At 39.2% G+C, this 144,179-nt stretch overlaps 1 protein-coding gene and 1 long non-coding RNA gene across 2 annotated transcripts; one reads left to right on the top strand and one right to left on the bottom strand.

The window, feature by feature from the left end:
• Positions 1–20,243: 20,243 nt before the first annotated feature.
• On the top strand, positions 20,244–109,900 carry topaz1 (testis and ovary specific TOPAZ 1). Its single transcript, XM_082185600.1, has 19 exons — positions 20,244–20,252; positions 22,841–24,689; positions 24,887–24,945; positions 25,485–25,546; positions 25,805–25,916; positions 26,075–26,127; positions 26,278–26,364; positions 26,487–26,550; positions 55,749–55,900; positions 75,999–76,091; positions 76,367–76,482; positions 76,582–76,648; positions 76,957–77,128; positions 100,366–100,466; positions 100,551–100,716; positions 100,803–100,955; positions 107,294–107,497; positions 107,849–108,026; positions 108,869–109,900. Exons 2-19 carry the CDS (start codon positions 22,957–22,959, stop codon positions 109,077–109,079), a joined length of 3,783 nt encoding a protein of 1,260 aa, XP_082041726.1. The 5' UTR covers positions 20,244–20,252; positions 22,841–22,956; the 3' UTR covers positions 109,080–109,900.
• LOC309511610 lies at positions 95,364–96,036 on the bottom strand. Its single transcript, XR_014210721.1, has 2 exons — positions 95,467–96,036; positions 95,364–95,403 (listed from the first exon to the last, which is right to left on the bottom strand). It is a non-coding gene; the product is annotated as an uncharacterized lncRNA (long non-coding RNA).
• Positions 109,901–144,179: the final 34,279 nt, after the last annotated feature.

Consider the following 144,179-nt stretch of genomic DNA (forward strand, 5'->3'; position numbering starts at 1 on the left):
GGGGATGGAGGCAAGCGAGAGAGTGTATCTGGATTCTTATTAGATGTCCCAGGTCTGTACATTAGGGTGAAATCAAAAAGTGCCAGCTGTGATGCCCAGCATTGGTCTACGACACCCATTTTGGCAGTGCGGAGATAACCAAGAGGGTTGTTGTCTGTGAATACCGTAAATTTAGAGCCAAGAAGATAATCTCTACATTTTCTGTTACCGCCCATTTACGTGCAAGCAGTTCTAATTTCATAGCTGAACAATTTGTCATATTCCTCTCAGTAGGTCTGAGCCCACGGCTTGCATATGCGAGTGGCCGACGTTGCCCTCCTTCCTGCTCCTGGGACAGGACTGCACCCAGGCCCAGATTGCTACTGCATACACTTCAAGGACAAACGGTCTAGCAAAATCTGCTTACCCCAATACTGGGGCCCCAATCAGCTTCTCCTTAAGAGCATGGAATGCCTGTTCACAACTCCAATCCCCAGGAGCTATTTGATCTTGGCCTAGCTCTTTTACTGGAAGGCTACAACTTTGCTACTAATTTGTGCAAATTTGCAATTTGCAAATACTTTGCAAAATCTTCCACAAATCTTCTGTATCAAGAGGCAAAACCCAGGAAGGGCCGCAGTTCTATAACAGTAGATGGAGTCTTCCACTCTTTAACAGTGCTGATCTTTTCGAGATCATAGACAACCCCAGATGCTGAGATGACAGGCCCAAGGTACTTTACCTCTGGCTGGAAGAAGTGACATTTTCTGAGCTTAAGTTTCAGGCCATTCTGTTGCAACCGGTGTAACACTAGCTCCAACCGCTCTAGATGATTCTGAAAAGATGACGAAAAAACAACCACATCATCCAAATATAGAAGGAGTGAGTGAAATCGTTCAGCTCCAAAAATACGCTCCATCAATCTCTGGAATGTACCTGGTGCATTACAAAGGCCATCCGCTGGAATTCAATCAGACCAAAAGGTGTACAGAATGCCGTCTTGGCTTGATCCTTCTCAGCTACAGGGACCTGGTTGTAACCACTCGCCAAATCCAATGTAGAAAACATGCAAGCATCAGTAAGGGCATCCAAAGATTCTTCTATGCGTGGAAGGGGGAATGCATCTTTCCTAGTTTTTGCGTTTAATTGGCGATAATATACTGAATGAATACTGAATGAATATAGTAGGGCTAAAGTTCAGTTAAACGTTCAAGAATCTAAAATTCGGACATAACATTCTTTAGCACATCAGGTAAAACTACAGCTGGTGGGGAATTAAATAACGCGGTGCCATGTTGACTAAACAGCTCTTGGTAACAACTCTGCAGAATATTCATTCCCAACAAACCAGGAACATTACGTTTTCGAGATCTCGTACAACCAAAATACCCATTCGAGACAAAGTTCTACCAAGAACTTCTACATCCAACTCTAGATATCCTTTATACAGGATATCTAGTCCATTAGCGGGTTTCAACTGTAGCCAGCCACATGACTGCAAAATACCCTGAACCTGGGGTTGAAAATGCTCTGTAAAGAATCCCTCTGTAATAGTTTACACCATTGAGCCCGTATCAACAAGACATGGTACAGTTACACCTGCCATTACAACCTTCATTGCTGGACACTGGTCAATGAGCATAGAATGTGAAGGTACAGTCGACGTTAAAAAGGAGCCACAGAATCCAACTATCTAGAGCCTGGCTCTGAGCACTCGATGAAGCTAGTTTCCCGAGGGTCCCATGGCATAAGTATTTCCACCCCGACCCACAGCCCCACTCTGAACTTCCCCTGCCGCAGATGCTTGATGGGCCCCCTCCTGATTATGACAGCGCCTAGCTATATGACCTGGCTGCCCACACCGCATACAGATAGGTTGGCCTTCTCAATCAAACCGATAGTGCAGAGGCTGGGTGCTAGGGCCACCGGGTGCAGCATGCCAAACTGGGTTAGACAAACGTTGCAAAATTGTGTCTAACTGTACTTGTTGCTTGCACAGGGTTTCTTTTAATTCATTAATTTCTTGCTACTACTTGCTGCTACTACAGCACTTGGGTTTACCCCCAATTCACAGGCATCTATATGGGTATCACAGGAGTAGGCTCTAGCCCGCAGAAGGCTAGGACACTCCCTGTCATCTGCCCATTGCAGAGCTTCACTGCGAACGTCGATAAAGGAAATACTAGGTTGTGATCTTAAGAGATGTTTCAACTCTCTGTGAAGCATATTATCTCGAACATACTCAGCGAAATGATCATGGATTACACAATCAGAATCAGGAATTCCCCCTGGATTCTTAAGCTCAACTACCTCCATTAAAGGCATTACAGCATGAGAAAATTCACGTAAAGATTCCCCATCACGCTGGCATCATTGACATTTTTTTCTGTGCTTCAATATAAGATTGAGGGTAACCAAATGTTTCAAGCAAAATAGCCAGGATTCGATCAGGGTCATTTCTATCTGCAGTGGGACGAAATCAGATCGCTGACTTAGCCTCTCCATCAAGATGGTCATACAGAAACAATGCCTGCTCAGTAGAGGTCATATATTTAGAATTTAAACATCTATGGGCTTCTTCTACCCACTCAAACCTTGGGCATTTCTGCTCTCGAGGGAAAATGTAAGGGGTAAACCTTGGGTTTACTAAACTTTCTTGCTTACTGCTGGTTACCCCTCCCTGTCCTTATACGAATTTGTATGATTTGTCTAAACCCCAGTGAAGGGTAGGTTTAGGGGCGGGGTCAGGGGTGGGTCATTCGTACGAATTCATATGAATTGGGCAACTCGTAAAGTATGTACGATTTAACAAAAATCGTACGAATTCGTACGAGTGAGGTAGTATGAATTCGTACGAATTAGCCACCTTGTACCTTAGGTAAGAATCGTTAGCTTAATTACCTAACTGTTGTTGTTTTTAAATCACTGTCATTGCAGTAGTTATTTTATATATACAGGGGTTGTGGAAGAATGTAAAAATAAACCTAAAAAAGCTGAAGACCGAAGAGAGAGATTTAAGACTGGAGGAGGACCTGCAAATAAAGACGCTGACCAGTTGGATGAGTTACTGACAGGAATAATGGAGAGCCAGCAACCTTTGGAGAACAAACCAGATGATGATCATCTAAATAGTTCAGATGATGTATCACACACACCTACGTTAAGTATAATACATTTCACTTTGCCTTTTCTTTCTTTCTCTCTCAAACTTTAATTTGCTTCTGTGTCATCAAACACCTTAGCATTAATCTGCATTTATTTGACCATATATATATGAACTTGTCTTGTTTCAAGGAGAAAGTCATATGGACAGAACTGCACATCCTCAGAAGCAAGGGCAGCAATGTCTGCCAGTACTGATCACCCTAACAAAAGACTCACTGTCAATGAAAGGCTGGCTACTGGCAGCTTTCCTGTAGCTCAGTGGTAAGAGCATTGCGTTAACAACGCAAGGTTGTGGGTTCGATCCCAGGGGATTGCACATACCTAAGTATAAATGTATAGGATAATGCAATGTAAGTCGTGTATTGAATTCCATGAACATATGTTGAAGTATCTTAAAGGGGTCATCGAATGCCCATTTGGCACAAATTGGTATGATTGTTTAGGGTCTTCATGTAAAGTTTGTAACATACTTTGGTTAAAATTCCTCAATGGTTGTGTAAAACAACACCCTTTTTACCTTCTCAAAAACAGCTCTGTTCACAGCGACCTGTTTCGGTGCATGTTTCTTTAAATGATAATGAGCAACTGCTCACCCCACCCCTCTCTTCCATGGGGGGTGTCGACACAAGACGTAAAGTGATGCCTTGGGCGCTTCTCAATTCTTATTTGTGCATCCTCGTTTCACTTCCTCGCTTCCTTTCCTCGCGTCTCAGCTCCACCCCCTGTAGGATGCGAGGGAAGGCTGCAAGGAAAGAAAATGAGGACGGAGGAATCGAATGAAAGCTTTTTTATACATTGGAATACTTAATCACTCGAGCGTCACTTCATAGCGTCATCAGCTTTGCTCAAAGGATCTGCCCTTATGTTGTATTAGTTTGGTTATTTAAGAAATTCATAATAAATAATAATAAAGCAAGATACCCTGTTGAAATATGTGAGATGTAGCCTGGCTAACGTCAGACCTCTTTCTCATTGAGACGTGGTCTGGGAACCACATGTTCATTTTCTCGTATTTGAGGCGTGGTTTACGAATGCCCAGAGCCGTTTATTGGACGCTACGAATGTCTATCAAATGCGCCTGTACGTACCTCATAGCCAATCGTTTCAATTATACCAGATGACGTATGTAGAGTGACAGAAATTCGGCGAGGAAGAAGACGAAATAAACTTGCGTTCTAAACTACTTAGAACACTATCTACGGCTGCATCGAAAGGTAACTTCACATCTGATGCTATGTTAGATCCATTTAAACAAACTGCTTCGGTGTGTCGCATAGACGTCGTCATCGTCTTGCTGCTCCCTCCCCGTTCTGTGATTGGTTCCCTTTTTGAGGGGAAAATCTAGTCCATGGTATCCAGGCTGCCTAGCAGCGTGAATAAAATCGCGCTGCGCTCAAGGCAGCATGGGGAAACCCAGGCTATGTGAGATGTGTGGTTTATATAAACTGCAAAGGTAATTATAAATAAAAATTATTGTGACCAATGTGAAGGGGGAGGATAATGTATACGTGCGTCATGTTTAGTCAATAAAGCTCTTCCGCAAAGGAGACACCTGTGTATCCTCGCTCATGACTTCTCAGGAAGCCTCCTCACTCCTTGATCCTTGCCTCCTCGTGGTGCAACTAGAGAATTGATGTCCTTCAAGATGGCTGAGCTCGATTAGTTTCCGGGTCATAGGATGGAGGACGGAGGAGCGAGGAGGGATATTGAGAAGCACCCCGTGACAATCTGCCTTGGTGGACAGTATAAAAATGGCTGAGGGCGGAAATATGTTAATACGGGACAGTCCGTCAGTGGTTGTGCAAACGGCTTGATTATTGAGAGTGTTAAGGCTTGGAAATGGTGGCACATTTGGATTGTCATCCTCCTCTATTGGGGATCTGGGCATCCCTGCTTTTTTCAGGTAGTTGTGAAGAACAGTTGTTGCAATGATTACAGTGCAGCATCTTCTTGGTTTGAGCCGAAGTGTTTTCCGAAGGCACTGAAAGCTCGACTCTTCCAAACACCAAACATGCGCTCTACTAGACCCCTAGTGCGCTTATGAGCCTGGTTGTAGTGAAGTCAAGTCACCTTTATTTATATAGCGCTTTTTACAGTACAGATTATATCAAATCAGCTTCACAGTGATAACATGAAAATAATACAACAAAGTTTGTTTCTAGATGAAAATTGCATCATTGTCCACCTGAAGTAATGCAGCTCAATAACATTGTTGAATATTAAATGTCCCCAACTAAGCAATCCAAAAGCCAAGGCAACAGTGGTAAGGAACCAAAATTCCATCAGGTGACAGAATGGAGAAAAAAAACGTTGGGAGAAACCAGGCTCAGTCAGGGGCCAGTTCTCCTCTGGCCACCGAATGAACAGTGTATGATTATGATTCAGGCAGCATTACAGGTCAGAAGTCAGATTGGATCAAAACCAGATTCCATCTGGTTGGAGGTCAGAGTCATCACGCCGGTATGGAGATGGGTTTGTTGAGGTGTCCATGAGGCCTTCACAGGGCTGATTAGGCTGGCACTTCAGGGATGCGTTGTGGTCGTGTCCAGGCGCAGGTTCACCGTCTGATCTGGATACGGCCCGGATCTGGCTGACTTCAGTAAACCTCTGAATAAATGGAAAGACTAACATTAGCGTAGATGTCATTCTTCTTATGATGTAATGAGTACATTGGGTGTTATAGGAAGTGTCCCCGGTTCCAGCTGACCTAATCTATGCTGCCTAATAATCATTTAACTGATTTGAATAATAGAAATGTATAATGTTCTATGTGAATGCCAGGTAAAAGAGATGCGTTTTTAGTCTAGATTTAAACTGACAGAGTGTGTCTGCTTCCCGGACAATGTATTGTAGCGACACTGACTTGGCCTCTGGCCAGATGTTCTGAATTAGCGAATCCCGAGTTGCAAACATAGCTCATTTCTTCTGAGTAAACAAAGGGACATCCTGTTTTACTCCACGGCTAAGACATGTGACCACGAAAGCTAAGACATGTGACCACGAAGGCGCCGACCTGGCTGGCTCTTCCGGGGAACATGACACATTTATAACAAGCTAACATTGTTTAACCAAATGTTCGCCCTAGTCCCCTGACTCAAATCCCCCCCCCCCCCCCCCCCCCCCCCCCCACACACACACACACACACACACACACACACACACACACACACACAGACACACACACAAAACATGGAACTTTTCAGAGAAAAGTACCTCTAAATGTTTTAAATGTATTCCTTTTTGTGCTTAAGATGTCTCCACGTGCCATACTGGAAGTACTGACAATTTTATTGTGTGTTAATCAAACTTTAATTGTGTGTAATTCTGCATATGAATGTAACTTTATGTTTCTTCTACTTTTACCTGCCTTTCTTGGTATCTGTGTGGCCGTCGTGTTGTGACTGAACCAGTCATACATATGATATTACAGTAAAATGTATTGTTCTGTGTGTACAATCTTTCTGGGTAGAAATGACGAAACTTCATACCATCATAAACCATGCAAATAAGTTCTCCTGACAAGACAAAGGAGAGACTTTCCCGCTCGAGACACTCTAAGATGATTGGTTCCCGTACGCGAAGCAGGCGTGAACCGATCCTCTCCATAAGACACTGACACAGAGGCCTCCTCGCTCTCTCTCTTCTCCCTCCTTCGGAAACTCTGGAAACCCAAGTCCGGACCGGCTTCGGCCTGCTTCTCTTCTCTTTTATTTCTTTGTATGTTTTCTATAGTCTAGTTTCGTTTTCCTATTCGCCTCTGTTCATTCACGAGCTGAATGAACTTAGCCTGAATCATTCTCGGTAACGTACGCTCAAGTGAACCTTCAAATCTTCCCGCTACACAACTCCAGAAGAAAACCAGGACACGCATCTCAGCTCTAAAAGGAACACACACATATTCCTTTTCCTCAGAAACACAAAGGACTATATGCAAGTATAAGTCCTCGAGCTTTTAATGTGTTTAAGATTGCCTGCACCACTAAGGTGATCTGATTTCTTGTTGTCTCTCTCAAGGTTACCTGGTCAGAGAATTTTGCCATGCTTCGATCATCTCGGTGGTCTCTCTCTCTCTCTCTCTCATCCTGACCGTTAGTTTCACTTTCTCTCGTTCTTTCCTCTCTCTCTCTCTCATCTGTTATCCGTTTGTCTTATATTGTTTTACTGTTTGTTTTGTTATGCGCATATTTACTCTGTGTAAATCGTAGTTATGTATTCATTAGTTCAACTATTAAATTCCATATATTCCTGATTGTCTCTGTTTTAAATGCTCATATAACCAATAGTCCATGAGATGTTTCGATCTTAAGCTACATGCTTTATCTTGTTACGATTTCAGTAACCTAAATTATATAAGGACAGGAGAGTTGTTTCAATGGCCAGAAACTATTCTTCCTGAAATTATAAGAAGTGATAACTTTATCGAGAAGTTGATAAGTTAATCTTACGGCCGTTTTGCTGGACAAACAACTGTTTGATAATTATGTTAATTTCCATTTAGGGTTATCTCACATAAATCGATCTGAAATAAAGACTATTGATATATGAATGAGGAATTATAATTCGTTGTAATTGATTATTCATATATAGCCTACAATCGATCTATTTTCAACTTCGATAATTTAATGTAACTGTAATATGCAATATATTAATCATATTCATGATTAATTATTAAAATTCCCTGTAGATCATTTGAGCTAATTTTAATGTACTACCCAGTGCGGTTCCAGTATCAACTGGCCGGAATTGTGAGATCGCAGTAGACGTGAAGGACTATAATGCGTTAAGAGCTCGCTCAAGAACTGGGGAGCTAAACCATTTAGTACTTTGTAAGTAATCAGCAATATTTTAAAATGTATACGATGTTTAATAGGGAGCCAATGCAGTGTTGACAGAACGGGGCTAATATGCTCATACTTCCTGGTTCTAGTGAGAACTCTAGCTGCTGCATTTTGGACCACCTGGACTTTATTTATTAAGCGTGCAGGGAAACCACCCAGTAGAGCATTACAATAATCTAGCCCTGAGGTCATGAACGCATGAACTAACTGTTCTGCATTTTTCATTGAAAGCATATGTCGTAATTTAGAAATATTTTTAAGATGGAAGAATGCAGTTTTACAGATGCTAGAAACGTGACTTTGAAATAAAACATTGGTATCAAAGCGCACACCCAGGTTCCTAACCGACGAAGAAGACTTGACAGAGCAGCCATCAATTGTTATACAGTATTCTAGGTTATTAATTGAGGAAGTTTTTTGTCCAATAATTAGAATCTGTTTTTTCAGAATTAAGTAGTAGGAAATTGCTAGTCATCCAAATTTTTATATCAGCTATGCATTCCGTTAATTTTGTGAATTGGTGCGTTTCGTCGGGGTGTGAAGAAATTTAGAGCTGAGTATCATCAGCATAACAGTGAAAACTAATGCCATGTTTCCCAATCTCCCAAGGGTAGCATGTACAGAGTGAACAGCAACGTTACTAGTACTGAGCCTTGTGGTACTCCATACTGAACTTTTGATCGATATAACATTTCTTTGTTTACTGCTACAAACTGATAACGGTCATATAAGTATGATTTGAACCATGCTAGTGCAATTCCACTAATGCCAGCATAATTTTCGAGTCTATTCAAAAGAATGTTGTGGTCGATGGTATCAAATGCAGCACTAAGATCCAGTAACACTAATAGAGAGATACAACCACGGTCAGATGCTAAGAGCAAATCGTTTGTAACTCTAATGAGAGCGGTCTCAGTACTATGGTATGGTCTAAATCCTGACTGGAAATCCTCACAGTATACCATTTCTTTCTAAAAAGGAACATAGTTGTGAGGATACTGCCTTTTCTAGTAATTTTGACAGAAAAAGGTAGATTCGAGATCGGCCTGTAATTGACTAATTCTCTAGGATCAAGTTGCGTTTTTTTAACAAGAGGTTTAATAACAGCCAGCTTAAAAGTTTCCGGTACATATCCTAGTGACAAAGATGAATTAATGATATTAAGAAGAGGATCTATGACCTCTGGAAGCATCTCTTTCATTAGCTTAGTCGGTATGAGGTCTAACATACTGTACATGGTGTTGATTTAGATGATTTTACGAGTTTAGCGAAATCTTCCTATTCTATAGCAATGAATGAATCAAATTTTTCCTCAGGGAGACTACAATGCACTGCCTGATGCGATACTGTAGTAGACGGTTGCATGGTTATAATTTTCTCTCTGATATTATCAATCTAATAAGTAAAGAAGTTCATAAAGTCATTACTGCTGTGCTGCTTGGAAACTTCTGGGCTTGAAGCTTTATTTTTCGTTAGTTTAGCCACTGTTTCAAATAAATACCTAGGGTTTTGTTTATGTTCTTCTAATAGGGTTGAAAAATAAGCAGATCTAGCAGCTTTTAAGGCCTCTTTGTACGCAATCGAGCTCTCTTTCCATGAAATCCGAAATACCTCTAGTTTTGTTTTCTTCCAGTTGCGCTCCATTTTTCTGGCTGCTCTCTTAAGGGCCCAGAGTGTGCTCGTTGTACCACAGCGTTGGACTATTTTCTTTAATCTTCTTTAAGCACATCGGAGCAACTGTGTCTAAAGTGCTGGAAAAGAGAGAGTTAAAAGTTTCTGTTGCAATATCGAGTTCTTCTAAGCTATCTGGGATGCTGAGATGATGAAACTGATCAGGAAGATTATTAATAAAGCAATATTTAGTGGCAGAAGTGATAGGTCTAACATATTTGTAACACGGAGTCGGCTTTGCAGCCTTGGCTAAATGAAGTTTACACGAGACTAGATAATGATTTGAGATGTCTTCGCTCTGCTGCAGAATTTCAACGGCATCAACACTGATTCCGTGTGATAATATTAGATCTAGAGTATGATTACGACAATGAGTAGGTCCTGACACGTGTTGTCTAACTCCAACAGAGTTAATAATGTCTTTAAATGCCAATCCCAATGCATGTTTTTCGTTATCCACATGTATATTAAAATCACCAAAAATTAGGACTTTATCTGCAGCCAGTACTAACTCTGATAGAAAGTCAGCAAATTCTTTGATAAAGTCTGATTTATGGTATAAATAAATGATGAAAGGTGATTTATCATTTACACTATATATTGCTATATTAAGCACCAACACTTCAAAAGAATTATATTTGAAACTAGACTTCTTAGTAATTCAGAAAATATGACTATAAATTACAGCAACACCTCCCCCTTTGTTAAATTTATAGAAGTATTTGTTAATATTAATGGACCAGAGCTTAAATAGTTATATTTTTTAACTAACAACTAAAAAAAGGATTTATAAATACTAACAAATATATTTCTCATTCATTGTTTGTTAATGTTAGTTAATACATTTATATGATAAACAAATTTTAAATGGGCTTTTTTTGTGAGAAGTTTTTTTTTCTATGATGCATTTATTGGAGAGAATAATCCTGTCAGACGCAGCACTGCTGTGAGCGTGCGCTGTTCTGAACGTCATCACGTGTGCAGGACATTCCCATACAACACAGAGCGGCCTGCATAGCGAATTAAATATCTTTACTTTTGAGCACTTTTCGTCCTCCTTCGCCTCAAAATCATGGTGATGGTTGGCGAACTTCGCATATGTCGCAGAGCTAGCATCAAGCATATTTCGCGTCCGCCCATCTGTGAAAGAGAATTTAACCTTTAAGCATGCGCGATGTTTCAGATAGTATGGCAAGTGTAAACACATGAATTGGATATGGGTCACAGTTGAAAGAACGTGTAAACGGATGGTCAAAAAAAATCGGATAAAGGTAACAAATCAGAATTGGGCATCAAGACCTGCAGTGTAAACGAGGCCTTAGACTTGGAGCAGGAGAGCTACTCCAGCTGCTACTCGCAGTAGAGCGAGTGTTGCCATCTTCAGTTCCCTGTGAGCGTTTAAAAAACGCAAATATTTTTGTCTGGTTTTCATCTGGTTGACGCGGCATATTTCCCGCCGCGCGCTCTCTGTCGGCTAGTGCTCATCTGTATGTGACGCAAGTGTTTGTTTGTGTGTGAGTGTGCGCGCGTGCGCACTCATTGGGGTAATTGTAAACGTGCAAACACAGACAGAAAAGACATGCCATCGTGGAAATAAGATAAATAACATATTACTTATGGGCTATTAGTTTGTTTAATAAAATAACAAATTGTAATCTGGCGCTATAAAGAAAATGAAATCAAATTTACTTGACCTTCAAGGGGGGCGGGGCGAGCCGTTAGGAGGGCGGGGGGCCCCCCTTATATAATGGTAGGGGATGTTTGTGTAAATCCTGTGCTGACGGTAAAGGCTATGCTAAACATGTGGCATGAAGTGCAAGTAACAATAAGAGGAGAAGATGACATGACTCACTGTGTTTGTTGAATGATCCTACTCACCTAAGTTGTTTGATGATCTCGTAAAAGGCGCGAGGATGTGCAAGGAAAAAATAAGAAAAAATAAATAGAGGACGGATGGCACGCTAACAGGCTAGCGAATTACTAGCGTGTTGTGCTAGCAATAACGATTTAGATTGAAGCTAGCGATGTCAGGTTAATGTGTGATGATGATTAAGTTATATTTAGCAGTATAAACAACAAGGAATGATAGTAAATAAGGATTAAAAATAGAAAAATATGCGAAGCTTACAGACGCAAACGCAGCAGCAGGAGCAATCAAACTCGTGCAAGCCCACAAAACTGTTTAGAAGCAGATCTCCTAGAAGTGGTAAATGCCTCACTTCTCTCTGGGAGTTTTCCAAACTCCCTGAAAACTGCAGTTGTCAAGCCCCTCCTGAAAAAGAGCAATCTGGATAATACCATATTAAGCAATTATAGACCGATCTCAAATCTTCCTTTCATAGGCAAGATCATTGAAAAAGTTGTTCTCAATCAGGTGAACAAATTCTTAAGCTCGAATGGATACTTTGACAATTTTCAATCTGGTTTCCGACCGCATCACATCACAGAGACAGCGCTCATAAAGATAATAAATGATATTCGCTTAAATACTGATACAGGCAAATTATCAGTGCTGGTAGCCTACTACTCAACCTCAGTGCTGTATTTGACACTGTCGATCATAACATTCTTTTTGACAGGCTGGAAAACTGGGTGGGGCTTTGTGGGATAGTCCTAAAATGGTTCAGGTCATACTTGGGAGGGAGAGGTTATTATGTGAGTATAGGAGACCATAAGTCTGAGTGGGCATCCATGACATGTGGAGTCCCTCAAGGCTCAATTCTTGCGCCACTCCTATTCAACCTGTATATGCTCCCACTGAGCCAAATAATGAAAAAGAACCAAATTGCTTACCACAGCTATGCAGACGACACACAGATCTACTTAGCCCTATCGCTTAACGATTACAGCCCCATTGACTCCCTGTGACAATGCATTGATGAAGTCAACAGTTGGATGTGCCAACACTTTCTTCAGTTAAACAAAGACAAAACTGAAGTCATAGCGTTTGGAAACAAAGATGAAATTCTCAAGGTGAATGCATACCTTCACTCTAGGGGTCAAACAACTAAAAATCAAGTCAGGAATCTTGGTGTGACTCTAGAGTCAGACCTTAGTTTCAGTAGTCATGTCAAATCAATAACTAAATCAGCATACTATAATCTGAAAAATATTGCAAGAATTAGATGCTTTGTTTCCAGTCAAGACTTAAAGAAACTTGTGCATGGTTTCATCACCAGCAGGGTGGATTATTGTAATGGACTCCTCACTTGCCTTCCCAAAAAGACCATAAGACAGTTGCAGCTCATACAGAACGCTGCTGCCAGGATTCTGAGCAGAACCAGAAAATATGAACATATCACACCAGTCCTCGGGTCTTTACACTGGCTCCCAGTTACATTTAGGATTGATTTTAAAGTATTATTACTGGTATATAAATCATTCAACAGCCTAGGACCTCAATACATTGCAGATATGCTCACTGAATATAAACCCAACAGATCAGTCAGATCATTAGGGTCACATCAGCTAGAAATACCAAGGGTTCACTCAAAGCAAGGAGAGTCTGCTTTTAGCTACTATGCCAGCCGCAGCTGGAACCACCTCCCAGAAGAGATCAGATGTGCTCCTCACATTCAAATCCAGACTCAAAACACATCTGTTTAGCTATGCATTTAATGAATGAGCACTGTGCCACTGTTCGTCCGGCTGTTTGCACTGTATTTTATTTTATGTTTTAATTATTCTTATTTCTTTTGATTATTTTAATTTCTGTAAAGCACTTTGAATTACCATTGTGTATTAAATGTGCTATATAAATAAACTTGCCTTGCCTACCTATCCAGACCACCCGGTAATAAATGAAGTCAAAAGGAGTCATCAATTTAGTTAACAGCTTTTGGCCAGCTATATTATGTTTTCTTTCAATTAGGACAGGTTTTGTATTTCTTTTTGGACATGACTGATTGTAGGCCTCATTGATATGAGATTATGCACCTCATTTTTTCAGTAAAACTAAAGCTGTATTTGTGGATAATTTTGACAATATTTATTTCTCCAAAATGACCATTCATAAAAAATGATTGGGGGAGACCAAAAGTTCAGGAGCATGTTCATCATGTTCACATATGTACAAGTGTCCTTGCAAGATAAATGCCTCGGACCTGTGCATGCGTGGATACATGCACACTTTTTGTCTGTCTATTTTTTTGATTGAGGGGGCCTCTGACTGGTTCTAAAGCTGGCCTCCGAATTGCAAAGGCCATCGTTGGTAACTAAGCACTCAGCTGATTCCTAGAGTTACACATATTTTAACGATCTAAGTGCATGGTCTAAAGAGCACGGCACAAGTGCGTGTCCGAATCCACTTTTGCTAGCTTTACAACGGGGAAAATTGGTTGGCGCATGGTCTAAAAGGGTTGTCCCTATTCTCTTAATGAGTAATGGGTGTGTTTTGGGCGTAACGTGTAATAAACCAATCAGAGTCTCATCTCCCATTCTATTTAAATGCCAGTTGCACTTGCGCCATGGCGGATTCACTATTTACATGACGGAATTTGCAAGCGGAAAAACTGAACGCTTCTCTAGCGAGGAAACGGATCATCTACGGGACAAAGTGTACGCACGTTGTGGACCTGCCTATAGGCGCACATTACTAACACACTCTTTAAATATAAAAAAAAAATGATTCTGCCATTGTCTTTAGACCAGGTTTCAGTTGGTCAATTGCGCAGTCTATTTCAGTTGCCTCAAAATAGCAACGCGTTTCCAGACCAGCGCGCCCAGGGTCACACAAATTGGCACAAATGCATTTGCTATTTAAACAATGTGGCGCAGGACGTGAAAATGATAACTGCGTCAGTCTGAAACTAGCAAAAAACACTTGCATCGCGCCTGATGCTGCATTGCGCTGGTTGTATGAAAGGGCCCTTTATGTGACAGGTCTATGCAGAAAGAAATTTGTTCCAGAGCTACAAACCAGAGACTCACTGGTCTTGGGGTATGATTCTCACTAAAGCCCTCATTATGCTTCTGCGTCAACTCCACGGCGTAGCTACGCCGTCACTCCAACGGCGTCGTGACCGTTTTATGGTTCTGCGTCGGGTTGCGTTGCATCGCGGTGCATTTCACCGCCAGAACGCTAGGGGAGTGGTGTGGTTCGCGAATCTCTTTCCTAGTTTGTTTTGGTTCCATGCGCCGGTTCCGCTTTTTCATTTCCGACAATGGCGAGCGAAAGAGAGAGAGTGTTGTTGCAGCTGGAGCTAATCAACGTTGAACAACAAATGATTTTATTGCAAATGTTTAATCGTAGAAGAAAAAGAAGACGTCAGCGAAGGTGGTCTGTACGACCAGTGCACGAAGACAGGGGAAGGATTGGCGAATTTGTTACGGTTGTTCGACCGCTGAGGGACTTGGACGAAGAAATGCACTTTAAGTATTTTCGGATGTCGAAAGGTCGATTTGACGATCTTGTTCATCGTTTAAAGCCGTTAATACAGCATCAGACTACACACAGTATGCCTATTGACCTCGCTCAGAGACTGGCAGTGACTTTAAAGATGTTATCTTCGGGTGCAAACCAACAGATCACCGGGTTGGGCTACAAAATGGGTGCGACCACGGTGCCATGGCAGGATAATGTAGTGTCCCGTGGCAGACTTGGTTAATTACTTGATATCCATGATGTACCCGTGAACATTGTATTGTAAATAAACAACAAACTTTTTTTCAAAACAAACATTGATTTGATTGATTGAAGTTTATTTCTAGCAACAACAAAAAAAAGAAAAGAATATATATAAATATATACATATACACTACCGGTCAAAAGTTTTAGATCGGTAAGATTTTTAATGTTTTTAAAAGAAGTCTCTTCTGCTCACCAAGGCTGTGTTTAGTATATAAAAAACAATAAAACAAAACATATTTTATGACAATTTAAAATGACTGTTTTCTATTTTAATATATTTTACTCCGGAAATGATGTATAATCTGACCAATCACAGCCCCTGCGGTCTGCGTCACTGCGACGCGTAGTTACAATTTTTTGGAGGTGCACGTCAAGCTACGGCGGAGGGGTCGCGTCGAGGTTCGCGTCGACGCAGAGGGGTCCGCGGGGGTACGCCGTCGATTCGACGCAGAAGCATAAAACAGGCTTTAGGGTGGGAGATAGCCTGACGTCGTCATACTCAGATTCTAGTCAGAATATGAGTCTGATACTGCTCCATTGAGCTTTGATTATGGGGCGTGTTTCAACCAAACCAGGAAGGAAAATGCCTCTGCACTCAATTGGATAGACCTACAACCAATCAGAGCAACGGAGTAAGTGACGTATGTTTTTCATTCATGTTTCCGATCGACAAATGCCTTGATCGCGGTCCTCTGTTCCACTTTTAAAATCAATGCGCTGTCGATATCTTCTATAACAGACGCGATGGCGGAATCTACACATAATGTTTTATAAACAAAGTTCGAGAGGAGCACGTTCAAATAATCAATCCAATCAACTTGTCATCAAACAATTGCCGTCTACGGTCTACCCTAGCTATCAGCATGAGAGGAAGCATATATTTATTCACTATGTCAACTCACCTAACATTCCTTGACAGTTTTCAGCATCCCTCCACTCACTCTCACGCCCGGAGCCTCTCCTCGGACAGCACGCCAAATATGCATTTATTCTATCTGACTTATTTGTAAGTGTGAACTCGTGAAATAACAATTTACATTTTACATTTATTCATTTAGCTGACGCTTTTTATCCAAAGCGACTTACAATTGCTATATATGTCAGAGGTCACACGCCTCTGGAGCAACTAGGGGTTAAGTGTCTTGCTCAGGGACACATTGGTGTCTCACAGTGGATTCGAACCCGGGTCTCTCACACCAAAGGCATGTGTCTTATCCATTGCGCCACCACCACCCCTATTCTACAGCGAGAGTCATCTTTGTTGTAAACGAATTCAACCCAAGCGCTCGTTGGTGACGTGGATGATTACGTTACGTTGCTCATCTGTCCATCATCGTATAAAGCCCGCCCTGACAATTTGATTGGTCCGAACGATTTTTGTTCGGGCATAATAGCTCCTCAACGGAGCGAGTCCAGACCGAACTTCCCGACCTAAAAATGTTGTGGGCGGGGCTAAGTTCGGCTGGCATCCAGGCTAGGTGGGAGAGGGCCCGGGTTCAAATCCTGGACAAGCAGTCTCGGTTACTGATGCAACTCTCGTTCCCTGAAGGAGGTTATGTCGATACTGACGTATTGGGGTCTCACTTGGGAGCCCCAATCACCTCTGAGTAAAAAAAAGTGGCCAATGAATATTGGTGAGTGAGATTTGCTCGTCGAGCCACTCCTACCCAGACATACGGTTATATAAGGCAGGTGTGGTGAAAAGAGTGAAGAGATGAGTCCCACTGTAGAGATTAGTCCCACTTTAGGACCGCAGTAATATGCCTGATCTAAAGCTGTTCTTGCGATAACTTGTAGCTAACGTGAGCTGTTTTAGCTTTATGTAGCAGCTTTATGTAGCATTCTAAATCCTGCTGCTATGTAGGCCTACAGCTAAATCCACTGCTAATAAACAAGATAATATAAAAGCAGTTTGTGAAAACATTTAAAACAGGTAGTCTAGCAGTTTTCTGCCATAAAGTAATATATTTATTTGTATAGCGCTTTTCACAGTACACACAGCTTTACAGAAAGACAGGCATGTCTTTATTAGTATTAAATAGTAATTGTCAACTGAATTGTATAAGTTAACTAAAAAAAAACACTAAGAACAAGAAATGTTTGATTTCACAATCTATAGCTTCGGTTATATACCGAAGTTAAAATACATGAATGGTCGTTATAACGTAGTTCAAACATCTTATATAATACAGTGATTTTGTCTGATTTGTAACCAAGCACTAAAGCGATTACCCATAAAACGTGCTTTGAACCAATCGGATTGCTTGGGTTCTAAGGTGGGACTCATCTCTACTGTGGGACTTATCTCTTCACCACAGCTGTACCAGGAATGCACAAATATTTTGTGGGTAGTACCAGTTTGCAACAATTATTAGTTAACACTAAGTTGTCAACACTTCAAAAAAGTGTTAAATTCACTAGCTTTTCCCTTACACTTGTGAATTTTGCAAATGACTTTTACAGGCTTTTCCCAAATCACGGAAGTAATAGCGTTACACCACACTAGCGTTGTCAGCCATTTCCCGACGTTTCAGTGTGGATGAGAAACTTATGAAAAACGCCTGAAAAGCTAAATTCACCTTACTGCGCATGCGTAAAACATCACTGAGATAATACAGACAGAAAAATAAATAATAAAGTTATCGCGCAATTCTTCTGATAGGATCATTTTATGTAGCAGAATATCTCACCATCCACTGATGCGTCCAGGTCGCACATATTTTAGCAACAGTATGAAAGCGAATAGCACATAACAGGCACAATACCGGTATAAACATGAATATCTATTGGTACAATATACGTCACATGACTAAATTTACGTCATCGTTTTTAAATACCTCCGTTTTGACAGTCCACACTAGGCCTACAACTTGAAAACGTAGTTTTCATATTTATCCACTTTGGAGAGCATTTTTAAAAAAAGCTTTGTTTTCATTAATAAAAACACCATCTCAGTGAGGACGGAAAGCCAAAACAGAGAGAAAAAATAAGCGTTTTCCAACGAAAACATATTAGTGTGGACAAGGCCTTTGACTCCAACACTAATTAAACACACCTGGACCAGGATTGGACACTGTAGGATATGCTGCCTGTGCTGATTAGATTAAATGGTAATGTGTTTTCTAAGAAGATGAAGAGAAATTTCTAACTTCCTATCCATTTTAATTTCTTTTGATATATGACTTCTTGTTCTTTGATTTACAGGGTGATTTTATTTAGTAATTAGATTTTTATTTATTTAGATTTAGTAGGGTGACTGATATCTGTAAAGAACATTCATATGTCTGTATGACATCCCTTATCCATCAATTTCCTATAAACATTCGGTCATTTCGGTGTGGAATTTCTTGCCTTAATTTAGTCTTCGCAACGTGAGCACTTATACAACTAAATTGTAATTCATTTGAAGATTCAGGAGAAGTGACTTCTCAATTTTAGTTAATTCTTGCAGTCACTGGTTCAAATTTGTAGTGTTTCAACAGCCTATAGCTTCCAGAAAGATTTTTATTTACTATAAATAAAAGAGGTTCATTGCAAAATCAGTGAAAGATAAAAAATTTGATTCAAAATTAAAAAGCCTTAGAAATGGAAGCTACCTTTCTATAATTCATAATGTTTTGTTATTCAGATCAATAAAATAAAATGTTCCCCTTTTTTAAAAAAAAGAAAAGAAAAAAAGACTAACGTTAAACCACGCGGCGGCAGTATTCATCGAACACTCTACCATCAATTGCGCATGTCTTAACTCGAAATTGGAAGTGGGAGGGTGTTTTTTTGTTTTAGTAATAATCGCAAAGTGACACGGACAGGTATTGAGGAACATATATTTCATTATATTGTCTTTAATAGGTCTAAAATAGGTTTTTACGTGCATCTGTATATTACCTCTTGCCATTTAGTCTAACGTTATAGCTTTATCGCGATTGATGCACGTCTCGCTGGAAACAGCGAATTTAATGCGACGCTGTCTTTAACAGTCTCTGTGTGCCTTACATCGACAATTTGTGCTCAGTATAAATTGTAACATGCTGATTTTTAAGTGCATTGAGGAGAAAAAGATTTGAGTTAATTTATGCGTGACAAGTTTTTCGTGAACGTTAGTTAATCGCAGTTGGCTATAGTAATGTTTCCATGCAACGGCGTTTCGAGGATCAAATTAAAGAGGGATTCGTTTAAGCAATATAACAAATTACAGCAGAATAAACGGCGATGGACTGGGCCTAAAACTGTGTCTGGTTTAAATCCACTTGCCGATCGTGGCATACAGGTACGAGGCCAAGACAGCTATCCAGCTCCGGAGGCAGCAGATGTCGTTTCCTCAGAGCTAAACGCCCACGAAATCTGCGCTACCGCCGACCCCCAACCACCGCCCTATTTTGACGGGCAGGCGAGCTCCAAACAAGACGCTTATGCTGAACATGACGACTGCCGAGGGCATTATAATCAAGGTACTTTCACATCCAGAGTCAGTGGCTTTAGTAACTGTGGAGGTGGAATTACTAAAGCTCAAGTTACCTGTTCAAGGAGTCGGTCAGCGTCCAAAAAAGCACTTAAAAAATTGCCTGAACATAAAAAAGAAATTTTCTACCGTTTGCGCTTAGCTTTGTGCTTTGCCAGGAAAAAACATCTAAGTGGCGGGAAGCGCGTTATACACAGGCCAACGGGAACGCCATGTCGCGCACTGTCGTATATAAACAGTAAAGTGTCGGTTGAGTCAGATAATATTTCTATTAAATCCACCGTCTGTGGAGAATCAGTGGATCAAACTCCACTTGCCCAACTAGATCCAAAATACGGAAAAAAAACTGGCAGTCAAGAAAACCAAAAATCTCGTCGGGGAAGGAAACCGAGGAAACTCTTTATTGATCATTTTGGTGGGTCTGATGGACAGGTGAAAACTACCATCAAGACGGAAGTCCGGAGAGCTCATGCAAGTAAAGCCAGACCCACTATATCTGGACGAACACCAAGTAAGGGTCAAGACATCCTTATACATGCAAATAAAGGTGGAGGTAATTTAGCGAGGAACATGTTTCCCAGTTATTTATTTCCAGACCTCATGTTTCACAGGCAGAAAAGTCAGTTGGGTTACTATACATCCCTTCAAGAGGCAGAGATGAGCAACAGATTTGTTATAAGTGCATTGATTTATATCCATCTTAAACAAAAATGAAAATTCACATCATTTACTCACCCTCGTGCTGTCCCAGACGTGTATGACTGTTTCTTTAGATGAACACAAATTAAGATTTTTTTTTGAAAAATAATCCATCTCTGTAAATCCATAAAATACAAGTTGATAGTAACCCAGAAGTCAACACTTCAAAAACCACATAAAGCCATCACAACAGTTATCCATATGATCCTAGTGTCAGGTGACCAGAAGTCTCCGTTTTCTGGGGACAGTCCCGGTTTTTGGTGTCCCGTCCCCCACTGGAGCTGTCCCCTGAATTGTCCCCGGTTTACAACTTGTTCAAAACAACCCGCAAATCCACAAATAGCCTTAGCCTACATTGTATAAAAGCCCAACCAACATACAGCAGCCTGCTGATTATAGGAGCAATCATGTTGATTATTTTCACCAACAGATGGCGCTGTGAGCTACTGTACTTGGTCGTACTTCATGAAGAACATAACCTAGACTAGAGCAGAGCACCATAATCATCAAATACCAAGAAACATCATTATTGCTTTCAGGGTAGTAACATGCTACAGTTACTTCTTGTTTATATAAAGTTGGGCCTAATACTGTTTTGTATGTGCTTTTATAACAGGGACTCAGGGTGCAGGATTGTTTTGCACAATTTTAAAGTCTCCAAAAGGTCCAGTCTCAACGCAGTAATTTCCACACTTAACTATATGTAATTAAAAAAACAACAAGCAAAAACAAAACAATTACACTTGCAACAAATAGTCTACATTTGCAGAATACACACACTTTCTGCTTAAGGTCTAAGCCTAAAATGCTAAATAACAAGCTCAAATAAGAATAGTAAGAGTAATTTTCAAGCACAAATGTAACAAAACATTTGAAGTTAAAAAAAGTGGTGAGGTGAATTGTATTAAAACTAGACCAAAAATCCCAATAATCAAACGAACATAATAATTATTAATGTTAATAATAATATAGGGAACCCACAACAATTAAAAAAACACAAACATTAAAAAATGTATTGTCCCTCTTTTTTAAATAATGGATAATAACAAATGTGAGTTCAGTGATATTTTGACTGCTCAAATTTCTGTTTCAGAAATATGGTCACCTTATCCTAGTGGATTAATCAATGTCTTCTGAAGCGAAACGATAGATGTGTAATAATACATTTTTTTAAACCTTCCTTATAAACTAAGCTATAATCATATGCACGTTTGAGTTAATGTAAACGTCAGCATGTTGTGAAGCATGATATAGGCTAAGTGTGTTGTGAAGGTCTGTGCTTCCTTGTTACTTCTTGCACGAGTTTCACAAGGCACTTACTTTACGTTCACAGTGTAACATAGTGCTTCATGATGCTCTTTGACAGTTGGACGGAAGTGATGTTTATTGTATAAGCTTCCTTGTAAACTATAAACTATGGATGTTTTGAGTTGATGTAAATGTCAGGAACATTGTGAAGCATGTGTTGTGAAGGTCCTCTGTGCTTCCATGTTACTTCTCGTGCGAGGTTCACAATGCACTTATTTTACGTTTCACAATGTGCTGATGTAGTGCTTCATGACGCTCTTATAAACGGCCATATGGGTAGTCATCATCGCTTGGTGTGGTTTTTGAAGTGTCAACTTTTGGGTTACAATTCACTTGTAACATGGACTATTTAAAAAAAAAATCTTTGAGTTCATCTGTAGAAAAAATTCATATACATCTTGGACTCCATGAGGGTGAGTAAATGATAGCCGAATTTCCTTTTCTGAGTGGAGAATCCCAAGCATTTTGATTGATATGATTTGATGGAGAAATTTGTCAGCGTTTTGGGAGAAAGCAGTTATAGGGAGGCTCTTTATATTCATATTGCATTTTTACTCTCACCCTTTTCACATTCTTTGTCTCTGATTGCAGATATCAGTTCAAAAGTTGATCTGAGACGACGACTTAGGTCAGACTCGAGGAAAGACTGCAAACGATTGGTGAAAAATTCGTGCTGTGCTTTGTGTGGTGATGTAAAATACACTCCTCCCCCTCGTAAGAATCTGGCCCGTTTACTCAATCACAGATCGAGAGCTGGCCGCCCCAGCCCGACTGCGTGGCAGAAAGGTGCCTGTCATAACTCTGAGTCCCGTCGGCCCCCGACCACACCGATTTTCCGCTTTGAGAAAAACCCCATGGTGAAACTGTGTGATGTAGCCCGAGTGTTTGACATAGCCTCACGCGATTTCTCATGTGTCTTGCCAGCGGTACTAAGACAAAAGAGGAAATGCAAAAGAGTGAGGTGCTTAATGAAAGAATTCAGTTTTCTCGTGCAACCTCATCTTCATGGCATCAGGAAGCAAAGAAGTAAGATTGCTAACCAATCCTGGGAAGTTTCCACTCCAACCCATAGCTGTGCTTCTTTCTCATCAGGTGATCCTCCATCTGGAGCTACAGGCAGCACATACATTTCAGACACAGCAGAGACTCCAGATGGATCTGTAAAGGAATGGGATGCTTGCCTTGTAAGGAATCCAGACTGCGAGAGGATGAGACAGACCGACATTGAAGGAACTGCCTCGGTACTCCCACGTTGTGAAGACAACGGTCCTGTTGTGCGTTTCTGTGAGAAAGACGAGGCCTGTCAAATGAATAACATCTCTGAAAATCCTTCCAGCCCAGTGCGTCGTGTACCACCTTTAATACTCAGACGAGTTACTGTCAATGGTTTTGGTTTCAGACATGACATTGAGAACAGGGGTCTTTCACTGGATGAAGAGGAGGAGGACAGAAGAAATGAGGATTCTGATTGTGAAGTGAACTCACCTGAGAGTTTCTCCTGCCAGCGAACGCAAGCCTACATATTTTTCCCTCAATCATCATGCGCACGCACATGCAAAATCTGGCCCTTCCCCAGAATGGGCCCTCCTAACGAAATTAGACCATCGCATCTAACTGGACCCCGGTGGATTGTGACCACTTCATTTCCTGCCACCGTTCAGACTTCTCACGGTGTAGCACCTGAATGCTTATCAGATAAGGATAAGGATGTTCAAAACAAACTTTCCAAACCCACAAAGCAAAGCAAGAGCAGTGATGACGCAAGAGAAGTACTGGAGGGGCAACTACTTTCTTCTGCACCAGGTGAGAAGCCACCCATTGACACGTTAGCTGTGTTGGAAATGACTTCAAAATATCGAGCACAAAATCTTAACAATCCCAGAGGTACAATGACTCAAGATATTTTTCATATTTCGAAACTTGCAGAACACAGCACTTGCAGTGCGTTTGGCGAAAAGCCACCCACTTGCACACCAGAAAGGACTTGGAAATGTCTAGTAGACAGTCCAAGAGTCATATTCACTCATGTTTCCAAACCGGCAGAGCTTAAGTCAAACCAAAGTCTGAAGAAAGCTTTTGAGGATGTTCTTCAGTACTCTGCACCTGTAATGACTGAACAGGGTAACAACTACAAACTTAATGGTCTTGACTATGCAGCGTCATTAGAAGGGAATGGTCTTTTAAAAAAACATTCCCTTCTCAAGAAGTCTAATCAGGAAATTCTTTCAAGTGGGTCTAACAATCAGTCTGATGTTCCTGTCATCAGGGAAGAAGATCAAAAACCTGTTAGCCAAACCTCAAGAGCAACGTCATTTGAGGATCAGGAGGGGGTCGAAAATGGTGGTAGACGAGTTCTCTATAACCCAGGGTCACTCTCGCAAATATGTCTTAAAGTAAAAATGCTAAAAGCACAGCATTCTTCTTTAGTGACAACCTCTTCCTCGGTGGACCAGGAGATCAAAAGTGTTACTCCAAATTCAGTTGTGCATACACCCGACAGCAACCCTGACTGTTCAGGAGAAGGGAAAAGAACGCAAGTATTTGACAGCTACACAATCACAGACTCATCTTCTGAAGATGAAAACAAGAATTTCGCTAGTGTGTCTTCAGATGAGGAGTCAGTGGAACATCATGCTGCTGAGAGCTTGTTGTCTGATGATGATGGGACATGTCAGATTAAAGAAAAAGAACAAGGCTCCACCCCTCCACCATCTCCTGTGGTTGCCGACAGCTTCCTGGATGTTTCTCGAGCATATGAAGAAGATGTCCTTATACTGGATGTGATACAGGATGATCCAGAGTTGTTCGGGGCTGTTGTCACTGAAACTGTGAGTAACGAAGATGCGTCAACAGAGGAGAATGAAGAGACACAGCAAAAATCTGAGTCGAAACTTCAAACTGGAAATCCCTGCAAGATTGTCTGGGACCTGAGCACAGATCGGTAATTCATTTAAGATTTAATAAACAATGATGGATCTTTTTAAATGTGTGAAGAAAGTCTTACTACTGTAAGATTGCTGTTTGTATTTAATGTAATTTCTTCTTTCTTGGTGATGCATTTAAGTTTAGAGTTTCTATTTTATTATAATTTTTTTACTGAATATAGTTCTGTTTCTTAATCTATAATTTATTTTAAAGCATCAGCGAACCTCACTCAACTGCTGTAGATGCCAAGACGGAAGATTTGAAAGATGGTGGTACTGTGATAGGTATGTGACCTTTGAATTGTTTGACAGAAATATTTTAAGCATAAATGTCAAAGTTAATTTGAGTTTTGAGTTTAATTTGTGTCCTAATTTTTTTATTTTTTATTAAAGGGATAGTTCACCCAAAAATGACAATTCTGTCATCATTTAACTCACCCTTGTCACAAGTTGTTCCAATCTTGTATGAATTTCTTCAAAAGAAGAAAGAGCACAAAAGAAAATATTGTGAATAATAATAATAATAAAAAAAAGAATACTATGGAAGTTAATGGGCCTGTTTGGTTACCAACATTCTTCAAAATATATTCTGTAGTGTTCTGCAGAAGAAAGAAATTCATACAGGTTTCCAAATAACTTTAGAGTGAGTAAATGATGATAGATTTTTTTTTGTGCAAACTATCCCTTTAAGGTGTCCAAAGGTCTCATTCTCTATATGGACACAATTTTGTTGTCCATCAAATATTAGAGCTTTGTCTTAATTTTTTTTTTTTTTATAAGAAAGTGACTTATATTCTGTTTCTCACCTACAGTAAAGGAGACACAGAGTTACATAGCTCAGCCTGCCAAGTGTATGAATACTTTAAAGTCAGAGGTCAGTTTGCATTGCTCCAAAACATTTGCGCATTATATTGTGATGATTTTATTTTAAAGTGTGCCGTTATACTAATTGTGTGGCTTCTCCAAGCAAAAGAGACACTAGTTTTTGGGGGAAACTTGCTTCTTATCCTTTCAATTCTGTTTGTTGCTGCTAGTGGCACAGAAATTAAACTTTTAACACTTATTTGATGTTTGGTTCTGAACATAAATTGTGATGAACAGAGGGTTAATATTTCGTGCCCTCATCTTGCAGCATGCCACAGACTGCAATAACAACCAAGAGATGAGAGAAACAAACAATCTGTGTGCTATTACAGTAAAAAACACAAGAGCAACAAGGCTTGTAATGAACACATGCGGTAATGGTAGGTCAAACTCAACACCAACCTAAGATCTGAGATTAATTTGCCTGAAATGTTCAAGTTTGCTTATGAATATATGTAGTGTATCGGAATATACGGTCAATTTAAGCAATTAAGCAATCTAACCATAAATGTCACATGCAACGATTTTTATGCTCTAGGGGTTGAAGTGACTGCAAAAGAGACTTCTGCTGTGAGAAATGTAAACGGCAGTGTGAGTATACTCAATCTTTGACACGGATAAATAAGAGCACACAAAATGTTAGTGTTATATTCATTTTACCATTACCTTTCTGTTTTATTTGTATTTTTATGCATTATCCACATGTAGCACATTTTGTACCAAACTTCTCTCTGTCTTCAGTATTGTTGGTACTACTTTAGTGAATATAGCACCTGCCTGCGAAGTGTCTGTTGGTTTCTGCACATGCCAAGAGATGGAGACGAAAAGGTGTGTGTTGTAATATAATTCTGGTTCAGTGTTTTTTGACACGACTGCCCCCTTCTGAATTTTTTTTTATTGTTTCAGTATCATCTGAGTTTGTGTTTATGGTTTGCATTGTTTTGTTTCAGTTCTGCATGGATACAGTGAAGAAGTTCTGTCATGTTGGTAAACATGCTCTTATTCTACGAGCAGGTAACAGAACTTAACTTATTAAAGAAATAGAGGGTATGCATTGACAACATTTTCCCGATGGGACAAGCCCCCTCAGCCGGACTGTGTGGCAAAACATCCTGCAACATGACTGGTTTTAATAGGGCTTTACTGCGAAAACAGAAGTAAAACAAACAATGATCTTCTCAAATTAAAGGCGTTTACAACTTGCCAAAGAACCAGTGGTCCATGGACATTGGCCAGGGATCGAGTGTCCAGACATTTATATGTATTTTGACGGCAGGGAAATACATAGTGCAAATACAATATAGGTAGAACTAAATCTGGATAATCACTGTTATGATCATCATTATAATTATCATTGTTATATACATATTTGCTCACCAGCCACTGTGGCTAGTGGTTTTCCAAAGTTGCTAGCCACTCAGCATTTTCAGTGGCCTCTATTTTGACATTGATACCATAGGAGAAAAACTGCCATATAGATATTTTTTATATTATCTCATAATTTGGAAGCCGTTATATTAGACAGCTGTCACTTTAAGTCATGACGCACAGATCCATTATTCTGTTTTAAATAGCCAATATACTTGTCTTTATGAACGCGCACTTTGGTTGTGAGCACAAAATAAAATTATGCTCAATACGCGCAATCCCACTCGAAAATCGCTGGCAAATGCCCGAAATCGAAATCAAATTGGTGCTCGTTCACACGAGTGACAATCACGCAGTGTGAATTTTCAAAGACGCAATCTGAGAGAATCGCAGATGAGTCGCCATTGCCCGTGAGATATTTGGCATTCTAAATATCTAGATTATTTCCTTATCACTTTTTGCATATGTCTGGTTGTGAAATGTAGTTTGTAGACCAGAGAGAGTTGACTGCGATTCTTCTTATTGAAAAGTCATGCAATGTGAAACCCCCTGTTGCTGATACATCGTGCAGTGTGCACACAGCAGCAACTGAATGCTACCCCAGACAGTCGTGCAGTGTGAAAAGAACAGTGATCTGATGAGTTTGAAAATCGTTCAGTGTGAACTCAGCATAATGATAGTCTGCGATTTCAGTTAGTTTAATTTAATGATTGAAACGTTAAAGGTTTTACTTTGGTTAGAGTGAGCTTAAACTGAGCCTAAACTAACATAAAACATTAGCTTTGCTGTTATGTTAGTGTTGCGAATAATTTCCTTTGCTAATAAACTTCTTATTTGTGTGTTTGAAATGAATTTCGTTTTGCGAGGAGAACTGTTGAATACAATTGAACAGAACAGAACCCAAATTGGTGATTGTAAGAATGGTGCATGCATGTTGATGTCATAGCAATGTGTCTTGCCTATTTTTTTAACACGGTCCGATGTTTCTCTTTCTTTTTGTCGTTATCGCCTGATTTAATAAGTTTAATTTCCTAATTATAACGTGCACCGCTGTTTTTAAAATTGTATTCAAACTATAATGTATTTGTTATTTGTCTAAAATCAGGGATTAAAAACTAATTGCTTCGAAAACTTTTTTTTTTTTTTTTTCTGGTTTTATAGTTCCAATGTTGTCTCCTTAAAGGCATAGTTCACCCAAAAATGAAAATTAGCCCATGATTTACTCACCCTCAAGTCATCCTAGGTGTAGATGACATTCTTTCAGACGAATACAATCGGAGTCATATAAAAAAATGTCCTGGCTCTTCCAAGCTTTATAAAAGTACATCTATCCATCATGAAAGTGCTCCACATGGCTCCGGGGGGTTAATAAAGGCCTTTTGAAGTGAAGCGATGAGTTTGTATTAGAAAATGTTTCATATTTAACACGTTACAAAGTAAAATTCTTGCATTATATACCGTATTTTCCGGACTGTAAGTCACACTTTTTTTCATAGTTTGGCTGGTCCTGCGACTTATAGTCAGGTGCGACTATATCAAAATTAATTAATACTGACTGACATGAACCAAGAGAAAACATTACCGTCTACAGCTGCGAGAGTACAGATGCTGCTCCTGTAGCCTACCCCTGAAAAAATTTACTGAAAACAACACAAACAAAATGGCCCGAAAAACAAAAAAATCTCCATGTTTTCGGTGTTGATGCGGTGGTGACGCGTTCATGTAACATGTTAGGGTGGCGCTGCCAATAAAGCACCTAAAAGCTGTCACAAAGTACTGGCAAAAGTAATGATTATGAATATGTCAAATATAGCAAGAAGACATTTTAATTGTTTATTAATAAACAAGTGTTTTCTGTGTCAGCTGCAAAGATGAAGTTGACGATGCTGACTCGCGATCTTTGCAGTAGTAAACGTGCCAGAGAGAAATGCACATTTCATATGGATTACATAAGCAGAGAACAGTCGTTTTTTTTTTCGTTTTGAATTGTTCTGTTTAAAAGTAGACATTTCAAGCGTTCTATATATGTCTCAGGTCTGTGAAGCAAGTTCGGTTCATTTATGAGATGAGCTCCAGTTCATGCGCTGGCGCCTCCATGTTGTGATTAGCCTGTGATTATCTATTGTCTACTATATTTACTTTAGTTATTAAATCCAGGCAATTGGTTGATGAAACATTGATTAAAAATAAAGATACAATTAATATAAAACATTAAAATTTAAATTTAAAGACAGGCTTTGTGCTTTCTGTTTGAGGTCTCTGTGAACGTTTTAAAGCAGTCTTTTAGTGCCGCGGTCCCGCCCATAACATTATTTTTTCCTCAATGCGAACACGAAAAATAAAATACAATTTATATTTTATGTTCTGTGGAGAGCCAACCCTTCTTCATCCAGTGGGTAGTGCGCGGCACTACACTTTTGGTTTGCGCAGTCTATTTCACAGAATTACTCACAATTATTGTGCCACCTAAAAGTTAAAGATTTTTTGTCACGTCCGTAACGCATGTGTTTTTCCCTCATATTAAATATAAAACGCATGTGTAGACTGATATTTTTCTAATGCCTGGACTCCTTTATTAAGGGAGTATGGATATATAAACAGATGTTTCAATATATTGGTATTAAATGCATTTTCTGAGAATTTATATTTCAAGTTTTTACTGCAAATGTCATGTCCATAATGCTGGAATTGCCCAATTTTAAAAGAATTTATCTTCAACTAGTTTTGTGGTGTAGGTCTACGTATTTTATAATGTTAACTTCACATAATACTAATAGTAATTTAAAGATGTGGTAGCATTGGGTCTGGATGGGAAGGATAACTCTGGGAGTTGGAAGGGGTGTGTCACGATTCTGCCTTCTCACACCGCGACACAGGTTCGTGGATCTGAGTGTCGCGATTTCAGTTACAGCCCTAGGTAATGTGTTACGTTAACATACTGGACACCTATTCAGCCTGTTGTTCTGTGTCCTATTGTGTAGTTGAATAACTTGCCAGATTAAATGTCTGTTCTTGGTCTTATTATATTGGACTTATTATATTATATTGATATATTGGATTATTATATAGTCTTCGACTTGTATGGTTTTTTTTCCTCTTCATGACGCATTTTTTGACTGATGCGACTTATACTCCTGTAAGCTCGCGCTCGATCGCCCCAAAAGTCCGGCATCCGACCAGCACGGAAGGTCTTTACGTGTTACTGTCTTTTTCTCGAGGCAAAGTAATTTTGATTAAATGCAATACATTTGAATATGTATTCTCTCGTTATTTCATCTGACTCCGTAAATGAAATGTTTTAATGATATCTGTGCATCATTAAATGTGAGCGAATGTTTGACTATTCCTTTTAACTCTTTAATGAAAATTCAGATATAGGGGTGGTAGTGGCGCAATGGATAAGACACATGCCTTTGGTGTGAGAGACCCGGGTTCGAATCCACTGTGAGACACCAATGTGTCCCTGAGCAAGACACTTAACCCCTAGTTGCTCCAGAGGCGTGCGACCTCTGACATATATAGCAATTGTAAGTCGCTTTGTATAAAGCGACTTGAATAAATGTAGCTAAATGAATAAATGTAAATGTAAATGTAAAATAATGTCAAAGTCAGTTAGAATAATCAAATGTAACAATTTATTGTCAGGTAAATGTATCATGCCAATTTCATAATCAATTCAAAGATAATCGATACAAAACGCCAAATGCTCTGGAATAAAGAGAAGAGATGCAAACCCAACATTAACCCTCTGAGGTCTGAGCTGTTTTCTGGGCGCTGGAGGTGTTCTGACATGCTCTGACATTTGTGTTTTTTTCTGTTACTAGTGATATTTTCATGGCTAAAGTCTAATTACACTGTATTCAGCACAAACTCTGCTACAATAATATATCAGCAGCATGTATGTAAAAGTTTGTAGTTTTGAGATAATGACATTTATGCGTGGTTTGTGAAAATACAAAAAAAAATTCTCACTGAAATAAGGCCATGAAACCCATACTGATTATTTCTTCACAAGACTTTTGAAAATTGTATGACATAGCCTAGAATATTTGCTCCAAAACTATGTGAAAATCACCCTGACTGCTCATTCAGATAAGACAATATATTGATTTAAAATTTCTAAGACGTGTTTTGTGTGACAAAGCCATATGCGAAGAGGCGTGATCATCTCATGCATAGCTTTTCACACCTGAGAAAGACAAAGACACTCCCCTAACTGCCCTATTAGGAGCGATCAGGCCCTGTCATTCAGAGCAACCTTGCACAAAGAATGAGGAGATTTAAAAAAGAATGGCTTTTAGATTGTTTGGATTTATTTACAACACAACACAATCCAAAAATACAAATGACAAAAGAGCACATTGAAAACAATTATCCAAAGACAGAGACCTTTGTGCCATTCCTAAAAACATTGTACATACCTTTAATTTCCAAGGTGTTTGATTTTCACTTTACCATGTTCATGTACAGAGACTCATGTGAATGTTGAAGTCAGCAGGACTCAGTTGAAAATAGCCAAAGATACAACGTAGTTCCACAGAAAGTTTTTTATTACTCCACACTCTCTATTCCCCTCAGACCAAAAAAACCATAGAAGAACAACAAGTCTCGCCGACTCACGCGACAATACATTCTTGTAGACTCTCGCGATAATACATTCACTCGCACATGAAGTTAACAATCTCCCTCTCTTCTTAAAATAAAAAAAAATGAACGGGGGACTTTGACATATTAAACATCGTCACCAAATACAAACGATTTTCAGAACACTGTAACATTTAAATGAGCTTGAGTATTTAAACAAAAAAAAACTGTACCAAGATAAATTCTCAATAGTGAAGATATTACAGTTTCCATACACCCTCATACAGCGCTTTAAGAAGCATAAGTGAGGAAGCACCTTTCTTCGTCAAACAGTCAGCAAGTTGTGACTTGCCTTCTGACCAACGCACTTCTTTGATTTTGTTAGCATGTAGGAGCTCTTTGACACCGCTTATTTCTAATCTTAGTCTCTTCTCTGTGACCTGTTTTGTAGACTTAAGAGCGTCAAACAGGGAATGGTTATCAGTAACACAAATAAGGGGGAGAGCATTAAGATCAGCTTTACCAGTGGTAAGCTCAGAGTAGAGCATAGCCAAGAACATAGCATTGTCAATACCATCTGACATGGCAAGGGTTTCTGCTGCCAGCGTGCTTCTTACCACACGTCTGATTTTCTTAGATTGCCAAAACAGGGGAGAGAATTTTCCTGTTTTTTCCATGAGGGCAATTAAAGCCCCTCCCTGTGTACCTCCATCTGGAAGATTGCCCAGTGAAGCATCACTGAAGACCACCAAACTCAAATCATCACTGTTGCCCAAGTGTTGAAACTTAAGTGTAACCTTCTCTGACTTAAGTTTACGGATCACTTTGTTCACTTCATGTATGGACTGAACAGTAGCATTCTTAATGTTGGATGCTAGGCTACATGTGTCAAACATAACATCTGGTCTTGTCTGTTTAGCAACCCAGAGAATCTGTCCTATTTTGGACCTGAGTTGTTCTCTTTCTTTCTCGTTTAGTGGAGCCTCTCTCTGTACAGCACGCCTGTAAGTGAACTGGTTGTAGGTTTTCAATGTAACTGTGCTGATGCACCTGCACTACATCACCCACAGTAGCAATGTCCATCCCCACGTATGAAAAACTGTCATGCTCTTCACGACCCACGTGAAATGCAGATTTAAGTACAGGGATGACATTAGTTACAAAGTGCTCTGAACCTGCCCAAAAAAAATCATCCACATGGCATGCCAGTACTCCTGTCACCTCAGACTGCTCATTCTGCCAAAAAAACACTGCAGGATCAACCCGTGACATTTTACCACCACTGTTCAGCATGAGTTCTTTGACCTTGTTGTACCAGTAGAGGGAAGCGTCTGCAAGTCCATACACACATTTCTTTAGTTTCCACAATGCATTGTCCACGCCTGCTTCTGGTGGAGGACGAATGTAAATGTCTCTTGAGAGTTCCATTCCCTGCAAAAAGGCAGACTTAATATCCATAGAATTTACTTTCCATTTGTTTTGACAAATAACAGTTAACAGCAGCCTGAGTGACTCTGATGCACATGTGGGAGAATCTTTTTGTAGTTCATGAATATTGACCACAAGGCGAGCTTTGGGAACAATACCATTAGAAGTCTCCTTCAACGTACAGACCCATCTAGTAGAAATACATTTCTGACCCTTGTCTGTGACCTCTTCGTAGGGGTGGGCGGTATGACCAAAATTCTGTTTCACGGTATGACTAATTTTATTTCACGGTAACGGTATATTTCACGATATAGTTATATATTTATATAGTTATTCTCGAAAAATCAACAAAAAGGGCTTTGTATAATAAATAAACCCAAATACTTTAGAAATGAAAAGTACTTCACTTTGTTTGAATTTTCTTTTTCTTTTATTTGGTAAACTGTTTTTAATAGCTAAATATAGTAAACAAAACACTCATCAACTTTCAGATGAACTGCCCCCAACTGATTGATATTAAATACAACTCAAACTTTAAATAAAGTGTTGCTGAATAATTTTTCAATCTCATGTTATTGCTTTAATTCATCAATCAGTTTATAATATCTGAATATTTTTTATTGAACTATTCTATTCATAATAAATTAGTTACTTCCTTTTAATTTGTTAGGATATTAGTAAATACTAGTTATGTTTAAATGTTTTCCCGGTACATTATTTGCAATGTCTGCTTGTTTTAAAGGGCTTGTTTTGTTCTTTTTGTGATATCTGCCAACCTGTCACCTAATGCTTTAATCAAGAGAGTTTCAGAAGTGTTAAGTTCATCAAGTACATAAGTGACTAGGAGAACAGCAGTATGAAAACCGAACAGCAGCTACTGTTAGTGTTTACTAAGTAGTGTAAATTATACACACCTTGTAACTGCGTCATTATTTTACATAGCCCGGTGAACACCGACACACCGCGCTCCCTCTCTGTGCGTGTGCACGCGCGTGTCTTTTGCATCAGTAAAATGCGATCGTTTAATTTGAGTGACAAGTTATAATCACGCATTGAATCAAAGGAAGATTTAATCAGCTGGTTCAGTGGACAATTGTTTGGAGTTAGGAACAACTCGCGCTGCATATTTAGTAATTTTGCCTCAGATACAGGATTATACATTCGCTTTAACAAGCAGGTTGTTCATTACCACGGCAACCGCTCGCATGTCATGCTGAATGCGATTTTCGTGTTTAAAAAGTAACTATAATACATAAGAAACACTTAGATTGATAAATGAACTGTTGTTGTCAAGTAAGCTTCATGCTTTCCCCGTTGCGATCGTGCACTCCTCTAAACTGTAGCCTACGGGTGCCGCACTGCTCTAGTTTACTGCTGCGCCTTTCCCCCCGAAAATATCACGTTAACAACAACCCTTTAGAAAACGTAATTCCTTTGTGAATCCTCTTGATCTGCTTTCTCCATGTTTCTTTGACAAATCTCAGTGTCTCCGTCTCACGCACGCTGCATGTGAGTAAACCACGCCCACTTATTTACATGTCGCGGTATCACGGAATAAAAAAATCTGTTACGGTTGACATTTTCTATCGCGGTAACGATATATACCGTCATACCGCCCAGCCCTACCTCTTCGTAAACATTATTATTTTGCCAGTTTTCAATCTCTTGCTGTTTAGCAGCATCAAAAGAGATGTCTTTGGTAATGAGTACATCAGCATCGGTGTTATCACATTCAGTGAGAAGATCATCAACTTGTGACATGTCTAAAGCTTCCTTTTGGCCCTCGCTGCCATTTGGTTCAAAATACTGCACATTGTACCAGTTTTTATATTGCCCTTTTGCTTTTCCTGCTCTGCCTAAAACTCTGGCAGTGTGCTTAGTACCATCATCTCTGTTTGTAAATGTCACTGTCTGACCTGTTCTCAGTTTGACACCAGTGGAACCCACTGTATTAGTAGCATCACTCTCTGTCTCATCAGTTTGTCTCATGTCTTCTCTATCACCTGTTTCTGTGTTTTCAGGGATTTGCACGTCTCCATTAACACTCATTTCATCATCTGAATTCTCTGACACATCCATGTGTATTACATTTTCATTTTCTTTACTATTTTCAGGAATATCAGGTAGTACAGGTTTATCCTCATCCTGTGCATTGACTTTATTCAGCCTGGACTGGTGTACTCTGACAAGAATCCCACCATGTCTGATAAACACTACAGAGCCATCCTGACCGATAACTACAGCAGGGCCTTTCCACTCTGTACTGTCTGCTCGTTTGTAGTACACTCTGTCTCCTGTCTCATACTTTTCATCTGTAGGTCTGAGCTGCTTTCGTAAAGCTCTTCTTATTCTTTCTGAGCATTCCACCTCTGTGAATGCTCTTCTGGAAGCATGCAATGCTGCTAGATGCTGTCCTACTCTAGTACTCATAGAAGTGCTCTCTAGAGCTGGCAGTTTATCAACCAAAACGGAAGGAAGATTAGGACTGTGACCAAACACAAGCTGGTGTGGACTATAACCATGCACATTGATCATACTGTTTTTGGCCATTAGAGCCCAGTCTAGAGCAGTCTGCCAGCCACACCCGTTTTCCCTTTTCACCTTAAGGAGGATCTCAGTCAGTGTCATGTTGTGTCTCTCCAGCAGCCCGTTGCTCCAAGGACTGTATCTCGCTGTAGTCTTTATCTCAGTGTTGAATTTTTCTGCCATCTCTCTTACCTCCTCGTTGTTGAACTCGCCACCGTTGTCTGTGTATATTCGTTTAGGGGCACCATGAACACTTATCCACGAGTGGATGAAGGAGTTGACTATCTCCGAGGCTTTCTTTGTTCTCACAATGTTTCCAGCGCTGAAGCGTGTGAAGTGGTCAATGATGTGGAGGTACCATACGCCAGGTTCCAGCTCATGTAGATCCATTGCCACCGTCTCATTGTACTCTGAGGCTAAAGGCAAACCAACAGCAGGCCTGGGCTTGGTCCTGCTGTATCTTTGACATACCTCACAGTCACGGATGATCTCTTGCAGAATAACTGGACAGTCTTTGTCAGTATTTCCAGAGCTGAGGATGAGCCTCTGCAGCCGGTCTGCGGAGGCATGGCCAAACTGCTTGTGAAGCTTCAGGAGAACTTTACGCTTCTCTTTTGTAGACATCTCTGCTGTAACGACAAGGATTTCACTTTCATTGGTGTCCGCTTCAGTATTACCATCTCTAATGTCAACACAATAGTGTCCCGAACTAGTGAGCTCAAGAGGCACTGGTTGTTTGAACATGACAACTCTGTCATTCTCCATGTCTAAAACAGTTCCTGCTCTCTTTAGAGACATTTTGCTCAGCAGTAAAGGAATATCAACAGGAACAACTTCCGTTTCAATGTGACATTTTGTTTGTCCGATCTTAGCAGGAAGCTTCACCTTTCTGTTGGAGTGTACCACCTGACCGTCACCAAATCTGAAAGGTCTGCTGCTTGAAGATTCTGTTTGCAGCAGTTTACTCATTTGGCTTTGGCTCAGGTCTTTCATGTAACTATCCAGCCACTTCTCACCACAAACTGTACGTGTGCATGCCGTGTCAATGATAGCTGATCCCAGTGATTCAGTTAGGAAGATCTCAGAGTCCGTCATGACTTTTGTAAATAGTGTAATGTTACACTCTTCCACATCTTCTGCTAGCTTTACTTCATTTCTCCGATGAGGACAGTCTTTGGCCCAATGGTACGTGCTCTGACAAATGACGCATTTTGTTCTCTTACCATATTTGTCGAGTGGGTTTGTACCTTGCTGTGGCTGCCGCTGTGTGCTCTGTGACGGGCCGTTGTTCCGTCTGAATTTGTCCGGTGGCCTCTGCTCCGTGAAAAACACCGCATCTTGAGTCTCGCTGCCGCCGCGTGCTCCACTGGTTTTTCCTCCGAAAATCCGCTTCAACGCTGACTTCATGGATGCGAATGTCAGATCCGTGCACGCTGTTAGTGCTAGCTGCCTACTCTTCTCCTCGAGACAAGCCGTGTCCAGGAGTTTAAACGCTAATGCTGCGTTCACACCAAACGCGAATCTGCGTCAAAATTCGCGCCTGCCGCGTCTAGTTATACGCGTGACCACTTTGTGTGCATTCGCGCGTCAAGAGTGAAATTGACGCGCGTAAAATCAAAAGTTTGAAGCGAAATTTACGCGCGTCAAAGGCGAAGTCAGGGGGCGAAAGTTTCTAAGCTGTTGGCGGCCATCTTTTTTAGATGTTTATCGAGCATTAGCAATAGCATTAATCGAGAGAGTCACCGCTCTTATATGATCTGAAGAGCAGAAACAGCTGCGTAGGGGACATCGTCGCTGTACTCGGGTCCACCAAAACCTCCGGAGGGTTTCAGGAGTTTCACAATTTGCTCCAGGAGGTAGGTTTGGTGGACCTAACGGTGAGGACGCTGACGAGGACAGCGTAGGCCGTATAAAGCCTCGGCCTCGAGTGGTCGCTGCCTGACGAGCCCGCGCTGTAAAGCCCGGCGCGAGGTTCACCCTCTCCCGCACCTAATCTGTCATTATTTTTGTTTGTAATAAATGGAGGCAGCCTCCAAAAGTGAAACTTGTCCTGTTATTTTTTTTGAAAAGTTTTTATACACTTAATTGTGTTTGGTGTCTTTACATTAGATTAATAAAGTTTCATATAGGCTAATCTAGAATAGATATGGAATAAATAGCATTCAATACAAATGAGTTGGCTATCTCTCATATTGAAATCGAGTTTTTATGTGAAAGATTTGCTTTTTTGTGCATTTTAGTCATATTACAAAATAATTTATTGAGGCCAAACATAAAATAACATTAAACTGTCAGTTCACCACGTGACAGCAGCAAGCAGGCAGGCTCCTGATTGGTTAACGCGGCGCGAATTGACGCAGTAGTTCAGATTTTTCAACTCGGGCGGCAGACGCGAATTCGCGTCAAACGCGTGATGCACAAAAAGCACAATTCGCGCTTAACGCGCGAAACGCGCCAGACGCTCAATTCGCGTCTAGTTCGCGCGAATGAGGCGAATTCGCGTCTACCGCGCCGCGCTAAACGCCTCATTCGCGCCGCAAGACCTCCAGACGCGCGTAAACGCGTCTTACCATTGACTTAACACTGAAATCACTCGCGCCAGACGCATATTCGCGTTTGGTGTGAACGCAGCATAACACAGCGTCAGGCAGGGTCATGTTGTACTTCTTCATGCGGTTGTATCTCTGCTCAAAGTCTATGATGTAGTCCGTCATGGACACCGCACTGTCTTTGGAAATCGAGTCGAAATGAGAGTATGCTTCATAAGCGCGGTCTTTTTCTTCTCTCAAGAATATTGCGTCCAGCTTAGCTAGCAAGGTTTCCATACCGTCATCTTTGTTTAGATTGTTCGCGGGTATTTCCAAAGCGGTCTCTCTGGCTCGCCCCTCGAGCCCCAGCACCACCGCGAGTGCCTGCTTCTTCTTTTCTAAGTCCGTAATAAGTCTCCACATACTAACTTCATTTTTCCAGCACTCGTATGGTCGGGCTTCGTCAAGCTTAGGCGGTACTCTGTAGTTGGAAACCATCCTCTGCTACCATTGAAAATAGCCAAAGATACAACGTAGTTCCACAGAAAGTTTTTTATTACTCCACACTCTCTATTCCCCTCAGACCAAAAAAACCATAGAAGAACAACAAGTCTCGCCGACTCACGCGACAATACATTCTTGTAGACTCTTGCGATAATACATTCACTCGCACATGAAGTTAACATCAGTTGCATCTGGTCCCTGAAAGAAAAAAAAAAAGAAAAAACTGTGAACATACTGATATCAAGAGAAACTATAGGGCTGCACGATTTTGGGAATAGATTTTAGATTTTTCTGGTTAAAATTTCTTTTTAAAATTCACAGAATACACACACACACACGTTTCCAACAATATATAATGAACACCAGGTTTGTTGTGCCTTGTAGGCATAGGCTATGCAGTGCTGCATAAAATAATAATAACAATAAATTAAATCTTCCAAAAGATTTCAAGAACAACTACGCTAGAGAAAAATATATTGATTATCATATGTTACTTCAAATGTTTCCATTCGTTATGATGATATGAAATGAGATAATAGTAAAAACATAAAGCCTAATGTTTGGTGCATTTTTCCTTTCAAACGCAATCGCGCTCCAAAATATGATACATTCAAACCCACAGCACGCTCCAAAATATGATACTCAAACCCACAGCGCGCTCCAAAATATGATACATTCAAACGCACAGCGCGCTCCAAAATATGATACATTCAAACGCCATCGCGCTCCAAAATATTAAACATTATGGTTATACACATCTATGTTTGAGCAGATATCCACAAACAGTATTTAACAGGAAACACGGGTCTAAATAGTATAATATTCACCATATATCTAGCAACAGTTCAACTGCAATGTGAAGTTTATGCAACAATAGGCTACCATAAACTAATAAGTAAGAATTTCTTACCTTACATCTTTCTTGTTTTCAAATCGCTTTCTTCTTCTTCTGAGGTAAATCCAATATAAGCTCAGACGTGTCTTCCAAACTCGACGAAAAGCAGAGACTTGTGAAGTTTTTTGGTGTTTTGTGTTTGAGGTAACGAGGGCGTTCGCGTTCCATGTGGAGATTTGCATGTGAATCTCTTTTGCGCGAGTGGGCGTGTCGAATTAAAAAGTAATTAGCAAGCGTTTGAGAAGCTGGACATCCTGTTGGTTTTATACAAATTACTTAAACAGAGAATATTTGTTTTCAGTTTGAATCCGATCATTTAAAAGTACACACTTAAATGTGTATAAAGGTATATGGCTCATAAATGTGTGAGAAGTATTCGCTGAGTTTTGTTTCAGTTTATAGACGTGCTCAAGAAAAAAAAGTTCACTGCGACGGAGAGGCAGAACGCACACCCTGTTTATTTTCTTTATTTTACAAAAGCACAATGTTTTGATTTGATTGTAAGTGGACACATACAAAAGTAGAAATATCACAGATTATTTTTTTATATTTCTTTTTTCTGTATAACCATAAATGACGGAGTAATTTAAGTTTATGTTGCTGCTATGTGAAAAAAATCCAGCAAAACGCGTCGGCGCGTTTCTCGACCTCAGAGGGTTAAGATGATGCTAAGAGTTCACCCTTAGCATCATGGGTCAACTTGAGTTACAAAAAGGCCCAGAGCCCTTTGCTGCATTCCATTATAGACAGAACCTCTTTCACATGGAAACATGTGCTAACAATGGAAATTTGCATTCAGAGGTTACACCTTTTGGGGGTATGAGACCATTTGCCAGGAGACCACCTTCCTTTGTGTGTCAGCTATCTCTAAACTCCTAAAAACCTTGTTACTTTTTGTTTTACCTATTTGGAAATGAGACCTTTGTACCAGACATTTATAAAACTGGATGATAATTGTTAACATTTAAACCATGTATTTTCTTGGGTCAAATCAGGTGATCTGAGTATGAGAGAGAGAGGGGGTGAGGGATGAGGGAATGAAATGTAGATTAGGATGACTCGGAGGTGAGACTTTTGTCTCAAATGGTGAGTTCAAATGGTAATTTCCAGCAAGATCCTGTCTTCTCAGGGTCTGGTCGCTCCTTAACCAGACTGTCCGGCATTTTCTAATTTCTCAAGTCTTACACTCCAGAGCGACTTTGTAGCCCGGAATATACGGTAACTCTGATTGTATTCGTCTGAAAGAAGAATGTCATTTACACAGAGGATGACTTGAGGGTGTGAAAATCATGGGCTAATTTAAATTTTTTGGTGAACTATCCCTTTAAGTGGCTTACGAAATAAAAATTACTGCTTTATTTATTTAGAAACAGAAGTATTTAAAAAATAGTTTATTTTTTTTATTTTTTATTTTTTAAATCTACAGCAAAGCATAACGCTCCCAAAATTACGGTGGCCGAGAAGGGTCACAACACAAACAAAAACCACAACAACTACATATTCAGAAAACACCTCCAAATTCAGAAAACACATACAAACGCCACAACAACTACATATTCAGAAAACACCTCCAAATTCAGAAAACACATGCAAACGCCACAACAACTACATATTCAGAAAACAACTTCGTCGATTTCACATCACGCAAGCTGCAAATATTCACAGCACGAACAAATAGGGAAACGAACTGCAAACTGCAAAGACACAACGGAAATGTTTCCAGGGGGGCCATAATCAGTGACGGCTACAAGGTAAGGGTTTCCAGAGCCTGTCTACGGCCTTATTAGACATTCTCTGGTGTTTCTCTTTTATTATGACAGACTTGTCGATGTGCTCTGATACCGAAGTGGTTTGCAGCACAAAACGGATAGAACATTTGAATCTGAAAAATAAATAAATAGTTCAGATATCAGGACAACAATGTAAAAACACGGGTAATGCATCTATTTAGTGACCAGAAGCGAGCTAGCCAGCTAGTTTCCAGCTAACAACGTTGGCAGAACGTTTAACAATTATCTGCGTGGACTAATACGTTATGGGGACAATAACTTAATATGTTGAAAACACACAAAACCACTTCGGTATCAGAGCACATCGACAAGTCTGTCATAATAAAAGAGAAACCCTTACCTATTGTAGCAGTCACTGATTATGGCCCCCCTGGAAACATTTCCGTTGTGTCTTGGCAGTTTGCTGTTCGTTTCCCTATTTGCTCGTGCTGTGAATATTTGCAGCGTGCGTGATGTGAAATCGACGAAGTTGTTTTCTGAATATGTAGTTGTTGTGGCGTTTGTATGTGTTTTCTGAATTTTGAGGTGTTTTCTGAATATGTAGTTGTTGTGGCGTTTGTATGTGTTTTCTGAATTTGGAGGTGTTTTCTGAATATGTAGTTGTTGTGGCGGCGTTTGCATGTGTTTTCTGAATTTGGAGGTGTTTTCTGCATATAGTTGTTGTGGCGTTTGTTTGTGTTGTGACCCTTCTCGGCCACCGTACAAAATGCTGTAAACGGAGCTGCCAACATTGTAAACTCTTAACATGAAATATTCAAAGCACCGCAATTTCTACATCTGTTTGCAGTATAACTAAATTGTATTTATAAAATCATTTTAATTACAATGGTAATAATGTTTGTGATTTTTGATTAGGCCTATTTAAATTAATATTCAGAAACAGGTGCAGTTACTTAAACCATTTTTTTTTCTGATTAACTTTTAGACTGCAGACCAAAATAAAATAGGCCTAGTTGATAATATTTTTTTTTAAATGGGAGATACAGTATCTCTGCTATTCCAAATTAATAAGGTATAGTTTAATTGTTTTTATCTGCAGAACAAAGAAATCCAGAAAAAATAGGCTATACTTTTTCTTTTTACAAAAGTAGAGATAAATGATGTTTGACAGGGAGCGAATCTCAAAGTCGGATACACAGACACATGTTGCCGTTAGAGCAGTCAGCACCAAACAATAGGCAAATAAAATTAGCCTAGGCCTTAAAATTACAAAAGTTCAGTGAGTGATTTTCTTTTTCTTTTGTTCTTTGTTCAACATTAATGGTGGCAGCAAGTATAGGCTGTCAATGCACGGATTCAATAGGTACTGACCACACATTTTACTAGATAAGATATTTGTCAATGGCTGCGTTTACACTTGGTCGCAATTAACATGCAACCTGTATCTGGATGTTGTCCACATTCACATTGAAAAGACAAGTGACTTCTGATCGGAATGTTATCCGATCAGCGTGTCCAGGTTTGGAGGTAGTCGAGGACGAATTGGATCTCAGTGTAACATAAATGCAATCTCGCCATCGTGTCTGCATTCACAGGTGGACGTCACACAAAACCCACTGTCATTATTCCCCTTCCTCTCTCCGGAACTGAGAGCTGTGTGGTTTTGCGATACAGTCGAGTGCGAAGTACATCGCAAATATACTGAAATGTTTGCCTTCGCACCCGAAAGTTGCAGAACCATTCATTTTCTGTAAAGAACGCACATTTTTCCCACCACAGCTGGGACCCATACGTTCCCACCAACGTTCTCGGACCCATACGTTTCTCTGTACCGTTACTGTTTCCTCCTCATTTTGTGAGATTTGTAAAATGTCCCCCGACTGAAAACTGTTTTTAAAAGAAAACCCACCACTTGAGGTCGACTTCGTACCGGAGCCATCCTTTTTTTCCTTTGGGAATGCGAGAGCCGATCTGTTATCCAGATACAGAAGCCACTTGATGTGGACCGGTGTAAACGTACCGTGTCCAGACTGGCTTATGATCCGATCTGCTTGATTGGATCACGGTGATCGCATGTTAATGCCAAGTGTAAACGCAGCCAATGATGCTCAGGATCTGTTCTGTGCACCAAATCCTCCATCATCGTCCTGTCAGTCATCTCATCTCTCCTTACCCACGTCACGTGATAAGTGAAATCAGACTCCTGCTCCACTGTCCTGCGACTCTGCAGCTCATGCTAAATATGGAGCAGAGCAGACACTTTCAGTTTATAAATGTAGCGTTTGCTGTCCAACTTAACTAAATTTTGTTTGTTTTTTTCTATAAAAAAAGCAAAACAGCAACGGGGGCAGTGTCACGGTGGGCAAGTAATGTAATCTGTGTCTACGGCCGAACACTGTGTAACACCGACTACTGCAGCAAGCCTACCGTCAGGCAGACAATACGGTTTGTCTAACATCTAACCATCTCCCTTTGTAGAACACATACTTTGTAGAATACAATATACAATGGTAAATATTTCATTGATAAGTTAATACAATTTATAACCTAGGTTATGATTTTACCCCAAAATTCAACGTATCTCATACAAAATGTTATCTGGAAATCCACCTTTCACTGCCTGGGTTCCATTTGTTTCTGTGAATTGCAGTGATTCATTTGCTTCTCTTTTCAGTAGTTTTTTTACGGTTTGTAAAAAGATAGCTCCCATTTCTTGTTGAATCTATTTGTAGTGTCAATCGCTTAGCACTTTCTCGTTTTTAGATGCGTTTTGTAGGGTTGGGTATCGTTTGAATTTTAGCAATTCCATTTCTGCTTCCCGATTCTTATCGATTCCTAGTTTTGATTCCAATTAGGCAAAAAACAAACAAACAAAAAAAAAACATCGATATAATTCACATTTATTCTATGTTTTTTTTGCAAAACATTCCATTGCAGCTGAATACCATAAAAAAGGTCTATTATTCAGGTACAGAAACTGGTATCAAATATAAAATAACACTGCACATTATAAATAAAATTACATTATAAACATTATTTAGTCAAGATCAGCGAGTCAATTTTCTCTTTGTCTTTTGTTGTTTAATTAACATTAATTGCACAGATGTCAGAAGAATTGTTAGGCTGCTATCACTTTAAGAACAAATACATGCAACCCTAGTGTTTTGTGGGGTTTTTTCGCAGCATTCAAGCTGAACACCAATGATGTCACTCAGTGGGTGTAACCACAGTGATTTCCACCTGCTGTGATGTCATGTGCATACTAGTATTGTCAAAAATATAGATGTTTTTGATATTAGGGATGCACCGATCCACATTTTTCCACTTCCGATCCGATCCCGATACCTGAATTTTGATATCGGCCGATACCAGGGCCGTATTAAGACAAGTGTGGTGCCCCTGGGCACTATACCTCAAAGCCCCCCCCCCCCCCCCCCCCCCCAATCAGACTTAATCAAGGTGATTTCTCAAATGTAATTTACTAACTTGTCCAACTACATACATGTAGGCATATGAGCAGTGAGCACTTCAAATGTCTCAATTCAAAATGTACATCAATTCATTGACAGCGTCAATTCACGTTTGCCCAAAAAACCTTCATTAATGTCCTCTTCCTCACCCGAGTCTTCCTCGCTCCTGTCTCCCCCAAAAAGAATATTCTCATTCGCCTGGCGGTCATCGCCGACGCCTAGTAGGCTAACATTAGCAGTAACGGACGGTGCGTGTGCGGCAAAGCTCCGCTCAGTGCCACTGGCAACGCTGTAAAGTCTCCGCTTTGGTTGCGAGTGTGTTTAATCGAAGTTTTTTTCATCGACAGTATAATAATAGCCTAATCATCAGCGATGCACGCGATTACATTTAGAAATAGACAAGATTTGTTTCCAAATGCACCAAGCAAAGATCCTTTCAATTTTATTTTTTATAAACTTTTATAAACCCAGCCAATTTAATCACAATGAACACATCCAAAATAAAATCTTTAACACATATATAACAACTGCAAAACCACTCAATTGACATCTGTCCATTTTGGATTTAGATTCATTTTCTGTAGCCGTTAAAAAAAATGACACATTTGCGCGTACTTGTTGTAGACCAACTCAACTCTGACAGATTGGGGAGGGAGGGGGGGAGTGATAGTGGTTATGTTATCTTTATTTATTTATAATTTATTATTATTATTATTGTTAAATTAGTGTTCATAAACGAGTTATGTATGGTCTGTCAAGAATTTCAAGTTAATAATATAACAATTTACGAAAAATATTTTTAAAGCTTGTGTCATGTGGTGCCCCCCTAGTGGTTGTGAATGGTTGGTGCCCCTGGGCACTGGCCCAAGTGCCCTTATGGATAATCCGGCTCTGGCCGATACCGATACTATTCCGATACCAGAGCTGTGTTTACTTTAATATTATTATTATCATTATTGTTTATTTTATATGATGCTGAAATAAACTAGAAAAACAGGAAATATTGTTAACAGGAAAAATCCCATTCTGAAAACAAATATGCAACTATAAGGGTTTCAAATTAATTGTCATGTCAATATTTATTACATTCCCAAAATGTAAAATACTTGAGTGTTGAAATATAAGAAAAGTGCAAGTGTAAACATCTTTACAAACACGAAGGGTGATCCTCGCTCCGATGCGGTAACTCTCTCGATGAATGCTCGATCAAAATCAGCCATTTTGCAAACAGACAAGCGGATTTTGCCTCAGACCCATCAATTTTGCTTCAAACTTTTGCTTTTTATGCGCGTCAATTTCACTCTGGACGCGCAAATGGATTCAAAATATTCAAGCGTCCAATTAGACGCGCAGACGCAAATTTGACGCACTATTCGCGTTTGGTGTGAACGCACAGTAACGTGGTGCTATTTTAAATGTTTGATTGCGTTCGTTGTGTTGTACGACGCGAGGGAGCTTCAAAGAGCTCTGAATTACGGTTTTGCAAACATTGCATTTTGCTGTCTTGCTCTGCGGTGTTTCCAATGTGAAGTATTTCCACACAGCGGACGTTGTTGGCTAGCCACAATCTGCGGAATGGATTTCCTGAGTGGGGGCGTGTCTCATAACTCTGTGTCTCATTGAGCCGCGCCTCCGTTCAGGAAATCCATTCCGCAGATTGCAGCCAGCTAGCGGACTCGCCGGCGGGAATCACTTTTGGAGTCATTTCAGCAGACAACGTTAAAGCGCAGACATGACTCATGGATATCGGATATCTCCGCAGGTTGGATCGGGAAAATCCGATACGTGAATTACGCTGGTATCGGTCCCGATACTGATACTCGATCGGATCGGCCCCATCCCTATTTGATATCAATACTGAAATATCTGAAACGGTTCCAATACTGCTTTTCTTCAATACAAAATTAAATGTATATTGCAGCACAGGGTGAAGTCATTTACGATGATTTGAGACAAATATAATGTAAATTTAATATAAAACTATGTAAATGGCGCTCTGTGTTGCGGCAGGATTTTGAACAAGGTCCTGAGCCGTTGCTGGGCGCCGCGGACAGACGCCGAATGGCACAAACTTTAAAGATGTGGCGCTGTGCTTCTCGTCCGGTGTGCGACCCCCTTTAAGGTGCTATTTTCTTTGAAGCCGAAGAACTCAATACTGGCGAGCTTACTTTTTTCGGGTGTGGACAGAGTGTTTCACTCTAGCTGCGCGGGCGCGGGCGAGCGCTGCGTCGTCGTCTTATTTGATAGGTGTCCGCGGGTGCAATACAGCCACCTTAGAGGTCAACCAGGTACTGGCGCTGGAGTATTTACGTGTCATGTTATCATAAGAGTCCTATTCATTTTAAACATTGTGGTTATCGCCAATACCGGTATATTGTCACACTCTAAATTAACACGATGTCGATATTTCATGCTTTGAATATCACGATTATCGTCAACACCGGTATATTGCGACACCCCTAGTTTGTATATATTGGTTTCCTCAACTATATATTGGTTTAGATACATTGGTTTCCTCAAGTCTATATTGGTTTAGATACTTCGGTTTCTTCAAGTATATATTGATACATATTGGTCTTCTTTGATTAACGTGACAGGCAGCAGCAGGTTTATTAGGCTGTTGTCACTTTAAGAGATAATGCACGGACCCAATATACTGATACACAACGTGCGTTTTCTCTTGACTATTTACTTTCTAAAACTGACTGCATTTACCGGAATACTTGTCAAGACAGGCATTTAGAATTTTTTTTATATATATTTGACCATTTAAGCGCAATAAGCCACGAAAAAGAAGTCAATTTGGTACTCACAATCTGTTTGAGGCAGCTTCATGAGAGCGGCCCTTATATAGAACAGTGGTCCACGAGCATTTGGTGTTAGCATGAAACCTGCGGCAATGAGTAAAATTATGCACAATACAAGCACTATTCAACTGGAGCAAATGAGACAAGTGAGTGACAGGAGGCAGGTATGTGTCAATTCGCCGTCGGACAGAAGAGAGCGTGAGAATTTGCAGCTGGTCTCTTTACATTCATTTACAGAAATCAGCTGCTTGAATGAAAATTGCTGATGTTATCGGATTTTCAGGTGATATTCTCAATTCATTCAGTTAACGGATTCTCTGAGGTAAAGTGTTCAGATCACAGACTCAGTAACTATTGTATTTAATTGTACAATCATAACATAGTACAGACATTAACTTAATTTCATAATGTCCTTAAACATAAGAATATTGCTGGCCATAAACTGAGAAAGTGCGCGTCCGGTGTGCGATACCTCGAGTTGTCCTACACGCGACTCTGCAGAATGTGTAGCCATCAACCTTTTTACCCATCTCCGTGTCCATCACCCTGCGGATTACGCCATTTTACAGAGTAAATTGCTATTATTTTACTAGTCATGGAATGGGAAACGTGTCATTAACCTGTTAACAGGGGGTTTCTGTGTTCATATATTTAATAAAGGGGGATTTTTAAGAACCCTGTTTCCTTTACTCATCTTATTTTTAGGGGTTCAAGCACGAAGTGCTGAAACCCTATTGTAATTGTACTGATTTTTAGGGGTTCAAGCACGAAGTGCTGAAACCCTATTGTAATTGTAAGGATTTTTATTATTATTTTTCTTCCGCCGTAAAACGCATCGTGCAGCCCAAACCGTAAGAGCTGGAACCTTGAAACTTTGTCAGATGGTAGTACAAAAATCGAGGAGAGGTTCAGAGAGTATCCCCGATTGGCCCATAGGTGGCCCTATAGCGACCAAAAGCGCGAAACTGGTCATAACTCCTAGACCGTATGTCGTAGACTCAAGTGTCTTATATCAATGGAAAGCTGGACTCCTGAAGAACAAAACGTATATCTCCGATTTCATTTCCGGTATGCAAATTTTTCCGCCATTTTGAATTTTGTCAAAAAACTACTTTTGCGAACTAGTCCTAGGTTTTTCGCCCGATCGGAACCAAACCCGTGTAGAATTGTTCTCTGGAGTCTGAATATCAATAATTATCGGAAAAAAGTTGAAATTTCGATTCACGGTCGCTAGGGGGTGCAAAATTAACGTTGTGGGAGGAGCCTATTTTACTAAAACGGCTATCCGATTGTTAAGTCTGACGTCACGCGTGACGTTTAGCCTTTTCCGGGTCCAAGCGCTCCTCTCGTCCAGAAATAACAATGGTGGAACCTGTACATTTATTTACGATCACGTCCTTCTTAGTGAGGCACCTTTGGCGGTCAAAAAGGGTTTAAATTCCTTTAACACCAACAGAGTGGTTAGTGTAGCTCATCACTCAGGTGGCATAATTAAGGGTAGAATCCAGGCATCAATGAAAAAGAAGATTTACGAGGTTGAAGTGAGTTAGCTCGGGACACGGGACACAGCACTGCGGCATTGTAAAAACACTCAATAATAACCAAAACACTAGCGAAAGCGGTAGGTAGGTAGAGAGGACCTGGACTTTGGACCCGGAAAGAGTATTATCGGAGAGTGGTTACGTCACGACTTAGCAACCGAATAACTCCAGAAGTAAATGAGGTGTCTTCACCAGACTCAGTACACATGTGTAAGAGATCAATCTGAGGTCACAGTAAAAAAATCGCGGCGATTGGCCACATGGTGGCGCTATAACATGAAAAAAAACATAAAACAGGCTATAACCACCTGACCGTTAGTCCAATTGACTTGAAAATTGGTATGCAGTGTCTTGGTCCAAGGTGTCATGTATGTCTATGAGGACACTGGTGTATCTCAAAAAACATGGCCGCCGTCGGCCAATGAATTTGAGCACCTATTAGACAAGGTTAACGGAGGCCGATCGGAACGAAACTCGATGGGCATGTTCGACTCATGGCCCTAGAGGTCTGTAAGAATTTTTAAAGAAATCGGCCACTAGTTGACGCTAAAGAGTTTTATGGCTCTGTAATCACGTGGTGTTGCACACACCCACACAATATGCATATCACTTGATAGATCTCCTCATACTGAACAACTTTGCCTCAAGAACCACTGCTGTCAATCAAACCGTTCATTAAATATTTGCAATTATATTAAAAACCTACTTTTGCGAACTAGTCCTAGGTTTTTCGCCCGATCGGAATCAAGCGAATCTAGAACAATTCTATGGACTCTCTAGATAAATAATTATCAAAAAAAAGGTGAACTTTTGCATTTTTCGCATGGCTATAATAGGGTCATATAGAAATTGGGCGTGGCAAAATGCTCTCAAAAGCCTATAAATCCTAAACGAAAACTCAGAACTTCACAAAAATCGATGAGCATATGTGTCATAACATGCTAAAGAAGCATGGGAAATTGTATGGAGATCGGACCAAAGGTGGCACTATAACTGTTAAAATGCTTTAAAACCATATATTTCCTATGGTAAATTGCCTGTATTGGCTGTAAATTGTGTTTTCCATCTATGATCATATAATGTTTATAAAATAATGTTAAAAACCAGTGCAGTACAATTCTCTGGACTCAATCATTATCAGAAAAAGTATAAAAAATAACAGTTTAAAAAGTTGAAAATGAATAACATTGGCATATTAAGCCAATAAGTGGTATTTTACTGCCCCCTGCTGCCATTTCATCATACTACTCCCTAATATTGTTATATAATTCATATTTAGACTTTATAAAATAATTATTTTAACATTTACAATCACATTTTGTCAAAACTCATCTATTGGAGTATTATTATTGACAATTGTGTCACACTGTCTGAGATATGGAAATTGAAAACGAAAGTTAAACGGCATTTAAGCCACGCCCCCGAATACAAATTCATTCATAACTCGAAAACGGAAAGTCGTTGCGCGCTCAAATTTTGATGGTAAGGTCCTCTCCGGGCTCTTGATCGAAACGTGTCGTCGCGGGCCTCGGGAGCGCGCGATCTGCGGGACCCCCGATTTAAATCACACTAGAAACATGGTAAATCATAGTAAATAATACTAGAATGTGGTGTATCAAGGTAAATCATGCTAGAATCCTGGCAAATCATTCTAGAACATGGTATATCATGGCAAATCATAATAGAACATGGTAAACTATGCTAGAACAGGGTAACTCATGGTAAACTATGATAAATCATGATAAACTATGGTAAACCATGCTAGAATCACAGTAAACAATGGTAAATCATACTAGAATGTAGTATATTATGGTAAATCATGGTAAACTATGGTAAATCATGCTAGAATCATAGTAAATAATACTAGAATGTAGTAAATTGTTGTGGGAGGAGCCTATTTTACTAAAATGGCTATAACTCAAGAAGTAAATGAGATATCTTCACCAAACTCAGTACACATGTGTATGGGTTCAATTTGAGGTCACAGTAAACAATTTTATGGAGATCGGACCATAGGTGGCGCTATAACTGTTAAAAAGCTTTACAACCATATATTTCCCATGGTAAACTGCCTGTATTGGCTGTAAATGGTCTTTTCCGTCTATTATGTCAGTGATTACCTGCTTGCTAAATAAAACTTAATGTCTTAAATGCTTATGTGCTTAAAGGCCTTAAATGCTTGAACCCCGATAAATGCTGCTTGCAGCTTTAATTGTATTTGTATTTGCACTTGTTTTTTTGTTTTTTTTCAAATCTGCTATCTGCATGAATTTTCAGTTCTTCAGGAAACCTTCAGACAGTGTTTCGCTTCAGTTTGAAACCAGATAAACTTCACATGCTTGTCTTCCTTCACAAAAAATTGCCATAGATTATGCAAGAAGTAAAAATGCATGTGCCTTGCGCTTATCAGTATCCTAAAGTTGGGTAAAAAAGAAAAACTATATAAACAAAGTAAAAGTTAATTTGACTGTTAACTACCCTAATACAAACCAATGTGTAACTGAAGAAACCAATATATACTTGAGGAAACCGATGTATCTAAACCAATATATAGATTGTATAGTCTATTGTGTGATCGACTACAGGATCTGTACTAAATTTAACAATTATTTATTAAACACTAAATATTACATTTAAATAACAATTTATAATTTATAAATAACCAGCTTTTCAAAATAACAGTTGCAATGTGCAAATTGAACAAACTATACAAATATTTTAAAATAAAATTTTAACCCAAATGCCAGATGACATTTTTTTTTCTTTTCTCCCGGATAAATAATGTTGTAGAATGATGACATTCAACCACCAGATGCCGCTGTTCACACGATTCGGAGGCTTATCACATATTTAAAGATTGAAAGTAGAGCTTAGATCGGGCCCAAAAAATCAAGCCCAACCCTACCTGAGCCCGTGCACGTTGTGTCCGAGCCCGGTCCGGCCCGACACTTTAACTGTAATTATGAGCCCGAGCCCGATTTAAACCCGACCACTTTTTAATACGTGGGCCGTTATAACCAGGGGCGGCAGCATATCATTTTTTAACGCAGATGCTGAGGATGTGCTAGATATATTATACTATTAATAAATGAGCAAACATAGGCCACTTAATATTTAATATTCAATTATTTTAATTATCACAATTAAAGTATTAATTTTATTAAATTGAACAAGCACAACATTCAGCATTCAATCAAATATTCTTAAAGATTTATTAGGCTATTATTAATAATGTTATTTCAACATAATATCTCATTATTTCGTAATATGTACATAATATGTGTGCGTGCAACAAGCAAGATGTGCATTTGTAAATCACAGGGTTTCCGCGGAGTCATAAAAAGTCATAAAACGTCTTAAATTTAATAATACGAATTTTAGGCCATAAAAAGTCATAAAAACGTCCGGATTTTCCATACAAGGTCATAAATTACATTTAGCCACGTCTTAAATTGATATGCTCGTTCATTCATTGGTTCTACCATCGCCTTTTCCCCCCGAAAATGCGCTGGCGGCGGCATTCATTCGTTTCGCCTGATGTAGTTCTGTCTGAGGAATCTGGGTGGTATCACAGCGTTCCAGGTCCATGCGGCAGTGCAGCAAATAGACTTGTCGGAAGGACTTTCACAGAAACCCGCGCGAACTCCCAACTCGCAAGAATCTCCTCAGCTTATTACTGTATATGTCGTTAAGTCACTGCTTAATTTAACTGAAATTATGGCTGGGCATTAATTTTTTCTCGAGAAAACAATATAAAGAGTTCGATAATGTTTATGCGCCAAAAGTGGAACGAAACTCATTTGAACAGCGCGCCACACGGACCATTTATCCGCTCGGCTCAAAGTCCAAACGGCAGCGCAGCGCGTTTACTCTGATCGGCCTCGGTCACGAGATCCAGTGAGAATCGCTTGAATTCAGCAAAGAACACAAATGTCTCCGTGATCTAAACCAGTTTAAAAGCAGATGAAACGGCGCTTACAAACAGGAGAAACACTGTGCGCAACAATACAGTCAGAAGGCTTTTCCGTCTACAAATTCCCATCATGGATTTAGGCCTCTGACAGAGTCAACGCGAGCAACGTGAGCGACGTGCTCCCTTTCATAGTCTACACGTCGGACGCAAGCAACTTGCAGTATCGCCCCCACCAACAACGCATAGTATTGCATGCAACGGTGCGTCGCGTATCAAAAACTGGGACGACACATTTTGCTACGCATAGACGCGGCCGAAGCGTAGCGATGCGTAGCCTTGCAGGCGCGTATGCGTAACGAATGCGCGTTGACTCTGTAAGAGCCCTTACTGTAACGTTAGCCTAGTATTATTAACTGCACCGTGAAATGTGGGATATACATATTGAATTGTATTATATTATTAATGTAGACAATGCATTAAAGGACTAATGGAATATAATTACAGTATTTAATGTATTTAGGCTACTACTGTTTTTCATACATTTCATGAAGATACGTGCCATCAAAGTCAGGCAACACAAACCTATTTCAAGACTTGAAACAATATCCCCCATTAGCACATGCAGAAACTAAGAAATACATTTTCCAATAAAGATATTTATTTTGTTAAGGACAAATGACAAATGTTTGAATGTTCTACCTCAGATTTGTGAAATGTTCACCTGTTTGGCATGATATGTTCTGACAATAAAGAGTAGTTTAAAACCACAATTAACGCTCTGGTTTCTACAACTTTCAGTTAGGAGCAAAAATCTGCCTTTAAACTTGACAGAAATAAAGATTTGACATTTATCGTGATAATTATCGATATTGACTGATATATTATCATGATAATTGTTAAGTGTTGTTCCTGTGTTATTGATACTTAGGAAAAGGGAGCCTTCAGTTTGTTACTCTTAAGAAAATGGAACCTTTAAATAATGAAACTTGTTACTTTTAATGAAAGTCAATTAAAATGTTATTTTTCGTAATTCATGTAGGTCATAAATTTAAATCAAAATGGTCATAAAAAGGTCTTAAAAAGTCTTAAATTTGACTGACTAAACCCTGCAGACACCCTGAAATCAGGTGACAGGCGTGCATTGATTTTTATTAATAAACAGTGTCGGCTGCAACTGCAAAGATGAAGTTGACGATCGCCATCTCCGTAGTGAATGCGCAGAGAGAAATGCACATCATGGATTACATAATTCAAAACGAAAAGAAATAGGCAACTCTCTGATTGTTTCTTTTAAAGACATTTCAGGCTTTCTTTAGATATATTTCTTATGTCTGTGAGGCATACACTGAGTTTCGGTTAATTTATGATGAGTTGCGCTCTAGTTCACGTGCAATGCAAGTGACCGCGGCGCGCCGGCGCCTCCATGATTATATTGTCTGCTATATTTGCTTCTTATTTATTAAATACAGGCAATTCGTTGATGAAAAATGTATTAAAATTAAGATACAATTTATACAAAACGAAATTCACTTTAAAGAAAGGCTTTCTACAAAACAAAACTTAATGATGTGGTCAAAATTATGTCTGACCCATTCCATTTCTCTCGATATGTTGCGCATTCTATCTTACTCATGCTGTTCACTTTTCATATTCAACATAGATGGAATTTTTTTTTTATTATAATATTTTAACAAATATGAAACTAAATGAGCTTATTTAATGGCTACAACACATATAGTAGGCTTACAGACTCTCTATTTGTACAAATTGCTGCACCTTCATTTACTTCTGAATTTTGCACACATAAGTTGAAAGGCATTTGTTTGTGCATAGTAAAACATATCTGCAACATTTATCAAGTTCACGGATAATTGTGCGTGCATTTATTAATTATCTTAATGGATAATGCAACAAGGACGAAGCATGTAAACTGCGTTGTTTGTTTATTCAGAATGGAATGGATCGCAAATGGATCCGAAGGAAGAAACATAAAAAAATAAATAAATAAAAAACGTGAACAATGATGAACACAGAAAATTAACAAGAATGAACTTTGGATGGCATAGGAGGAGTAGGCCTAGGCTACTACTCTAATATAATTCAACAAGGTTTTAGAATATAGAATATTTTTTTAAACAAAATAAATATTTTTAAAGCCTATTATCTTATATTTTTAAAGCCACCCGGTGTGATGGGTGCGAGCGGAGGAGACGCTGCGCGTGACGTGTTGCATTTTGTAACACAAGTGCTTGATCAAGGGCCCGGCCCAATGGGCCGGGTCAAGTTCGGGCTCGGGCTAGGACAGAGAATCTAAGCTCTAATTGAAAGGGAGAAAACAGGACAGAGTAACACGGCGGATATCGCTCATATACATTTTTTTGCATGGCCAAACCATTTTTTGACCTTTGATGCATGTAAACCTGTTGTAGGAGACTCCAAAACAACATTAGGGAACTTTAAAATAGCATAATAGGGGCACTTTAAACCCACCTGAAAAACTTAAATCAATGTTTATTTCATTGGTCTCTTTATTCTATTTTATTTATTTGTGCTATCATTTGCAATTTTATTATTTGTTATTATTTTATTACTGACGGTTTACTTGTCTTTTTTTGTTTGTAAATGTACTTCAAATAAAGCCTTCCTGGGCCGTGTAAAAGCTACAACAAAATTAGCCAAATTATCAAAAAAACGAGATAACAAATTATCTGCATGGCTTTATATATGGCAGTTTTCCCTGTGGTATCAAATCTATATTTTTCAAGGTATCGAATCGAAGTTGGAGATTCCAGTACTGTGACAACACTAGTGCATGCCCTCTGTACTTCTCCTCTTTTTTTGGGTGATTTATGCTGTCAAACAGATAAATAATCCTTGGTTGACTAAATGGCTTTTCTGTCTGTCTTTTCTATGTGAAGTGGAAGTGTTTATGGGATATTACAATAAATGCTCTCCCAGCGGGAGTTTCAACCAGGAGACAGTCAATTCTCTGCTCTCATCTCTCCTCAATATGTGTTTGCTCAGAGAATTTGAGGCAGTCATTAACTTGCTTCTCGCACACAAGAGGCTGGTGAGTTAGTTTCCTTGTGGTCTTGTGTTCTTTTGTGGAATAAGATTGTATGTGTGTACAGATGGTACTCAACCAGAATATGTCTTTTGCCACTGTGGGTACACTGAAGAATGGATTCAAACAGAACAGTATATGTCAAAATTGTGTTCGATTTGTGCTTTTTCATGGGCTGTGTTTTAAAATACAGCAGGCTACTAATAACCCATATTTCATTACAATTATTTCTTAATATATGTTAGTCTGTTCTCCTTGCAGTAAAAAAAAAAAAAAAAACTACAGAAAATGTAAATTATAGGCTAGGCTTTGTCAATGTTGTTATATACAAACCACATTATTATTTAATATTTGTCACAAATAAAAAATAAATGCTGAAAATGTACATTTTGTTAATTAGAAACATCTGTCATTTTAATGTGTTTATTTTTCATTCTTTAATTATTAAATATTCCTTAATTATTTTATTCTTGAAATTAAATAAAAGAATAAAAATTTCAAAATTAGGGCTGGGTATTGTTTACAGGATACCTAGTTTAATGTGAGTTAATTCCATTTTTCCCATTGAAATTTTTCTGGATTCCGTTTTTTTTATTTTTTTTTTTATGGTTCAATTACATTTCATTATTCAAAAACGATGTATAATTAATTAAAATCATGAAATGTGTTAAATTTTACAGCAATTTCTTAACAGTTTAACAAAAATTAGATTCATAATGTGTTTTTTTTCCCCTTCAAATTCCATTTTATTTTTACCCAGTTCTGTGCTTTTGTTTTATTTGGTCTATATTCCATTTTAATGGTTTAATCAAAAACCTATCTAATTAATTGAATTAATAAAAAACAACTTCATTTTAAATATTTTTTTTTTAATAATATTTTATAAATTAATATAAAATATGAAAATATAATACATTTGTACGTTTTTTTTTTTTTAAAGCTATGGCTTTGAAAGCGTGCTGTGATGCCTGAACTAGAGGTCGGCCGATTCATCGGTTTTGCCGATATATCTCTACCGATAGTTGATTGGTGGAAATATCGGTTATCAGCAAAAAATCCATACCGATAGTTTTTCCGGGTTGCGTCCGTTGCTGGAGCGGTTGAGAAGGGTGCGCTGTCATTACATAGTACGAGAGCACTGAGAAGTAGAGGTGTAAAGTCCAGGATCAGAAAGTAAAAGTCCTCCTCAGTATTTTGTTCCAATCACGGCCAATCACCTGGATTTGCTAATTAGCACCGTTTTTCAGCCAGGAGGTAGAACTAATTAGTGAAATCAGCTGGCTGAGGTCATTGGTGGAATAAACATATGGCAGGACTTTTACTTTCTGACCCCTGGACTTTACACCTCTGCTGAGAAGGGACTGCTGTCATTATACAGTGCAAGAGCGGCCTCTAGAGGCGAATTAAAAACTTGGGATGCGCCGATTGGATACTTAGTATCGGTATCGGCTCCGATACTGCCCTTCTTTGCCGGATTGGGTATCGGTCAGACGAGGCCGTTCCAAATCCGATATCGTGCGTATACTATTCGGTGTTATTATTAAGCCCCACAAATAGGCACAAACACATTATAAAGCACCATAAAGTTTTTGTGCACTATATTATAAGTGTTCTGAAGCCATTCTATAGTATAATGTGAGATAGAAATGAATATTTAAAGGGTTAGTTCACCCAAAAATGAAAATTCTGTCAGTAATTACTCACCTTCATGTTGTTCCAACCCCGTAAGACCTTCGTTCATCTTCGGAACACAAATTAAGATATTTTTTATTAAATCTGAGAGCTGTCTCACTCCTCCATAGGCTTCTAAGACATTATAACTTGCTGGCCCAGAAAATGCATTAAAGACATCGTTAATATAGTCCAAGTGACTACAGGTGCTCAATCTTAAGTTTATAAAGCGACGAGAATACTTTTTGTGCGCAAAAAAAACTAAAATAACGTCTTTATTCCGCTATTTATTTCCTTCTCTCTGGGCCTCGAGTTTTTTCACGTAGTGTAATAGCGCAGCGCTTCTGTGTTGTACGTCACACACATGACACGCATGACCAGCGTCGGCCAATAGTGAGCCTACAGATGGTAACCAACCAGAATGCCTATTACCGCCACGCCAGCCACCGCGGCAAATCTACCGCGGCGAAAATAAACCAGTCGCATTTCAAAGTCATTCGCGAAATGACCGCCAGGTGGCGCAAAGGGATATTGTGCAAAACAGCAGCAATTGCTGCATTTTTTTCAATTGCCGTAAGTGGGGTTAATGTCAATTAACAGTAAGGATGAAATACTACAACTATGGTAAACAGAATAGAACATTTTATAAGGCCAGAAAAATAGAATAACAAGTTAAAAATAGAGACGATTATAACCTGTAGGCTATTTCATATTGTAGGCCTAGACGTTGGTGAGCGACACGCCTATTCCACGGGGAGCAGTGCGATAAAAACACACACACAAACACACACAAAACACAATAACAAATTTGATACCAAAAATAACAAACAAAATTAAATTATGTGCAATGAAGCTGATTATTTGTACTATTCTATTGAAGAACGAGACGAATGTAGAGCGCTTCTCCCTCGTGTGAGCGAACACACATTGGGAACGTTTGGGCATTTCTTAGTGAGTTAAGTCATGGCTGAGTGGTAGAACGTACGTTTCGATCATTTAGATGATACGGGTTCAAATCCCGATCCAACTTGAAATACTGAATTTTTTATATTAGCCTATTAATACATTTTATAGCCTATTATTGATGCAGAGAGATTTGTCTAGTTCTACAACTCTGTTACACCATAGTTTTTTGCTTATATTTCTAAAATAAAATTACCACGCATTTCCATTTTACACTAAGGAATAAATATTATACAATGACTTTACTTCTGTAGCCTATAATAATTCCAATCGTAATTTCAAAAGCAGTTCTGTTAAAAAAAAATATATAATGCTAATTCAATAGACCACATAAAATATATAAAATAAAGATATGCAAGAGGCACGTTTAAACGACAAACAATAAAATCAGAACCATTATTCTGTTATGTTCATGGTTCCAGTGGCAGTAATGCATGCACGGCTTTTCAAAATGTCACAAAGTGTTTTGAGATTGTTTTGAATGAAATGTTGAAGTTTATAATTAAGTGTTTGGCACACCACGACAAGTAGCGCTATGCATTGTTTTAAAGCAAGGTTTTATTCTGGCATGTTGAATTAGTGTTCGACAAACACGGCGGCGCGTTCATTTGGATTTATTTTTCTCTTAACAGCTAAAATAACTTAATAGGCTACTCTGTAGTTTTTCGGTCATACAGATAAGAGTAGAGTATAGCATACATCGTTCAAAACTGTAAAATGTATTCATATTAGGCTAACGACACAAGTTTGTCTGCATGTCGTCTCTGTCTCCGGGAACTGCGCGTCACAAAAATGAACCGAAAGCCACTTGCCTCAGCTCAGTCACTATACGAAATTAATCGGCTATCTAAAGCCTGTCTGTATGTCTAAAGCCTGATTATGTAATCCATATGAAACAAGGTAGGCCTACAGATGATCTACTCAAAAATGTTTAGCTATCATGTGAGCGCTTCCCAATAAGGAAAGGACAAGGAAAGGGTGAAAATCTCGCTCTAATTAAATGTAGCTATAGGCTAAATCGCCCTGAATTAAATTGCAAAAAAAGATCAAATACATGTATTTGTCAATGCTGCGATATTGTTTCATTTAAGTTCATTATTCTATAAATGTTATTTAGTTTAACAGCAGCACGAAGCTGTGGTTGAATAATAAAAAATTAAAATAAACTTTTTTCACAAATCGCACCCTGGTTGTAAGGATTCAAAGATCCCTGTGGAATTTAATATTGAGTTGAACATTTTGTTCATGACAACAAATGAACTTGCGTTTGAAGATTGTATTTAGTTGTGCTTGTTGGAAAAAGCTGGCCCAAACTGAAGTAGCGTTTTAATTCTTCAATTATTGAAATAGTAATAAACATTTATGACAGAAATATTACTACATAGCCTAAATGATTTTAATTCCTTCATTATCAACACTTGAATAGCCTATTGCTAATGTCTAGAATAGTCTAGTGTGAATTGCAAACTCTTTGTTTTAAGTCAGTCTCAGGCCCCGTCCACACTACTGCGTTTTAGTTTAGAAACGGAGAATTAAAACGAATACGATCTCCGTCCACACCAGCGTTTTAGCTGCGTATTAGAATTGATCTCGGTCCACATTAAAACGACTGAAAACGCGGATCAAGTGACCATTCACCAACACTGGGCATGCACGTGCCGGTGTAAACAAAACTTCATTGATAAAAATGATCCCACCATGCGCTGGTTCTTCCCGGGTTAACCCAAAACCGACGCTCCATGTACGGTCGGTACCGCCACTGCACACGGGAATTGTCACAGATCGCTCGAATAATAGCTTGCCTCCGGCGCATGTAGGCAGTTATATCATTGTAAAATGCAGAATTTACTTGCACAACAGCTGCTAGCAAAGATATACGCCATGACTGATGACACCCAATCATAGAGCCGAGCGTGAGCCTCTACTACGTCATCGTTTCTAAAGTCCTCCGTTTTGACCCGTCCACACTAAAACGCCCTCCGGAGATTCAAAACGAAAAACGGGTCAGCAGCGTTTCTAAACTTCTCCGTTTTGGGTCTCCGTTTTTGCCGTTTTAGTGTGGACGGGAGGTGCAAACGTAGCAAAAGGTCTCCGTTTTTAAACGAAAACGCAGTAGTGTGGACGGGGCCTCAGATAGCCTGTAGGGGTTTGGAGAAGGCAGTAGTTGCTTTATCGTGGGGGTGCAGGACAAGAGGTGTTAATGTTCCGTCTTTCATATGGAGAGTGTCGGACAGCCAGCCTGATTCAGCCAGCAGGCAAAGGCAAAATTATTTTAAGGATTAATCTCAAAATCTCCAAAAGTCCATATGTAGGCCCTATATCTTATTAAACTATAAATATTGTAGTTTTATTGATTGTATAAAGGTTTTCCACACACAATTTCAATTTAGCAGACACAGAGAGCTCTTTAATTTGCAATCAACCTCGTTTTATTGTAAGGTGAATTCAGCAAGGCATGCTGTATCTTTGAAGCAACAAAGACTATTTGTTACAGTTTTTTCTTTCGTGATTTGTGTGGATGACACGCAGCGACATATACAGTATTATCAGCTGTATGGTGTGTTTTTACCCTGAAATGTTTAATTTCGAGAGAGACCCGGAGCGCGCATTGAGGGAGACAAAAGAAACGTACTAAAAAAAGATCCAGCGCGAGAGAGAGGCAAAGAAAAACGCCTGTTCTTAATTTGTTGCTTTGAACTATTTTCGTTTTGTAGCGTTTACATTTTTTAACTTAGCTGCAATTTCTTTGACAATAGAAATTTTAAATGTTGCAAGATTCTGTGTTTCTTATTTTGCATCGCAAAGGGAATAAACTCTATCGGTGCAACCCTGTTTTAAATAAATAAACTGTCCCGACACTTTATTTATACCTTGAAATGTGCGATGGGTTTTTAAACTTAATTAATTTTCTTTTACATTTTCATTTTTTATTTTTTGCTTATTGTTATTTTCATTGTTTATTAATTGAAAGCAATACTGTAGGCTATTGTAAGTATTTTTCTGATTTGTTCTATCTGTTTTGAAAAATGTCTTCTGTTGCTATGGCCGGGTATCACTGTCAGTCATCTCAATTTCATGAATGATTCACAAAAAAAATAATAAAAAAAATAAAATAATAATTTAGCAGATTAAAGACGATCATCTTCATTTTCTGGTGGCTGACAGTCTTCCTTACGTCGTCTTTGCATCGGCTCAACTGGAATGTAGCAAATTTATGTTGTAATGTACAATTGATAATTAAACAAGATGCTTGCCTTTAATAAACAGATACATATTTAAGCATCTAGAATGGAAAAACAAACACTGTCGGCTACACTGAGATTCGATCTCAGATCGCATTAAGTTCCGCGAGGCTCATGTTGTTGCGTTGACCACAGAGCTATCGCCTGAATACTGTTAAACTAATGTCTGCTCTTACAAAGCCTCATTGATGTGGCCTAATATTTTTCTATTGCAATGTTTTATGTTGAATTTTTTTCATTATTCAATTTATTCAATTTAATTTCAGTATTGTGATTATGAATTCGTTCAATGTTTCATTTGAATTGATTTGCTACCAGCTTTCAATTGCTCTCAATGAGCCGCGGCGGCAGATTACGCAATAGAGAGAATAAACTGACACTTTGCAAAGTCTGTCATTGTAGCGCCTCTTAGCGGTAAGAGGCTGCAAATACACACCCACAATTTACCGCCGCGGGAACGGCGGTAAAAAATATGATGCATTTAAACGCAGAGCCCGCTCCAAAATATGATGCATTCAAACCCACAGCGCGCTCCAAAATATGATACATTCAAACGCAGAGCGCGCTCCAAAATATGATGCATTCAAACGCACGGCGCGCTCCAAAATGGGTGTCCAGCATCAGAATTTTTAAAATGCCCTTGAAGCCAATTTTCTTTTTGCACATATAAGATTAAGGTCTAAACTTACTATAACCATTATTTTTAGAAGATAAAAAAAACAAAACAACGATATAATTATTTACATTTTTTAGATGAAGTCCATAAAAAATGATCATTACCGCAACATGAAATTACATTAAATATATGGTTAAAAATGTGTATTTTTGGCTAATGTTAAAGTAGACTCTTATTACTCGTGCTCAAAGCTATGTAAAACTCTGGAGAAATAACTTTTTCATATTTCCTTATTTTCTCTCATTACCGAAACATACGTGATGATTTACAGTTTATTTTATTTAATTGTTTCACTAAAAGATAACATACACATTTGTTATGTAGCAGACCTTAAATAAGTAGTGTTGTATAATATCTATATACATTTTAAAACAAAATATGATTATGTAATTATTACTTAATTTGTAAAAAAGATACATGTTGCGGTAATGAAAATGCCATTTCGGTAATGAGGATCAATGTTTCGGAAATGAGATTTAGCTCACACATTCACTGTTGACAAAGGGGTTTGATGCCCAACTCTTTTTTACATATTTAAAACACATACAATTTTTAAAAGAATATTTATTTCATAAACAGTGTTTCATTTTCTCATTTATCGTAATCATCACAGTACCATGCCTTGTGTTAACAAGTGTTGTGTATACAAGTTGCAATCTTGTGAGGTCCTGAGTAGTCTTCATTTTACCTGGAAAAGGAAAAATGAATAAAAGGTGAAATGCAGTAAGCACTGACATAAATACAAACTTTGGACTATAATCAAAATTGCACACAATTGTTCATTTAAGAATGGTAGGTGTGTGTGCATTTGTGTGTGCATGTGTGTGTGAGTGTAAGCACGCGCACAGACATGGGCATGCATGTCTGTGTGTGATGTGTGTGAAAGAGAGTGTGTATGTACAATATAGTGTATACTGTACAAAATGTCAGCCTTCACGTTTGCATGTCAGCATGCTTTCATTGCATATATATTATATTATATTTTCATATTATTTATATATATATATATATATATATATATATATATATATATATATATATATATATATTACTAGGGGTGGAACAGTACACAGAAGTCACTGTTCGGTTCATACCTCGGTTCAGACATCACGGTTCGGTACGAGTTCGGTACAATGGAGGGAAAAGCAAAACAAAAATGCAGAAGGCTTGTGCATGTCTCAGGCTGGACCACCAAAGGGAAATAAATTACTTAAGCCTTGTATTTTTTAAATAAGTTTTATTAATAAAGTAAGGCACAGAACCAGTTTATTTGTAGTGCACTGACAATAGTTTTATATAATTAGTTTATTAATTAAATTAATAAAAAGACAAAAAGACCTTGAGATATGTTAGGTAATTGTGCCTCAATGAATTGAAAATGAATTTGCTACATTTCAGAGTAATATATTTGTATTATATTATATTATATTTTTCCTTTATATTATATAGTTACTTTAACAGTTACTAACACTTAGCAGTTTGAATGACTGTATAAACAAAATGACGGAGTATGTTTTTACGTTTCCACTGTTCGATCGTGCCCGCGCCTCACTCACACACACACACACGCGTGCGTGCGCACACACACAAATATAAGTAAACACTTTGCGACTTTTCGATTGTGCCCGCGTCCCTCTCTCTCTCTCTCTCTCTCTCTCTCTCTCTCTCTCTCTCTCTCTCTCTCTCTCTCTCTCTCTCTCTCTCTCTCTCTCTCTCTCTCTTTCACTCACACTCACACTATATTCCAACATTGCAAACTTTACACAGGGGGGTAATCCAGCTCTCGAGTAGCGTACCATCCCCGAGGGCCGCCATTGGCTAACAAGCCATCACCTGCTGTTAGCATTCCATTGACTCCCGTTAATTTTGGCATCACTTTGACAGCGAATAACTTTACATCTGAGGCGTTTAAAGAATCTATTTGTCCATTGTTTATTTCTAAAGAAACACGACAATGTATAAAAGGCTCCATTACCTTGTATCTTACGTTATGGCCCCGTAGAAGCAGTTTTTGTAAAAATAGTCTAACGATTGCGTCATAAACACATGACTCTCTGGAAATTACCATATAGACAGGAGGAGAAGCTAGCAGTCAATCGGGGGGACGTGGAGGCATAAAGTCCGATAAAGTCAAGGGAGAAGCCCATAGAGAATCATAAAGTTTATCCTGCTCCTAGCTCATGGACACCTCCGACTCACGCTCGCCGTCTCTGCAAGTTTCGGAAGGGAATGATTCAGATTTCTCTCGGCACAGCTACTAGAAGACAGACAGGCTGCTCACGTCACATCTACGTCATGAAGCTCAGTTTGAGTCTGCGCAGTACGCTCGACCATCAGGAAGTGAGTGCTTCTTTTCTCCGTTGAAGTCTATGGGGTCGCTGTGTCCATTTATTTTACTGTCTATGACTTTACATCGCAGCCTGCTTCAGAGCATAGAAAGTAAAATAAATGGACACAGCGACCCCATTGGATTCAACGGAGAAAAGTGAAGTCAATTAGAAGCTCTCTCTTCCTGATGGCTGAGCGTACTGCGCAAGACTCAAACTGAGCTTGACGACATAGATGTGACGTGAGCAACCCGTCTGTCTTCTAGTAGCTGTGCCGAGAGAAATCTGAATCATTCCCTTCCGAAACTTGCAGAGACGGAGAGCGCGAGTAGGAGGTGTCCATGAGCTAGGAGCAGGAGCAACTTTTGCTAAGTATTCTGATTAATTACTTTGTCATTTTGCCTCCGCGTCCCCCCGATTGCCCGCGAGCTTCTCCTCCTGTCCATACGGTAATCTCTCTACTGTACGACAGAGAGTCGCGTGTTTATGATGCAATCGTTAGCCTATTTTTACAAAAACTGCTTCTACGGGGCCATAACGTAAGATACAAGGTAATGGAGCCTTTTATACATTTTCGTGTTTCTGAAGAAATAAATAATGGACAAATGGGGCCCTATCTTGCACCCAGCGCAATTGACTTTGTACACCGACACATGTATCATTCCTATTTTGAACCCGCGCACAGCTGACTTTTCCCTCCACAGACGCACATCGGTAAACTAGAAAATGCATTTGCGCTCCCGGGGGCGGTTCAGCGCAAAGAGGAGGCCTCGTGTTCTGGTGCAAACGTTCCCTGGTGCTATTTTGCAGTTTCAGAAAACAATTCCGCCACAGACCAGGAGAAACCTAGTCTAAAGTCAGCGGCGCGTTGCTCATGTTATTCAGATGCTATTTTAAGGACGGTTGCTTGGCCATAATGTAGCGTGTGCACAACGTGCATACACTTTGCTTATCTCATCTACACACAGACGCAGTAGTTCTCATTTTGAGAAAACCATACATTATTACAAGGAAAAATATTAACACACGAGGGAAATCATTGTTGTGTCCATGAAGCATAAATCTAGTTTACACATTTACCCAAATTATTATACGCCTGTTTAACCGAAGCTAATTTGGGTGTGTTTCTCCATCCCCAATGTCACTTCTCTGTGTTTTATGGCCCTGACGAGAACGTCGGTCTCCTCGGCTGTGAACCGCTCCTGGCGTGCGTCTGGCAAATCCGCCGTTATAATAGCAATCCACCATGGAACAAATGCGCCTGCTCTTAAAGGGAATGTGAGATGTCGCTCTGATTGGTTTATTTCACGTTACGCTCAAACCACACCTATGAATAATGAAGCTACTTCAGACCAACCCATTTTAGATTTGTGTCGGAGAGTCATTTATCCCGCCGGTATAATAGCAACAGCGCCCAAGACCAGCCCACAAAGTTACTTGTGTTTCGCGCTTGATACTTGTGTTTCAGATCGTTAAAATAGGGCCCAAGGAGTCTTTAAACGCCTCAGATGTAAAGTTATTCGCTGTCAAAGTGACGCCAAAATGAATGGGAGTCAATGGAATGCTAACAGCAGGTGGGGGTCTGCTAATCAATGGCGGCGCCCGGGGAAGCTTACATTTTTTCCGACACATTGGCCCCCTGCTTCAGAGCTAAGGCGGGGCTGCAGATTATGTGTCCCTAAAGAACCCGCGTATCTAACAGTAGTTCCGCATTACATTCATTAATTTGCACGTGAGTTTTATTTATTTTTATAACGTGTATTCTTATTTATGCACCGAACCGTGACCATTTTTTCCCTATTATCACCCTGTCCCCTGACCTCTCTCTCCCCTTTCTTCTGTACTCCTCAAGAAGGATTGGATTGCTGTATATTTTTTCCCTGTGCTTTTTCAGCCTGTCTTTTGCTGATCCCCTTTTTTATCATCTGATGCTTGCCTGTAACAAAATACACAATAGCCATCTTGAATGTAACATTTTGTAAAAAAAGCATTGTTTCACAATAAAACTATTGAATATTAAATATTACATTTATAGTAGGTGGCCTATACTGCATTCATACTGCTTTTTGAGGAAGCACTTCATAAAAAGGAAAAATTTGTGACTCCTGCTGGGGGGGTTGTAATAGCTATTTTGTTTACGCAATCTGTTCAAGTAGTGCTAAGGCAATATCAAGTTATATTGAAATGAGCAAGAGTTATAGTGCACGTCCCTCCTTCATAAGTCTGTTTCTCATTACCGAAACATTTAGTATCTCCACCGCAACAGGCCTTCAATTGTTGCGTTGAATGATAATGGTGTTGCGGAGGATGAGTGACCTTAAACATTCTTGTTAACTGTGGAGGCTAAATAAGGGTTAGCTAAACTTTCCCTCTCTTTTTATATTTAGACCATAATGGGGTATATAGTAATCAAAAAATTAAAACGGCAACATTTTTTAAAACTTCACAAACTCATGTTTCGGTAATGAGAACTAAAAAGTCGTGTAGATACTATGACAAACAACATTTTTACTTTTATCTGGAGAGAAAAAATATGAACTGCTTACCTGGTAGCCATCTTGAGTGTCACAGTCAATTATGTCCCTTCCAACAAAATTCCTTGAAAAAGTTCATTCCTAGAGGACTTAAACAATGATTGAAAATTGTTGCGGAGGATGAGAAAATTGGTCTTGGACACATTTATATTCCTTATTATTGTCACTACATTTACCAATGATCACCAAATACCACATGTTTCTTTACTGCAAATGTTTATAGTATAACATGCACTGAAGCTTTTTCTTTTTCTTATTTTTTAATTATAAATATTTCCATCTCAAAGAACCAAAATCCAGTCATGGACACGTTGCGGTAATGAGAAATTTCCCCTTAAATGTGGAAAAAACGATTAAATTGGTATTTATGATGTTATTTGAAATCAGAGTATTTTGATGAGTATTTTGAAATGTTATGTGCAAAATAGTACATGAAGAGATGTTTTTAACTGTATTCTTCTTATTTTGATAGCATTTACTTTTATCATCAAAATACTTCATGACACCTCATAAGTCTAATTTCGCGAGAATCACCCAAATATGAAACATTATGGTTACCATATTATACATATCTACGTTTGAGCAGATATCCACAAACACAGTATAGTAAACACGGGTCTAAATATTATAATATTCACCTTATATCTAGCAACAGTTCAACTGCAATGTGAAGTTTATGCAACAATAACATAAACTAATAATTAAACTAAAAACTTTCTTGTCTTCAAATCATGTTCTTCTAATTCTTCTGAGGTAAATCCAAGTGAAACAGCAGAGCACAGCACAAACACAGTCTTCCAAACTCGATGAAAAGCAGAGTAAGTTACCGAAGTCTCTGATTCTTTGTTTTGAGGTAATGAGGGCGTTTACAGGTCTGCGTTCGTCCGCGTGGATCATTAGCATGTCAATCTCTCGTGCGCGCGTGGGCGTGGTCACATTAGAGTTAATTAGGACGCGTTTGAGAAACTGTACATGCCGCTGCTTTCATACGGATTACTTAAACAGAGAATATTTGTTTTTTAAATAATTTACATACTTTAAAAATAGAGACTCCAAGCATTGTATCGACATGCGTTTCAAGTCTATGTGACAAACATTCGCTGAGTTACAGGTCATTTTCTGTTGCGTTTCAGAATGAGTTTCACATTGAGAGAGACAGCAGAACGCGCATCATGTTTATTTTCTTTGTTTTACGAAAAACACAACATTTTGTTTTTATTATGAGTGTACACAAATAAAAGACATTTAACAGTTTTGAATTATGTACAACACAAGCATGTAAGATCAAAATCAAGAGTATTTTGAGTCTCTTTTACACTGATCTGAAAAAAAAACGAGCCGGCGCGATAGCCGACCTCAGGGGGTTAATAAATTCCTCTCTGTATTTTCTTGATTTGGAGTAAGCCGGTCCGAGTGATGGGCTTGGCGGGCTCCACCCTTAGCAGAAGTCGAGGGCATTTCTTGCGGCTCACCCTCACTGACCTCCGCTGCCCTCTCGGATGTTCACTCCGCAACTGCAGTCTTCGCACCATCAACCGGTCTCACCTGTGGCACATGTGACTTTTCTCCCCCTCTCGGTTTTTCTGTTGTGGATATTAACCACAGTTTCATTTTAAAGCAGGTATTATTTGTTTGTAGCCTCCAAACACCTTTAGCTTTAGCAAACAACAGCGGGACACGTTGTGTTGCTGTGCGTGATGTACATAACTTGATTGTGATTGACGCTGACGTAATCTCGTAATGTCTGGGACAAAATTACAAATTGAATTAAAATATATATATATTTTCTGCAAACACCATTTAACAAGTATTGAATTAAATTAATTGCAACAAAAATATATAGGGCCTATATATTTTTTCCACTTTTTTTATAGAAATCATCTTCCTAGAATCATGGTTCCCAAAGTGGGGGTCGCGACCCCCCGGGACCCCGGCGCAGGGGTCGCGACCCCCACTTTGGGAACCATTGATCTACATCACTCACCGATCAAATAAGGCTTTTGCAAGACAAAAAATAGCTTATGAGAGAGACGCGTGAGTGACAGAGAGACGGAGGAAGAGCAGGGAAAGGAAATGCAGCTGAATGAATATGCTGCGTATTTTAAATAGCGTAAACATTTTTTTTTTCAACGAAACGCAATATGTGGCGGCCGGTGGTGATTCTGTGCCGCACCGCCACGAATTAGTCTATGTGTGGGAAACACTTTGGTGGCAGCCCTATTCTAGTCACATTTATTTTCATATTTCAATTTTTATTTGTCAACAATAATTTTCACAAGTGTTTAAAGTACAATATTTTCATTATCGCCATGATTGACATGTCCTGCCCCTGTTCAAGCCCTACTCGAGTACTCGTTCTTTGAGACCTATCAGTACTCGAAATAAAAAATATTGTTATATTGTTCAGACCACAAAACATATCGGATCCTTTTGAATTCCACACAGAATGTTGTACTTTAAAGCAATATGGAGTAGGAATGTGCAAGACTAGTTGACTAAACGGTACATCTGCTACATTTGGACATTTAAGTTGCGTTTGTCTATATATGAGCGGCAGTTGGTTATGAAGCACCTGCTGTTTACACTCGTTTTATTTTAAAACTTTTGTTTACCATTCATCGGTCGGGTTTATGCTACTCTGAATAATGCCTGAACTTTTTTTTTGAGCACTACTTGCGTTGTTTTTGCCTCTTCATGATGACTCGCTTAATTTTTTCCTAATCTGTAAGTCGCTTTGGATAAAAGCGTCTGCTAAATGACTAAATGTAAATGTAAAATGTAAATGAACAATTCAGACTTACATTTTTATACTAGACGTGTATACACTACATGTAAATAAAGAATTAAATCATTTAAATGTCTTAGTATTTTTGTCATAAAACTTTAATAAATATTCAATATTTAATTATTTCCGTGATTGAAGAGTTCAAACAAAGTCAGTTCCTTTGCTTGATCAGATGATTTACTTTTGAGTTTTTTGAGGCCTTCTACCTTTTTTTTCCAGCAGTACCCATGTCCGCACATGCGTGATAGAAGCGTTCTTAAAGGGATACTTCAGGATTTAGCATTAAGCTTTGTATTAGTAGAAAACCTGTAGTATTTTCGAATTACCGTGCTTTCCTCCCTCATATCCCCCTGAGACGAGAGATTTAGGTATTTTTTGTCTGGAAAAAATCCTCAGATGATGCAAAAATCGTAATTTTGCGTCATCGGAGGATTTTTTGGCCAGAGGCTAAAGACCAGTAGGAGGGGCTGTCCCGCATGTTTTCAACCCGCCCATAGAGGGTGGGATCTCACTCACAGAATGTACACAGTGACAGTCGTCTTTCTTTGGAAGCTAAGCTAGCAGGCTCTTGTTTTGTGGAGAAAGCTGACTAGTAGGAGAAAGCTGAGTAGTAGGGGTTACCATCCTCTTTTTCCCGGACATGTCCGGCCGTCGAGATCGTCCAAAATGTCCGGGATTCCGCTTTTGCTTTCTGCAGTCGCCATTCATTGTTTACATGCACACCTTTGTTTCAATCTAACTGAATTCATTCCGATTGGTGAATCTGAATGTAGTGTTTACATGAACGCTAAACAAGTGATCGGTTGATGTGCGTTTTAACATTGCTAAGAAAATTCCCGCTCTTCCGTGAGAGATACGAGACCAGTGCGTCTTTGACTGCAGCGCGACCTGCTCATCGGTAATCACGCCACCGGCCTCGCGCCGTTGTCCCGCGGCCCTCAGCCTCGTCCTGCTCGCCACAGTAAACATAATGAATGGCGACTGTCGAACGCAAAAGCCGAATCCCGGACATTTTGGGCGATCTCGAAATCCCGGGGAGACTCACTAGTAGCTAATCCTTGTTGTTTAACTGCTGAGCTCTCTTACCGGGAGGCGTGGCTTGGGAGTGGTCTCCTAGGGCAGCGAAGCAAGTGCATTCTGGGAGTTGTTGTCTTTCATCCACATAGGCCAAAAATACATTTTCTGGCTTTTCTCAGTCTAAAAAGCTCCAAATTCAAAAATAATTTCACATTTCTTCTACATAAATGACCCAATTTAAATACAAATTCATCTTTCCAGAGGTGAAGTATCCCTTTAATTAGAGGTCGACCGATTAATCGGTCGGATGAATTTTATAACATAATCGGCATCGGCCAATATCCAAGTATATCAAGCCGATTATTAGGCGGGCGCATCTGTGGGCAGCCTAGTGTTGTTGTTGTTGTTGTTGTGGAACACGTGTTCCACGCACGCTGCCCCTAGAGTCATTTTCCAGCAGAGTGAGCAGACCTCATCCAGTGCCTAAGAAAGGGGCTAAGTTCCTTGGAGAAAACTCCTTTATATTTAATTAAAAACTTTTGATATGTTACTGCCAACTTTTACTGCAGATTTCTGTGCTTCATTTCGGTGCTACTGTTATGCCTGTGCTTCTCTTGGATGCTCTGAAAACGGACGTTAGAATAACAGAAACATCGCTTTGCTGCACGTGACGCTAGTCAGCAGCTAACATTAGCATACCTTTAGCTAGTAGCTGGATTAAACACGGTTAAAATGGTGACCAAACAGTGTAATGTGTGACTGTATTTCACTGTAGACTAGGGGTGGAACGGTACATGTATTCGTATTGAACCAAAACGGTCCGGGCGTCACGGTTCGGTGTATAAAATTACACGGAGAATACACGCTATAAAAATAAAGAAAACTCGCGTGCAAATTAATTAATGTAACATAATGCAGAACTAATGTTAGATACGGGGGTTATTTAGGGACACCTAATCTGTAGCCCTGCCTTAGCTCAGGCTGCAATGTAAACATTACAATGCTGGAATATGTTGTGTGTGTGTGTGTGTGTGTGTGTGTGTGTGTGTGTGTGTGTGTGTGTGTGTGTGAGAGAGCGAGAGAGAGAGACAGGCAGGCAGGCGGGCATGATCGAAAAGTCGCGTCACTCGCGTGTGTTTAAAGTCGCAAAGTGTTTACTTATATTTGTGTGCACGTGTGTGTGTGTGAGGTGCGGGCGCGATCGAACAGTGGAAACATAAAAACATACTCCGTCATTTTGTTTATACAGGACATCATTCAAACTGCAAAGTGTTTAAGTTACTGTTAATTAAAATTTTAAGGAAAACCCATATAGGTAACACTTTATAATAACTGCACGCTATTAATCATTAGTTAAGCATTAGTAAACAGTTAATTCATCATTTATAAAGCATTAATATACATTAATAAGCAGTTTATAAATACAGTTATAAATGCTGTATTCTTGATTTATAAGCATGTCTATAATGTGTTTAATAATTGTATTTTCTTAATTTATTAATGATCACTTTATCATTTTTAAAAGAAGTATTGCATTATTTACAAACCGGTTATTTAGGAGTTGTCAGTGGCTAATAAGATCACTTAGAAAGTGTAAGTAAATGTAGTAGATTCAGGTAGTTATAAAGCATTTAGTAGTGGTCAGTTAACTATGTTTGTGAGCTAATCTAAAGTGAGGACTAGTTATGCTTTGTAAAGCATTTATAAAGGAGATTTAAAGACTCAGTTTTCTTCTAAACAGAAAAAGTAAACAAATACAACACAGCGATACAGAACATAAAAATATTAACAGCCTTTAAATCTTCTTTATAAACGCTTTACAAAGCATAACTAGTCCTCACTTTAGATTAGCTCACAAACATGGTGAACTGACCACTACTAAATGCTTTATAACTACCCGAATTAACCCTGAATTACAGTAGAAATACATGTTAATAAACCTATATGCCTATATACTATATGTCTGAATAATAATATGTATTTAAACAGTTTATTAATAATTTACTTACACTTTCTAAGTGATCTTATGAACCACTGACAACTCCTAAATAACCGGTTTGTAAATAATGAAATACTTCATTTAGAAATGATTAGGGCTGGGACAACGCATCGAGGTCATCGATGACGTCGACGCAAAAAATACGTCGACGCAAAATATGCGCATCGATTCGTCGACCTGTTTTTATTTCTCTAAAAAACGTTTGCAAAACGTTTACCTTATGTGCGCTGAATATACGCGATGGCCGGATCAACATTCTGTCCAACGTTATATAACCAATCCAGGGGTTTTTCTGCATTGATCTTTTTTTTGGCGGCTGTCAAAGCCTTATTTGATCGGTGAGTGTAGAATAGAATGACTGCTGGGGCGCGTACGAGAGAGAGCCCCGGCCGCGCGCGCGCACTCTTCAAACAACACGAGCGCTGCTTGCTCTCTCTCTCCCTCGTGCATATTAATCAAAATCATTAAACACGATAGAAAAAGGGCGAAACACCAAAGTTTCGCACGCGTTCGCACACTCACAGTCTTCAAACTACACGAGCGCTGTCTTGCTCTCTCTCTCCCTCGTGCATATTAACCAAAATCATTAGACACGATAGAAAAAGGGCGGAACACCAAAGTTTCACGTGGAGCATTCGGAGATTTTTTTTTTCTCCATGACAGGCTGCTGGCTCCCACTGTTAATTTTTATTGATTTTTTTGTTGGAAAAGCACTCTCTGTATTAGCTTAAAGCCCTCAAGTTTACATTGGTTACTGTATTCTTTCAGTTGCTCTAAACAAGTATTTTGGGTGACCTTTTTTATTGAATGCTAGTCATCAAGTTGTTGTTATTTTCATCTGAAATAACTTTTTTTTCAGTAAGCTAGCTAGGCCCTATGTGTTCAGTAAGCTTGTTTCAGTAAGCTATATGTTTTCAAGGCTTCAAGGTTTTATTGAATGCTATCTCTGACTAAGAATGCATTACTTTGCACTTGTATAGTCTTTTATTTTGTAATTTTAAGAGCAATAAACATATATTGCAATGTTAAGGAATTCATGTTTTTTCATTCAGATATGTAAATCAACATGTATAAATTGTTAGTAGTCAATTAATGGGGAGATAATCGAATCGAATCGAAATCGAATCGGTCCGAAAAATGAATCGTTAGATTAATCGATGCATCGAAAAAATAATCGCTAGATTAATCGTTAAAAAAATAATCGTTTATCCCAGCCCTAGAAATGATAAATTGATCATTAATTATGAAAACAATTATTAAACACATTATAGATATGCTTATAAATTAAGAATACTGCATTTATAACTGTATTTATAAACTGCTTGTTAATGTCTATTAATGCTTTATAAATGATGAATTAACTGTTTACTAATGCTTAACTAATGATTAATAGCGTTCAGTTATTATAAAGTGTTACCCAAATAGATTAATCTGAAATGTAGCAAATAAATTTTCAATTCATTCAGGTACAATTACCAAACATATCTCAAGGTCTTTTTGTCTTTTGTACAAGTGCAGATTGGTCAAGTGTTCAATAAATGTTTTTGTTGAGAAATTTTGTCTATCTTAAGTAATTATTTGTTACATTTTATCTTTCAAATAGAGGTTAAAAACAAGCACATAATTGGCCAAATATCGGGCAAAATAAATCGGCAGCATTTATCGGCCATCGGCCGACCCGGATTTCAAAAGATCGGCATCGGCCTGAAAAAACACATATCGGTAGACCTCTATTCTTAATTCATCTCAGACTAAATTGTACCTTGGTACGGAGTCCCTAAAGGGACCTTTGCGAAAATAAAAAATAATCATGATTTTGCGTGCACACGAGAAACATTTTGCGTGCTCACGAGAAACTGCGTGCACATGGGAATTTTTACGTGCTCATGCGTTACAATTTCCAGTATACTATAACATATTTCCTTTGTGCATCTCGGCGATATTACTGTGAAGAAAATGAGAGCATGGATGCGCATTAATTAACAGAGCATAAACCATTTGCTCAATTTGGCTTTCATTAGGACAGTACTTCTAATATCAAGGCCTTTTGTCAACTTTAATACATCCTTTGTGTCGGCTGAGAAACCTTCCTGTGAAATGGGCTTGATGGCACAATACGGATGTGTACATTGTCCTATTTTCCAAAATCAAGGGCCCATAAAAAAAAAGATTGGTACAGTAAAAACTGCTCAAAATGTGGCTTTTTGTATTGTCATGCAAATTAATTACTTAAAAATCATACAATGTGATTTTCTGGATTTTTGTTTTAGATTCCGTCACTCACAGTTGAAGAGTACCTATGATAAAAATTACAGACTTCTACATGCTTTGTAAGTAGGAAAACCTGCAAAATCGGCAGTGTATCAAATACTTGTTCTCCCCACTGTACATGTGTGACCTGTTGAAATACATCAATGAGTTGTATAGGATTGATCGACCTTTCATATTGTTTTATTTATTATATGGCATAATACACACCATGTGTAATTTTAAATACTGACTAGTAGGCCTACTGTACTGTAAAAAGTAAGCACACTTCATGCACTGCCGTCACTGTAATATTTCACTGTAAAAGTAGTCAAATAGCTGGAACATTAAGCATATATATAAATAATTAGTCAAGATTAAATATTATTATTATTATTATTATTATTGTTGTTGTTATTACCAGTAATTTATTTGATTACTTTATCTTAATTTACAAGTAAAATGTCACAATTCCAGCCTTACTGAGCAATGTTGCAAACGGTCCTTTTGCGGCACTGGGTTATATTTAACACTGTGGCCTTGTGGCGGTGGTAATAGGCATTCTGGTTGACTACTTACTGTCTATATAATGCATAAATATATACTTTGTTTTTCTTATGTCTTGTATATTTTCTTGTGTCAGCCTCCTCCTGAGATTATGTTGGCTGTTTTTAAACTTGTGAGGGAAAGAGGTCTGATCAACACTGTCCCTGAGCTCATTCTCCTCACCTCAAAGGTAATGCTCACTTTTTAAGCATTAGATCAGGGGTGCCCAATACTGTTCCTGGAGATCTACCTACCCGCAGAGTTCAGATCCAACCTTGAACTGTCTGTAATTATCAAGTGCTCCTGATGATCTGCAGCAAGGTAGATCTGCAAGAACAGGTTTGGGCATCCTTTCATTAGATCATTATATAATATAATGGAGATAAGTGATAGTGTGTGTGCGCTCTGCAATTACAATTTCAGATTAGCCATAATGCCACATTTAATGTGTGTTTATGTATTTAGATTGTTGAGGCAGGTTGTGTATTCAGTGTGGATCAGTGTGAGGTCATGCAGAGTCATCTCCAAATGATGCTGGTTCCTAGACAGCAGATGGACATTTTCCTTGCTGTTAAATGCAGGTATGCTCCCTCCCACAGCAGAACAGTTAATAGTTTTATCATGTTACATTACCGAAAAACCATCACATGATGTCACAGATACTCTGTTTTTGTTTGTAGAGCTCTGGCGACTAACCCTCACACATCTGAGCTGTCGGATCTGGCCCAGGCTGTTGTTAGAGTTGAAGTAAGATCATTACCTCATTTCCATAGTACTTATTTACACTTTTATATTTGCTCTCTCTTGTTTGTTTCTCTTTTTTTTTTTTTTCCATTCTTATTTATTTATGATGCCATGTCTTTTACATTATCACTTATTTGTGGAGAGGTTTTGTGTGTGTGTGTGTGTGTGTGTGTGTGTGTGTGTGTGTGTGTGTGTGTGTGTGTGTGTGTGTGTGTGTGTGTGTGTGTGTGTGTGTGTGTGTGTGTGTGTGTGTGTGTGTGTGTGTGTGTGTGTGTGTGTGTGTGTGTGTGTGTGCGTGCGCGTCTCTTCAGATGCTGAAGCATCAGGATGACTGGGCTGGATTGGCACTAGTATTCTGTGGTGTTTGTGTGGGTTCACACAGTCCCCCAGAACTTCTCAGGTTCTGCTGCTGCGTTACCATGGCGCTGCTGAAAGAGCCCAAAGACAAACTCACCCTACCATATGAGCTGTTTGCTGAATCAGGTACACACTTACTTGATTTCATTGATTTAATTTTTTTTGTTTTGTTAAGTAATTCATATGTACATTACCATTTAAAAGTAAGGGTTTGGTAAGATTGTTTAAATCTTTATGAAAGAAGTCTTATATGCTCATTAAGGCTTTATTTAATTGGTCAACACTAAAACCAGTAATATTATTACATTTTAAAATAACTTTTTTAAAATATATTTTTTAAATGTAATTTATTCCTGTGATGGCAAAGCTGAACTTTCAGCAGTCTTTACTCCATTATTCATTGATCCTCACATGATCCTTTAGAAGTCATTTTAATATACAGATTTTCTGCTTGAAAACATTTCTTATCAATGTTGAAAATAGTTTCGCTGCTTAATATTTTTGTGGAAACCATGATCCACTTTGTTTCTAAATAAAAAAATGAAGTACAGCAATTATTTAAAAGTCAACGGGCACCATTTTTGAGCTTTTGCAGGTTCATAACTGTGTTAATTAGGTCTGCTCTCTATATATTAGAGGTGGGCATAGATTCATTTTTTTAATCTAGATTAATTTTGAAATTAATCTAGATTAAAATGGCTCATTTGAATTCTGCCGAAGGCATTCAGAATATGTGTGCTACCCAAATAATGACTATAAAAGTAAGTCTTTGAGAACGGGTTTCTCAAGCCAGGTGGCGCATTAGACCAGGGGCTCATCTCCTGTTTCCAAAATGCATCATAAACTGCTTGAGAAAGCTGTTCTACTCATAGACTGTGAAAGGTTACTACTGTACTGTTACCGTCCGTAGGCAACATTAGGTAGGCCTATGTTATTATCAACTACTATAGGCTATCAATTAGGGATGGGCGATATGGCCTAAAATCTATATTGTGATATACATTGCAGCCTCTTGCGATAACGATTTACAGTATATTATAATAAAACCATTTCAGAACAGATTACACAGACCCATGCTAAACAACTGCTAAATGTATTTTTTTTTAAAGGGTGTATGTAGTTTTGAGAACATATATTGTGCAAAACTGTAAGTATACAAAATAATTTTGCAGATAAATAAAATTTAAGTACACTAGCTGCAGAGACTTAAGTAGGTCTAATGTTTATTATGGCTTGGAGCTTATGAAACCCCAAATTTAAAATTAGAATATTGTCTAACTGATGTCTTTTCAGTTAAAAAGAAACACAACAACGATTCTTAAAATCGAGATTATGTGCTACACCACTAAGCAAGGCTGGATTAGTACCCCCAGGGGCCCCTGGGCACTGAAGCTCATGGGCCCCCTCCCCTACCTGACAACCACACCCTCCAAAGGAACACACTCCAGGTGTGGGATTTAACATGCCAATCACTATTGATCAAAAGCTGAATGACTAGTTCACAAGACAATGATACGAAATACATTTTTCTGAAAAGTATGGCTGCACGATTTGGGGAAAATGTCATATTGTGATTATTGAGGTCAATATTGCGATATGCGATTGCGATATAGTAAACAAATGGTTTCATGAGTTAACTTGCTTATTTCTCAAGTAAAATGCACACACAGATTAGTGATAATGCTGAAATTTGTAGCCCATTTCTCAACTCAAACTAGAAACAACAACTAAATGCACTGTGTTTTCAAATTAAAATAAATTCAATATTGTTATTTGTCTCAATAATACAAGAGTTAAAAATAAATGTCATATTTACCTGTGCCTGTCAAACAGGTAGACCTAGGACATATACCGAAATTGTCAAACTGCACTGCATAAATTATAAATTAAATATAGACTAATCCTTATTATAGCAAAAAAAAAAAAAAAAAACTTTAGTCAACAGCAGTGAGTCATTTTCTCTGTTCTTTTTGTTCTTTGATTAACTTTACTGACAGAAAGCTTTATTGGCTGCTGTCTCTTTAAGACCAGCTGACGGAGACGCGGCTCTCGCACGCGCCTCATTCTTTCACAACTCTTGACGTTCATCATAAGACAGCTCTTATGTTATGAAGATACTCGACAAAACGGACATTTTGGCATAATTGTGTGTGTTATTGTAAGTTCAAGCACGAAAGATAACTGTATTCTGGCGTGCTGTCTGTGCGCACGATACTGGCGCGCGCGCGTCTTTCTGTGTCTGTGTGTGTGTGTGTGTGTCACAGTCAGACTTTTGTCTTGTCGCACATGAATTGTTTAAAAGCATTTGCATGAATAAGAGATCATATAATGTAATATACACTTTTTTAAAATTCTGATTGGATAATTATCAAGATCGAGGCAAAGCCTTGTGTATACTATTTTTATGTAGCAGCGAACGTGGCAAAAAAAAAAAAAAAAACTCAGATCACGGAGGGCCCCTCTCTGCGCAAGGGCCCCTGGGCACGTGCCCAGATTGCCCATATGGTAGATCCGGCCCTGCACTAAGATATATTGGAATGGGAATAATACGCGCACGCTGGTATTCAGTGATATCATGTTTCGTTTTGAATTTGAGGTGGTCGAACGGATTAGTCGTGTGTTAACTTACCGAACTGTTACCCCACACACTCTGTATATAGTTTGCTGCTGCTCGTCTGACGGCTTAAACCCGAACCAAGTCCAAATAATGGATGTTGCACCGATCTTTTTCACCAGCTTTCACTTTCAGCCGTGTTTACTTAAGATGACGACGAATATGCGTTGCAGCCAGGTTTACCTCGCGGCCGCGGGTAGATTGCGTCATCATAGCTTGTGTAGTATAGAGCCATCTCCCAACCCAACTTGGAGAATAGATTAACGGCGATATTTTTTTTATCGCGCGATAAGAGTCTCGCGTTAACGCAGCACGTTAACGCCGATAACGGCCCACCACTACTATATATATATATATATATATATATATATATATATATATATATATATATTAGGGCTGGGGGAATTAATGTGTTAATCTTTGCGTTTAATTTGAGATGTTTAACGCGTAAAAAAAAAATAACACAATTAACGCAGCACTTTTTTTTTTTGCCTCGTTTTAATGATTTCCTGTTGCAGCTGCTATTGAAAAGGCCGAAAATATACAGTCCCGCCCCTCCGTGTGCGGCGATCAGGTTTCAGTCTCGTGCAGCTTTCATGAAGCGGGTCTTTTCCGCTCCGTGTGTGCGGCGCGCTCTCCGTTCTGTGTGTGTGTGTGTGTGTGTGTGTGTGTGTGTGTGTGTGTGTGTCGGCGCGCTGCGCTCTCTGCTCAATGTTCCGCTCCGTGTTCTGCTCTGTCCTTAACGGCCCAAACACTCGAATCATGTACCGATCACGCACTGGAAAAGCAAAGTCCGCTCAAATAACGTGAAATTTCTCTGTAGTAGCCTAGACTTCTGTTTGCAATAGCCTTACTAAGCTGGTATAGTCATGCTATGCAACAATGGTAAAATTACCTGCTCTGATCACATGCTCTGATAATAATAGCTTTATAGGACTATATTTTATTTTGATAATTAGTAAAAAAAATTATAATAAAAAAAAATCTGTTAAATTGATTGTTGATTGTTTATTGAAAAACAATATGTTGATATTGATGTTTAATATTATTTTAATATAGGGTATTTTCTGTTCCTTTTTTTCCCCTGTGATGTTTAATTTAATTAGGTGATTCTAAGTTTAAATATTGATGATTACAAGCTTGGGGGAAATCCAATTAATTGCAATTAATTACAGCAAATTGTGCAATTAATTAGTTAATTTTTTTTAATCGATTCCCAGCCCTAATATATATATATATATATATATATATATATATATATATATATATATATATATATATATATATATATATATATATATATATACACACACTCACCTAAAGGATTATTAGGAACACCATACTAATACTGTGTTTGACCCCCTTTCGCCTTCAGAACTGCCTTAATTCTACGTGGCATTGATTCAACAAGGTGCTGAAAGCATTCTTTAGAAATGTTGGCCCATATTGATAGGATAGCATCTTGCAGTTGATGGAGATTTGTGGGATGCACATCCAGGGCACGAAGCTCCCGTTCCACCACATCCCAAAGATGCTCTATTGGGTTGAGATCTGGTGACTGTGGGGGCCATTTTAGTACAGTGAACTCATTGTCATGTTCAAGAAACCAATTTGAAATGATTCGAGCTTTGTGACATGGTGCATTATCCTGCTGGAAGTAGCCATCAGAGGATGGGTACATGGTGGTCATAAAGGGATGGACATGGTCAGAAACAATGCTCAGGTAGGCCGTGGCATTTAAACGATGCCCAATTGGCACTAAGGGGCCTAAAGTGTGCCAAGAAAACATCCCCCACACCATTACACCACCACCACCAGCCTGCACAGTGGTAACAAGGCATGATGGATCCATGTTCTCATTCTGTTTACGCCAAATTCTGACTCTACCATCTGAATGTCTCAACAGAAATCGAGACTCATCAGACCAGGCAACATTTTTTGAGTCTTCAACAGTCCAATTTTGGTGAGCTCGTGCAAATTGTAGCCTCTTTTTCCTATTTGTAGTGGAGATGAGTGGTACCCGGTGGGGTCTTCTGCTGTTGTAGCCCATCTGCCTCAAGGTTGTGCGTGTTGTGGCTTCACAAATGCTTTGCTGCATACCTTGGTTGTAACGAGTGGTTATTTCAGTCAAAGTTGCTCTTCTATCAGCTTGAATCAGTCGGCCCATTCTCCTCTGACCTCTAGCATTAACAAGGCATTTTCGCCCACAGGACTGCCGCATACTGGATGTTTTTCCCTTTTCACACCATTCTTTGTAAACCCTAGAAATGGTTGTGCGTGAAAATCCCAGCAACTGAGCAGATTGTGAAATACTCAGACCGGCCCGTCTGGCACCAAAAACCATGTTATAAATCCAGCAATACGCGCCGACGCGTTTGCCGACCCAAGAGGGACATTTTTGTCAACTAAATAAAAATCCTACAGCCACTGTGATTTCTTGAAAAAGAGCATGTGGACATTAGGCTTGCTGCCGTAGTGGGTGTTACCGATGTTACACGATGTTAGGCTGTACACTAGAGATGTGACGGTGATAATATTCTCCCACCGGTTAATCGACTTGTGACAACACCGGTATTACCGGTTTCATCGTGGGGGTGGGGGGTGTTAGAGTGATGTAATTTTTTTTTACATGGCGTCAATTCATCATTCGTATTGAGTTTGATTGACATGCGATCTGACCAATCAAATTCCACTATTTTTGTGCGACAAAGCAGTCAGAAGAGTTATTGATTAACTTTGGTGTATTTGAACTTGGCTTTAACTGAGGCAATCTGTCAGGACACATAAAAGAGCAAAAAACGGTAGGCCTATTTTATTTTTGTTTGACTGACCAAATTTGAAAGTTGAGACTTTGTTTCATATTAAATATTACCTGCTCTGTCCTGTCTTTCAGTGCGTTGTCAGTGTCCTCTATTATTCACTGCTTGAGATCATGTTGAGAACAATAACGCCCTATTTGAGGGTATAGGGCACGATTTCGGATTCAACCACAGTGTCTGAATGGTGGGTTCGTTATTATTCATGAAAAACGCAACAACAAAACAGTACAATGGCAAACGCTTATATTAAACATAGAACGTTCATTAAAAAGAATAAGAACACACCATGTAAGGTTATATTTCAGCACTTCGTGAATGGACAGCGACTCTTAAGTAGCACGAACGCGTTCTCGCGCATTCATGTTAAGTGCATTTTTGGGAAACGCGCATGGAATTGCGGCGAGCGTAACCTTGCACATAGAGAACGCTCTTAAGAGCTAAGATACATCGTTATCGGGAAACCCAGCCCTGGTCTCCACACTAGCCTAACTGAAAACTATGAAAGCCGTGTGACCGGCCAACCGGTAAAAAATAAAAGAAAAAATACATTATAGAAATTATTCCCTCTGATTTTGTTTCATTAATAAAGTTTGACTAATCGCAGCAGTCTCGCATTCGTTTAGAGCTCGTGTGAATTGCACGTATAAAATGAAGTTAACGAACAACATCGTTCCATCAGGAAACGCCACATGAATTTCACTGCTTTATGAAGAGTTTTTAGGCTACCGGTATACCAATCCTTGTTCAAGGCCGAAAAGAGAACTCGATACTGACGCGCGTCTTTTCCGTGTGTGTGTGTGTGTGTGTGTGTGTGTGTGTGTGTGTGTGTGTGTGTGTGTGTGTGTGTGTGTGTGTATGTGTGTATGTGTGCTTGTGTGTGTAATAGGCAGGACTTACAGCGCGGTCTCTTGTTTTGTCGCGCTTGAATGGTTGAGCGTGATCATACAACGCTAGTCAACTGGTGACAGAAAATACGGATACTGCGTAATTGCTTTAAAAAAAATGTTTTGCGGTGCTGCGGTGGGCAAGTGATGAAACCGGTGTTGCGACTGAACACCGTGTAACACCGACTATCGCGCCAAGCCTACTGTACACGATTACATGACTTGACCAACATGGCAAGGCCCCCAGAGTCGTTTGCTTTTTTATAGAAATAAAAACTGTTCAGTTCAGTTGGACATCGAACGCTACAATTATAAATTTAAAGGGTCTTCTCGGCTCCATATACAGCATGAGTCAGATTTCACTTATCACATGACGAAAGTAAGGAGAGATGAGATGACTGACAGGACAATGATGGAGGATTTGGTGCGCAATAGATCCTGGGCATCATTGTCAAATATATTTTCTAGTAAAATGTGCAGTCAGTACCACCACTCCCTTTAGAGTGGTGCTGGTTTGATGTCAATTTCGAGTTCACATTTCAGCATTTTCTGTTTCATCGTCCCAAAGTCAATGGGTTTTTGGTTAAATGGCTGAAATAAGGTCTGTGGTAAACATAAGCTCAAGATTAGTGGTCGACCGATATTGTTTTTTGATTGCCGATATCTTAGAGAGCAGGGTGGCCGATATATATATATATATATATATATATATATATATATATATATATATATATATATATATATATATATATATATACTTTATATTTATTTTAATCAATATTTAATAAATTAGAAATAAATTAGAAAACAAATCTTTAAAATAAACATGCTTATACATGCTTTAGATGCCAATTTCTTGAATCTGCAATCCTTTTACAGTTTTTTTTTTTTTTTTTTTACAAATAAAGTAATTGTTTAAAAATATATGAATATGTGAATAAAAAGGAAGTAAACGCTGTAACAGGGCACTCAGTAATCTGGTAATTTCGTGCGCAATGGTAATCATATTTTTTTCAAATAAAGACAAGGTAACGTTAATTTTAAATACAGCACACAGTGAAAACTATATGAATATGACACAGTGGGCAACTGGTTATAGCACAGCATATTTTAGAATGAAGGATTTAAAGTTTTTCCGATCGCATCTCCTGTGAAGCTGATCTTCTGTTCGCATTCACTCATTTCAGGACAGACCGTCACTCGCAGTAACACGTTTATGCAGGCTACAAATATACACTTCACAAGATATCACAGCTGGATTTGATTTAAACTGCAAAGTTTGTGAAATTAAATGTTTATTAGATATTCAGATATTTGTTTAAATTATGTAGATGCGCATTTGCTGAATGTTGACGGTAAATGAGAAAGTATTTTAGCCTAATTGTTTGCCTTTTCTGTTACAAATAATATAAAAGCAAACGTTTTACTTTTTCGCATACCAGTTACTTTCTTTGTTTACCAGTTCTGTCTAACAAAGTATTAGATATGACTGACAGAGATCGTAAACTAATGTAGACGGAGAATGTGAGTGAGCGCTGTGTGATCAGCCGCTGCCGTTCTCTTCTCAGGTGCCACCCGTCAAAATAATAGTCCGGAGCACCGACAAAATAAAAGTTCCGCTTACAATCAGAAAAACTTATCGGCCGATGCCAATATTGGCCGTGGCGATATATCGGTCGACCTCTACTCAAGATATTTCCATGTGTTATTCTACAATACATAATACATCAGTATTTTTGTCTTGAAAAAAGCGATTTGCTAACAAGTGACTAAATTGAACTACAGAGGCTGTCGGTGACATTGAATGTCATCATGCGTACAGGTAAGCTCAGTCTGCTTTTACAGCCTCGTTGTGCTTATAATTGTGCTCTTATAAACTATTCTAACTCAAACTTTCTGGGAATACGTTTTTTTTAGATTCGTAGTCATGGTGACGTTGAAGTCGTGGGACTGTGGTGTAGTTTGTTTATAGCCTACCTTTAGCTTTTTTACTTCTGGCGACTGAATTTAGGCTTCAAAAAGTTGTCTGAAAATTATTTTGATGGACAAAACGTGTTTTTTTTTTGTTTTTTTGACAATCCAAAAGCCTGTGGAAGAATCCTATTGGGTTTTGTTGAGGGAATCAGTGTGATCCTAACTGCCAGTAGGCCCACAGTGTGACGTCATATCTGCACCACTCTATACACAGAGTATTCGTAAACACGAATTCAATAGCAAAATTTAAAAGTGAGCGCGCCCCCAATAGGGGTGGGAATCTTTTGGAATCTCACGATTCGATTAAAATCAATTCTTATTGCCACAATTCGATTAAAAATCGATTTTAGATTTTGAATCAAAGTTTTATTCGATATATGCATAGATTTGATTCTAAAGTTGTTTTTGAATTTATTTATTAGGGCCCAAGCCCTGAAAGGGCGAAGGCCCTATTGTTTTCGGTAGGATTATTAGGGCCCAAGCCCTGAAAGGGCGAAGGCCCTATTGTTTCCGGTAGGATTATTTATTATTATTATTAGGGCCCAAGCCCTGAAAGGGCGAAGGCCCTATTGTTTCCGTAAGGATTATTATTAAAAAATATATATTTATAATTTTTTTTTTTTACTTTTGGGGCCCTTAACATGCTCAAAAACTCTTGAAATTTTGCACACACGTCAGAACATGCGGCCATCAGGGCCGGACTGAAGCTGGTACCCGGGCGTGGCAGGGGGGCTCGACAGCGCCCCCTGGAATGGTGTCCGAAAACTTGGTCCATAAATCAAACACGCTTGCATGTAATAATATGAAACTCAGTACACATATAGATTTCATCGGGCCGAACAACTTTCGTGCTCTTAGTTTTACACCAGCCCAACAGGAAGTCGGTTATTATACGTTGTTTGGAAAACGCATACAGTGGAATGTGAAATACTCCTCCTAGGGAATTCATCCGATCGCCACCAAACTCGGTGTGAATGAAGTCAAGACATTGAGGATGAATTCTTGCGAACGGATTTTTGATATCTCGAACGGTTTGGCCGTGGCGAGGAAACGAATTTGTGGCGAATAATGGGACACAGGAAGTGTATTATAACTAGGGCTGGGATAAACGATTATTTTTTAAACGATTAATCTAGCGATTATTTTTTCTATGCATCGATTAATCTAACGATTCATTTTTCCAGTTCGATTCGATTTCGATTCGATTATCTCCCCAATCCCCATTAATTGACTAATAGCAATTTATACATGTTAATTTACATATCTGAATGAAAAAAAAAACATTCCTTAACATTGCAATATATGTTTATTGCTCTTAAAATTCCAAAATAAAAGACTATACAAGTGCATAGTAATGCATTCTTAGTCAGAGGTAGCATTCAATAAAACCTTAAAGCCTTGAAAACACATAGCTTACTGAAACAAGCTTACTGAACACAGTTCTTCTTTCAGATGAAAATAACAACAACTTGATGTCTAGCATTCAATAAAAAAATAAAAAGGTCACCCAAAATACTTGTTTAGAGCAATTGAAAGAATACAGTAACCAATGTAAACTTGAGGGCTTTAAGCTAATACAGAGAGTGCTTTTCCAACAAAAAATACAAATTAACAGTGGGAGCCAGCAGCCTGTCATGGCGTCCTTCCTGAACCAACAGAATTGAACATTTATGTTGAAAACACATAGTCCTAGCTTACTGAAAAAAGTGCATCTTTTAATTCTTCATTGACATAAAAATAACAACAACGTATAGTAATACACTCTGCCACTCACCTTTTTCTTAAAAAAATAAATAAAATAAAAATACTAATAAAAAAAAGTACTTAACTAGAATTTAATAAATGGAACATTATTGTAAAGTGTTACCAATTTGTTATACACCGATTCAGACGTCTCGTGAGTTCAGTGTTGGACCGATCAGTTGTTTTAACCATTCATTAAAGTGAATCGGTTCAAATGAGTCATTAGTGCGCGAATCGGACGTGTCATTAGTGGACCTGTAGCCTACGGCAAGCGTTGATTATCCTGGCAGTTTATTTTTTACCACAATTCACACTCCGCGGTAATTCAAGAGAAAAAAACGCTCCACGTGAAACTTTGGTCTTCCGCCCTTTTTCTATCGTGTCTAATGATTTTGATTAATATGCACGAGGGAGAGAGAGAGAGAGCAAGACAGCGCTCGTGTTGTTTGAAGACGGTGAGTGCGCGCGCGGCCGGGGCTCTCTCTCGTACTTGTATGCGCCCTGTCAAGCGCAGTCAGTCATTCTATTCTACATCACTCACCGATCAAATAAGGCTTCGGCAGCCACCAAAAAAAATTCAATGCTGGAAAACCCCTGGATTGGTTATATACCGTTGGATAGAATGATGGCCATCGCGTATCAGCGCACATAAGGTACACACTGTGAAGTAATTTGCAAAACGTTTTTTAGAGAAATGAAAACAGGTCGACGAATCGACGCGCATATTTTGCGTCGACGTATTTTTTGCGTCGACGTCATCGATGACCTCGACGCATTGTCCCAGCCCTAATTATAACTTCAGCAAACATTAACTGATCTTGATGAAACTTCAGCAGTGTGTTCGTTGTAAGAGGCCGATCACATGGATGTGACTATTGTGAGTCAAAGTTATAGCGCCACCAACTGGCAGCAGGACGTTTTTCACCCTTGGATTTTTCACCCTTGAATGGGGTCTGAAAACTTGGTCCATAGATCAAACACGCTTGCATGAATTAATATCAAACTCAGTACACGTATAGATCTCATCGGGCCGAACAACTTTCCCTCGGTCAAGTTTTACACCAGCCCAACAGGAAGTCGGCTATTATGGGTTGTTTGGAGAATGCTTGCTCTGGTATTTGAAATAATCCTCCTAGGCAATTCTTTCAATTGCCACCAAACTCGGTCAGCATGAAGTAAAGACATTGAGGATGCTAAATTGCGGACGGATTTTTGATATCTCGAACGGTTTGGCCGTGGCGAGGAAACGAATTTATGGCGAGAAAAGATAAAAACGAAGTGTTATAACTTCTGCATACATTAACTGATCTTGATGAAACTTCAGCAGTGTGTTCGTGGTAAGAGGCCGATCACATGTATGTAACTATTGTGAGTCAAAGTTATAGCGCCACCAACTGGCAGCAGGAAGTGTGTCACTTTCAAAATGCTTTTGACAAAAGTGAGGGGGTTAATTTTATGTAGTCACAAAAATCAGTACACATATTGGTCTCATCGAGCCGGACAATTTTCTAATTTACAGTAATTAGCTCCTAGCAACAGGAAGTCAGATATTTTGTTTTGAATGTGGATTTCTTTGCAAAATCAGCCTCTGAATTTTTACCCACTCCTCTTAAGTGGTTTATTTTATTCCCACAAAACTTTTTCAACATGATGAAAATGCATTAAAGATGCTAAATTGTAAACAGATAATAAATATCTCAAACGGTTTTGCTATGGCGAGGGATTAAAGTAATGTCAAAAAAGGAAACACTAAAAACCTCCTATCTTCTAAAAATGTAATTATACACCATTTATTTCTATATAAAATTATACAAATATCAAAACTAAACCCATTTTATTCTTTTTTTTTCAATTTAAGAATTGTTTAAGTTTAAAAACATCCAGAATGTTTTTTTAGTCCAAAGAGTAAATAAATTGTCATTCATAGTGCTATACTGCCCTCTTGTGTTCAAAGTCAGGTAGGCCTATTGTATCTATATAAAAATATACTAGGTATGTGACGGTGAGGAATATTTTTCCACCGGTTAATCAACGTGTGACACCGCTGGGGGCTTTTGAATTGCTAACTTAAAAACGAAAGTAAAATATGTTCGTCCGCACTGACATGGATAATGGTGCAGAGCGAGCGTTTTCAATGAATTCCTATGGAAGTAGTAATGAACTAAAAAACGTTCGCTCTTCTCTGCCCGTTCCTCGCCGTGGACGCACACCACATACATATATATATATATATATATATATATATATATATATATGTATATATATGTATATGTGTGTATGTAAAAAAAAAATATATATATATATATATATATTTTTTTTTTTTTTTTACATACACATATATATATATATATATATATATATATATATTTTTTTACATACATATATATATATATATATATATATATATATATATATATATATTATTTTTATTTTTTTTACACACATACATATATATATATATATAGCTGCGAGCAGCGATGGAGGGTGCCTTTAGTTACACTAAAGCCACCGGGGTGGCGGTGTCACCGGCTTGGGCCCTCAATCGCTGCTCGCAGCTATATTTTATTTTATTGTCCTTGAAGCCCCCCCTCCTTGTATATAAGAAAACCTGTGTCCCTATTGATTGATAATGAATAAGATTAAGATCTTTATTAAGCTTAAGATCTTTACTGTCACTGTACATGTACAATGAAACTGTGACAGAGCAACCTCCAGATGCCATTACGCTATACAACATAATACAAAATAATGCAATACAATAAAACTACAAAGAACTACTTTCATTCTTTATGTGCGTAGTGGTGTGTGATGTGTATTGTCTATGATGATATTGTAATCATTGTTTTAACGATGTATGAGGCACTGCGAGCTGACATCGCATTAGCCTCTCGTGCTTTCACTGCGTGATGTGTACGATTATAGGTATGTTCTCAAATGAGTTTTTGTCTTATATTTATATCATATTATGTTGTTATCATAGCCATAGCCTACAATGTCACATCAGCAAGAGTGCTGTTTTCCGTGCACAATTGCAAATTGATATTTATTTTATATAACTGTAAAATTAACAATAAATGAACATTGTGAGTTACATTTTATAAACGATATTGTCAGTATTGTTAGTTTTCACTTTATTTCACCGACGAGAATTTCAAAATGAAACCAGCAGAGTCTCAATGCAACAGACAGCGACAATTTTTTGACTGAAATCCGCGTTTTGAACGAATCAATTTAATGATTCAATGAACAGACAGCGACGATTTTTTGACTGAAATCCGCGTTTTGAACGAATCAATTTAATGATTCAATGAACAATCACTTGCTTCTTTCCCGAATGAATCAGCCATTTGATCAAATCGGTTGAATGAATGAGTCCCTCAACTGCTTATTAAGACAGTGACTTGCCGCCACCTACTGGCAGTTTTAGTTTCACATTTAAAGTACCCTTCAATTAGAACATTAAAATTAGAAATCAGTTCATATTTAAATATTGAATAAAAAAACAACAACAACAATCTCAAATTTTTATTTATGCAATTGTAAATGCAGTGTAAATATATTAATGCCAAATCTGATGCCACTTCTGTGTCACCTCTGAACTGCAAAGATGGATTTTGATTTAATGATTTAATTTGACTGGTAACAGTGGTATTGTGTTGTTATTCTGATATAATTAAATTTGAATGTTAGAATTTGACATAAAAGGTTATGCATAGAACTACAAATGTCTATATATAGGTGAAAATGCCCCTGGAAATCAATTTACGGTGGCAAATGTTACCCCTTAATAAAAAAAAATTATTTCTGTCACTGCTGTGAACTGACCACTGCATAGAATATGAAAAATATGAATATCTTTGTCAGTCAGCTGTCAGCAACAGGCCTAAACCAGCCATGGCACCAAGCACAAAAACATGTTCAGTAAAATATTATCTAATTATTATCAACAAAACTTTGAAAATATCTAGACATATTTTGTCAATATTGCACACCCCTAATGCATGGTATTAATTTAGATTTATTGGGGTCTTAAAAAGCCTTAAATTTGAATTTAAAAAGTGTGCAGAAACTCTGATATATACATATACACATATATATATACATATGTGTATGTATGTGTGTGTGTGTGTGTGTGTGTGTGTGTGTGTGTGTGTGTGTGTATATATATATATATATATATATATAGTGACCCTGGACCACAAACCCAGACACATGGGTCAATTTTTTTAAATTGAGATTTATACAGCATAAATATTAGGGGTGTAACGGTTCACAAAATTCACGGTTCGGTTCGATACGATACACTTGTGTCACGGTACGGTTCGGTATGTTTTTGATTCAGAAAAAAGAAAGAAATGCAAGAGAAATTTCTTTTTTAATTAAAACTAACATCATAAAGTATTTTTTTTTACTTTGAGCAATTCTGGAGCTATAATTGACTCTTCTTAGGAGCATATTAAACAAAACAGCTCCTTGGAAAAAATTAAATGTAATATTGTAGTAGTTATAAACAAAGGTTTATTTTAGTTCAGATTAACATTTGAGGGCAGCAATTGTATTCATAATGTCAAAATAAAACCGACGTAATGTTACTTGAAGGCATTATAGCCTACTATTCCTGCCAAACTTCCATGGTTGTTAGTGTTACTACAGTAAATCCATGGTGAATGTTGCTGATCTGTGGACACTGGATAGTTCATTCATGGCACAATGTTTCTTCCTGGTTTCCACGTCAGCGCTATTTGATCCGTTAATAACGGAGAAATGTGAATGTTTCTCACTAGATCTCGCAGCGATGTTATTACTTCTGTGGCGAATTCAAATGCTTTCTTTACTGGATCTCTTATTAGCGCTGTGTAGTAACAGTGTCGCATGATCACGATCGGCTCGCCTGGTCCAAACTGATAAACGGTCCTTCAACCACACAATAGCGAGCAGTTTCGTTCTGCTTGCATTACGTTTGCCATTTGATGTTGGGCAATGTTGTGGTCGCGCCGGCGTCTCATACATTATGAGCGCGCTTACCACGCGCATCGCGCCTACATTTGAAATAACGAAATTTTGGTCGGCAGGAAAAATGGTCCAACGAACCGTTCGGTTTGAAAATGCGTACCGAAAACCGAACCGAAAGCCTCGTACCGAACGGTTCAATACGAATACGTGTATCGTTACACCCCTAATAAACATGACATTTATTTTAATGACTTTTCCCGTTGTTTAAAAATCCAGTCAGAATTTATTTCAGAGACTGTACTCAAAATATTCACATAATTATTTTAAAGCTTGGCAAACCTAAGACCCTTTATGTAACAGAAGCTGATACAGTATATATATATATATATATATATATATATATATATATGCATGTATGTGTATATATATATATACAGTGCTATGCATAAGTTTAGACACCCATGCTAAAGTTGACTAAAACGAGGATTAAAAAATCATCTTTTGGAAATTGAACTTAATGCCTTAATTAAAAAAATTTGGAAAAATCCAACCTTTAAGGACACCAATTTTCTTTGTGAATGAATAATGTATCGTAAATAAATAAATGTTCTTCCTTAAAATACAGGGTGCATAAGTCTGGACACCCCTATGTTAAATTCCCATAGAGGCAGGCAGACTTTTATTTTCAAAGGCCAGTTACTTCATGGATCCAGGATAATATGCATCCTGATAAAGTTCCCTTGGCCTTTGGAATTAAAATAGCCCCACATCATCACATAGCCTTCACCCATACCTAGAGATTGGCATGGTTTTATTTCAGTTAGCCTAATAGCTGGTTTGATTTGCATTGAGAGATGATCTTATGGAAAGTACTCCATGCCAATCTCTAGGTATGGTGAAGGCTATGTGATGATGTGGGGCTATTTTAATTCCAAAGGCCAAGGGAACTTTATCAGGATGCATAGTAGCCTGGATCCATGAAGAAACTGGCCTTTAAAAATAAAAATCTGCCTGCCTCTATGGGAATTTAACATAGGGGTGTCCAGACTTATGCACCCTGTATTTTAAGGAAGAACATTTATTTATTTACAATACATTATTCATTCACAAAGAAAATTGGTGTCCTTAAAGGTTGGATTTTTCCAATTTTTTTTAATTAAGGCATTAAGTTCAATTTCCAAAAGATGATTTTTTTATTCCTCTTTTTAGTCAACTTTAGCATGGGTGTCTAAACTTATGCATAGCACTGTGTATATATATATATATATATATATATATATATATATATATATATATATATATATATATATATATATATATTAGGGCTTGCATAGACTAGTTGAGTAGTCGATAGATCGACTACTTCAACCACTAGTCGACGCTGTCGGAAACAATCGACTACTCGAGCGTCCATTAACCATAAATGAATTAAAAATGGCGAACGTCACCAACAGACACCACACGTCAGATGTGTGGAAGTATTTCATCAAGGATGACAAAAATATTGTAATTGGCCAACTCTGCAAGAGGCCGTTCACATATTTCGTCTAAAAACGTGTGGAAAGCGCGGCCGTGCCGCTGTCTCCTACAAGCGCTTGCGCTCCCATGGCGTCTGTCGTTGCTATGCAACAATGAACTGCGCCCTCCATGATGACGACGAAGAAGTATAAGTAAAGGATTAATTTATTTCTAGCCCTTGCAATAGCTTTACTACTAGATATATTTCTGGAGATGAGAAGGAAAAACCCGCCTGGAAAAACTAGCGCACCACGTTGCTTCCATTATGAGCGCGCTCGCTGCGGCCGCGCGCCTACATTTGAAATAACGACCTTGAGCGCGAAAAAGACGCGATATGTGAACGGCCCAGAAGCAGACGTCTGAAATGAAAGGCAAGAACGGCTATTTATTTGGCTTTAGACTGTTACATGAAAATTTAAAAATGAAATGTCATAATTATAATGTTTTGAGAGTTTAATTATATAATTGTTGCATTAGGCTATGAATTAATAAATGTTTATTGATAAGATCTGGATTTAGCTATTTCATGTCTTTTCATTTACAGTAGCATGAACCACGAGTAGTCGAGTAACTCGAGTATTGTTTTGATAGGAAATCGACTAGCAGAAATCAGTAGTCGTGCAACCCCTAATATATATACACACACACACACACACACACACACACACACACACACACACACACACACACACACACAGGGCCGGCCCGCGGTATAGGCAAATGCTAGGGGCGCCACTCATCCATAGGGGCGCCAGAATGAGTGAACGAGTGAATTTTTTTTTTTTTTTTTACAATTTTTTTTTTTTTTTTATATATAATACTATTTTAAAACCATTAATTCGAAATACTACCACAAAAAAAAAAAAAGTCCGGCTCACCAATCGTCCCCCGCCCATCGAGTGCTTGAAGTGCGTCAGAAACAGAGCGCGCGCGCGATCAGTTGTTGGTAATTTGTTGTGTAGCGTGCGCGACTCCGCATCCAATGTAGACAACACTGCTTTTGTTAACACACAGCTCGTAGAAACGGGCCTGGCAGCTCGCGCCAGTTCTAGACGCGGTGAAAGTTTCCTGATTGTGACGGAAGGCCGAATTTACATGACACATTATTAATGAGCATAGTCTGCGATAGATACAGTGCCAAAAAGAAGAGAAGAGGATAAAAGGGGATAAAGACAGAGGTAAAGTGATGTAGTGAATGAACAATTTATGGCATAGGAGTAAGATACTATAATTTCATGGCAGTTATTTTTACCTTAAACTTAATGTTAGCAGTTGTTCTGAGTTCTCCAGAGTCCCCAGACTGTGTGGTTTTGTAACAATCATGTCAGTTTTAAGACGCATTTTTTATTATCACTTTTTTATTAATGTTTTACTCTACAGTTGTGCAGTTGTGGGGATACAGTACAGGCCAAAAGTTTGGAAACATTACTATTTTTAATGTTTTTGAAAAAAGTTTCTTCTGCTCATCAAGCCTGCATTTATTTGATCAAAAATACAGAAAAAATAATAAATATTGTGATATATTATTACAATTTAAAATAATTGGTTTTCAATTTATTATACTTTAAATTATCATTTATTTCTGTGATGCAAAGCTGAATTTTCAGCATCATTACTCCAGTCTTCAGTGTCACGTGACATCCAGTCTATCACATGATCCTTTAGAAATCATTCTAATATTCTGATTTATTATGAGTGTTGGACACAGTTCTGCTGCCTAATATATTTGATGAATAAAATGTTAAAAAGAACTGCATTTATTTAAAATAAAATACAAAATATTTTCTAATTATATAAATCATCTTTACGATCACTTTTTATCAATTTAACACATCCTTGCTGAATAAAAGTATTGATTTATTTCAACCAAAAAAAAAAAAAAAAAAAAAAAAACAACTGACCCCAAATTACTGACAAGTAGTGTATATTGTTGTTACAAAAGATTTCTATTTTTCAAACATTTAAAAAAAAATTTTTTTTACTATTTATTTATCAAAGTATCCTAAAAAAGTATCACAGGTTATGAAAAAATATTAAGCAGCAGAACTGTTTCCAACTTTGATAATGAATCATCATATTAGAATGATTTCTAAAGGATCATGTGATAGACCGGATGTCACGTGACACTGAAGACTGGAGTAATGATGCTGAAAATTCAGCTTTGCATCACAGAAATAAATGATAATTTAAAGTATAATAAATTGAAAACCAATTATTTTAAATTGTAATAATATATCACAATATTAAAAAAAATTCTGTATTTTTGATCAAATAAATGCAGGCTTGATGAGCAGAAGAAATTTCTTTCAAAAACATTAAAAATAGTAATGTTTCCAAACTTTTGGCCTGTACATTTTATGGCATAGTAATGATATTTATGTACAGGTTTATTCAAAATAGCAAAGTTCACATTAAATCTTTATTGTAAATCGTGCTATAAAAGATAATGGGGACTTGACTTGAATGCTATGTAATGCTCTTGGTATTTGTGTTTAGGCTGTAATGTGTGTGTATATAGGCCCATATATATATATATGCTAAATCATGAACACAATGACGGGGTGAAATGGGCTGTGATGCATGGGGCGCCAGGTAAAATCTTGCCTAGGGCAGCAAATTGGTCAGGGCCGGCCCTGCACACACACATATATATATATACATATATGAGGGGCCGTACAAGCCAAAATCCATTCTTCTACTGTCACACACATACTTTCTCCTTTCACATACACACATTTCTATACGCACACACACACATTCTCCTTTCACATACATACATTTCTACTGTCACACACATACAGTGGGGAGAACAAGTATTTGATACACTGCCGATTTTGCAGGTGTTCCTACTTAGAGGTCTGTAATTTTTATCATAGGTACACTTCAACTGTGAGAGACGGAATCTAAAACAAAAATCCAAAAAATCACATTGTATGATTTTTAAATAATTGATTTGCATTTTTTGAATTACTTAAAAATCATACAATGTGATTTTCTGGTTTTTTGTTTTAGATTCCGTCACTCACAGTTGAAGAGTACCTATGATAAAAATTACAGACTTTTACATGCTTTATAAGTGGGAAAACCTGCAAAATCGACAGTGTATCAAATACTTGTTCTCCCCACTGTACATATTCCTTTCACATACATACATTTCTACTGTGACACACATACATACTCCTTTCACATACATACATTTCTATACGCACACACACATATATTCTCCTTTCACATACATACATTTCTGCTCTCACACACACATACATTCTCCTTTCACATATGTATGTATATATATATATATATATATATATATATATATTTTTTTTTTTTTTTTGTTCTTTTTTTTTTGGTATCCATTACTTCCTCTTTAAGCAGGAAGTCGCACTCAGACCCGGAAATACATATGCAAGACTTGCTCAGCTCTTCATCACAACTTTACAATGATGCTATTGCTATTCAAAGTAATCCTGTTTTCTTTTCAAGTACAGTTTTTACTTTTTGGAGTAAGTAGCAATAAACATGAAATCAGACAATTTTTTTATAATGTGCTGACCAATGTATTGACCAAATGCAAAGAGAAACAGATTATTTTGTGCATGATAGGCTGCATTGAGATCTCTGTGATCACATTCAAACCCTATGTGGATTTCTGTCATTCTCAAGATTTGTTGAGGATTCAAGAAATAGAGCAGCAGTAAATACATTGGAGTCTTTATATGGATGTCTAAATGTAGTGCGGACTGCTTATGAATCCAGACAAAGAATCAGGTCTGAGAACAGTTATGTCCTGTTGCACACACAGAAGAGGCTGTTTTTGTTGGCACATATCATTTTTATTTCTGTCACATACTGTACAATCTGCAAATTCAACAAAGACAACAATACATTTGTTTTTGTTTCACAGTGTTGAAATAGCTGGCAGTGAGACTTCTTGTCAAAAAGTGAAACGCTCTTTCAATAAACTCACATTACACATTTATCTGATACTGTATAGTCACAGAAAATGAAACCGTGTATTCCAGCAAATAAAACAATTCTGACATTAACATTTCAGTAATCAGATAAAGCCCAATTAACATACACCAACTCTATACAAGCACTTAAAGGTACAATATGTAAGAATTTTGCATTAAAATATCCCAAAATCTCAAGGCCAGTGTTATATATTTTGTTAAGTTGATTACTTACAATATCCCAAATGTTTCCAACTATTTTTAAATCGTGAGAAAATTGCGATTTTAACCAAGGAAACGGGGCGTTAGAGCAGGGGTGAGCTGGGAGTCGCCAGTCAATTGCGTCATATCCGCGTCACCCTCGGTTTCCGCTCGTACTGCGTGGAGTCCTGGACAAATGCGAAAGTTGTAGTTGCAGCGTCTATCAAGCTACAAACTTTAGCTTGTTTCTTGCAGTCGTTATGGGACACAATTATTCTTTACCGATTGCTGCTGGTTCTGTCGACAAAGCATGCTTAATTTTATATTTTCCAAATGTAGCATTCGGTAATAGTTATGTTTATGTAAGGAAAGTATTATTGCTTTAGATTTGTGTTTAGTTTATTGACATTGTTTATCACGTCTGGTGTTTATGGCCATGTAAATAAACATAGCATGTGTTATACATAAAGATTAATCAGTATTTTGGCAAATGATGTGGGCATGTTCGAATGTACTTTTACAACAATTGTTTAGAACATGTAGAACTGCGCAGCGTTATCACAACAATGAATTCAACAAATACAGTAACATCTATGAAGTATTAAACCTTACTTTTCTTGCGGTTAATGAAATAAAAGTGTGATGAGGTTTAAGAGTCAGGAAGGAAGAAGACGCGTCGTCGTGACTGGGACTCGTACTTTATTAAAATAAAGCAAAACAAACAAAAGCCGCGCACAACGCGCATTCACTGTGGCAACCGCGACGGCACAAAACAGTTCAAAAATGAGAGCTCGGATCCACCGGTTTTCTTCCTCTGCGTCCAATTTTCTCTCCAGTCTCTCTCTCGTTCCAGCGCGGCTTATAAGCGGTCTCTCCACGCCGATCACTGCAATAAGACACAGGTGCATTTGCACTTGACCTACTTGCTCGTCTCTTTTCTCTCCCATCACAGACCGCGCTGAACCACGCCCCCCTCGCCACAAAAAGCATGTCATTAAACGCAACATTTATAAAAATAGAACTTAGCCTCATCCATGAACATGATTTTTCGATTCCCGTCTGACTGATTTACATCCACGGTGGAGTTTAAAACGACAGTTCCCATCATTCCACGCTCCTTCACATCGTTATCAAGCTACGCCGTTGTTGTTGTTTGGAATGTAGCGCCCTCTAGCGGCAAAAATTCTTGCATATTGTACCTTTAACGCAGCTATTTAACTTTATAACTGTAAACTCTCTTTACAAAAACATTGAGTGCACTGAAAATTAATCTCTTTTAAACATTGTCAAGTCGCGATCTCCCGCACGACATCCGACAGCACGGCCGCGGACATCCGCCTGAGTAGCTATTCGGATGAAAAAAGTTCTCTCGCTGCAGTTTCTGAATTTACCATAATCATAGTAAAGCCGCCTTTCCACTGCACACGACATTCGCATATGATCGGATCTCCACGCAGCTCCCGTACGACTCTCCATTGGAAATGAATGACTTCCGGTCCGACGGCTGTCGTTTGTTGTGTGCGGCTGGCTTGACCGTGTATTTTCAAACCGCGGCTCGCTTGACCATAGTCCAGTGACCCCGATCGTGCCAGACCTGCCTTCCGTTTCCATTATATGCCTTCCGTTTCAACTATACTTTCTCTCACACATACATTATTCTATTACATACACATATTTTTTTTCAGACATACATACACATATTTTTTTTCAGACATACATACACATTTTTCTACAGACATACATACATTGTCTTCTTACATACATGTATTATTTATAATGATAAATGCATACTTTGAATACATTTGCATAAGAGTAAAATGTATATATGTGAAAGGAGAATGTATGTGTGTGAGAGTAGAAATGTATGTATGTGAAAGGTGAATGTATGTGTGTGAGAGTAGGAATGTATGTGAAAGGAGAACGTATGTGTGTGAGAGTAGAAATGTATGTATGTGAAAGGAGAATGTATAAGTGTGAGAGTAGAAATGTATGTATGTGAAAGGAGCATGTATGTGTGTGAGAGTAGAAATGTATGTATGTGAATATGTGTGTGAGAGTAGAAATGTATGTGTGTGAGAGTAGGAATGTATGTGTGTGAGAGTAGAAATGTATGTATGTGAAAGGAGAATGTATGTGTGTGAGAGTAGAAATGTATGTATGTGAAAGGAGAATGTATGTGTGTGAGAGTAGAAATGTATGTATGTGAAAGGAGAATGTATGTGTGTGTGAGAGTAGAAATGTATGTATGTGAAAGAATGTATGTGTGTGAGAGTAGAAAGGTATGTATGTGAAAGGAGAATGTATGTGTGTGTGAGAGTAGAAATGTATGTATGTGAAAGAATGTATGTGTGTGAGAGTAGAAAGGTATGTATGTGAAAGGAGAATGTATAAGTGTGTGAGTAGAAATGTATGTATGTGAAAGGACAATGTATGTGTGTGAGAGTAGAAGAATGGATTTTGGCTTGTACGGCCCCTCATACACATACATACATGCATACATACATACATACATACATACACTGTATCAGCTTCTGTTACATAAAGTGTCTTAGGTTGGCCATGCTTTAAAATAATTGTGTATTTTGAGTACAGTCTCTGAAATAAATTCTGACTGGATTTTTAAACAATGGGAAAAGTCATGAAAATAAATTTCATGTTTTATGACAAATTTTGGGTGGATTGTCATGTCTTTATTCTGTGTAAGTGTGTCAGCAAGCCTCGTCTAATGAAATGATCAAAACCATCCTGGGAAGAATTGGAGTCTCTCTGATCTTCAGGTACCACAGGACACAAGAGTGGAATAAGGTGCGTGTGTATCCTGTTTGTGAAAGTACGCTGTATAGTAGTAAACCTTTGACTGAAAACTGTGTTTGTCTTGAATGTTCTTAGGGAGTGAAGCTGGTCAGTGTGATGTTCAGACTGCACATTGAGTTCATTACTCTGAAGGGGATTATGGGGAATGAACACGGGGTGTCTCGCTGTCAACTGGTCACTATGGCAACAGAGCTCTTCCTTTACAGCGGGAGTATTGAGGGAGCTTTGAAAATGCTGAGAGGTAAAAAGGAGATATGCAACTTTTGTGTGTGTTGTTCTGAATCTGGAAATAAGGGATTACTAGTGTATGTTTTTCTTTTCCTTCAGCTGATGGATGGTTTGTGAGCTCAAGCATGTGGCCTTGTGAGCAGGCTGACATAGAAAGTCGAAAACATGTCCTGACTCTCTTAGCTGGAAAGACATCACACAGAGACACCTTAGAGATTCTTACCAACTTACCTGGACTCAGACAACCGATAAGCAAGTTATTTCATCTTTCATCTTCTCTCATTGTGATATACACACACAGTGTTTCCCACAGATTAGAAAGCAATTTGTGGTGGTGGGGTGGGGGATTGTTCCATGTCAGATTGGGGGGTGGGCGTGGTTCAAAATAATTCCTTTGTTAATAATTCGTTACAAAGAACTTTATTATTTTAAATATTAATCAAAAATGTTTCACAAATTAATCACAAATTTCACACCCTATACTAAATTTAGTTTAAACAGCCTACGTGCTGCAAAGGCTTATATAGTGTTTTGACCTCGACAACCCAACTGCATTTTACCGCAAACTTGCGACTTGTTAACTTTCTAAAGAAGGCGCAATCACTTGTTTGCTAAGGGTCGGGTCGGGACTTCAACATTTACACACTGACATTGTATTCAGAATATAAAATATTTTTTATTGCTCTTTTAATGTGTGATTGTGTAAAGGTGTTCACGAGATAACAACGTTTCGTGAACTTTTGAATTTCGCCAGCCGTATTCTCTGCACCAAATAGGCCAAGCTTCCACGCTTCCAGGGATGATCTCGTGGAGACAGATGCTGTGTGCATGGAGGGGAGGGTGTGTGTGTGTGTGTGTGTGTGTGTGTGTGTGTGTGTGTGTGTGTGTGTGTGCTAGGGTTGTGATGCTGACCGACATCACGATGGAGAGCCACCATCGTGATGCCACGCCCCCCCTTGCGAGTCGGGAGTGCGACGCGCTAATCGTAGTCTCTTCTATATTAGTTAACCTAAAAACATTGCAGGGATTTGTATGTAAATTAAATTGAGAATATAACTAATGCAGATATGCTATTTTAAATACTGTAGTCTATGCCAGAGACGTGACGTGCTAGTCTGTGAAAATACCGTGTCAGGCAGGCTACACAAATATTGATCTTGACATTGTTAGACTCTTGTCTTTTTTAAATGTCTTACACTGTACATTTAACTTAAAATATTTAATTTTGTACAAGAAACAGCCCTTATTATTGAATTATTAGTAGCCTATCGTAGTGTCTCAGGAAATATTGCTCATTGTCCCAGCTCTTCTGTACACTGAAGCGGCAGTTTAAAATAAACGCAGACTTCAGGAAACGTCAAATAACTTTTGTCTGGTTAATACTTTTAAAGACAATTTGCCTTGGTCATAATGTCAAAATAATCAAATGAAAGCATGAAGGTGATTCTGATAACGCATTTATTAAAACACAGAAGAACTCAGAACGAAACTCAGGATTTACATTTCACTTAATAATAATTAACAGCACAATTAACTTTGTCGTGCAAAGCATAGCATAGGCAAAAAAAAAAAATTATGTTATTGAAATATTGTAAAGTGATAATATGAACTTCACAAATGAACATTTAAAAAACAACATGAAAAATCAAAATTGAATAACGGATTGCGAAAAGTGTGTAAAGAAAAATAAGTCTAATATCTTTCGTCATAGACCATGTTTAAAGTTCGATGTTTCTGGCCAGAAATACCAACATATTAACTTTATCTGGTTTTAATAAGCTGCGTATTGGAGTAACTACACTACCCGCTGTGCTGAAGACCCGCTCTGATGGAGTACTGGTAGCACATATGCACAGATATTTCCGTGCTAATCTTGCCAGGAACGGAAACCTTTTTTCGTTCGTTTTCCACCAAGTCAGTGGGTCCTCTTCCCCATCAATGGCCATTTCCTGCAGGTACATGGTCATTTCTGACTCGACCTTTTGCTCATCGGTGAGCATGGCAGCAGTTGCTGTGGCTGTTCTCTTCGCAAGAAGGCTGCCCAAAGACCACTTTTTTTTCTTAGGCGCGGTGGCGGTGGTAGCGCCGGCGCTGGCATCTGGTTCCTCTCCCTCTTCTCCAGCATGTGAGGGACCTGGTGTTGTCATCGTCAGAGCAGTGTCTCTCAAAATCTCTTCCATCATTTCAGTTTTTGTGGAATGAAGTTCGGGAGGTTTCATATGGTCCCCTCGGTACCTGGGGTCAAGCAGTGTTGCTTTGCGCATCATCCTCTTGATGGTGTCATCACCATATCTGCCTTCCATCTGCTCTAGGATGACACGCTTCAGGTCGGCTGTCAGTTTGGAATCATCATTTGTCTCCTCCAGCACACCTTCTAAATGGGCCAACATCGGCAGCAGTGAGGACACCGTTACATAATTTTCTCCAGAGAGAATGTCTGTGAAGTCCGCTACTGGTTTCAGCGCGTTGTTCACAGATTCCAGAACACTAATGTCTTGCCATGTCAGCTGGGGGAGTGGGCGGCGGCTTTTGTCTTGGGCAAACACGCGTTTGATGGCTTGCTCCTGCTCCAGCATTCTCTCCACCATTTGTTGTTTTGAGCCCCATCGTGTTGCACAGTCCTGTCAGTAAAGACCCAGTAAATAATAAAATACATAATAAATAATTTAAACAATAATTCGTTCGTTGTTAGATAACCATTTTAAAAATTACCGTGATCAATGAGTGCTCAGGGAGTTTCAATTCCACTTGTGCTTTCTGCAGCTCACGTCGCCTTAGCCAGCTGTGCGAAAACGCAGTGTTGACTGCCCGGCAAACACCGAACGCTCGGTCTGTGCTGGCCCTCTGTTGCGCAAGCGAGTTGTTTATGGCCAGGTTCAAGTTGTGCCCAAAGCAACTTAACCATGGCCATTTCAACTGCCGGATGGCTGCAACAATATTCGCCCCATTGTCGGTAGTTATACAGGCAATTTGTTTCTCCTGTAGTTTCCAGTCATTAATTGCCTCGCGCAGTGCTTCTTCCAAATTATCTGCTGTATGGCTTTCGGGCATGAAGCTAGTTTGTAAGCATTTGGACTGCAGTGTCCACTCCTTATTCACATAATGCACTGTTACTGACATGTAGGGCATCATATTGCAGCTGGACCACATGTCCGTTGTCAGGGCCAAATATTCTACATCACTCAGCTCTTTCGTGATGTTACTTCTGACCTTGTTGAAAATGTTTGGGATAGCCGTCTTGGAAAAATATTTCCGACCTGGCAGCTCGTATTGTTTATCAAAGGTGTGCAGCATGGCCTTGAACGACGGCTTCTCCACTGTATTGAACGACACCATTTCTTTGGCCAGGAAGCGAGTTACCGCATCTGTCAACTGCCTCCATCTGTCACTGTCGGTTTTATATTTAGTGCTTTTTGCAAAAGCCCCAGTTATCGTCTGCTGACCCTGGCTAGTTTTTTTGCTAGGCCCAGCACGTGCAGGCAAGGTGGCGTATTCTGCTGGATGGCGCACACGCAAGTGGTCATGTAGATTGGTCGTCTGCCCATCTTTTGCGCGGATCACACATGAGCAGATCTTGCACACAACTTCAGTCAGGTCCCTTGGCTGTCCACTCTCATCAGGTCTAAATCCAAAAAATTGCCATATAGGCGAAGTAGTACCCTTTTTAGCAACCAATACCAACGCCATTGTATCAGCTCTTCTTAAGTGAAAGGAAGCTACTTTTTTTTTCTTCCTTACGTGCAACCTATTGAAAAGCCCGGGTGAGTAATTGGTTGGGTTAGTAAAATAACGAAATTATAGTTTTTAAGTAGAAAAAAAATATTTATGTAAAGAGATGTATTAAATTAAAAAGTGCTTAAAAGTGCACAACTCTTTTTAAGTGGAAGAAAGCTACTTTTTTTTCCCCTCTTCCGTGCAACCTATTGGAAAGCCCGGATGAGTCATTATTTGGGTTAGTAAAATAACGAAATTATAGTTTTTAAGTAGAAAAAAAAATTTATGTAAAGAGATATATTAAAATAAAAATGCTTAAAAGTGCACAACTCTTCTTAAGTGGAGGAAGGTACGTTTTTTTCCCCGTGCAACCTATTGGAAAGGCCGGATGAGTCATTAGTTGGGTTAGTAAAATAACGAAATTATAGTTTTTAAGTAGAAAAAAAAATATTTATGTAAAGAGATATATTAAAATAAAAATGCTTAAAAGTGCACAACTCTTCTTAAGTGGAAGGTACGTTTTTTTCCCCCTTTTTTGCCCTTACGTGCAACCTATTGGAAACCCAGTAACCCGAACCCCCCCCCCCCCCGACGATATCATCATCCATCGCGATGTTTCACTTTAAACATCGGCAACTGCCAATTTCGGGGACATCGCCCAACCCTAGTGTGTGTGTGTGTGTATGTGTGTGTGTGTGTGTGTGTGTGTGTGTGTATCAGTGTTGTTTTTGGCAGCCCTTTTAGTTTTAGTCTTAGTCTTAGTCTTTTGGACGAAAATGCTTTTTAGTTTTAGTCACATTTTAGTCACTTATAAACTTGATAGTTTTAGTCAAGTTTTAGTCGACGAAAACGCAAAAAGGTTTTAGTCAAGTTTTAGTCAATTTTTGTAAAAAAAAAAGAAAAAAAAAGTAGTCTTTAACAAATTAATTTAGGTTAAAAAGTATTGGAAATGGGCTTAGGTTTGACAGGTTGTACTGTAGCAAGTGTTGCAATTCATAAAACAACAGTTAACCTTAAAACCTTTGCATAATAAACTAGACTTTCTCATTGATGGAGATGCAGTGCTGCCAAGCTGTACTTCATTGTCGAATTGGGCAGAAACCTTTTATCCCCATATTTCAAGTTATATTTTTTTCCATGAATTGATGCTCTTCTAAAATTTCAGCACATTGGCTATTTTCACCAGTAATCACAGTAATAAAGGAACGGTTTACAGTTTAAACAGCAAAAAACTTTGAGCTACTACAACATTACACACAGATAAAGTGGTAACAGTGGAATCACTGTTTTACTAAAAAAAAGCCAGGAATAAAAACATTCTTACTTTGGCAATTGTGGCTTTTTTATATAATTAGTTAAATAATAATTTATGTTATAATCTAAGTTATATAATAATTATATATTACTTTGTACCAATTAGCCCACTAAACTAATGCTCGGACACACTCTGTCTCTCTCGCGCGCAGACACACTCGGTCTCTCGCGCGCACTTTCGGTCTCTCTCGCGCACTGTCGCTCGCTCGCTCGCGCAGTTCGTTTCGCTTTTGTCCAGTCCGGCGCCTCATATCGAAGATGTGTGGCGAGTGACTAGCCGCAGCCGCAGGTGTGTTGTTGTTGTGTGGAATCTGGTGCGCGGCATAGGCAGCCGGGTGGTGGGCGTACCCAAAACAAGGATAGGAAGCTGCAGCATTGCTGAAACTTTTTTTTTTTTTGTTGCTCAAAACAGAGAGATTTCACGCAAATTAGGCAGAAATGACATGCATTGTGAACGTCAGACTTATAATCATTTTCGTTCCGTCTCGTCTCGTCAACGAAAACTCGAAAACGTCTCGTCATGTTTTAGTCACCTTAGAGCCATTTTTAGCTAGTCATCGTCGCGTTATCGTCATAAAAAAAAGGTGCGTCAACGAAATCATTTCGTTATCGTCATCGTTGACGAAAACAACATTGGTGTGTATATATATGTCTCAGAGAGAGACAGAGAGAAAGAGAGACGTGCGCGAGTGAGTGACAGAGACGGAAGGAGAGCAGGGAAAGGAAATGCAGCTGAACGAGCGTAAAAAATAATAAAAAAACGAAACGCAATATGTGGCGGCCAGTGTTGATTCTGTGGCGCACTGCCACAAATTAGTCTGTGTGGGAAACACTGACACACACACACACACGCACATACATACATACATATACTGCCATTCAAAGGTTTGGGTTCAGTATGTTTTTTCGTTTTTTTTTCTTAATGTTTTTGAAAGCTGTCTCTTATGCTCACCAATGCTGCATTTAAATGCAGTACAAATACTAATATTTTGAAATATTACAATTTAAAAACCTGTTACATTACTGTTACTGGTTGTACTCTTGAAATTAACTCAATTGTGTTTGTGTAGGCTATTTCACAACTAAAAGAACCCCATAGCGCCATCTAGTGTCCAAGTTGTACGCAATTGATGACAAATTTATGTATCTTCCTAAAACAATATTAATGATTCAGCACATAATAACATTTCATAATTGAAAAGGAGTATAAAGTATAGTGTCATCCTTGACTTTTTCATTAGGGTTTTTGTAAGGTTGTTCTTTGTAAAACTGCTTAAAATATTGTAAAAACAAATGCATTGATTCTTGCTAATGAAAACGTTTTTTATGCAAGATTTATACAAGTAACAAGATTTTATTTTCAGAGAAATTAACTTAATCAGCAAGGACGCATTAAATGATGTATTTGTGTGTGTGAAGAGACATTCATTGTAGTTTAGTCTATTATGGTTAGGACTGCCAGTTTATTGTTCATTTAATTAATTTGATTAATAATATGCTGTTTAATTAATTGCATATATTAGTATTTTTCCTGACAATTTAACTTTATTTCACATTTCCAGATGGTGTGCAGATAAACGACTATACTGAAATGTTCAGTGCTCATCTGCGCTTGTGTGTGATAAAGCAGACATTACCTGTTGCAGCAGATATTGTTGAGTTCATGCTAATACATGGTATGGTGCCTGAAACTCTTCAGCTACAGAACCTCATCCATAAACTGGGCAAGCAGAACAACTGGAGCCGTGCCAGGGCCCTTTTTAAACGTGAGTCAGATAACTCCTCAATGTTTCAAATTCAACCGAACTTAAGTTTTAAAGGCCTCGATATACTCGCAGTGAAGTTTTTTTTCTGTTCTTTGTTTAGGGGTTAAAAGTAGTTCAAAATACCTTTGCAGTGGTATACTGTTAGCGATCATCCTGACCCATTTGTTTGATATGATGTCACACCAGTTCATTCTTCGATTTTGCTTGAAGTATATCGGGGCCTTAAAGATTCACTTGTTTGGGGGGTCTAGCATTTGATGTTTAGAAGCCCACCCGCTTTTAAATACCACAGTGCTCAGCATGTCACTGATGCACTGCATATCCTGTATAATGTTTGCTTATGTGTTTCAGGTGCTCGGTCAGCAGGGTTTTACACTGCAGTGGTGTGCGAAAGAGACAGTCTGTTTCTACCGTGTAGCCTCACCGAAATCGAGATGACGCTGGCCTTTGAGATGTTCATTACCTTTATTAATACCAACCTACTGGCCCCTGCTGGATCCTCCCAGTCACTTCTCATTACACTTAGACGGTATGTTTGTGTGTGTGTGTGTGTGTGTGTGTGTGAGAGAGATAGCAACATCTTAAAAGTTCAAAGGCAAAACTACAGATTTTTTTTTTGCTTTTAAGTAGGGTTGGTTATTGTTTGAGTTTTAGCAATTGTGATTCCGATTCTGTTTATCGAATCCCAGTTTCGATACAAAATGTCTTAGCAGCCTACTGAACACTGTAGAACACAGAACACACAGGAACTTTTGCCTATAGTTTTAACAAAAATACCTCAGAGAAACAACTAGCCCAACTAATTTAAATTTCAAATATTATTAAAGACAAGTAAATAGTCAGTAATAAAATAAGAATAAATAAACATTAGCAATAGCACAAAAAAAATTAACAGTGTTTTTCAGGTAGGTCTAGTATTCATTCAGGTACAGAAATTGAAATCAAATGTAAAATTACACTGCATAGTCTTTACTTTATAAATCAAAAATAGATAAATCCTTATTAAAGTTACAAAAGTTATTCAAGAGCTTCAGATGTGTGTGCACAGAAAATAGCACATGATTGCTGAATTGAGTTCACTTTCGCAAATCAGCGCATGATTGCTGAATTGAGTTCTCTTTCGCATAACAGCGCATGATTGCAGAATTGAGTTCTCTTTCGCATCCTTCTGAATGGTTTAGAATCAAATTAAAACGTGCCCACATAAATCAATAAGCAGAATCTAAATTGTAATTTTATGCCAAGTATCTGATTCCTTGTTTAAAGTATCTGATTCCAGAATTGGAATCGATTTTTGATTCCCAACCCCACTTGTAAGTGCTTGAATGTTGTTTGGTCATGATTTGTGAGTATGTAAATTGTTTGGTTTAGGCATGCTGGTGTCAAGGATGTAACGGAGAGTGTGTACTTGGCGGCCGGTTGTCGTCTCCTCTCTGCGGCTCTCATACCAAACCCCAAATTGAGCATCCGCTACACAGCTGTCAATCAAAGCCAAGAGCAACTGTTTCAACTGGACCGTGGGTCTGCTCACAAATGGTTTTTACAGAATGAGCGGTGGGCACAAGAGATTTGGGCAAGCTAGCACACACACACATGCTTGTAAACAGTCCCAGATGTAACAAACGTCTCAAAGTCTGGTCAAAGGTTAATTCATGTTTCGGACTGTTGAAACTGAGACTTTTTGAAACTGGTTGCACAATTTGTTTTGTGGTGGTTGTTTATATATTTTGTTGTTTAAAACGTTGTAAAACAAGACTGTTTTGTTTGAGTAAAAAGGAAAAAAAAGTTTTCATAATATTTAGTTTCATGTTCTTAACAATTTAAAAAAATCCTGAAACTTCCAAGAAATCTAGAGATTTACATCTGAGGCTATAAACTCCTGTGGAAAAATAAATAAATAAATTGGCCCCAAATGTAAACAAATTTTCTAAAATAGTGTTGCATTTGTGAATATTTCCATTATTTTCTACTAAAGACTTGACAAAACAGAGTTACTTTCACTGTTACCATTTGTCTTGCCAATTAGAAACTGTCAAATAAATTTGTGATTAGTGTAAATCATATGACCACGGTAGCTCTGAAAGGCACTTGTGTGTTACAGTTTGGGCACAGTTTGTTCAGTTTAACTGAAACATTATGACAAATAAATTGAAAATTAATACAATACCGATCTAAAGTCAGTTGCTTTTTATAATAGTTTGCCCACATTTTTACATGCAGACGAATCAATGTTTATTTTGTTTTTCAAAATCTTAAATGAGAATACGTTGCTGTATTTGATGACCATTGTGTGTCTGTGTGGACAAGTGGAACTTTTCTTTCTTTTTGCTGTCAATACTATATTCACAATAAAAATGAGTCATAAAAATGGGTGTCAAATATGTAAAGACAATAAATAGGAAAAATTTGTTGTGTGAAATCTAGGGCTGTACTCAACCAAAGAAAATCTTGGTCGACTGAAGTCCTGAAATTTTCGACTAAAAATCGACTAAAATCGACTAAAAATGACGTTAGAAAAAAAAAACGTTAAATTAATTAGATGTGCACTGTGCGCAGTACTTGGTAGCCTTGTTGTCCGCCTAAATGAATTATAAATAAACAAACAACTAGTAGGCTATTTGCAGTATATTAAATCGTTTTTGACCTAATTATTTTGCACTGAAATGAGTCTGACACTTGAGTCTGTCAGCTCTGACAGCGCTGCATCACCTGCGCAATATCATAGCTTATGATTTCCGAAAATAGTACTATGTTGTCAACTAGTGATATCATCACAAGAACTGTTGAGGAATATACAACATAATTTAGACAATTATTTTTGTCATATGTTATAATAATAAGTTATTATTAGTCAGACACTATCATTTCACCGTGCATGTCCTCGCACCGAGCGAGGCTGATGAGCTTAACGTTAGCTTCGCAGCTGAGACACGAATAGACTATTAACTTAAAGCTTTTACTCTTAATAAACACAAAAGGCACGTCCACTTTAATAAAAAAATTATATTTATTAAACAAATCAAGAGCAGAAACGAAATAAAGTGCATAACTGAAAAATAAAGCATCCTAGGCTCAAACTAACAACCAACAGCACAGCGCAATTGCGCATTAGGCTCCAAATAAAAAATAAAAAAGTTAGGTTATCACACTAAAACATTGAAATATGCAAATTCTGATATGTTCATAGCTTACTCAAAACAGACAGGGCAAGCTAACGCAGACAAGTGAGCTTACCACTTTTACAGTAGATGATATGTCATGTTTGTCGTCAAGCTGTGGAAAACTGTTGCTTGCAAACTTTGCATTCGACCTTTTTCCTGTTATCAATTTTAACAAAATGCTGCCACACTGTCGATTTCTTTGTTGTTGACATGTTAGAAGAGGACTGACTATTAAACGCTCTCACAATTAAATAAATAATATTCAGCATCAAACCTACTACGCTCGACGCTCTCTCTTGGGTTGGACTAATCCAAAAAAGGTGAAAACAAGGGGGGTGTTTTGAAGACAGACTGTTACAGTGAAACAAGGGTATTCTGAAAACACCCCCATTAGCAGTTAGTGCTTTCCACCTGATGAAATGAGCGCGCCTCAGCGCGGCAAAACTGATGAAATAAACGCGGCAGAAAATCGACCAATCAGAATTTTGGTCGAACCAGAACGTATCGACCAACTAATCGACTAGTCGACTAGGACAGTACAGCCCTAGTGAAATCATGCTGGAAATTTCTTGAAAATGGAATGCAAATTCAGCTTCTTATTTGCTCATTCGAACTTGAAAATAACATTCATTTTTGAAGGAGTATGTCTTAAAATAATGGTTTGTAGCTTGATAATAAACATATATGTTTCTAAATTTACAGTAAAAAAGTTTTAAATTTAAGTAGTTTGCCAAAAACGTTTATCCATAATATGTTTTTAGATAAGATTTACACAATTTATATCTTAAGTAATGCAAATGCATTAACACATTATTTAATTTAATATTGTCAATTAAAAAATCGGAAGGATAAACAAATTGACAACTGCATTTTAGCTCACTATAAACAAATTTCTATTCAAAAGTAACTACTCCACTCTTTTTTTCCACTCTGCAACAGGAACTGCAGGGAAAAGTAAATTCGAAGTTCATTTTCTAATATAGTCTATTTCTGTGTAGTTTTTGCTGCTGCTTTTTTAACTCCGAATCCTTGTTGCACCAAACGCTGCGTTTACACTGGCACAAAAAAAAATCCGATCTTTTACTCACATCTGACACAGATCGGAATTTGTTGCAGACGTGTAAACACAAAAATCCGCACGAGATCCGATTTTTCCAAATGTTGTTTTAAATCAGATACATATCCGATATCTGGACATCCGACCTACGTCTAAAAACACATCTGATTTCACTTTGAATTCCAAGCCACCACAAGGCGAGGACGACACGTTTATTCACAAAGATAGTTTTTTAATTTTGAGGCAGATGTGCTTGTATTTGCTGGCTCACAGCTTTTTATTGAGAACTTTATATTTATCTTTGTAAAGAAAATAAATTGTGTGAACAGAAATATTCAGGAGCTGGTTTTCAACCTCTGCCCATGACTTTTATAAATAAAACCGCTTCACTACTGAAAGATACATTATATTTCTCAGCAATGTGGTGATAACTTTGCAGTAATTAAAGTGCCCCTATTATGCTATTTTAAAGTTTCCTAATTTTGTTATGGAGTCTCCTACAACAGGTTTATATGCATCAAAGAAAAAGAAAAAAACTGTTTAATTTCCTCATAATATACATTTTCACATCACCTCGTTTTCAATGATTCTCAAACGACTCGTCCGATGAATCAATCTCTCTAAATCCCGCCTTTCCGCGAGCTACTCTGCTCTGATTGGCCAGACAGCTAAGTCTGTTGTGATTGGTTTACGCATACAGCGTGTGCGTCGAAAACAAAAACGCCCATTGCCATAACAATGTCAGCTGCCCGGAGGCTTCCTACACCGTAAACTAAAGACAGTAACAAATAATTACGTCGATTTTACCATATCAATGCGAGCGCGAGTCCGATGATGAAACACTGGAGGAACTAGTTATTCAACCTGAACCTCCATCGCAAGCACAACCAACCAACCAAAATTTTGCAGGATGTTTTCATTCACTTAGAGCTATGTTACACCTTACATGGAAGGTCATTTTCAAAAATCCATAATAGGGGCCCTTTAAACCAACATGTTTCACTATTAGGTTTCTCTCTCTCTCTCTCTCTCTCTCTCTCTCTCTCTCTCTCTCTCTTTCTTTATTTCACTTCAGAATTCTAGATTTGAGCTGTATATAAAGGAAAATTATTTTCGGACTATATATCTGTTTCGTCAGATTTTGCGCAGCTGTTATCTTGTCCATGCTGTCAAATAATCATGACCATCCGTCGTGAATTATATAAATAATTTTCATACACGGCCATTCAAAACCAGGGTCTACCATGTGCATAGTAAACCGAAAATCATCTTGGGCGGGAATTAATGTAAACACAAATATTTTGTTTGTTTGAAATCTTTGCAATTTTATAAAAAAAAAATTTTTTTTTAAATCACATGTAGGCTACATAACTTAGTATTCACCATAGATATCATATAATAAAGGCTAGATGTCTCGTCCGCGCTGCTGGCCAATGGAGGTCGACGTCCGCACACGGCGGCCATCTTGCCACGGAGCTCGCTCATTCGTAACATTGTGTTAATGGTGCATGTACTTTTTAAATAACCATAACTTGCTCAATTTTCTACCGATTTTCAAACGGTTTGGTTTGTTATAAACGTCAGAGAGGTAGTTATGACACTGCATACTTATCAATAAATATAATATTATATATTTAAACATGTTCAAGCATCCAGAATTATAGCCATGTTAATAACGTTTGTAAGAAACCAAACCATTTGTAAATCCGTCAAGATTTCAGCGAGATAAGAGGATTTGTGTTTGTGCTGATCACTCACCTTACTTCAGCTCGCCAGAAAGCTTCCCTGGGACAAGATGGCCGCCGGTGTGATGCCGTTCGAGACTCCGCCTTAAGACATCTAGCCTTATATGGATATCTATGGTATTCACTGCCTTTGCCATGACACTCAAAATTGAGCTCAGGTGCATCCTGCTTCCACTGATCATCCTTGAGATGTTTCTACAACCTGAGTCCACCTGTGGTATTTGGAAAGGTACACACCTGTCTATATAAGGTCCCACAGTTAAAAGTGCATGTCAGAGCACAAACCAAGCCATGAAGTCCAAGGAATTGTCTTTAGACCTCCGAGACAGGATTGTATCGAGGCACAGATCTGGGGAAGGGTACAGAAAAATATCTGCAGCTAGTGGTGGGCAGATCGAGGCTTCGTGAAACAATGAAACAGTTGAAGCAAATGTGCCATATTGTGTCGAGGCTTCGAAACAATCCGACACCCGTCTCAACGGTGACACCTAGTGGTCACTTGCAGGTGTTGATCTGAAACAACCTTGACAACGAGCCATTAAATTTTTTTATTTTTATTATTGTATTTTTCTAATATGTGAAGCTTGTAACCTGTAGGCTCCTCACTGTGCATAATGTTACTTTGGTCATGAAAAATTAATATTAATAAGAGAAATCAAGTCTCACTTTTTTATAGATTTTTATTCAAAAATATGAATTTCTAAGCTGTGGAAGGACTTAGCCTACTTCTTTTTTTATAGATAATTTCTCCAGCCTTTGAAAAAAATCCTCTCACAAGGGACACTTGTTGCTGGCATGCAAATATATTTTTTAGCAAGGACATACAAATAATTATATTTCAAACAATGCATACCTTGCTTAGATGGCCCAGCAGTGTCAGTAGCAGGCCTAGGTACAGGGGGAATGCTGCCATCCTCTGCACCCTGCAAAATGGCAGGATGAGTGCTCCTCAAATGGCGCATCATGGATGATGTATTGTTGCAGTAGGCTAGCTGCCGATCACAATACATACATCTCACTTTATTTGGGGTTTCCAAATGGAAATGCTCCCACACCACAGATGAACGGCATCTCTTCTGTGGAGCCTCCATTTTTATTTATCTATCTATCTATCTCTTAATCTATCTATGTATCTATCTAATAATCTATCTATGTATCTATATATGTATTTATCTATTCATCTATCTGTCTTTATATATTTATTAGTGGTGGGCCGTTATCGGCGTTAACGTGCTGCGTTAACGCGAGACTCTTATCGTGCGATAAAAAAAATATCGCCGTTAATCTATTCTCCAAGTTGGGTTGGCTCTATACTACACAAGCTATGATGACGCAATCTACCCGCGGCCGCGAGGTAAACCCGGCTGCAACGCATATTCGTCGTCATCTTAAGTAAACACGGCTGAAAGTGAAAGCTGGTGAAAAAGATCGGTGCAACATCCATTATTTGGACTTGGTTCGGGTTTAAGCCGTCAGAGGAGCAGCAGCAAACTATATACAGAGTGTGTGGGGTAACAGTTCGGTAAGTTAACACACGACTAATCCGTTCGACCACCTCAAATTCAAAACCAAACACATGATATCACTGAATACCAGCGCGCGCGTATTATTCCCATTCCAATATATCTTAGTGGTGTAGCACATAATCTCGATTTTAAGAATCGTTGTTGTGTTTCTTTTTAACTGAAAAGACATCAGTTAGACAATATTCTCATTTTAAATTTGGGGTTTCATAAGCTCCAAGCCATAATAAACATTAGACCTACTTAAGTCTCTGCAGCTAGTGTACTTAAATTTTATTTATCTGCAAAATGATGTTGTATACTTACAGTTTTGCACAATATATGTTCTCAAAACTACATACACCCTTTAAAAAAAAAAAACATTTAGCAGTTGTTTAGCATGGGTCTGTGTAATCTGTTCTGAAATGGTTTTATTATAATATACTGTATATCGTTATCGTAAGAGGCTGCAATGTATATCACAATATAGATTTTAGGCCATATCGCCCATCCCTAATTGATAGCCTATAGTAGTTGATAATAACATAGGCCTACCTAATGTTGCCTATGGACGGTAACAGTACAGTAGTAACCTTTTACAGTCTATGAGTAGAACAGCTTTCTCAAGTGGTTTGTGATGCATTTTGGAAACAGGAGATGAGCCCCTGGTCTAATGCGCCACCTGGCTTGAGAAACCCGTTCTCAAAGACTTACTTTTATAGTCATTATTTGGGTAGCACACATTCTGAATGCCTTCGGCAGAATTCAAATGAGCCATTTTAATCTAGATTAATCTAGATTAATTTCAAAATTAATCTAGATTAATCTAGATTAAAAAAATTAATCTATGCCCACCTCTAATATTTATATATAAGCCTAAATATAACTAAACAAATCGCACTATAAATGTCACTATATCACCAAAAATCCGCTATCTCAAAATCAAACTCCTCTCACAAAAACCCACGAGGTCAAGATGCGTTGACTTCACTTTTATACAGATGTGTGATTGTGTGGTCTGTTCCCGACCCTATCAATCAAACGCTGATTCGGCGGATCATGTCACCTGTCGAAACACTTGTGAAACACTCCAAAGCTTCATTTAGCCGTAGTCACGTGACATGGGTGTTTTGAATCACGCTTCGGATCAGTGTTTCGAAACATCTGCGTGAAAACAGTTTCGCGTCAGCCATCCCTATCTGCAGCATTGAAGGTCCCAATGAGCACAGCCTCCATCATCTGTAAATGGAAGAAGTTTGGAACCACCAGGACTCTTCCTAAAGCTGGCCGCCCGGCCAAACTGAACGACTGGGGGAGAAGGGCCTTAGTCAGGGAGGTGACCAAGAACCTGATGGTGACTCTGACAGAGCTCCAGCATTTCTCTGTGGCGAGAGGAGAACCTTCCAGAAGAACAACCATCTCTGCAGCACACCACCAATTAGGCCTGTATAGGAGAAGTGGCCAGACGGAAACCACTCCTCAGTAAAAGGCTAATGACAGCACGCCTGGAGTTTGCCAAAAGGCACCTGAAGGACTCTCAGACCATGAGAAACTGTGGTGGATTTTTAATAGATAAAATAGTAAACTGTATATCAAACTAATATTAACTCTAACATTTAACCTTACTTCCCTTTTTAGGCCTAACATGATAACACTTTGAAACACAATGTACTAAAACTTTCTGTCCTGTGTTTTTGAATGTTGTATTTTTGCCATACCCCTTTTACTTTGGTTGTGTGAGTGTAAAAATAACAAATTTGGATAATGAAACTAGACAGATGACTAAGTTTGAACCTTGTGATTAACAATGAAGTAATCATTAAAACAAAGTTTGCTTTACCTAGTAACAGAAGGGTTTGTCTATGAAAACCAATCAAATTCATATCATTTTGCCATACCTCCCTATTCTATAAAAACTGTTGTATTCTTTTAGCTGGTGGGATTCTCAATGGAATTTGTCTGAGATCCTCCGGCCTTGCTTCTTCTTGGGGGAGATTATCTGAGAACTGCTCGAGAGATCATTCGGCCGTGATTAAAGCATTTAGAGGACATTTGCTTAAAGCTGCAGTCCGTAGCTTTTTTGGGTTAAAAATTACCCAAAATAATTTTTTGAGCAAGTACATAACCAGCCAGTGTTCAACACTATCTGCTTGCCTTAGCTCGATTCAAAATGGTATCTGTACACATAAAGGAGGTGTCTCGGCTAGTAGGCTATATTGCGTGTGAGGGTGTTGGAGGAGGAGATTTATAGCCTTTATCACAGCACTTGATATAATTAAACTTATCAATTCGATGGCGGATCCAGAAAGGTTCAAACAACAATCACCAGGAGATTTACCCGCTGTAAAACGCGAAAGACTTCGGAAAAAAAGAGAGACTGCAACCGGGCCCATGCGAAAACAAGAATAAATATCGGAAGGGCATTAAATGTAGTCACGCAATGCTGATGTTGTTAACATTAAAGGTCCCATTGCATGAAAATTTCACTTTATGAGGTTTTTTAACCTTAATATGAGTTTCCCTAGCCTGCCTATGGTCCCCCAGTGGCTAGACGTTTTGATGGGTGTAAACCAAGCTCTGGGTATTTTTGAGAAAATGAAATCTCAGACGGGCGAATCTAGAAATCTTCCCCTTATGTCGTCATAAGGGGAAAGGTTACCTCCCCTTTCTCTTCTTTGCCCTCAAAAAGAATTTGGCCCGCCCATGAGAAAATGAGCTGCGCCAGCGCGATATTGGTTTTTTCTCGAGAGACATCATGGCTTGCAAACGAGCGAAGCATGGCAGTTGGTCAGTGTTTGGAAGTACAAATGAACACAAAAGTATTTTTTTAGTTCCTTCATCCGAGCCTCTGAAGAACCAGTGGGTTATCTGAATTTATGATGTGTAATTGTTCAAGTTCAGACAGATAGTCTTTCTTTCAAAGTCGTTCAATACTGTTTATGCATCAGTAAATCAAGCCAGTGACTAAACGATCAACTTCACGTCGTTTCTCTTAGTAGGATGAAAATAATCTTACTTAAACTGTGATTAATATATATACAGAAAGCGATCAAAGAACAATCCCTTTCCAATTGCCCAAGCTGTCAATCACACAGCGCGAGTTTATCTGGACACTTGCCAAAACTCGTTATGAAATCAATGACGCTGTTACACTGCACAACAAAGCTCTTACTGTACTTACCTCATGTTTGCATTGGTGAAATCATTAGTGAGAGTGCGGAAACTGCGTTGCAATGATAAGATCTTCATTAACGCGATCAACTGGCTGTCATCTGCTCAATGCTCATCACTGCAACCTTTTATGTGATGGGAATAGATCTAAATACTTAAACTTCTCACGATTTGTTAATCCCGATAGCTGCAATAGTAAAAACGTATAATAGCTGTAATAGTAAAAGTTTTCGAGAGAGTTCCACATGTAATGCTAGATATTTCATATGCAAGCATGTCAGCCAATCACAGCAGTGGGCGTTTACACTGAAGTCTCACAGCAGACACGCCCCTTCAAACAGAGCGTTCAAATCAGAGGTTAAAATCAGGCTAGGAAATATGCTTTTTATTTCTAAACTATAACAACTTTTGATCTAAAAAACATACTAACATTATAAGGGCACCCCAGGAAACATAAAATAATTAAATAATCTGTGCAATGGGACCTTTAACAATTTGAGAACAAAGTATAATTTGCACGGTTTGACGTGATATGATAAGCGATCGTTAGATTTAATCGGCGTGATTTACTGCAATGCTTTTTTCCCCTTAGTTGGTCAGAATAAAAGTGGATGATACTTTCTTGTTCAGACGACATTTTCCAGTGAAAATTCTTATGTTGGTCATACTTCCAAAAAGTAGAATCTGTGATTGCGAATGACAGTATCCACACCGGCGCGGTGACTGACAGCCACATTCTCCTCAAAACATTGGATTCATCTGCGCTGTGCCATGCCGAGGCACAACGCACGTAAAGTTGATAATTCCGCGAATAACTGCAATTGCAGATTACGAACAGAGATGGCGACAAAGAGGAAAAACTGCGGACTGCAGCCTTAAGTCTGTTTGTCGATTATTCCTGCACAGGAAGAAAGCTAGTTGGGGAAGCAAGCAAGTTAGTTAGGTAGACTATATATTAAACGTCGATTGGAGACGACCCAGGTAGACTATATAGGGAACGTCAATTGGAGACGACCCAGGTAGACTTAGAGTAGGAAGGGAACGTCGATTGGAGACGACCCAGATAGTTAGGTTTAGGGGAAAATTTACAACAAAACAAAATTCTCTGTTCTTATAAAACAAAGGCTACGTTCACACTGCAGGCTGAAACGACCCAATTCCGATTTTTTTGCCCCTATGCGACCTGTATCTGATTTTTTCATGACAGTCTGAACGACACAGATCCGATCTTTTCAAATGCGACCCAGGCCACTTGGGTATGTGGTCCAAATCCGATACGTATCCGATCTTTTGAAATGCGACTTCAGTCTGAACGGCCAGGTCACATGTATCCGACCTGCACGTCATTGATACGCGACAAACGTCATAATTCTGCGTTGAAGTAGGCGGGAATGAGAAGATAAACACACTCACATCAGTATCCCACCACTCCTGGCTGCGACTCCGCACCCACACGTTTCTCTGTACCGACGTCGCTACCACTGCTCCACAAAACGCCATGGCCAAAAACCTTGCTCTCCTCCTCCTTTTTAATTTTCTTCTTAAAACGAGAAGATTGTAATTGCGCTGGCTCCGTTGGGAAAATAACTTTAATATCGCTAAACGAGCTCCACTGTTGACATCCATGTTTAGCTACTTCCGCAAACAACAAGTGACGTCGTTGACCGTTGAGTACTCTTCTGCGCATGCGGGTCACTTCTGGGTCATTTCACGTTCACACAGGAGATCACAAAAGGTCGCATTTAATTGGAAATGTGAACGGCCTTGCAAAAAAATTGATTTTTTTCAAAAAATCGGAATTGAGCATTAAGCCCTGCAGTGTGAACGCAGCCAAAGATTGAACTCTTTGGCCTGAATGGCAAACATCATGTCTGGAGGAAACCAGGCACCGCTCATCACCTGGCCAATACCCATCCCTACAGTGAAGCATGGTGGTGGCAGCATCATGCTGTGGGGATGTTTTTCAGCGGCAGGGACTGGGAGACTAGTCAGGATCAAGGGAAAGATTAATGCAGCAATGTATAGATACATTCTTGATGAAAACCTGCTCCAGAGTGCTTTGGACCTCAGACTGGGGCGACGGTTCATCTTCCAACAGGAAAACGACCCTAAGCACACAGCCAAGATAACAAAGGAGTGGCTACGGGACAACTCTGTGAATGTCCTTGAGTGGCCCAGCCAGAGCCCAGAATTGAACCCGATTGAACATCTCTGGAGAGATCTGAAATGTGCACTCTCAGCTTGAGAGGTTCCGCAAAGAAGAATGGGAGAAACTGCCAAAAATAGGTGTGCCAAGATTGTAGCATCATACTCAAAAAGACTTGAGGCTGTAATTGGTGCCAAAGGTGCTTCAACAAAGTATTGAGCAAAGGCTGTGAATACTTATGTACACGTGATTTGTTTTGTTTTTTATTTTTAATAAATTTGCAAAGATTTCAAACAAACTTCTTTCACGTCACTATGGGGTATTGTTTGTAGAATTTTGAGGAAAATAATGAATTTAATCCATTTGGGAATAAGGCTGTAACATAACAAAATGTGGAAAAAGTGAAGCGCTGTGAATACTTTACGGATGCACTGTACTATATGCTACTGTCTGGGACACACACACAAACAGACACACAGGTGAGATGGATAGTGATACAGAGAGCAGCAGTTACAGCGGTTCTGAGAGCTGTCTGGAAGTAGAGGACTTCTCCCCACTGGAATCGCATTGTGAACAAATTGATGACAGTGCAGGTCCAGTGCCTAATCAGTTTGAACCTTTGGACCCTCACATACATACAGAAGAAAGTAAAGACGGACCTGATGAAGCGCAGATAGAAGTCGTCTCGCACTGGTATGTTTTTGTACTTTTAATATTTATAAAAAGTACAATATGTATTTATCAAATTGAAAGTTTATCTTGCATGTAAATGGCGGAATATTAAATAAAAACATAACATAATTTTAGCGGAAACCAAATTCTACCTCAGACTAATTTTATCTCCCGTTGCAAAGTATTATAAAAATGCGCATGTTGTCATTTTATAACAGGTGTTCTTGTGTTAACTACTCCAGATTCAGTCCCAGGGAGAATATATGTTGTAAAGACATACCACAGGTAAAATCCTATTTCACCTTAGTTTCTGAAGAAAAAGCACATACTCATCTTTATGTGGTAGCCTGAACCAAGTACTAATCTGTCCTTTCTGTCAAACAGGTGATGCACAAGCAGTTGAGGTGAGTGTATTTTGCTTTTTCTACAGAGAGAACAAAATCCCAGCTGACCTGAGCTGGTTATTCCTGTGGCTGTTATTCTTTGTAATAATTGATTTGTCTTGAGGTTTAGCTTTTATTTCTTCTGTGCTCTGAGGTGTTCCGATCACGCTACACAAATTACAATATTTAATAAAATCTGTAGGACATGTAACATCTTTGCAACTTTCTTTGACAGGATAAATGAATGGTTAACTAAGAGTTAGAAGTTTAACTTGATGTCTGTAAATGTAAAAGCTTTAATGTTTAAATCCATCCACGATAGCCATAACATTCACCCTACTGGCAGCTTCAAAGCTGTGTGCAATTTTGAAATAGTTTACGCGAAGCACTGTAACATGATAGATAGCCTATGCAGTAGTTGCACTATAACTAGTTAATTATTAGGATAGTTTAATTGTGTGCAGTTTGTTGAGTTTTAAAACGTCTCTTTTTTTTGGTCTTGATTTTATCCGTCATGTAATTTCCCATAGACGTAATGCCATTCCATTTTGTTTATGTCGATTTTTATATCATTCTAATATAGCTGAGATAAACATTTTCAACAGTTAAAAATGATATTAAAATTAAAGTAAAGATGGCTTCACATGACCATAACCTCAGTCAAATAAATGTTTATTCGTTAGTTGATTTTCATAGCATCGTCTAAAACACTCAAAACAACATATGTAATGACTACATTGTAATTTTTTAAAGTGTAGTCAATAGAACTTTGATCTATCTCTAGGGATTTAGTTGCAAAAAATATATAATTGTTGTCATTACAAAAAGATGTCAACATATTTTAGTATAACTCTTACAAATCTGTGATATAGGCTATAGCACAGTGAGTGAGAGAGAAACAAAATATTTGATTCATTCAGGAACGAATAAATGCTACATTGCTTTTATGGAACTATGCAATGAACACAGAAGACTTAAAGGCAGACTATGAGTTGAAAAAATAAAGACAATGGTCATAGATATTTTAAGTCTAAACCAATTGTATTCATAAAGGAAATATAATACAAATAATATAATACATATAGGGCTGCCAATAGGCTATTCAAAACACTACACCTCATTGCTTAAAGTTTAAATACGTTATAGCTACTGATTTAAAATCAAAGAATAATTTGTCTAATGTATGTTCTTGCCAAATGATCAATAAATATGAGGTAATATGAGGCTTAACACACTAGCGGTATGCCTCAGAGTATCAACAACAGCACTATCTGCTGGCTCGTAAAATTTTCAACAAATCAACTGAAAACTTTCCTAAACGGAAGAAATGTGTTATTTTTTCTAGCAGGTGTCATGTAAGGAATAATTGACAACAGGCCATTGAATTGTATTGTATGTATTTCTTGATGTTTGTCAGGTTTTTGTCCTTAAATCACTCTTGTGTGTAGATCTAATCCCAAGCCTCCATTGCTAATTCCAAAACGTCATTATAGAATTGTGATGTTATGGCGGAGTGCGTGTAAAAATCAGGCAATAGTCTAGCTCTGAAAAGAAAAGTGTCCTAGACAGCTCCCTTGAGGAACTCCACATTCCACTGATATTCTATCTGAATAGCTTCCATTAAAAAATACTCTCTGCGATCTGTTTACTTAATAACTTTCCAACCAAGCAACTGTTGTAAAATCTAATTAGACCACTCCATGTATCATTTTATTATCCAAATCCCTATACTAGTCATCAGTAATTTGTACTAGAGTTGTGCACGCAGAGTCTCTCTCTCTGTAAGCATGCTGAACATTTGTTATCAGATTGTTTTCTGAGAACTAATCTTGTATTTGTAACTTAGTGCTGGTAACAAACTTACTGGACAACTATTAGGGCCACTAAATAGTATTTTCCTATCCTTTGCTTCTTTCCAAGCTTGTGCAAATGTTAGTCTTTTAAGGCTTGTATTTAATATATGACAGATTGGAGCCGCAACATAATCTATGGCAATTCTAATCAATTTACCATATTATCTATGCCTGATTGTTTATCCTTGCATAGAGTTTATTAACTTATTGATAGTTTCTACTTTTAATTCTCTGAACTCAAAATGACAATGTTTACCCCTCATATAACGTTTTATGTAAATGGTCAAGATATTTTTTTGTCCCATATGATGATAATTTTTTCCTTAATAATACCTTGCTACTAAAATAATTTTTCAAATAATTTGCAATTTCTTTGGGTTTTGTAATAAAAATACCTATACACTCCATAGGTGAAGTAGGTTTTTGAGAAGTGTGTCTTCCCATTATACTATTTAATGTGCGCCAAAGCTTTTTCCCATCATTCATCTTTCTGTTTTACTGTAGAGCATAATATTGTTTCTTTTTCTTTTAAGTTTTGTAACATAATTCCTCAGTTTACAATATTTCTGTCTATAAGTTATACTACTGTACCAGCTTTTTGTGCTTTTCTCTTAGCCTCATCTCTGAGTTATATCTTTTAATTCATTATCAATAAAGGATGCTCTACAATCCCTAATCAACAGGTTTTTTTTATGGGGGCATGATTATCAATAAACGGTTGGAATTTTTATAGAAATAATTTAAGTACACGATCTGGTTCCCTTTCAAGGGAACTCCCGTTGCGTCGAAAACTGACGCTATGGGAACGCTTTGCGTGATGACGTCTTGAAGCACATGTAAAATCAGTCCAATGGTGTGGCGGAACGTCAGAGGCGGGTGACGTCACGTACCAGGAAGCTATAAAAGCCGGCCCGAAACAGAAAACGAAAGCTTTCTGAGTCTTCAGTTGCGCTCTGTGTTGAATCTATCCTTGTTATTTGGTGTTGTCTGTCTATATTATATATATATATTCAGTATGGCGAGCAAGCAGCAGTTTAGAGTGTGTGTCCATCCCTGCCCGCGTTATTTAACGGGAGGTGATACTCACGCTCTTTGTGTTGTTTGTTTGGGTGAGGAGCATGCCCAGTCAGCACTCGAGGGTGGTGACTGTGTGCATTGCGACGCGCTTCCATTGCGCACGCTCCGATCCCGCTTGGCTCGGTTCAATCCCGATCGCGTTCCCCAGGGCTCGGGTCCCGCCGCTGCCGAGGCACGGCGGCAATCACAGACCTGGGGTTTGCAAATGGATCTATCAGTGGATGTTGAGACGGGCTCTGCCTTATCTCAACATCCTTCTGATAGATCCAGTGCCTCTCATCAGGGTGTGGAAGCACGCGCTGCGGTTTCTTCCCCCCCGATGGAGGCACCAATACTGCAATTGTCCAGCTCTGAGGAGTTGGACGTTGTTAGTATTGAAGCTGAGTCTGAGGATTCGCCACCTCAGTCTCACGCTTTTGAGGAATTGCTCAATGTTGTCACGAGAGCAGTTCACAGATTATCTATTGAGTGGCCAGAGGATAGGCAGGACGTTCGTTCGAAAAGTAAGCTCGACGAACGCTTCCTGCCATCTCGTACACAGCCTCAGCGAAGAAGCCTTCCGTTTTTCCCCGATCTCCACACCGAGTTGTCGAAATCGTGGGGAAAACCGGTTTCATACAGAGTGTATGCACCACAAACATCCCACTATTCTTCCATTCACAAATATAAAGAATATGGTTATGGGGAGATGCCGAAGGTGGAGGAGACGCTTGCGAGCTATCTCTCTCCAGCAACGGCATCTTCCCTGAAAGCTCCTTCACTTCCCTATAAGCCAGTAAAATTCACATCATCTCTGGTTCATAAATCGTATGCAGCCGCTGGTCAAGCTGCAGCGTGTCTGCATACGATGTCTATTATGCAAGCCTATCAGGCAGAATTATTGGGGGATTTAGAGGAGGGCGGGGGAATTGGTCCTGACACAGTGGCTGAACTACGCAGAGCCACAGATCTGTCTCTCAGGGCCACCAAGGAGACCGCTAAATCAATCGGGCGGTCTATGGCAGCCCTGGTGGCCACTGAGAGGCATCTGTGGCTCAATTTGAGCGATATAAAAGAGAAAGAAAAGCACGTTCTCTTAGATGCTCCGGTTTCCACTGTTGGTTTATTTGGTGATGCAGTAAACAGTGCGGTAGCTAAATCTCAGGAAGCTGCTAAACAGGCAGCTGCATTACAAAAACTTCTCCCCCGCCGTTCTTTCATTGAGGCTGCTGAGCGGGAGCAGCCTCACTCCTCTAAAAAGAGCGCTGAACATCGTGCCACTCAAAAACAGAGTGTGTCCTCTCGTGCTCCCCCACAAAAATCTCGGGGACACGGAGGGCGCTCTCAAACCCAGCAGTCTTCGAGGGGTAAAACGGATCTGCGGACCGTTATTACCGCCAAGAAGGCTGCTGGGAAAAAATCCTGATGTCTGAGGGCTCAGGACAAATGAGGGTAGTCCCCCCGAAGCAGAGCGGTTAACACCTCTTTTCACGGTGCCCGTCTCTCTTCGGTGCCCTCAGGGGACCGTTCTGCCAACCCTGCCACCTCTGGTGTTACAGGGCGCAGCGGTCTCCGGCGAGCACATATCTCAAGGTCCACCCGGAAACGTAGTGGCCTCGGGATGCCCGCCCCCTCTGAGGAGGGTGCTAGAGCAGTCTGTTTGGTCGTTCCCTGCCGGTGCGCCGTTACAGGGCGACGAACCGACTACTCAACAGCAGGAGAAAAATACGGTGCCGTCTCTCTTCGGTGCCCTCAGGGGACCGTTCTGCCAACCCTGCCGCCTCCGGTGTTACAGGGCGCAGCGGTCTCCGGCGAGCACATATCTCAAGGTCCACCCGGAAACGTAGTGGCCTCGGGATGCCCGCCCCCTCTGAGGAGGGTGCTGGAGCAGTCTGTTTGGTCGTTCCCTGCCGGTGCGCCGTTACAGGGCGACGAACCGACTACTCAACAGCAACAAAATCCAGAAACCAGTCTCGAGAGACTGGTACCTCTAGTAGAATCTTTGACAGCGTGGAAGCTACTGTCAAATGTTTCTCGTTGGGTCCTGCAGACCGTGGAAAAAGGGTATTAGATACAATTCTATTAACGCCCACCGCGGTTTATGGGGGTCCTGCCCACAGTGGTGGGCCCCGAGCAGGTTCTGGTTATGGAACAGGAAGTAAACACTCTGTTAGAGAAAGGGGCCATAGAATATGTACCCCCCTCCAACAGGGAAACCGGGTTTTACAACCGGTACTTCATAGTTCCAAAAAAGGACGGGGGATTGCGTCCCATTTTAGATCTTCGAGTTCTGTACGAGTACATGCAGCTCAAGTTCAAAATGTTAACCTTGAGACAAATCGTGCCACAGATCAGGTCCGAGGACTGGTTTGTCACGATAGACCTCAAGGACGCATATTTCCATCCGTCCGTGTCATTGGAAGTTCCTGAGGTTTGCTTTCGGGGGCAAAGCATACCAATATCGAGTTCTTCCATTCGGCCTGGCTTTATCACCCCGCACTTTCACCAAATGCGTGGATGCAGCTCTGGCGCCTCTGCGCCTCCGGGGTATTCGCATCACGAACTACATCGACGATTGGTTGATTTTAGCTCAGTCGCATTAGATGGCGGTTCAACATCGAGATGTTGTTCTCGCCCATATGAAAGAGTTGGGGTTACGGCTGAACGCCAAGAAGAGTGTGCTTTCTCCATTTTAGAGGACCACTTTTTTAGGCGGGGTTTGGGATTCAGTGTCGATGCAGGCGCGCCTGTCATCGCCACGCTTCGATTCCATCCTGGCAGCTGTGAGAAGTGTAAAGCTAGGCCAGCTACTCACTGTCAAACAGTTCCAGAGACTGTTGGGTCTCATGGCAGCAGCTTCCAACGGGATACCTTTTGGACTGCTGCACATGAGGCCCCTGCAGTGGTGGCTCAGGACCAGAGGGTTTTTCCCCGAGGGGCAACCCATTTCGCACAATCAAGGTCACGCGGTGATGCCTACGTGCCTTGGTTATGTGGAAGAAACCTTGGTTCCTGTCCCAGGGCCCAGTGCTGGGAGCTCCTTGTCGTCGCAAACTGCTAACGACGGATGCTTCCCTCACGGGTTGGGGAGCGATCCTGAGGGTCGCTCATCTCAAGGTCTGTGGGAAGACCATCATCGTTCCTGGCATTCTATAGCCTAGAGATGTTAGCTGTCTTCCGGGCTCTGAGGAGCTTTATCACAGGTCTCAGGGGACACCATGTGTAGTACATACGGACAACACGTCGGTAGTCGCCTATATCAAGGGGGTTTGCGCTGGCATGCCATATCCTCTTGTGGTCCCAGGGGAAGTTGCTGTCACTCAAGGCAGCCTACATCCCCGGGGTCCAGAATATAGGAGCAGACACTCTGTCGAGACAGGGGCCGAGGCCCGGGGAATGGTGGCTCCACCCCCGAGGTGGTGGAGCTGATATGGAAATTATAAGTGGATCTGTTTGCGTCTCGAGAGACGTCTCACTGTCCACTTTGGTTCTCCTTCACGCATCCAGCTCCTCTGGGACTGGATGCTATGGTACAGACGTGGCCGAGGCTACGTCTGTACGCCTTTCCCCCAGTTGCTCTGCTCCCGGGAGTTCTGGAAAGAGTTCGCAGGGACCGGGTCCATCTACTTCTTATAGCCCCGCGCTGGCCGGGCAGAGTATGGTTTCCCGATATTGTGTCCCTCCTCGACGGGCATCCTCTGGAGTTACCCGTCAGGAGGGACCTTCTGTCCCAGGCAGAGGGCTCGATATTTCACCCTCGGCCAGAACTGTGGAACCTGTGGGCTTGGCCTCTGAGGGGGCCCAGCTCATAGAGTCAGGTCTCTCAACCGAGGTTGTTGAGACCATTCTACAGTCCAGAGCTCCCTCCACGAGGAAACTTTATGCCCTGAAGTGGAGAGTATTCACTTCTTGGTGTAGTGACCGTCGGTTGGACCCAGTCCACTGCCCAATTGGTACAGTGCTGGAGTTCCTGCAGGACTGACCCCGTCCACTTTAAAGGTCTATGTGGCGGCCATAGGTGCTTACCACAGTCCTTTGGGTGGAATGTCTGTGGGGAAAGACCCCTTGGTATCTCGTTTCCTTCGTGGCACTTGGAGGTCCTCCTCCCTTTCGAAATCGGACCAGGAGGCGAATAATTTGCTTTGCCCTGTTCGGGCGTTAGACGCGTATGTCCACAGAGCTGCCCTGTGGCGTAAAAGTGACTTTTGCTCCCCTAACAAGGGAGGTCCAGTGTCTAAGCAAAGGATGAGCAAGTGGGTGGTTGAGACTATCTCACTGGCTTATGAGGCGGCTGGACAGCCTTCTCCTTTGGCTGTCCGGTCGCTCTCTACTAGGAGTATGGCGGCCTCTAAGGCCCTTATATCAGGAGTATCGTTACAGGACGTCTGTGATGCGGCAGGCTGGTCTTCACCGCACACCTTCGTCAGGTTCTACTCTCTGGATTTAGACTCTACTCCAGGGTCTCATGTTTTGTCTTCTTAGTGCTGCTCACATGATTACACACAGGACAGACATTTGTAGCTATGGAGGCGTTGGTATAGACGTTCCCATAGCGTCAGTTTTCGACGCAACGGGAGTTCCCTTGAAAGGGAACGCCTCGGTTACGACTGTAACCTCGGTTCCCTGAAGAGGGAACGAGCGTTGCGTCGCCTTGCCATATCTCCTTCATGCCTGTCAGCGCGACTTCAGACTTTACGAAGCTTTCGTTTTCTGTTTCGGGCCGGCTTTTATAGCTTCCTGGTACGTGACGTCACCCGCCTCTGACGTTCCGCCACACCATTGGACTGATTTTACATGTGCTTCAAGACGTCATCACGCAAAGCGTTCCCATAGCGTCAGTTTTCGACGCAACGCTCGTTCCCTCTTCAGGGAACCGAGGTTACAGTCGTAACCGAGGCGTTCTTCTTCATCATAAATATCTGACCACCAATCACTCAAAAACGCATCCTCAGAAAACCTCCTATATGACATTTTATACACAATGCTTTGCTTGGCTTTGGGTATTTTATATTTTATCCTTGCAATCACAACTAAATTATGTTCACTACAACCTATTTGGACTAATACTGCTTTAGTATAAAAATCATCATCATAACTCAAATAAATGTGATCTTTACAAGATGATGTGATCTTACCCTTATTCATATTTATTCCCTTATTCTCGTTGGTTGACTCACCATTTGTTTTAAACCACATGCCTCTGTTATAGTGACCAATTGATGTTTTAAAGAACAATTATTTGATAACCAGTCAATATTAAAATTTCCTGAAAAAAAAAGAAAAAAAACGTCCCTATTCAATTCATACCTTATTCAAGGTCTCGCCCATAGCTTCTAAATATTTATGATTTGAACTTGGTGGCCTATAACAGCAACCCACTAAAAGGTATTTAACGGGGTAAATTGACTTGAAGCCAAAATACCTCAACTTCATTACACATTATACCATCCCTTACTTAAAGGGATACTTCACCTCTGGAAAGATGAATGTGTATTTAAAATAGGTCATTTATGTAGAAGAAATGTGAAATTATTTTTGAATTTGGAGCTTTCTAGACTGAGAAAAGCCAGAAAATGTATTTTTGGCTTATGTGGATGAAAGACAACAACTCCCAGAATGCACTTGCTTCGCTGCCCTAGGAGGCCACTCCCAAGCCACGCCTACTGGTAAGAGAGCGCAGTTGAAAACAACAAGGCTAGGCTACTAGTGAGTCTCCGTTCGAGACCGCAGAACTGCAGAAAGCAAAAGCCGAATCCCGGACATTTTGGACGATCTCGACGGCCGGACAATGTCCAGGAAAAAGAGGATGGTAACCCCTACTACTCAGCTTTCTCCACAGAACAAGAGCCTGCTAGCTTAGGTTCCAAAAAAAGATGGCTGACACTGTGTACATTCTGTGAGTGAGATCCCACCTCCTATGGGTGGGTTGAAAACATGCGGGACAGCCCCTACTACTGGCTGTAGTCTTTAGCCTCTGGCCAAAAAATCGTATTTTTGTGTCCTTGGATTTTTTTCCAGACAAAAAATACATAAATCTCTCGTCCCAGGGGGATATGAGGGTGGAAAGCACGGTAATTCGAAAATACTACAGGTTTTCTACTGATACAAAGCTTAATGCTAAATCCTGAAGTATCCCTTTAAATATGGTATTGAACACAAAAGCTACACCTCCCCCATAATTATTTCTGTCCTTTCTATATAGATTGTATCCTCTTATGGATACAGCATCATCATCAAATGTTTCAGATATCTCAAAAATGTTAATCATATTTGACAAAATTTCATGCACTTTGTTCCTTAAACTACAAATATTAAAATGAGCAATCTTTAAAAAAAAATTTGGGATATATCAGACCAAGAGACATTGCTTATAAAATATCCCACCTTAGTTTCACATCTTATTCTTATTTCATCTTATCAAATCCTCCCTTATATTTCCAATGCCGTTTATGAACAATAAGCTTGTCATACCTTAAAAAAATCAATGTCTTTCTCTTGCAGCTTTCATTTTAGGAATCAGTTCCTTCCTTCTCTGTCGAACAGAGAACTTTTAAACCTTTCAAAACTCTGTCTATCCTTGAGCCTTGAAAACGTCACCATTATTGGTCGAGGTCTACTCGAGGTTTCATCTTCTGCCTTTGAAACTTTTCCTACTCGTTGAACTCTCTCTATCCAAATGGTGTGTGGATTCAGGTCCAATTTATCCTTAAAGTCAGCACCTTCTCTGATTCTGACCACCTTTCACGCCTGGTTTGGGCATCAAGAAAGTCTGCTTTGACATCTATTACTATTATTGATTCTGCCAATGTTTGTATGTCATCTTCATTTGATTTACAATTTGATGACAAACTGATACGCTTTTGAGTTATCCACCTCCTTTTGTGTAAATTGGATGCTAAATTTGAGTTCCTGCAGTTCTTTCAAAATGGCATCCATTCTAGTGTTTGTTGTCCATGAAAGTGTGCAAACAAACTTTAAATTTAAAATTGTTTTCTTGTGTTTCTTTTGCTCCATCAATTCACACACATGCTCATGTGAGATATTTTGTCCATTGTCCTTTTCTTTCTCCTTACGACAGCATCTTGTGTGATTTGGAGAGCCTTTATTGTAGGCCACAACTTCACCAAGGGAACAAATATCCAAAGTCACCATCCAATTTCCATCACAATTTCCCTTTTATGTTGTGTAGATGATAACTTTATACAATTTAAATGTAAAAATAATGAGGATTGGAAAGATTTTTGGTAGATTCCAACAACCAAATTAGCAGGGACTAGTATAGTGCAGTTTAGTAATAAGATATTGTATGTATTGTAATTTTTAATGTATATTCATATCCATTTCTGCTAATAATCCCAGATATATGTTGATGCTTAATATTTCCTGCATAAAAACGTACATAAAGAAATCTATTTTAGAGTTAGTTCAGTTACCTGTGTCGGCAGTGTGCAGTAAACACAAACATCTTAACGATTTCTGTATATCGCTTATCCTGTCCGAAAAGACTATAAACATTACAAATTATGTTTGAAGTATCAATTAATGTACATAAATATATCTTAACTATTCATGTGCGACTGGTGCGCTGCAAATTGGTTGATTTTTAGGTCAATGTTTTGGCTGTAAGTCAATGATGCCCTCTGTCAGTATAGGGAATTTTAAGATGGCCGCTCAAACACTTTCAGTAGCGTCACCGCCTGCTGGCAGTTTAGAGCGCAATGAGCAGTCCGGTCATTTATATAGATCAGTAGCTGTTACGCTTTCTCCAATGGTAGAGCCACAGATATAATAATATAAGACCATCTCTGGCTGCGTTTACACTTGGAATTAACATGCGACCTGTATCCGGATGTTGTCCATATACACATTGAAAAGACAAGTGTAAACGCGTTTCTGATTGGAATGTTATCCGATCAGCGTGTCCAGGTTCGGAGGTAGTCGAGGACGCACTGTGATCAGATCTCAGTGTAATGTAAACGCAATCCAGCCATCGTGTCTGCTTGCAGGTGGACATCACACAAAACCCCGCCCACTGTCATTATTCCCCCTCCTCTCTCCAGGAATTGCTGCACGAAGCTGTGTGGTTTTGCGATACAGACGAGTGCGAAGTACATCGCAAATATACTGAAATGTTTGCCTTCGCAGTTCGCACCTGAAAGTTGCAGAACCATTCATTTTCTGTAAAGAACGCGCATTTTTCCCACCACAGCTGGCAACGTTCTCGGACCCATACGTTTTTTCTGTACCGTTTCCATTATGGCATCTATCCACATTATTAGTACTTGCAGCCTCTTCATCCTCCTCATTTTGCGAGATTTGTGAAATGTTTTTAAAAGAAAACCCATCACTTCAGGTCGACTTTGCACTGAAGCCATCCTTTTTTTTTTTTTTTTTTGGGAATGCGAGATCCAATCTGTTATCCAGATACAGAAGCCACTTGATGTGGACAGATGTAAACGCACCGTGTCTTGATTGGCTTATGATACGATCTGCTTGATCGGATCACAGTGATTGCATGTTAATGCCAAGTGTAAACGCAGCCTCTGCCTCTCCCTCATCTAACACACCTGATTCAACTAATTAACTCATTAGTAGAGACTGCAAGACTGAAATGGTGTGTCAGATGAGAGATACATACAAAATGTGCAGTGCTGGGGGTGCTCCAGGGTTCTCCACCATGAAGCTGGTTTAGGTGGATAGCCAGGTATGTTTCAGTTTAGTTTGCGCAAACCCTGGGTTTTAGGCACCATGAAATTGGTTTGGCTTTTAGCTGTGTTTATCGCCATAGTAACTTGCGCTCCACGGCTAACCTGCTCCGGGGCAGGTTATTTTTGGGGTAAGAGATCTCAAACCGAAATTGAACCAATCAGATGTGAGCAAAGTGACATGTCTGATGCTGTTTCTACTCCAAATGAAAAGTCACTACATACTGTAGCAATTTGTTTTTTTTTAAAGACAATATCGCATGGCTTTTAGCAGTGCTTATTTATAATAATAATTTGATTTAGATATAATTTATTTAATTATTATACCCTCAATCCATGACACATGTAAAATTGTTTTTTTTTATCAATTATTAAGCACTTAGTTTAAATTAACATAGATATATAAATGTAATATGAGCTTAAATGTTCAATTCTGTCTATACCTTTATCAACTATATAAGCTAACTTAACAACTTTTACCTGCACTTATAGTCCGCCGGATCAAGGCCGTATCCAGATCTGATAAAGGACATGGCCTGGACACAACGACAACGCAGTCCTGAAGCTCAATCTTAAGTATATCAAGCGACGAGAATACTTTTTGTGCGCAAAAACAAACAAAAATAACGACACATGACCAGCATCGGCCAATAGTGAGCCTACGTGGTGACGTGTAACACAGACGCGCTGCGCAAAAACACTACGAGGCCCAGAGAGAAGGAAATGAATAGTGGAATAAAGTCGTTATTTTTGTTTGTTTTTGCGCACAAAAAGTATTCTCGTCGCTTGATATACTTAAGATTGAGCCACTGTAGTCACTTGGACTATATTAACGATCTCTTTAATAACTTTTCTGGGCCAGCAAGTTTGGGCCACCTAGCAGCCTATGGAGAAGTGATCCAGCACTCAGATTTCATCAAAAATATCTTAATTTGTGTTCCGAAGATGAACGAAGGTCTTACGCGGTTGGAACAACATGAGGGTGAGTAATTACTGACAGAATTTTCATTTTTGGGTGAACTAACCCTTTAAGTCACGGCTGTCAGCATGTAAGGGTAGTTGATGGTACGCGCATGTTAGACCAATAGTCGAAAATACAGCTGCACCCCTCAACTCACTCAACAGCTCATCCATATGGGGTAATGGGTGTTTGTCAACTAGTAGTGCAGACCTGCCAACCTGTACGCATTTTGCGTAGCGGATACGCATTTTGACTTCAAAGTACGCTGGTACGATTTGTCACTCTAAACTACGCAAAAACCTGGTGACGCCTCTGTGCATGCGCTGTCCTCAAATCAAGCTACAGCAAAAGAAGAAGAGTTCGACCAATCATAGCGCTGGGTTCATTCCCCAAATAGCAAGCGGGGATGATTGACAGATGCGTAAGGCCTATCATTGAAAAGAGACTGAAAATCTACACCAATAAAGATTCCCGCTCGACCCCCCTTCCACTCCCGCGGCCGCCGTCTGACTGATGTCATGAGCGAGGACAGTACAGTACGGTACTTCTGACTTCTGAAGGTAAACGGCCTGGGGTCGATGTGGAAAGTTGATTGTTGAGTTAACTTAATCTTATGGATTTGATGATCACAAAGATCGCATGGATTATCTTAAAATACTCCGTTAAGTTATTCATGGTCACTCAGAAAAGAGGAAGACATCATTCAGTCATGCAAATAATAAAATGCTCAAGTAATGCTGAACTATAAATCTTGAAATCGCTATGGCTTAGTGATTATGAAAGTGCTGTGATTTGTGGATTAGCCTTTATTTATTCATTCATTCTCAGTGTTGAGAAACGTATGTGTTACGTTATTGTGTTAATTATAACCAGGCTTGGGAGGGTTACTTTAAAAATGTATTCCGTTACAGTTACAAATTACTTCATAAAAAAAGTATTCAGTAACGTAATCCAAGTACTATAATATGAAAGTAATGTAACTGATTACTTTGGGATTACTTCAAGGTCACATATATAAATAAAGTCAAGCAAGAAGAAATATATAATTTTTTTTTTTTTTAAGAATTTGGTCCAGTGTACAATATTTGCAAAATATACACACATGCCTGAAATATATTTATGTAAAGGGCTATACAGACATCTAGTGGCTAATGTATGGTATTACAGATTATTTTGTTTTATTTTTAACTAATTTTTAACTAAAAAATAAAAACTCAACATTTACATTTTTCACACAATCTACATAGCCTATTAGTTTATTTTAAAATAGGCCTACATGTTGACTAAAGCCGTGATCTTTCTTAATTTGCCTGACTGGGCGTTGGCAGTGGGAGTTCCCCTACGTTACCTAGACAGCGAACATCCCGTTATGTGAGAAAAGATCAGAAAGGACATTTTGGGTACTAAAAAAGCTACTCTCCTAATTTCTAGAAAATAGCAGCGGAATTTCCATGAATTAAAAGCGATTTTACCCGCAGGCAGCATCGTTTCTACTAGCAGCAGTGATTCACTCTGCGTCTGAGGAGATTGTAGAAAGCTGTTATTTGCACACGCACCAGCGGGTGGCACACGTGAGTCATTACTGGCAACAGAACCAGGAACTACTGTATAATCAAGCAGCGCTTAATTAGGGCCCAAGCCCTGAAAGGGCGAAGGCCCTATTGTTTCCGGTAGGATTATTTATTAGGGCCCAAGCCCTGAAAGGGCGAAGGCCCTATTGTTTTCGGTAGGATTATTTATTATTAGGGCCCAAGCCCTGAAAGGGCGAAGGCCCTATTGTTTTCGGTAGGATTATTAGGGCCCAAGCCCTGAAAGGGCGAAGGCCCTATTGTTTTCGGTAGGATTATTTATTAGGGCCCAAGCCCTGAAAGGGCGAAGGCCCTATTGTTTCCGGTAGGATTATTAGGGCCCAAGCCCTGAAAGGGCGAAGGCCCTATTGTTTTCGGTAGGATTATTTATTATTCTTCTTCTTCTTCTTATTCTTATTTTTCTGTCAACCTTTCGGGCACTTTTGAGACCCTTAACGTGCTCGAAAACTCTTGAAACTTTGCACACGGGTCAGAACCCGCGGCCATCAGGGCCGGGCTGAAGCTGGTACCCGGGCGTGGCAGGGGGGCTCGACAGCGCCCCCTTGAACGGGGTCCGAAAACTTGGTCCATAAATCAGACACGCTTGCATGTAATAATATGAAACTCGGTACACATATAGATCTCATCGGGCCGAACAACTTTCGTACTTTTACTTTTTACGCCAGCCCAACAGGAAGTCGGCTATTATGGGTTGTTTGGAAACGCATGCTGTGGAATTTAATGTACTCCTCCTAGGGAATTCATCCATTCGCCTCCAAACTCAGTCAGCATGAAGTCAAGACATTGAGGATGCTAAATTGCGGACAGATTTTTGATATCTCGAACGGTTTGGCCGTGGCGAGGACACGAATTGATGGCGAATAATGGAAACAGGAAGTGTGTTATAACTTCTGCATACATTATCTGATCTTGATTAAACTTCAGCAGTGTGTTCGTTGTAAGAGGCCGATCACATGGATGTGACTATTGTGAGTCAAAGTTATAGCGCCACCAACTGGCAGCAGGAAGTGTGTCCCTTTCAAAATGCTTTGAAATCACCCTCTTATTTTTACCCGATTTGCTTCAAAGTTTATGTGTATAATGTAAACACACGGCAGATGTAGACCTGTGAAAGGATTTTTGATATCTTTAATACTGTTGCCATGGCAACGCTTCAAACTTTAATATTCTTTTTTGATGCTTTTGAGACTCTTAACATACTTGAAATTGGATGAAACTCGACAGACACATCACATTTATTAGCCCGTAGACATGTGCAAAGTTTCAGAAACGGGCGTGGTGAGGGGCTCAGTAGCGCCACCTTTAGTCATAAGTGGGGGCTTAGTTTTAAGTAGAGTCACAAAAATCGTTATGTATATTGTTCTCATCAAGCCGGACAACTTTCTAATTTATAGTCATAAGCTGTGACCAACAGGAAGTGAGATATTTTGGTTTGAATGTGATTTTTTGGAGAATTCTCTCCCTCTCTCTCTCTGCCTCTGCGTCTCTGTGTGTGTGAGGGGTGGGGGGATTTGTCTTTTGAGTGAGATTTGTTTAAAATTCCTGTTTTTCAAGGTTTCAGGGGCTTTTGGGGCCTTAAACGTGCTCGAAAACTCTTGAAACTTTGCACACAGGTCACAACGTGCGGCCATCAGGGCCGGGCTGAAGCTGGTACCCGGGCGTGGCAGGGGGGCTCAACAGCGCCCCCTGGAACGGGATCCGAACACTTGTCCATAAATCAAACACACTTGCATGTAATGATATGAAACTCGGTACACATATAGATCTCATCGGGCCGAACAACTTTCGTGCTCTAAGTTTTACGCCAGCCCAACAGGAAGTCGGCTATTATGGGTTGTTTGGAAAACGCTTGCTGTGGAATGCGAAGTACTCCTCCTAGAGAATTCATCCAATCCCCACCAAACTCGGTGTGCATTAAGTCAAGACATTGAGGATTCTAAATTGCGGACGGATTTTTGATATCTCGAACGGTTTGGCCGTGGCGAGGAAACGAATTTATGGCGAGAAAAGAGAAACACGAAGTGGAATAACTTCTGCATACATTAACTGATCTTGATGAAACTTCAGCAGTGTGTTCGTGGTAAGAGGCCGATCAGATGGATGTAACTATTGTGAGTCAAAGTTATAGCGCCACCAACTGGCAGCAGGAAGTGTGTCACTTTCAACATGCTTTTGACAAAAGTGGGCGGGTTAGTTTTAACTACAGTAAAAAAAAAATTGTTTGTATATTGTACTCATCAAGCCGGACAACTTTCTAATTTACATTCATTAGCGCCGGCCATCAGGAAGTCAGATATTTTGGTCTGAATGTGGATTTTTTTGCAAAATCAGCCTCTGAATTTTTAGCCACTCCTCTTAAACTATTTATTTTATTCCCACCAAACTTTTTCAACATGATGAAAATACATTAAAGATGCTAAATTGTGAACGGATATTGAATATCTCAAACGGTTTTGATATGGCGAGGGATTAAAGTAATGTCAAAAAAGGAATCAGAAAACATCTCATATCTTCTACAAATGTAATTATACACCGTTTATTTTTATATAAAATTATACAAATATTAGAACTAAACCCATTTTATTCTGTTTTTGCAATTCAAGAAGTATAAAAAAAGTTAAAAACAGGCTATTTGGTTCAACAAAAAAGCAAACATAGGGCTATACTGCCCTCTTGTGTCCAAAAGGATATAAAAATAGTATATTAAACTTTTTAGTAGGTAGGCCTATATTGTATTTAAATATAAATGTATTAGGTATATGACTGTGAGGATATTTTCCCATCGGTTAATCGACGTGTGACACGAGCGGGTGCTTTTAAATCGCTAATATAAAAGTGAAAGTAAAATTTGGACGTTCGCACGGACATTGATAATGGTGCACACACGTTGGAAAGAATGATACTTTTAAACATAACACTAAACCGCCATTAGGTGTCGCCAGGCGACCGTCTTAATGAGCGAGTCATTGATTCATTCGTTCAAACGATTCGTTCGAATGACTGAGTCATTCATGATTGAGACAGATGTTTATGGATTGATCATTGAATCTTTGAGTCAACCAATTCGTTCAAAATGCTGAATCATTCAGAAATGAGAAAACACATTGAGATGCGCGTGATGATTCTGCTGTGATCTTTTTGTTTAACTATTTTCGCTGCTGAAACAGAACAAAAACAGTCAATATTGCATCTAAAATGTAAGTGACTTGATTGTAACTGTTTTTTAACCTGTTGTATGAAATCAATGTCACAGTTTCAATCGTGATTGTTTTCAGGAAACAGCCTTCTCGTCAAATGAGGTTGCTTAACTGTTATAAAATATATCAAAACTCCATATTTATAATTTTTATTGTCAGTAAGTTGTTAACTGAGTTTGTTTTTTGTGTGCTGATCTCATTTGTTTACATTTCTCCTGGAGATGCTGCATGAGCCTCAGCAGCGCAACCTTGTTACCATTGATCAACTGATTACTGGTAATCCATTTATTAACAACTGTTGATTGCAACTTAAAATGAATGTAATAAAATTAAAATAATCTCTCGTTTTAGTGATTCCCAAGTAATTTTTTTGTCATTGATGTTCTAATCAGGCTACTCTGGTCGGGCAAGTAAAATTCTCTTTCAGGTTGGCCTATTGTATTTATATATAGATATATTAGGGATGTGACTGTGGGAAAATTTTCCCACCGGTTAATCGATGTGTGACACCGCTGGGGGCTTTTGAATCGGTAACTTAAAAACGAAAGTAAAATATGTTCGTCCGCACGGACATTGATAATTGTTTAGAGCGAGCGCATTGCAATCTTGATATCGCAGTCTGTTCATTATAGCCTTTATAAAATATAATAATAAAATAGTCAACCTAACATTTAAAAATTACACTGCTCTGAATAGTATGAATTGTACTGACTATTTAAACACAGTAATCACCGCTAAACTGTGATGTTTCCAAGCACATATTTGCGCATGTGAAGAGGATAATTTTTTCCTTCAATAGTGGAACGTGAGTGAAGTACAAAGCCTATAATAAACAAATGTTTAGCATCCAAAAAATGTAATATATATATATATATATATATATATATATATATATATATATATACATATATATATATATATATATATATATATATATAAAAAAAAAAAAACATATATATATAAACACACTTAAAAAAAAAATATATATATATATATATATATATATATATATATTTTTTTTTTTTGTTATATATATATATATATATATATATATATATAAATATAGCTGCGAGCAGCGATGGAGGGCCCAAGCCGGTGAAACCGCCACCCCGGTGCCTTTAGTGTAACTAAAGGCACCAGGGTGGCGGTGCCACCGGCTTGGGCCCGCAATCGCTGCTCGCAGCTATATTTATTATTATTTTTCTTACGACTATTCAGGCACTTTTGGGGCCCTTAACATGCTCAAAAACTCTTGAAACTTTGCACACGAGTCAGAACCCGCGGCCATCAGGGCCGGGCTGAAGCTGGTACCCGGGTGTGGCAGGGGGGCTCGACAGCGCCCCCTTGAACGGCGTCCGAAAACTTGGTCCATATATCAAACACGCTTGCATGAATTAGTATGAAACTCGGTACACATATAGATCTTATCGGGCCAAACAATATTCGTGCTTTAAGTTTACGCCAGCCCAACAGGAAGTCAGCTATTATGCGTTGTTTGAAAAACGTACGCTCTGGAATTTAAAATACTCCTCCTAGGAAATTCATCCATTCGCCTCCAAACACGGTCAGCATAAAGTCAAGACATTGAGGATGCTAAATTGCGGACGGATTTTTGATATCTCGAACGGTTTGGCCGTGGCGAGGAAACGAATTTATGGCGAGAAAAGAGAAACAGGAAGTGCTTTATAACTTCTGCATACATTAACTGATCTTGATGAAACTTCAGCAGTGTGTTCGTTGTAAGAGGCCGATCACATGGATGTGACTATTGTGAGTCAAAGTTATAGCGCCACCAACTGGCAACAGGAAGTGTGTCACTTTCAAAATGCTTTGAAATCATCCTCTTATTTTTACCCGATTTGCTTCAAACTTTATGTGTATAATGTAGACACACGGCAGATGTAGACCTGTGAAAGGATTATTGATATCTTAGATACTGTTGCCGTGGCAACGAATCAAACTTTAAGATTCTTTTCGGATGCTTTTGAGACTATTCACATGCTTGAAAATGCATGAAACTCGACAGACACATCACATTTATTATCCAGTAGACATGTGCAAAGTTTCAGAAACGAGCGTGGTGGAATGGCTCAGTAGCGCCACCTTTAGTCAAAAATGGGGGCTTAGTTTTTCCTAAAATCACAAAACTTGGTACGTATATTGTTCTCATCAAGCCGGACAACTTTCTAATTTACAGTCATTAGCTCAGACCAGCAGGAAGTCAGATATTTTGGTTTGAATGTGGACTTTCTGGAGAATTTTCTCTCTCTCTGTGTGTGTGTGTGTGTGTGTGTGTGTGGGGGGGGGGGGGGGGGGGGTTGTCTATTCCACTTAATCTTTGTTTTTCAAGGTTTCAGGGGCTTTTGGGGCCCTTAACGTGCTCAAAAACTCTTTAAAACTTTTCACACAGGTCAGAACCCACGGTCATCAGGGCCGGGCTGAAGCTGGTACCCGGGCGTGGCAGGGGGGCTCAACAGCGCCCCCTTGAACACGGTCTGAAAACTTGGTCCATATATCAAACACGCTTGCATGAATTAATATGAAACTCGGTACACATATAGATCTCTTCGGGCCGAACAACTTCCGCACTCTAAGTTATTAGCTCCGCCCAACAGGAAGTCGGCTATTATGGGTTGTTTGGAAAACGCTTGCTGTGGAATTTGAAACACTCCTCCTAGAGAATTAATTCAGTCGCCTCGAAACTCGGGCAGCATGAAGTCAAGACATTGAGGATGCTAAATTGCGGACGGATTTTTGATATCTCAAACGGTTTGGCCGTGGCGAGGAAACAAATTTATGGCGAATAAGGGACACAGGAAGTGTGTTATAACTTCTGCATACATTAAATGATCTTGATGAAACTTCAGCAGTGTGTTTGTGGTAAGAGGCCGATCAGATGGATGTAACTATTGTGAGTCAAAGTTGTAGCGCCACCAACTGGCAGCAGGAAGTGTGTCACTTTCTAAATGCTTTTGACAAAAGTGGTGGGGTTAGTTTTACCCACAGTTACAAAAATCAGTACGTATATTGGTCTCATCGAGCCGAACAACTTTCTAATTTACAGTCATTATCTCCGACCAACAGGAAGTCAGATATTTTGGTTTGAAGTGGGTTTTTGGGAGAATTTTCTCTCTCTCTCACACAGTGTTTTTTAAATAAGTTAGATTTTTTATATATATATTTTTATATTATTTTATGCCTAAACATACCCAGTCACAAAAAAAATATTAAAGCTATTCTATGGCTTTATATCACTTTAACACGTTAAAGGGCTCATACTGTAGGCCTACATTTTGGCTAATTATTTCCAATGCTATCACGGATCATAACCTCATCATCTAGAAACTGCCACTCAGAATACATACATAGGACATAAAGACATCATAGGGGATTGTGAACATATTTCACCATATTTCAACTTCATCTTCATTACATATATATATTTTTTTTTTTTTTTTTGTGACAAGACAGAGAATATTACTTGTCTGATATATATATATATATATATATATATATATATATATATATTTTGTTACATTTTTATATATATATATATATAAATATAGCTGCGAGCAGCGATGGAGGGCCCAAGCCGGTGACACCGCCACCGCGGTGCCTTTAGTGTAACTAAAGGCACCAGGGTGGCGGTGCCACCGGCTTGGGCCCGCAATCGCTGCTCGCAGCTATATTTATTATTATTATTATTTTTCTGTCAACCTTTCGGGCACTTTTGAGACCCTTAACGTGCTCGAAAACTCTTGAAACTTTGCACACAGGTCAGAACCCGCGGCCATCAGGGCCGGACTGAATCTGGTACCCGGGCGTGGCAGGGGGGCTCAACAGCGCCCCCTTGAACGGGGTCCAAAAACTTGGTCCATAAATCAGACACGCTTGCATGTAATAATATGAAACTCGGTACATATATAGATCTCATCGGGCCGAACAACTTTCGTACTTTTACTTTTTACGCCAGCCCAACAGGAAGTCGGCTATTATGGGTTGTTTGGAAACGCATGCTGTGGAATTTAATGTACTCCTCCTAGGGAATTCATCCATTCGCCTCCAAACTCAGTCAGCATGAAGTCAAGACATTGAGGATGCTAAATTGCGGACAGATTTTTGATATCTCGAACGGTTTGGCCGTGGCGAGGACACGAATTGATGGCGAATAATGGAAACAGGAAGTGAGTTATAACTTCTGCATACATTAACTGATCTTGATTAAACTTCAGCAGTGTGTTCGTTGTAAGAGGCCAATCACATGGATGTGACTATTGTGAGTCAAAGTTATAGCGCCACCAACTGGCAGCAGGAAGTGTGTCCCTTTCAAAATGCTTTGAAATCACCCTCTTATTTTTACCCGATTTGCTTCAAAGTTTATGTGTATAATGTTAACACACGGCAGATGTACACCTGTGAAAGGATTTTTGATATCTTTAATACTGTTGCCATGGCAACGCTTCAAACTTTAATATTCTTTTTTGATGCTTTTGAGACTCTTAACATACTTGAAATTGGATGAAACTCGACAGACACATCACATTTATTAGCCCGTAGACATGTGCAAAGTTTCAGAAACGGGCGTGGTGAGGGGCTCAGTAGCGCCACCTTTAGTCATAAGTGGGGGTGTTAGTTTTATCAACAGCAACAAAACTTGGTATGTGTATTGTTCTCATCAAGACGGACAACTTTCTAATTTACATTAACGATCTCCGACCAACAGGAAGAGAGATATTTTGGTTTGAATGTGGATTTTCTGAAGAATTTTCTCTCCCTCTCTCTGTGTCTCTGTGTGTGTGAGGGGAGGGGGGATTTGACTATTGCTTTTATATTGTTAATCAAGGTTTCAGGGGCTTTTGGGGTCCTTAACGTGCTCAAAAACTCTTGAAACTTTACATACAAGTCGGAACCCCCTGCCATCAGGGACGGGTTGAAGCTGGTACCCGGGCGTGGCAGGGGGGCTCAACAGCGCCCCCTTGAACGGGGTCCCAAAACTTGGTCCATAGATCAAACACGCTTGCATTAATTAATTTGAAACTCGGTACACATATAGATATCATCGGGCCGAACAACTTTCCCCCGGTCAAGTTTTATGCCAGCCCAACAGGAAGTCGGCTATTATGGGTTATTTGGAAAACGCTTGCTGTGGAATGCGAAGTACTCCTCCTAGAGAATTCATCCAATCCCCACCAAACTCGGTGTGCATGAAGTCAAGACATTGAGGATTCTAAATTGCGGACGGATTTTTGATATCTCGAACGGTTTGGCCGTGGCGAAAAAAACGAATTTATGGCGAGAAAAGAGAAACACGAAGTGGAATAACTTCTGCAAACATTAACTGATCTTGATGAAACTTCAGCAGTGTGTTCGTGGTAAGAGGCCGATCAGATGGATGTAACTAGTGTGAGTCAAAGTTATAGCGCCACCAACTGGCAGCAGGAAGTATGTCACTTTCAACATGCTTTTGACAAAAGTGGGCAGGTT

The sequence above is a fragment of the Leuciscus leuciscus genome, assembly GCF_965113295.1.
Source record: "Leuciscus leuciscus genome assembly, chromosome: 12".
Lineage (NCBI taxonomy): Eukaryota > Metazoa > Chordata > Actinopteri > Cypriniformes > Leuciscidae > Leuciscus > Leuciscus leuciscus.

Bases quoted from the DNA above. Each gene is read 5' to 3' on its own strand.
- topaz1 (XM_082185600.1), top strand. From the start codon at position 22,957: ATGAGACAGACCGACATTGAAGGAACTGCCTCGGTACTCCCACGTTGT. The intron at 100,956-107,293 runs GCAAGTTATTTC...TCACATTTCCAG, and splicing joins TGGACTCAGACAACCGATAA to ATGGTGTGCAGATAAACGAC. The intron at 108,027-108,868 runs GTATGTTTGTGT...TGTTTGGTTTAG, and splicing joins CTTCTCATTACACTTAGACG to GCATGCTGGTGTCAAGGATG.